The 144,179-nt window shown below is 36.0% G+C and overlaps 6 protein-coding genes and 1 long non-coding RNA gene across 13 annotated transcripts; 3 read left to right on the top strand and 4 right to left on the bottom strand.

The window, feature by feature from the left end:
- Positions 1-15,804: 15,804 nt before the first annotated feature.
- On the bottom strand, positions 15,805-16,962 carry LOC121429017 (rhodopsin, GQ-coupled-like). The gene has a single exon (XM_041625912.1). It carries the CDS (start codon positions 16,960-16,962, stop codon positions 15,805-15,807), a length of 1,158 nt encoding a protein of 385 aa, XP_041481846.1.
- A 6,363-nt stretch (positions 16,963-23,325) lies between these two features.
- LOC121428694 (protein transport protein Sec16A-like) lies at positions 23,326-73,121 on the bottom strand. Of its 4 annotated transcripts, none has more exons than XM_041625500.1 (28): positions 73,023-73,121; positions 66,022-66,112; positions 61,392-64,066; positions 60,572-60,905; positions 59,641-59,732; positions 58,497-58,612; positions 57,662-57,885; positions 56,756-56,907; positions 56,206-56,267; positions 55,522-55,660; positions 53,857-54,075; positions 52,744-52,841; positions 51,703-51,784; positions 50,673-50,790; positions 49,781-49,892; positions 48,828-48,987; positions 48,300-48,386; positions 47,262-47,366; positions 46,363-46,582; positions 45,855-46,029; positions 45,201-45,357; positions 43,839-44,081; positions 42,600-42,683; positions 41,222-41,468; positions 40,628-40,768; positions 38,669-38,784; positions 36,366-36,428; positions 23,326-27,660 (listed from the first exon to the last, which is right to left on the bottom strand). In XM_041625500.1, the coding sequence occupies exons 2-28, from the start codon at positions 66,077-66,079 to the stop codon at positions 27,439-27,441; spliced, it is 6,501 nt and encodes a 2,166-aa protein (XP_041481434.1). In that variant the 5' UTR covers positions 66,080-66,112; positions 73,023-73,121; the 3' UTR covers positions 23,326-27,438. The 4 variants fall into 4 exon arrangements, with proteins under 4 accessions (XP_041481434.1, XP_041481435.1, XP_041481436.1 ...); XM_041625501.1 differs by having other exon boundaries at positions 43,839-44,078; XM_041625502.1 differs by having other exon boundaries at positions 60,572-60,902.
- A 236-nt stretch (positions 73,122-73,357) lies between these two features.
- On the top strand, positions 73,358-83,720 carry LOC121429236 (iron-sulfur protein NUBPL-like). The gene is made up of 10 exons (XM_041626199.1): positions 73,358-73,806; positions 74,711-74,870; positions 75,312-75,346; positions 77,473-77,566; positions 77,976-78,015; positions 78,663-78,753; positions 79,447-79,540; positions 81,741-81,826; positions 82,503-82,623; positions 83,141-83,720. The coding sequence occupies exons 1-10, from the start codon at positions 73,513-73,515 to the stop codon at positions 83,290-83,292; spliced, it is 1,167 nt and encodes a 388-aa protein (XP_041482133.1). The 5' UTR covers positions 73,358-73,512; the 3' UTR covers positions 83,293-83,720.
- A 1,918-nt stretch (positions 83,721-85,638) lies between these two features.
- LOC121428568 lies at positions 85,639-87,633 on the top strand. The gene is made up of 2 exons (XR_005971811.1): positions 85,639-87,327; positions 87,572-87,633. It is a non-coding gene; the product is annotated as an uncharacterized LOC121428568 (long non-coding RNA).
- A 180-nt stretch (positions 87,634-87,813) lies between these two features.
- LOC121428567 (AP-3 complex subunit mu-2-like) lies at positions 87,814-109,983 on the bottom strand. The gene is made up of 13 exons (XM_041625277.1): positions 109,843-109,983; positions 103,101-103,179; positions 102,636-102,741; positions 100,361-100,473; positions 99,168-99,289; positions 95,730-95,856; positions 95,218-95,364; positions 94,425-94,498; positions 92,800-92,902; positions 91,391-91,549; positions 90,360-90,410; positions 89,356-89,424; positions 87,814-88,699 (listed from the first exon to the last, which is right to left on the bottom strand). Exons 1-13 carry the CDS (start codon positions 109,875-109,877, stop codon positions 88,634-88,636), a joined length of 1,251 nt encoding a protein of 416 aa, XP_041481211.1. The 5' UTR covers positions 109,878-109,983; the 3' UTR covers positions 87,814-88,633.
- Positions 109,984-113,908: 3,925 nt separating this feature from the next.
- LOC121429016 lies at positions 113,909-115,390 on the top strand. Its single transcript, XM_041625911.1, has one exon. The coding sequence runs from the start codon at positions 113,909-113,911 to the stop codon at positions 115,388-115,390; it is 1,482 nt and encodes a 493-aa protein (XP_041481845.1).
- Positions 115,391-117,189: 1,799 nt separating this feature from the next.
- Positions 117,190-140,725, bottom strand: LOC121428827 (deleted in malignant brain tumors 1 protein-like). 4 transcript variants are annotated; one of them, XM_041625688.1, is made up of 13 exons: positions 140,558-140,725; positions 139,471-139,782; positions 138,158-138,413; positions 137,318-137,415; positions 126,435-126,758; positions 125,743-126,060; positions 125,270-125,569; positions 124,454-124,522; positions 123,626-123,673; positions 122,714-122,758; positions 121,253-121,861; positions 119,409-119,486; positions 117,190-119,050 (listed from the first exon to the last, which is right to left on the bottom strand). In XM_041625688.1, exons 1-11 carry the CDS (start codon positions 140,718-140,720, stop codon positions 121,782-121,784), a joined length of 2,013 nt encoding a protein of 670 aa, XP_041481622.1. In that variant the 5' UTR covers positions 140,721-140,725; the 3' UTR covers positions 117,190-119,050; positions 119,409-119,486; positions 121,253-121,781. The 4 variants fall into 4 exon arrangements, with proteins under 4 accessions (XP_041481622.1, XP_041481624.1, XP_041481626.1 ...); XM_041625690.1 differs by having other exon boundaries at positions 122,714-122,752; XM_041625692.1 differs by lacking the exons at positions 117,190-119,050; positions 119,409-119,486 and having other exon boundaries at positions 121,811-121,861; positions 122,714-122,752; positions 124,435-124,522.
- Positions 140,726-144,179: the final 3,454 nt, after the last annotated feature.

The following is a 144,179-nucleotide window of genomic DNA, read 5'->3' as shown; positions in this document are numbered from 1 at the left end:
AAAAGAATATATCCTTTAATGCTCAGGGATAGTTACATCCTTTCCCCCAAAAAACGGTCTTGTGGTTAGGATTGTATTAAAGCAGGATTTTACATAAATACGCGAGGTCAACGAGGGTGACGATTCCTTGCTTATAGAGCTACAACATTTTTCAAGTACTTAAACTCTTTTCCATGTTTTCCATGTTTTCGTACGGTTTGGAGGAAAGTGTGAGGATAATCATGATAATGACAAATGTTTTTCCAAAACATAAGCTGGTTTAGGTGTCAGTCACACGCTCGGCCAGTGTTTAGGATGTTCCAATGAAAACTTTAGAACGAAAACGGAATCATGTTGATGTTTTTTGTCATTATTATTTTAATAGTAAACCTACTGCGGGAACATGGGAGGAAAATTATAAAGCTAAAAAAACCCTGGTTGGGGGCGAAACAAAAGTGAGATTTTTTGAGGAATTGTTTATTTTTCAGCGTTACGGAGTACAGCCGGTAAATCTTGTTTAGACAACAACACGGGGATGCTATGTCAGACAAGCGTAGATCTGCAATGACGTTGGTTAATTTTGAATATGACGTCTCTATAGGGTAATCTTGTATATGAAAAGACGTAGATTCTTGACTTGGGCGAAGAGAACGCCGAGAACAATTCTAGCCTTTCAAAGCACGATTAATAGTACGGCTTTTTGAAGACAAATTATTTTCCCGAGTTAATAAATAATTGCCAAGAATCAATTATTTAACTTCAGACAGTTTTAATAGCCTAGGGGTTTTCAGAGTTTTTGCGGTTATTAGTTTTTATCTCTGTTTTATCATCCCGGGCTAATAAATATCACAGTTCAATTTCCCAGTTTGGATTAAGTAAGGTATAAATCCTATGAACACGATGAAGATGATGCATTTTAAAATATTGAGGAAAACAACGGTTTTCTAGATTATGAATCATTTCATTCGTATTACATCTGTGTTGTCGAATATATTGATTGTTTGGTATTATCATGGACCTGTCAGAGTGGTAGGTCCATGGTATTATTGAATAAAGACCTCGCCGGCTCGATCGCGCTGGGAGCTTGGAAGGCTTATCCCCGAATAATGTGTATTTTGTTGATGTTGTTTTTTCGTTGTGTATTTGACTGTTACTGTATGGATGCAATGAGAGATACGTAAGACTTATACTGTGAACGTTGGCATGGTTGAAGGATGAATCCAGGGTCAGTTATCATGGTTATAAATACGAAGGATCGGTAAAATGGCAAAAGAAAAAGGAGGAGGAAAATATAAGAAAAAGAGAAAGAAGAAGAAGAAGAAGAAAAAAAGAGGACCAGGGATATTTTAAATTAGATAAAATTTTCATAAGAATTGATCGAAAGAAATACATGTAGGTATATAATGACGAAAGTATAATTATTGACATGTAGGTTGAAAGATTTAATGGATATGGCATTGACCATGTTGACTTGGTAGAAATATACTTGTCTTTATCATGCAGCGGTACATTTTCAAATGTGGAGAAAGTAAGACTTTGTGACTAAAGCTGAGAATATATAACTGAAAGGTGTGATTAACATACATTATAAAGTGTAAAAGAAACTCAAAACCTGTATTAATGGGAAGATACCGTAGAAATCACAAAACATCTAGAGTACAATAACATGGAGTATTTATTTCTGGAAAGTCTAACTGGTGTAATTAGCAGACCTGACACCGTGCGCTAACCACCATTGCATTCGTAATTACCCCGGCGTTTTACTTCCATGGCTTCGTTTCTGAACATCTCCAAAACATTCTTTCTCAAAAGAAGCAAATGATTTTTGCAGCAAGATAAAGTGGGAAAAATGACTATTGGATGTTTCTGTTTGTCAGTTGTGTGGTTTCGTAAATGGAGGTAAATTAAGCGCATTGAAAATGTTAATACATTGCTCGATAGAAATGTAACTTTTAATTTGATTAGGTATTCGTAAATGCAGGGTATTTTGTCAATTGAGGTATCTATGTGTCTATTACATGTATTAGAACTTTGATGGGGTTTAGAATGATCTGGTTTGATTGTATGACATGCGAACTATCTATTATTCGCCCAATGTAGGCCCTGGCGTGCATGCCTACATGAGAGTGTTTGCATTCCCTTACAAAAGGGACGTTGCAAGAAAATATCTGCTATCAACAAAATTACATGTAATCAAAAATCTTGCGCAACTTGATTTTCAGCCAATGCGGCACCCGTATTCGCGACTTGCGCTTGATATTTTGACTTGTGTTCATTAAGTGCAACTCTTTCTGCAACAAAATTTGTGTAGTTTTCCCGGGGGGCCACTTCCATTCACGAGTGGATACCATGCGCGACCGTGGGGTCTCGAAAAGCACCCTAAACACGTAATTGCCATATTCTGAAAATGCACCCCTTAACAAGTATTGGCGTGTGAAACCCTACCCTTAATAAGTATTGGAAACAAAACGATACTCTTAGCAAATATTCCCTGAAATGAACCCCTAAACAAGTACAGGAATGTTTTATTGTTACGGGTCCTTCGGTCGGCGGCTTTAGCTTAATTGGTTTAGTACGACCCCACCTTCTACACCTCGCGCAAATGGGACTCTAAACACGAAGTTTTGGGGCAAAATGGACATCCTTTATCAAACATTTTAATTTTGTTTTATCATCCCGCAAATTCGACCCTAAACACGTAATTTTCCTAGCGAAATAGATACCCTTTTTTCATTATTTTTGTGTTTTTGCCACCCTTATCACGTTACGTACGTAACGTGCCCTATCGTGAAAAAGACATCCTTTTTACGTGTTTTTTTTGGGCGCGCATGGTATCCACTCGCCAATGTAAGTGGCCCCCCGGGGTAGTTTTACTATATAGAAATTAGACAAATGTGTTCATTGGGCTTATGACCACAAACTTCTTAGTCAAGAAGTAGACAAAATAATACATGTAGACCAAGCGGCGACGCAACCAGTATAAATTGACTGGATTTCTAAGAAAGAAATTGAAAGGGTTCTGGTGAAATATTGACAAGAATTGCAGTTGTTTTAACGACATCGCAGTATATTGAGTCAATGTTGTTGACAGCTGAAGTGTTTAGCAAGTGGTTGTTTATTGGTTATTTTTGTTTGCAGTATACCTTTCTAGCATTATACCATAAGTGTGCGGATGCTTTATTATCTATTGATCATCTGCTGTATATAATGCTAAATTGGCAATCGGTTGCCCATGAATGCACGCACCAATCGAATGAATTTTTTTACATCCATGATATAATGCTACAATGATCCCAGAACGATTATTTTATAACGGAAAATCCGGCCTGTATTAGACAGTGTGTCGCTTCTTAATAACACACGCAACCCATCATTGACATAACCCAACGTAATATAGAATCCCTTAAGGTAGATTTGGCTGAAGAAGATTGGCATGATATTTACCTAGAACAAAATGCAAATGACTCTTATGTAATATTCTTAAACAAACTTCTTTATTATTATGATAAAAACGTGCCATTATAGAGTTAAATCGAGTAAAAAGAAGAACAAACAACCGTGGGTCACACAAGGTATAATTAAATCCATATTCACTCGGAATAGACTTTATAAAATATCCATTAAATCGCCTACAATTCAAAACATAAATAAATACAAAAAAATCCGCAACAAATTAACTTCAGTTATTCGCCGAGCTCGCAAATCTTACTTTTCTGATGAAATTGAAAATAACAAAGATAATAAAAATTCATTATGGAATTCTGTAAATGAGATTTTAGGTAAGAAAAAAGAAAACTATGATAACATCAATTTCGTAGAAAATGGTCAACTCTTGCGAAACCCAAATGATGTTGCTAATGCCTTTAATAACTTCTTCAATAATATCGGTCCAGATTTAGCTTCAAAAATAGTATCTAATGATAATGATTTTTCTGAATACTTAAACGACTTTCCGGAACATTCTTTATTTTTTAATCCGACTAACACTCATGAGATCTTAGAAATTGTTAGGTCTTTGAAACCAACTAAATCTTTAGGGCATGATGGAATAAGTGTCTGTTTATTAAAACAAATAATTCACTTTATAGCTTCACCGCTCATGCATATTTTTAACCTCTCTCTGTATCATGGCATTGTTCCCGATTCACTTAAGATTGCAAAAATAATACCAATATATAAGAAAGATGACCCATGTCTCACTTCCAACTACCGACCAATATCTTTATTACCGAGTATCTCTAAAATTCTTGAAAAAGTAGTTTACAAACGATTGTATTCCTTTTTGAACAATAACAATATATTATTTCCAAATCAATATGGTTTCAGAGAGAATCACTCAACCAATTATGCAATTTTACAATTATTCGACAAAATATCTGATTCTCTCTCTAAAAAAGAACACAATGTTGGGGTTTTTATGGACTTATCAAAAGCATTTGATACTATGGATCACCGCATTTTACTTTCTAAATTAAAGAGATATGGAATCAGGGGGGTTGTTTTCACTTGGTTCAAAGATTACTTAAGTAATCGACGCCATTTTGTTTCTTTCAAATCAAACACATCCAATATTTGTACTATGAAATGTGGAGTACCACAAGGATCGATTTTAGGTCCCTTGCTATTTTTGATTTATATGAATGATATTGTAAATGCATCTCGAGAATTAACATATGTTTTATTTGCAGACGATACAAATGTCTTCTATTCCCACAAAGACTTAAGTATACTCGTCCCGACACTTAATTTAGAATTAAAGAAATTATCAAAATGGTTTAAAGCTAATAAACTCTCCCTAAATATAAGCAAAACAAATTTTATGTATTTTAAACACATTCAAACTAAACATATGTTCCTTAATATATACATAGATGACATCCCTATCATTGAAAAACAAGAAACCAAATTTTTAGGTGTATGGATTGACTCAAATTTAACCTGGAACAGTCACATTCACAATATTTGCATGATGGCATCCAGAGGAATAGGAATTCTGTTTAGATTAAAATATTATCTCTCCCAAAAATCATTATTTATGCTTTATAATTCGTTCGTTTTATCTCACTTATCTTACTGCAACTTAGTATGGGGGTATGGTAGTAAGGTAAAAATAGAAAGGATTTTCCGTCTCCAAAAGAAAGCACTCCGCATATGTACTCATTCACATTTCATTGCACATACTGATCCAATATTTCACAACTTAAAAACATTGAAAATTGAAGATATTAACATTTATCAAACGGCCATATTTATGTTTAAATTTTCATCCAATACAATCCCGATTCCATTTCGCAATTTTTTTGTTTACAACAAAGACATTCACAATTATCCAACACGGCATTCAACAGATCTCCACTTAACCAACCCAAGAATATTACTCGCTCATAAGACGATACGCCACCGTGGCCCAGACATTTGGAATGCATTGCCACATGATATAAAACAATGTACATCTCTCTATTCGTTTAAAGCTTCGTTGAAAAAATTTCTTATTTCTAAGTATACCTAATTTAATTCACCTGCACTCACCCACATGCACACACTTGCACTTCTTTTTACCAATTTTTTTTTTTATATACCAATATGTATATATATATATATATATAAATCTTATATTTCGTGACGATCAGTTTATCAAATATAATTTATGATGGTTTTCATGTAGCCCCCTCTCCTGGCTGCTATTGCTTCAAGCACCTCTGTGCTTATAATAGCTGGCCCCTGTATTTTACCGAACTATATCACATGCTTAGGTATGATTTAATTACCAGTCTTGTTTGTATTATTTACATTGTATCTTTTAAATTGTCACATTTAATTTGTATTCATTCAATTATGTGAACATGTTAATCTATCATTGATTTCTGAATAAATGCAGAAACTCCTGCAAAAAAAAAAAAAAAATAACGAGGCCAGGGAGTCCGCAATTGTAACAAATTCAAGAAAATTCTTACTCCTCCCCCGAAATTTTGAAAACTTCAATTTCTTTTAAACGAAAATTTACCCCCCAAAATCACAAAAAATGTGCAAGAAATCCTTCAATTTCACTTTGGAAAATGCAAAATCACCCCAAATGACAAGCCCAGTCACTTTGCCCCCTCACTTTAGAATTTCTTCAAAAAAATCTTACGGGTCCTGTCCCCCCGGAAAAAAAATCTGCATACGGCGATGGTTTGAGGTGAATTATTTGTAATAGGTCCATGATTATACATGTATAGAGAAAACTTGAATGCAAATAATTGCAAATAATGTTCATTCATTGGTGTTTTGTATTTCATTATGAGGTTCTCCTATATTTCAAAAATTTGAAATAAATCCAGATTAGCTGTGAAATGTGGCCAGCAGAAAATTAAGTTTATTGTTTAATCTTATGGATTAACTTTTCAATTTCAAAAGTAAATTGAAATCTTTTTAGCTTTGCATTTAAATCCACAAGGTTTGTATCGAAATCTGGCCTTTTTATTCGACTGGTCACTATTCACAGCCGAACTGAGTTTATTTTAAATCCTTGACATATCATCTATAAAAAAATAGACCCCCTCTCTTTCTCTCCGTCTCCCCCCCCCTCCTATTCTCTGACTCCAACTCTACCATGTACTACCTCGCATGATCATAATGTACATGTACAATTTTACAACGTCTCCGATCTCCGAAATTCCAAAATGCAATTTTCTCAGATTTAAGTGTGTAACTGAGGTTTTACAGACGTGTATCAATAAGATGTGATTATTTACGTCTGGGAACGACCTTTAACGCCACCATTCACAATGTACAATCAAGCGAACGATTAATCGATAATCTTTGTGTAACGGGACCCAGGGCTCGAAACTTGAATCTTACCCAAAGACGTTATAATATCTTACCATTGTCATGATTGTTTGGATTACGGGCGCGCGCCAGAACATCGAGGAAATTGTTTCGCCTGTTTGTCATGAGAGGGCGCAGGTACAAATTCATTTTGATCAGTGCTTCCGGCTCATAAAGATAATGTAACGATGAAACAAAATCAAGTCTAGATACGGTCCATGATTTAAAATGATGTAACAATAGAAGAAACGGCGACGGATAAGGACGAACACAAAAAAATGCTTTCAGATGATTATTTTGTTTGTTGTATATAAGCCTGTTCACGGTTGTAAACTGCGCACGAGCAGAAAAAAGTCATTTGAGATAGACCATGTAAGCTTTCAAATTCACTGACATAAGCATTTGTGATTTGATGATTATTCATGTATTCCTTTCAAAATATTCATTTTATCACATCCAAGCTGAAGAGTAATAAGTAGAGTCTTCATAGTCACTGGTATTTGACAGTAGCCTAAACAATAGTCAAATGTGCCAAAGGCAGACAATAAAACATATTTCCAAACTTTATCCCTGATGTACTATTCTAGTCACAATGTCTTTTGTTCTTAGAATTTGGATACTCTACCGGTAAAGCTTACGCAGCATCTACATTTGAAAATGAAAGTGCTTATCCTAATGAAAAATCACAAAGGTCATTTGAGAAAATTTGATAATGAGCTAACCGTGAACTGGCTTATTGGTAGGTGGTTTGATTTGAAATGTAATAATTATTCCAAACGAAAGCAGGCATTGTCAAATCAGTTATGAAATATGATACAAGTGCAACTATATTTTTCGAATTGTACATTTACAAGAAAATTTCCGTGTTGCAACCTTCCCCTTACATAAGATGTTTCCCTTGATGAAAAGTTGGATTTAACGAAAGAAATATATAAGTGGAAGTTTCGAGGTGGCCAGAAAAAATTCCAAAAAGTTGTGAGCGAGCGAAGCGAGCAAACAAAAATGTCTATTACAGAAATGAAATTTTGTAATAGATTTTGGCATAATATCCAGCAAGTATCAAACCTTTTCAATTCTTTGCTCTTATTTTCTCTCCCCCCCCCTTAGTCATGAAAATTGTGGGTGGTTCCATGGCCGCAAGTCCCCCCCCCGGCCCTCTTTACCCCAGTGCTACCCCGTCGCAGTGTGCCTTGGAAAAGGATGAGTTTGGTTATACATAACTGTAATACATAATATATATCAGGATGATATATGACATGCTTATTTCCAACCTATAATCTTGACAAGTTTGAAGTCGTGGGTGCGAATAGCAGTATGGGCAGGATTAGTTTTTAGACAGTGCATACATAATCTATAGCAAGTAAAGCTTGGGAGGTTTTATCAAGCATTTCCCATTGCTCTCAAAAGATCGCCGTAATAATGCTAATGGGTGTTCTTTTTTATCTACAATTTAAGCATTGAGGCTGTATCCTACCGAATGATTAATGATGCTATGTACGCAGGATTCATATACCCCGATTGGTTTTAATAAAAACAAGAAGATAAAAAGAAATAAAAAGCTGGATACAATAAAGGAGAGAAAAAAAATACGCCTCCGTAAGCCGATTGTTGGTTAGTCGTCATGACGTCATTATGAAAATAAATGGTTTTGCGAGTGATCTTCTATTTATTCTTAAGAAAGGAACAGATTTCTTGTTTCACGGAGGAAGAGGAGGAGGGGGTGGGCTGATATTTCCTTTCATATCGACCGTGCCACGGTCGAGTGGTCTAATCTGCCAGACTGGACGCATGAAAGTCAGGGGTTCGATTCCCGAACACGGAACCATCGGCGAAGGATCTATATCCAAATCTCTTGTACTATATAATGGAAATACTGAAGGCATCATCACTTTCAAAGCTAAGATTTAAAAAAATAGATATTTAAAGTAAACTTGCTAAATGTGATGTGTTCTTCAGTGAAGGCATATGTGATATGATACAAAATAATTTATTCAACTGAATTTCAAATCCATTAATCACGTGTTAAAATATTACAAATTAAAAACTCGGCTACATAACAGAAGTATTAAGGATGCGACAAAGAATTGATAAATCGGGTGGGGAAATCATTTCGAATTGTCTTTTGTTCAGAAAGAGATGTTTTCTAAGGGAGAAAGTTATGTTTATAAAACAAAAATTTCTTCAATTTGTCTGATAAATAGCACCCATGGTAATCATACTGGAACCATCAGTGTGATATATTATAATTGTGATTTTATTCTGTCACTACATACTCATATATCCTAAATAACTGACTAAGGAAAGTGAATTGATGTTACGGTCGCAGAGAGATTCAGTGGGTTAAAAAAAGAAAGTATAAGAGTAATTTGAATGAATTAATGGAGAGGTCTTGATCTGAACACCTAGCTTGAATGAATATGTACAAACGCTGTTTAAATGTTAAACACGTCGTTTACCGGAAATGCTTGTTACTGAAACAATTATTGTTTATGTTTATGAACAATTTGTTTATATATTCAAACAAGTTGTTAAAAGTTTTAAACAAGTTGTTAAAAATGCTTATTAATTTCTTTAAAGATTAAACAATTTGTTATTAGAGTGACGGACACAAACAACTAGCTTGACATTTTAAACAGCGTTTTTTACAATGTATATTCCACGTACAGTACAACCACGACAACACAATACACTAAGAGTTTCCACGACATCGAGGTAGGGGTGTGGGGTGGCTAAATGCCCTTTATTTTTAATTGGTAATTTTTTGCACAGTGTGGGATCGAAACAAAATCAATTTGTGAAATATGCACTGTAAAAAATGAAGTGCTATTTTAGCACTTAAAGTGCTTGTATATTTAGGGACTGCACTACGAGTGCTGATTTTCTAGTTTAAATTTGGACACAAAAAAATCAGCACTCGTAGTGCAGTCACTATACAAGCATGGTAAGTGCTAAATTAGCACTTCATATTTTACAGTGTGGCAACAATATCCCATCTTTGCGGAAACCATCATGATTGGCACTCCTCCATATATGACATTTACACTGCTAAAGCGCCGGTGTTAATCTAACACCAGCCTGGTAATGGTCCACATCAGACAGGTGTTGAAACAACACCAGTTTGGCGTAGGGCGCTAACACCAATTAGTGTTAAACCAATATCGGTTTGATTCTTAACTGGTGTTATTTCAACACCTCTCTGGTGTAGACCGATATAGATACCATTATTATATATCAGGCTGGTGTTAAATCAACACCGGCGTTTTCTGCAGTGTATGAATTATGAATGGTTTAGCAAAGAATGGACAGCAATGTCATAATTAAGTATTTGCCTTATATGATATAATGATAGAGCCTATAGGAGGGTTCCATGACAATTGCTCCGCCGACAATTGCTCCGACGACATTTACTCCTCCGACAAATGCTCCTCCGCAAAATGAGCAGCATATTCAGAGATAAAGGAGGGTATATTTATTTATTTATTTATTTGTTTATTTATTTATTTATTTATCGGTTTTATTTATTTTATACTGCAAGGTAGACCTGTTCAGTTATGCAAAACTGCTTTCCAAAGGAGCCCTGTAGTTTAAATAACAAATAACTCACCATTATAGCAATTCAATGTATGTAACATATAATAAAGTAAAAACAGAATAAATTATATACATATAGAGTGAAATCAACAATTACTCATGGAATCATTTAATCTACATCACATGGAATCATTACATTTACATCACATGAATTTCATGTGAAGATTTGTACTACGAAACCCACCTTTTTATCAACATGGTCAACTTCAAAATCGCCAAACAACGTAAATTTAGATTTTTCAAACGATAATATTTTAGCCGATGGAAACTTGATTCCAAATCCCCCGTATTAAATTTGATATTTTCGCAGAGTTCCATTTAATTCCAAGCATTATCCTCAATTTACTTAGAGGCAAATCTCGACATGCAATCATTTAAGGCCTGTGATTTTGTTTTCAGTTTATTCTAATTTTTAGAATAATATATGAGGAGCTTGATTCCAAAAGGGGCTAAATCCACTTTTGACCAAAATTGATTTTTTTTTATATATAGGCTAAATAAAACGTAGCTTAGACGTGGGAATCAGCGTTTTTTCATATTTGCAATTCATCGCAACCCTTTGTGTTACGGAGCCCTGGTCTGTAAAATTCTTTCCTCTTATAACAATTTACAAGATGATTTGGTTATTTCTTTCTGCGAAATCTTTTTTATTTTATTATTAATTTTGTCTCGCCCACCAGAGGTGAAGGCGAGACTAAGGGATCCAAATGTCGTCCGTCTGTCCGTCATAAATATTATGACACATAACTTTGCAACAATAAGTCACTTTTCAACCAAACTTGGATGGTAGATGGACTTGGGAGGACCTGCATATTATGGTACAGTCGCAGTTCACATGGTAAGTTCAAAGATCAGTTTGAGGTCAACATTAAAGTATACGTGCAAGATTCTCTTATAACACATAACTCCGCAACCATAAGTCACTTTTCAACCAAACTATGGTATGAGATGAACTTAGCTTTTCAACCAAACTTGGATTGTACGTAGATGTACTTAGGCGACCTGCCTGTTATGCTGCAGTCGGAGGTCACATGGTAAGGTTAAAGGTCATTTTCAGGTCAACCTTAAAGTTTACATGCAAGACTCTCTTATGACACATAACTCCGCAACCATAAGTCACTTTAAAACCACGCAAACTTTTGTTGTAGATGACCTTGGGAGACGTGCATGTTATGTTGCAGTCGGTGTTCACATGGTAAGGTCAAAGGTCATATTGAGGTCACGTGCAAGACTTTCTTATGACAAATGTTATTTCATCCAAGTTATTTCACAATGAATTTGTGAATTGTATCGCGTGCCTTTGCAAATCGCGATATTTCTGGATAGTTCCACAAGTGGGCGAGACACATCATCGGTTATGCCTCGTCCTTTTGTAAAATCTTTTGTTTTTTAACAGTGTAGAAAATGCACTGTCCTTAGAAATGATGATTTTTTTTCTCATTTTAAACATTTTCAATGGATAAACATCAGATATGATGTAGAATGTACACTGCTAGCAATATGTATGTATTTGAGTATTTCGTGTACAATCTCCATCATTATAAATGTTTAAATTGGAAAAAATAAACATTCACCTAAAGTTTTGTTCCACAAGGAGATTTAGTCATGTAAAATAAACTGTTAAAAATTCTCAAAATTGATATTGAATGCTAGATTAAAAAAAATGGTTTAATGAATTTAAGACCCCTGTGGCGGATCCGGGGGGGGGGGGAGCATCCGGCCAGTGCACCCCCACCCCCTTCAGAGCCATAATTAAAAATTGTAATGTATATACATGTATGCCGCTTTTACCCAAGTGTGCCCCCCCCCCTCTTTTTGCTTGCCAAAATGTGCCCCTTTTTGGAAAATCCTGGATCCACTCCTGATTAAACAGAAGTGGAAAAGGGAAAGAGGTGAATTAAAAATCTTAAACAGGAAACCTCCGAAAGTGGAATAAACTCCTTTTGGAATAAAACTCGTTCTTTTTATATACATACAACATTGTGTAATATAATGATGCAATGCTGTTTAATACATTTAGTACAGTTTAAAGAAGCGTTTAAAATCTTAAATAACGAAGTTGTACAACTTATCAATCTTAATAAATCAATAAATAAAATAAACATGCGCTCTAAAATACTGAGTAAAATTTCTCCCAATACAGGGTAGAATGGGAACATGCATGTTTGCTGGGTATTTTTTAAACCCCGTATTGGGCTATTTCAACGCAACATTGTGTAAAATTTACAAAATATTTGGTATCTCTTTACCCAACCAACATGCATGTTCCCATTTTACCCAATACTGGATAAACCTTTTTTGAGGTGTAAATCAAACATGGTTGTTTAACATTTAAAATGAATATAAACAGGGGTGTATTAAATTTTGAACAACGTATTCATATGTGTTTGTTTTAAAATTGCATTGAATCTAAACCAAATTCTATACTTCTAATTGTTTAGATTGAAAAAAAAGTCTAATTGGGTGAAAAAAATAATCAGTGGTTTATTGCATTCGAATTCGTTTATATAAAGCTATTAGTATTTTATAAGTCTACTGATTTGATTTTAACAAATTATATGAAAAAAATCCAGGCCTTGTCTGTGAAGCATTTGTCTCATTTCAAGCAGCAAATATCGGTGGAGCAATTCGCATTTTGAGGAGCAAATTTCGGCGGAGCAATTGTCGCATTTTGCGAAACAAAATCTGTGGAGCAATAGTTGCATTTTGAGGAGCAAATTTCGGCGGAGCAAATATCGACGGAGCAATTGTTGTACAATCGGAACAGTTGTCGGCGGAGTAAATATCGACGGAGCGATTGTTGGGGGAGCAAATACTGGGGAGCATTTTCCGTTTTACCGGAGCAATTATCGGCGGAGCAGTGGTCGCATTTTGCGTAGCAATATTGTCGGCGTAGCAGATGTCGGCAGAACAATTGTCGGCTCACCATAAAGGAGGTTGAGGTCCGGGGCAATCGCATTCCAGGGGCCCGTTGCAGAAAGAGTTGCAATCAATCGCAACTCTAAAATCATGATTTTCAAACAATCAACAGCGCGCATTTGGTACTTGCGATTGATTTTTTGACTTTTTAAAGTCACTGTTGAACATGTTAAACGCAACTCTTTCTGCAACGGACCCCAGATGTAAACTGCCACTCTGAATCGGAAATCGCGCGCCGGCAGAAGAGCGCAAATTTCTCGACAAACAAAAGGGCACACACACTAAATCCCATCTAACAGTCTAACCTATAAAATAATCCGAGCCTGCCCCCCTACCTCCCCGCCATTCATGACACATTGGATTCACGTTAGTGATATGAATAAGATGTGCTGTACATATTAAGTAGGCCGACATAAAGTGATGCATATTATTATTATACAACTTACTCCAATGGTACATAAAACATAAACTTACACGAATATAATACCACGACAACAAGATGAATAATTTTCCATAGGGGGTGTCGGTTTAACTGTAGAAGCAATTTATATTTTAAGAGTTATTTTTTTTAAGGATATTATAAAATCTAAAAACAATGGTTTTTGTTTAGTTTTTTTATGCGTAAGAAGAGTAAAATATTATTACAAGGACATATCACAGGACTTTCATTCATGAGTAAAATGATTACTTGCACAAAATAGAATAGCCAACTTCACTTGAGATTTTTCTTCTTGCATCTCGTACACATATTAAAAAGAAAATTATATGATATTTAGTAAGACAGTATCTCATGTCAATGCGTCTTACTCCATGACTCCCGAGTCACGAAAAAATGATCTCGAAAATTACAAGTATATATATACATCTTAAGATTGATCTGCAGTTTTTATGAATAATGGTTTGAAACGCCGGAGGGGGGGGGGTGAAAGTTAATATGGTTTAGTGGAGACCAATTTGCACTGTACATGACTAACTTTCAGGTGCGGATCCGAAGGAGGGGGGGGGGGGGCAATGCCCGGTCATCAAGAGGAATTTTTCCACTTTTTCGAGAATACACTCTTCCAAGTGGAAACATTTCCCCCACTTTTGCATTGTTGTGAGTGGCTTGTCACATTCCCACCTTTTTTGGTGGGGGGGGGAGTAAGACCCACCCCTTTGATTGTTTGTCATAGCTCCTGCTTAAAAAATAAATAAATAAACATTCTGAGCCTGCCGCCCCCGTCCCCCGTCATTCACAACACTTTGGATCCACCTAAATGACATGAATAAGATGTGCTGTACATAAGTAGGCCTACATAAAGTGATGCATATTATTATTATACAACTTACTCAGTATCGGGAGGACTCCAATGATTAATGTAAATACTATAACACATAAACTTATACAACAAGATGAATAATTTCCGTAGGGGGGGGGGGGTCAGTTCAACTGTAGAAGCAATTTAGATTTTAAGGGTTATTTGTTAAAATGTAATGATTAAATCTAAAAAAATGGGGGTGGTTAGTTTTTAATGCGTTAGAAGAGTAAACTTACAAAGCCATATCACAGGATATGATCGTACTTTGTATTTACATAATGAGAGCAACACGATTATTATCGCCGAATAACGCATAAGCTGGACACCCCCCTCCCACACACAACCACACACACCCCCACCATGCTTTCTCATGGCGGCTTAAACATTAAGGCCTGGTCACACCGCCCGAGCGTTTTTGGAGCGGTCGTGGAGCGGTATATAGGGAGAGAGGGTCGAATTTCGCTCACAAAATTGAGGAAAAAATCGAAAAAAAAAATCAATCGAAATCGAAAATGGTGAACGGTAGCGAGCGGTGATGATTTTTTTTCTCTCCGCTCCATGACCGCTCCAACAACGCTCGGGCGGCGTGCCTTTACCTCGGAACAGATGTTAAAGGGAAAGTCCAACCAAACAACAAGTTGATTACAATAGAAAGATACAAATTCAGCTGACATAAGGATTATAAACACAGGTTATGTCACCAAGATCAAATGTAAAATAAACAAAACTATGTTATCAATTTTACAGAACAGTCGTGATGCACACCGCGATTTATATGCGATCCGATGGTTGATGGCATCACCCAAGCTATTATATCCTTCAATGAATTTTTACATTATTCATTATTTTGTTTGTCGGTTTTAAGTTAAAACAAAAGCTCTAGAGTCACAAAAAGCAGTGCACTGATTATGAACTGACTTCGCATATTCACGGAGTACTTCAACTTTGTTTTTATTATAGCTGGAAAAAAAACTATATTTATATTTTTTTAAAGGAAGTGACATCATATATTCCTTCAGTCGCATGTGGATAATACCGCAACAGCTATTTGCAGATAATCAGAAAATTATATTTCAACAGTCATTCTAATTTTGCATTCGATCTTGATGGAATTTCCAATGTTATAATTTTGCTTGTTTGAATTTGCTACGTTTTATTTAAATCAATTTATTGTCGGGATGGACTTGTACTCCGACCCGTATCAATATTATCATGCCTCAGGACTTGATAGGCTGGAGACCCGACATAGCAACAGACTCTTGAAGACACCTTGAAAGATGGGATGCTTGAGGGCGTATATGATAGGATTCAGTGCATTGTTAGCAAGACCTATCATCATGGCGTACAGAGTGAGAGCACCAGCACCGGGGATAACGAGGCTGATTCCCGTTGGTAGATAACAAATGGCAAAGACACATACAACTGCGATCAAGTTCTTGGTGATTGCCACTTCCCGTTTGTGGATGACCTCCTTGGCGTTTGGCCGTTGGCCCCCTGACGCTCCTGCTGAAGATCTCCCTTTTGAGGAAGCGGCGGTGTCGCTGACCATGGTGTTTCTGGAGTTGTAGGGTGCGTTATTGCCACTTGATGAGGACAGTCTGGCCCTGAGATCCCGGTTATGACGGAGCACGAACGCCATGATTAAGGCATAGAAGACTCCGATGGCCAGAAGTGCCACGATGAGGATCACACCTTGAAGCAGGATATAGTACACACGAAGGGGGTTTTCATCCCTTATCGAGCAAAGGGAATAGAATTTAGAATGACCGAACTCGACGATCCCGAAAAGGGATGGTACGAGCGTGATCAGGAGGGACTCAACCCAGATAGCAACCGCCACCACGATGTTCTTCTTTGGAGTCAAAATCCCTTGATGAACACGAACGGATTTCGTGATGACGTACCAGCGAATGAATGCGATGGCGACCAGCGTCGAGATGCTACAAAGGATACAGGTATAGATAGTCCCTCCGACGAAGGCACAGACGAAGTTGGGGATCGGAGAAGTCCCTTGTTTGCGTAGGAGCATGATACACTCAACTGGCAGACAGAGACAGGTCAAGAAGTCGGCGATTGCGAGATTGACCACAAGGATATTCGTGGTCGTTTGCAACTTCTTGTCAACGACTACGGAAACGACGACTAATGCATTTCCGAAGAGACCGATCGCGGCTACGATGCACCAAATGACGGCGACTATTGTTCGATGTCGTGAAATAATGTCGACATCAACGTCAGCAGTATGCTCTCGCGACGACATCGTCGATGAGAGTAGCATAGATAGTGAGCTACTTTCAGCTAACTCCGTTTCAATTTCTGTAATCATGGTAAGAGTCCCATTTATCAGTAGCGTGTCAAAAATTGCCATTTTGTTAAATTGACGAAACACGAATACGAAAATCCTTAGGTTGAAATTATGATTTTGAATACATCAACGACACTTTCGACTTTTTATGCAAGAAAAAATAGTTACTGTATTTATTGATGGTAGAGGATGGAGAATCTGGTGTGTGGCGGATTTCTATAACATAGTAGTAATCTTTCCGAGCACTTTGTTAGAAATCACTTCTGACTTCGCTTATCAGACGCGTATCGAGAAAGAGGTTGTGCTGAATGTGGGATGTAATTCTTCTAGATAGTAGCTTTTAGTGGTGATTTACAGATGTGCTCATCCTTTTATACATAGATTCCCTGTCTCGCATTATTCTCGTCGACATTGGGTGATCCACACACTAATGAAATTCAATTGTAAGAATCTGTGGACAGATCAAAACCCTTTGAAATCAGTCTTATTTTATTTGCAATTAATTTTAACTGGCAGTGAATCACTCCCCAGAATGAAGAGTGAGTGAGAGATCACATTTTAGACTGAGGGCATGGAGGATAAAGTTCGTCAAAAGATTATCAAACGAGCGCATCAGTGCTTGGTTACACTTCGTAATTCCAAAGGTTCGTTATTCCGAAGTTTGTTATTCTGACGGTTCGTAATTCCGAAACATCTAAATTCCCTATACCCCAATGTTCATTAATCCGAAAACGAAAAAGGGTTCGTTAATCAGGACATTTGTGGCGTTATTCCGAAGGTTTGTTAATCCGAAAACGAAATAAGGTTCGTTATTCCGAAACTTCGTTAATCCGAAAAATGAAATGATAATGCCGGGGGAACCTGAAAGGCGTTGGAGGGGGGTTGGGGGTTGGTAGAAACCGGACAGAAACATTGATGTTCAATTGCTATATATGAGGAGATGTAAAGGCAAGAGCGGCGGAACGTATTTTCGTTTGGAGCAAAGCCAAAAAAGGTGATTTTATTATTATAATAAGGTATACATTTAGACTTTTTTGCACGGTTTTAAATATTTTCAAATCTGAAGTTTTCAAAATCGCTCTTTGTCAAACTCTGGGGCCAATTAGGCCCTACTGCACTGTAAAAAACAGTAATTATTTCTGACAGCTGGTACACACAAACAGTATTAACTCTGAAATTACGATGGGCTGTAAAAAAATACAAGATAACTGTAAAAAAAAAAATTAATAAATAAAAAATTACATGCCTTTAACATGAAAATCGCCGTTAAAGGGGAAGTTCACCCTGAAGAAAACTTTGTTGTAAAAATAGCAGAAAAAATAGTAAAAATTATTGGTGAAGGTTTGAGGAAAATCCGTTAAAGAGTAAGAAAGTTATTAGAGTTTAAATTTCTGGATTTGTGACGTCATAAACGAGCAGCTGCCCCATGTGTTACGTAATATAAAATGTATGAAATTCAAATTTTGTATGGCTCCTGATGACTTAATTTTAGTTTCTTTTCATGATCGGGTGTGAAAAGATTTGTCTATTGATATACAAAAGTTACAGTGAAAACAATTTTCAATTTTCTGAGAAAATGACATTTCATTGATTTTTTACCATTCGCTATGTAGGAATGCTGCTCGCATATGACGTCACAAATCAAATAATTGAAATTCTAATAACTTTTTAATTATTTGATGAATTTTTCTCAAACCTTCGGCAATATTTTTTATTATTTTTTCTGCTATTTTTACAATGAACCTTTTGTCAGGGTGAACTTCCCCTTTAATTTGCATGCGAACACTATTTAGATGCACTGCAATCAACGTAAAAACACAATAGTTCGTTGGTATTTTTTTTTTACAAAGATCATTATATTTTACTTTGTTTTACATTTCACTTGTAATTCTATGCTACATATCACTGCATAAACGAAGAGCTCAGTTGGAAAAGGGGTTAGGTCCATTTTTGATCAAATAAATTTTTGTCTCAAATTATATGTTTACACATGGTTTAGTAGCTCTATAAGATGATACCAAGAAAAGTTGAATTCCCATTAAAAAGTGAACAAAAATGACAAGGAATATTCACTTTTTTTCAAAAGAAGTTAGGTCCATTTCGTTTTGGTTGCAAACGGGGTTAGGTCCACAAAGATTTTTTTTTGGGAAAAGAGATATTAAAAAAATATGAAGACAGGTAAATTTCTTTTATACCCAATTTTATGTTCACATGGTAGGGTAACATGAAAATTTACTTTCGCATAAGAATATTGCAATATGGGAGAAAAACAATGATTTTCTTGGAGTGGACCTTTTACAACCAAACTCTTCTGAAGAGCTCATTTTTCAAAAGGTCTTAGATCCATTTTTCGTAAATTTTATTGTTTTCTGTCTCAAAACCTATAGATTTTTAGTAGCTCTGATGATACCAAAGAAAACTTGAAATTCGCAATGAAACGTGAAGACAGGTAGATTTCTTTTATACCCAATATGATATTAACTTGGGAGGGTAGTATACCATGACAATTTACTTTTTCATAAGAATATTTCGATATGGGAGAATTAAAAAGGTTTGATTTTCTCGGAATGGTCTAAAGTGGATATAACCCCTTTTGCAAACAAACTCGTCATTAATTTTGTATTTTGCCGTGAAGCCTGTAAGTGGTGAATAATTGTGATGGAATCTGTGGCCTATATCCTTTTTTTTGCATCATGACTATTTCTTAATCTTTGTGTCTTTTTTTTCGGGTGATTATTTTCATTGTTATTAAAGGGTAAGTTGATTAAATCATATTATTTTCCCCTTAAATGCTTTAGAAATATGGTACAATCGATGTACGACTATTTTGAAATTAATATTCTATAACAACTGTATCGTATATGAACCGATGTGACTTCTCTTGAAATACAAATAATGTCACAATATACGTCATGTTTACGTTACTATCTAAGAAATTCTTTGGGAAATATTACAGATGTCGGTAATCTCACAATTCGTACGTTTATGTAATGCTGGCGCGATTCAATTAAAGGTGTGTAATAATAATTCGTTGAAGATAGAAAACAAATAATTACACAAGGGATATGAAAATGATCACCTTTCCACCTCATACTCTTCAAAGATACATACGAATCATTTAATAATATCAACAATTAATACTCTTAATTTATTTCATGTCAGTTGACCTGGCTCAAACCCTCTGTTTTAGGTAAAAATGAGCTGCTTCTGGAATGCATACATGCGCTTCATTTCAAATATTGAAAGAATGCATACGAATTGCGGACAAAATCTTGTATATTACAAAATAATAGAATGTATGCTTTGAATTGGTATAAATAATTGATCTGGTTTGTTTCAAAGGTCGAAAAACATCCAAACTTTCGATTACCTCGAAATCATGTATAGGAGTCCAGCCGAGGTTTGAACCAGTTCGTAAAATCACTGACGAATTAACAGTATTTGGATTAATAACTTTTGAGAAAATGAAAAGTTGTGATACAGTGTCTAATTTGGATAATGGTCGCAACAATGGCCGCCATAACGACTCATCCTTGCTTTTACATTATGTCCAGTTGTTTTGAGGTTAGATGAATACAATAGTGTCAAATTGGACTATGTGATAACAAATAACAGAGTCTACAATAATTGCAGACTACAAGAGGGCCCAATTAACCCCACTGATTACGTCCATTATGTTTGAATAGTGAAAAAATATTGTGAAAAGAAAGAAAAACATTAAAAAAAAATAGAAAGAAAGTGGAAAGAAGCGTACATAAAAAAGGAAGATCTCGGTCATGTAGCTGTAATTATTGCCACTGACGTTGGTTATAAAAGAGAAAATGATTTCACCTATTTTGTGTTAGAATTAAACAAACAATAAATGAAGTACAACATTGTCCACATAAAGATTTTAAGAGCTCATTCGCAAGAAGGGGTTAGATCCACTTTACCTCAAATTTGATTTTGTTGTCTCAATGTATGGATTTTATAGCTCTATAAGATGATACTAAAGAAAAGTTGGAATTCCCATTAAAACTGAACAAATATGACAAGGAAAACTCTTTTTTTTCAAAAGGGGTTAGATATATCTAAGTTTGTTTGCAAAACCGTGACGGTCTCCTATTGTATTTTACTTATGTATTTTGAAATATCTATGCTATATTCATTTTTGTATGGTTTTCGGGGGAGCAATTCTTGTACGGGTTATTTAACCTTCGTTGTCTCCCTGAGACATGCTTTTTTATACTTGTCTAGATAAAATCAATTTAATTCAATTGAAAAAGGGGCTAGATCTACAACGGTAATTTCTTGACAGAAACATTATGATAAATATGAAGACAGGCAGATTTTATTTATACCAAATAATATTTGGTATAAATAAAATATCCTACCATGTAAATGATATCCTACCATGTAAACATTATATTATAATGTTTACATGGTAGGATATCCTGAAAATCTAGTTTCATATAAGAATATTTAAATATGGGAGAATAAAAAAAAGATCAGAATGGTCTCTAACCCTCTTTGCAAACACTAAAGAGCACTTAAAAAAAGGGTAAGATCAATTTGGCATAAGATTTGATTCCATTTTGTCTCAATGTGTATGTTTTTAGTCGCTCTGATGATACCAAAAAAAGTTAAAATTCACATTTTAAAAAAGTAAATAAAAAGTGCAAAGAAAAATATTTTTTATTTACTTGAAAAAGGGTTGGATCATTTTAAGATTATTTGCAAAAGGGCTAGATCCTCAATAGATTTTATTTATACCCAATCTTATATCAACATGGTAGGTAGTATATCATGACAACTTATTTTTGCATTTTGTATATTACAAAATAATAGAATGTATGCTTTCAATTAGTATAAATAACATCCAAACTTTGAACGCAATATCTCAAAATCCCGTTTGGAGATCAGGCGAAGTTTGAACCAGTTCGTAAAATCACTGACGAATTAACAGTATTTGGATTGTTTGAATAACTTTTGAGAAAATAAAAAGTTGTGAAACAGTGTCTGATTTGGATAATGGTCGCTACAATGGCCGCCAGAATGATCCATCCTTGCCCTTGCAGTATGTCCAGTTGTTTTGAGGTTAGATGAATACAATAGTGTTAAATGGGACAATGTGTTAACAAATAACAGAGTCTAAAAACATTGCAGACTACAAGAGGGCGCAACTAACCCCACTGATTACGTCCATTATGTTTGAATAGTGAAAAAATATTGTTAAAAGAAAGAAAAACATTTTCTAAAAAAAAAGAAAGAAAGAAAGAGAAAAGAAGCGTACATAAAAAAGGAAGATCTCGGTCAGTATCTGTAATTATTACCACTGACGTCGGTTATAAAAGAGAAAATGATTTCACCCATTTTGTGTAGGAATTAAACAAACAATAATTATTGAAGTACATTGTCCACAAAGATTTTAAGAGCTCATTCGCAAGAAGGGGTTAGAACCATTTTTCATCAAATTTGATTTTGTTGTCTCAATTAGTAGCTCTATAAGATGTTACTTAAGAAAAATTGAAATTCCCATTAAAAAGTTTACAAAAATGGAAAAGGAAAATCATCTTATTTTCAAAAAGGGGTTAGATATATTTGTTTGCAAAACTGTGACGGTCTCCTAATTATTTTACTTATGTGTTTTGAAATATCTATGCTATATTCATGTTTGTATGGTTTTCCGGGTTATTTAACTTTTGTTGTCTCCCCGAGAATGCCTTTTTTTTCTAATTCTTGTCTAAATAAAATCAATTCAATTCAATTTAAAAATCCCTCTCCAATACTCTCCAGAGCAAATTTCTAATACACATTTATAATACACGCCAGTGCCAAGTCGGGGGGGGGGGGGGGTGGTAAGTCCCCGCTCCTGGATAACCCTCTGCGGATTCCGCTACTTCAATAAACATGATAAAGGACATTTCTTTTTGGTTGTCAGATTCATGGTACGAGCTGTTGATCATATTTATGTTGTAACAACTGACAGCCCTATTTGTATTTCTTGCTTCTCAATTCCTTTCCGCAACAATGACACCATTTATTACCAGCAAAAAAATCCGTTTTTTTCTTCACTTTCCCCGAAACAAAATGGAAGAGTTTTATGGGACCCCTCATTGCCCTCTGCCACTGGTGTTCACACCCTCTATTCTAACCACAATCACTCCCCCATCCCCCTTTCCTGTTTACTTCGTGGGAGTTTTCGCTTACACGACACATTAATGTTTCAACAACACAGAGAATGCATTTTGAAATACCCTTCATGGCAAAGAGCCACCAAGAAGTCTTTGTCATTTGAGGGGCATTTTCAATAAATCTACTGTGATATCGATTCTGTCCACGTTGCAATTGCAAAAACTCCCTATTACAGGACACTAACTTGCTCTCTTCCCATCCTTCACAATTCTTTAGAACTACCAATAAACAGCAATGTGCAATATCAAAAAATTCATATATTCCATATTCTTCTTTTTTCATATTTGCCCCATTTCATGAGCTTACAGGGCAATCACTATAATGTGCCTGACATTCGATTATGAAATACAATAACAATAATGATTGAATCATTTTATCATATTTCATTCCATCTATACATGAATGGTTCAATCATAGCCTCAATACAGAGGTCACCATTTGGCATGCTCTTAAAAAATACGATCATTAAAATAATAAGAAAATAAACAACAAAGAATAAGTGCAGATTCTTTCACAACTAGAGATCTGGGCCTTGTCTCACAAAGAGTGACGATTGATCTGAACAATCGTAACTTTATGGAAATCCGTCAGTGCCATAAGTTTTTCTACGAAAAACTTGCACAATGTCCTCTGTATGCAAAGAGAGTCGCAGTGAAAATTTCAAGAAAACAATGAATGCATGAATATACATCATAGCTTGAAAATAAACATGCATAATAGATGTTGACGTTGCTGAACGTCCATAGTTGCGATTGATCGGATCAATCGTAACTCTGTAAAGACGGGGCCTTGTTATTAAAGGCATACTTACACTGCTGATGGAAATTTGTGGATAAATACATGAATGAGAATATAGCTCTGCCAATTTACAGCAAGCATGTTCTGCTTTGTACAAATGACACTCAACTTAACTGTTATTGACTATTTCAAGGTCTAGATGTTACAATTAGTTTAAAGCCACCTGGATATATCACATATCCTAAAAATATCCCACCTTTTACTTTCAGTCAAAGACCAAATTTTTTTATTCTAAATACTATTTCACATCAATTTGTGGGACAAGACCAAAATTATGAAAATTAAAAGAAAAAAAAAGAATACAATATTCATATATTTCACTTTTAAAGCAAACACACCTAAGCAATTCCTATCTTATTTTACTAGATTATCCATTCCACACACTTCTACAAAATCTGAATTATATTAAAATATATGTTTGGAGCACCACTATATTTGAAATATGATTTAGCAGGAAAATGATATGACCGAAACAAATGCATTGAATGAAATTACATTTACAAAACCATGCCCTTGACTTAAAACATGGAAAATGATAAAAAAATTCGAAGTGATATCACCTTTAATCCTCCTCATTACTACAAAAAAGAGGATGAGTCTATCAAATGAGAATTCTTCCTCTTTAATCTGGCATTGTCAAATTTGAACAGTAAAATAATGTAGAAAAGTTCTTGCATATGTAAAGAAAGTACAAGAACTCTTCCACATGAACCAATTTGAAAACAGCAGACATTACATTCACCAATCACAATCAAGCTTTATTCTATCAGTAGATAAAAGGTTGACTCTGATTGGCTAATAAGTCAGATGTATATAGACTGCCAAATCATGTCTTCCATTCAATATAAGCCTATGCTTATGAGGGAAAATATCAGTTCACATCTAAGGAAACAGAGTAAAAGATGGATACACAAGCAGAATTGAGATTATTAACAAAGGGAAGGTGATATGATGGTAGGTTTAGAAATAACTTTTCTGCTAAAGAGGATAAAAGGCATCAAGTTACGCTTTATCATTAAATACCTTCTACTTCTGCAATCAAGTTTTCTTGGAATGTAAACAATCTACATATGAAATCATGGAGAACAAAAATCCTAATCAAGTAGGTCTTATAAATCTCTTCAATATATACGATACTGTTGACACAATGGGAGAATAGTTAAAACAGATCATAGAGAACACAGAATCATTACAATTATAAACAAAATCCTGCTCATTCCAAACTAATGATAAATCATAAAATGAACAGAATAACATAAATCTCTTCTTATATAGTCAATTCATTATAACAGCATGGCAGATATATTCAATAGCCAGCTTTAATAAGTATCTACATCAACAATAAATTGCACATAATTTGTTTTTCTATGTTATCATTCATCATTCACTAAAGATAGATTTTAATCTTTTATGCGATATATTATGCCAGTCTGCAATCATTTAAAGTGACAATGGTGAATTCTTAAATGTAAAAATGTGGGAAAAGTAAGTCTCATACCATGTAAAATTGTTTCAATTATTGAAATGGCAGCCCATTTCATTGGTTCAATATTAGTGAAAACATCTATAAATCAATAACATTTGGGTACATGTTTATCACAAAAATAAGCAGTTGTTGAATCAAAAGACTTGTCTAGGAACATAAATTGAACAAAATGGAAACCTTTCACATGCATCTTTTGAGGAAAAACATTTCTAAAATGACGAGAAATCAAAGTATAAAGAATATTTTGATGTGTGATACACTTATCAAACAGTAATAGTTAAATACGAAATATTTTGGAGACCAGGTTCTTACATGTATATGTGTATTATAGAGCAGCACAAAATGAAATATACAAGAAATAACGTGAATTACAGTGTATATTTAAAAGCCTGATTGAACTTTGTTATCTCTCTCTCTAGTGCTTGCTCTCTCTCTCTTCCCTATTTCTCTCCTCCAATTCATTCTTTCTCTCTCTCTCTCTTAGACCAGCCTCCCCTTTCCTTCATGTATTTAATAAAAGGCAAATTTATCAAATAAAAATTAAGTCTCAAATCACTGAAGTGGACATATAAATTCTCTGTACAATGGTATGTTCTAATGTAAAGTTGAACTACACTTTTTCCACTTCCAGTCCTACAATACTTAGTACTAATTAACAATTAGTCTTCATACTTACAGAGTCGTTCTTACTGGTCCAGAATATCATGCCTTAATATCTGTTTCACCTGTGCACAGTTTAGAAACTGTCATGAGAGGGAGTGAAATATCATTTCATTTTACAGTTTGAAATATTTTGAGTCATATAAGTTATTGACTATAGCACAATGCATTTAACTCCAATACACTTTCCTCTATATCTGCCATATGCAATAATACTAATCAATAGACCTCATGCAATGACGTCATTATGCCGCCATCTTAGAGGCTGAATTCATTGCCTTACATGCGTTGGATATCTGCAGCTGGTGCATCTCTGACAACTCCCTTTTACATGTACTCCTATATCCTCTGAGGGAGGGCGATATAAGATTATAACGTCATATGCATATAGTCTATAGGTGTGTATAGACTCTTAAGAGGCACTGAAGTGTTTTTGTTTTCTCTCTTTTTTAATGATGGGCTGAGCTGCTTGAGCTAGTATATACAGTGTGAAGAATGCTTCAAATTTACACAACTCGCAATGCCAACATCAGAAGGAAAGTAGGGTTGAATTTAACCAATATGAATACATTTACACATTGTTGGAGATTGTCGCTATTTTCTTAACTTTTCAAATGACTACTGTATACAAAAATAATACATGTGTGCCCTTTCTTTTATATTTCATACAAATTTTCCTTCTGCTTGTAATCTTGTAAAAAGATATACAGACTATCCTATAGAGAGGTTACATATTTTATACAAATTGACAATGAAGATATTTTCAAATTGACCATCCTTGAATAGTGATCATGAAAAGTACATACTATTCAAAGTATGAGCCTGTTTATCAACAAGTTTAAACAAGCTACTGTTATAAGCTACTGATATAGAGCAATTTGATTGGTGGACAGCAAATTTCTACTTCAATTGATGCCTTTTGTGGGTTCTAACCATATGTATGCAATACTGCTTCCAATAAAAGTGTAAACACAGGCCATTTTGTCAAAACATTAATGACCATGCACTGATCTGTTCATTCAGCAAACAGAACTATTTATTGAATTTAACATACTGTTTACATCACTGAATTATAACACTCATGTGCAACAGCCATTACACATACACCATTCGACAACTGTATTTGTATGATTATTCAACTGACTTATTTTCACAATGATTAAAGGTGAAATAATGGTTACAGACTTCTGAATAATTAATGCAATGTACAGCCACAGCTTCTAGAAAGTCATTTTTCAAAGCTTTGAATAGTTTTAAGAGTAAGACGCATTCACAAACAAAGAAGAGTGTGCGATTGTGGGGGTGGTATGAGTGATTGATGGTGGCTGCCCAATGTCACAAATAGAGACGGTTCCTCCACATACAGTTCGGAGATCAACATTACTATAAATATCACCCATTATCATCATCCTCATTTTTCATCACCTCTGCTTGGGGTACTGCCTGGGCTGTCCATACCCCCTCTTACTCGCTCCCCCTGAGCTGCCCCCAACCCCAAACCCTGTGGCTGCTCCTCCTTGATTGGCAAACGACTGAGGGTTGTAGAACATGGGCACCCCTGGCTGCTGGGCAGGTTGTTGTGCAGGTTGTTGCGAGGCATTGGCGCCCTCTTGTGGCCAGGAGGGTGGTGGCTGGGTTGTTGGCTGGAGAGGAGAAAAAGAGAATATGTTGTATTTCATAGTGAAGTGAAGTCTTTCTTTTTCTGGATAAGGTAGAAATGTTCAGTTGTTTGTTTTCATTATTTCAACAGCACAAGATCACATTATAAATAATCTTTGAGTAGACTTTATTGCACTGATAAAAATTGTCAGGAATACAGGAAATAGTTGTTAAAGAAAAAAAATAAATAAAATGCATGTACTGTACACCGAAGATAATACAAGTAGATAGCACCTTTCTACACTTTCAGATGTGATGAAAATACTATTAAGAATTGGAGACAATAGCATCAAACAGACTTCAGCAGAAACCAACTACCACTGAAATTCATTACAAGTGACAAATATTTTTGAGAACTAATATTTTTCATAGGCCTGGGTCAAAAAGTTTAACCGCCATTCACACAATGTTCAACACAAAATGCGTTTACAAATTTTGGTAAACATTTAAACTGTTTGGGAAAAGGTGACCAAAATACCTTATAACTGACCAAATGTTCCTTTGATTCATATTATTATGCATTGAAATGAATTAATGTATAATTTCACTAAAAATATTTAAAATTTGAATGGAAATGAAGTGAAACCACATGTACGTATTTTTTCTGTCCAAAAAGATGGAAGATTGGATTTGCATTTTCAAGTCTAGATCCAACACCAATGTGAGTACGTGGGGACACATTAAAGCACTGTTGATTAAATATAGTCAATATGACATTAAGAGACAGCAATGTTGATTGAATATAGTCACATGATATTAAGAGACAACAGCGTTGCCATTTCATGAAATATAGTCAATATGACATTAAGAGACAGCACTGCAGTTTTATGAAGTAATCTCAACATGATATTAGAGACAGCGATGACGCAGTTGCATAAAATATAATCAATATGATATGAAACTAAAGAGATAGCACTGTATCCGTTATATGAAATACTCTCAGCATGAGATTAAGAGACAGCAATGTTGCCATTTCATGAAATATAGTCAATATGACATTGAGACAGCGATGTTGCCCTTATCATAGTCAATATGACATTAAAGACAGTGATGATGCCATTTCATAAAATATAGTCAATATGATATTAGAGGACAAGTCCATTTTTTTATGTATTCTTCTTGTTATGCAATTACTTTATTTAAAGGGGAAGTTCACCCTGAAGAAAACTTTGTTGTAAAAATAGCAGAAAAAATAGTAAAAAATATTGGTGAAGGTCTGAGGAAAATCCGTTAAAGAGTAAGAAAGTTATTAGAGTTCAAAATTTTGGATTTGTGACGTCATTAACGAGCAGCTGCTCCATGTGTTATGTAATATAAAATTTATGAATTTCAAATTTTGTATTGTTCCTGATGACTTAATTTTGGTTTCTTTTCATGATCGGGTGTGAAATTATTTGTCTATTGATATACAAAAGTTACAGTGAAATCATTTTCAATTTTCTGAGAAAATGACATTTCATTGATTTTTTTACCATTCGCTATGTAGGAATGCTGCTCGCATATGACGTCACAAATCAAATAATTGAAATTCTAATAACTTTTCAATTATTTGATGAATTTTTCTCAAACCTTCGGCAATATTTTTTTATGATGTTTCTGCTTTTTTTACAATAAACTTTTTGTCAGGGTGAACTTCCCCTTTAAGTATAGCTATGTATCTTCTCTCAATGTTGTAATTTTTTTTTCTTCATTCCCTGTAACTCCCTTCTCTCTCTCTCTCTCTCTTTCCCCGTTTCCCCTCTTTTTCACTTCCCTTTCTCTACTTGCCACTTTCTGTCTCAAATTTTATATCCAGTTGACTTCTTACTTTTTGCTTTTACATGGTCTCTTCCATCAATATTTTGCCGATTCCTTTTCATTGTATTGCAATATATGTTCATTTATATTCATATTCCCTCAATGTTCAAATATTTTCAAATTTATACATCCCTAGTGTTTATTTACATATGTGCTGCCAATTGGAGGACAAATTTCTATGTTTTTAATATGGATTGATAAAATGAGTCTAGATCTGAATTTTAAAGTTTTGCTCAATTTAACAAACAGTTACATGCACATCGTGGTCGGTATGCAACTGAGCAGACTGATGACGTCATCTACTCACTATTTTTTTGTATTTTATTCAGATATATAAATATTCTAATTTTCTCCTCATTGTCAAGTGAAACAACAATTAAATCCTCCCTTACCAGTGGAATTAAGCATTGTTTAAAACTATACATTTCAGTCAAGTTGATCCTAATTATTAGATCTGTAAAAAATGAAATATTATACAATTCAAACAATAAAAAACAAATGAAATAGTGAGTGAAGGACATCATTGGCTGTCTAATTTGCATGTCACTAAATTGTGCATATCACTGTTCTGTGAAAAGTAAGTGAGAATTTAAAATGTCATAACTTTATTATTTTACATTCGATTTTGATGTAATTTTCAGCGTTATGCTAGTTTGTTTTCTCTCTTTTTATTCGAATCAACATTATTCTGGGGTGGACTCGACCTTTAAGAGACGGCAATGATGCCACTGATACTCAGCATGATAAGAGACAGCTATGTTGCTATATCATGAAATATTGTCTATGATGCCACTTTTTTACAACCTCAGAACTGATCAGTTAAATTTGTCAAGAGCCAATAAATACACAAATGTGTAAACTACGAAACACCTCAACTTTAATTTGTCACAATGCTTACATATTTGCCAGAAACGACTGGTGCACACATCTATCACCGACCACATTTAATATAGGCCTACTTACATTACACATCAGACGTCCTTCATTGACCAAACAGAGAATGGCAACAGTGCTGTCTTTAATGGGACGTCTCTATCATGCGAGCAGCCATCTTGGAAACTGACATCTATTCATTCAACATCAAACCTTACTTTAAAAATGAGACAATCATTCTTCTTTTTGTTTGCTATATCATATCTAAAAAATATGCCTCTATTGAAAATTTTGGGGATAATTTATGGATGGAAAAAATAGAATACAATGAAATCTTACATCTGTAATAGAATTTTCTAAGTGAAAGAACCATACAGCCATGGAAATAATCAATTAAAATATGATATACATAAAAATAATTATTTCACTTAATTTTCAGACCAAAAATAAAAAGATTTCATGTTTATTGTTTCATCTGTCCCAAATTACAAAAAATATGGTTGTTTGCAAGAAAATATTTTAAAAGATATTATAATCCGAATGAAGAGCAGAACTGTTTCATTTTTAAAGTTTGATGATGAATGAATAGATGTCAGATTCCAAGGTGGTTGCTCGCATGAAAAAAAGTTGATTGAAGTGATGATTTTGGATTATATATCATAACTTTGTAGCTAAATATCTTCATCAAAAGTAACAAAATAGGAAAATATTGACAGATTATCAAATTTATCCACATTTTGTAGGATGCCATTTTTTAAGTAGAACGATCCAAAGACCAAACTGTATGACTTTTATGTGTCCCCATAAACTTACATTCGTGTTAAATCTAGACTTGAAAATATGAATCTGCCGTCTTTTTGGACGGAAATATTACAGTTTCACTTCATTTTCTCTTCAAATAAGGATGATTCCATTACTGAAATATACATTCTGAATTCAGTTCACAACAATATGATATGAATTTGGGAATATTTTGGCAATTTTAAGGGTGTTTTTCAGTGAATTTCTTTTTTAAACTTTTTTTCACTTTACACGGATAAACGTAACCGCCTGTTAATTTACAACGTTTAAACATTTTTTTTTTATAAAAGTAATGACTCGGCCAAAACTTTGGTCACAACAGTCTGATATCTCTTGCTTGAAAAATTACTTGAAAACACTTGAGTATGTCAGAGAATCAAATACATCAAACAGAAATAAAAAAAAATAATGATAATAAACAAACTGATCAAATACACTCAATAACAAAACAATACAACTTTCTAAAAACAGGAAAATACATGAAGAGAGGGTTCCATTACACTTGAAAGTACATGTACATGTAAAAATGCATGATATTGATAATCAATTTTAAAAGAAGTAAATTGACATGAATAAAAACATGTTTACACTTTACCATTAATCAACATGATATAATAGTTTCCCAAGCAATTAAATCAATCGCTCCATACTTCATATAATGCATATATGCTTTTATTATTTTCATTTTTTTTCTTCTAAGAACACTGGCAACACTTTAAAAATGGTGTTATAGTACTTGTACCGTGTTAGACATGAAATTGTTAAATTCAGAAATATAGATGAAAAAAGAGAGACATTAATATTTCATGAGTTAATTATTGTGATAGAGTAGCATAGAGAAAGGATATTAAATCAAATGCTTCAATAAATCATAGGTCATATTTGACTGTAGATGCCATTTGGTAAATTTTATCTACTTTTTAAAAACTTTTTTAGAAGTCTTAGAGGGTTAGTATGGTATACTTTTTTTTATTTTATTGAATGGCGGTTAATTAATTTGTGATATCAAGTCTGCTGGCCATAAGCATTGAGTAAAAGCGTACTTAAGCATAATGAGCTCAAAATTTTAAAAGCGCAGTTTTGGCATTATTTCATTCATGTTTGATATTGTCAGATTTTCAGATAACCTGATTTCAATTCATGGTATTAGAAAAAAAAGTATCACACTGAGGTATAGTACAGAATGTAAACCCCAAACTGTTCAAAAACTTAATACTGTGCAATGATGTTAAGTGATACAATGAAATGATTTCACAAAAATACCACTTTCATGATTAATTCAAAGGGGGGGGGGGGAGGGGCTTACATTGTTTAGAAATTGGATGTGATTAACAACTAGGTACCTAAACACAATGTTAGCTTCCAATTGGACTATACTATAACAGTTGGCCCTTTAAAAATGCAATGCCAACATCAAGAATCCAATACCAAAATATAAATATATTTGAGGTTTTTATATACAGCTAGCCATACAAAAGTCCCCCAAAAGAAACTTTATTTTCATAAATTGCATTTACACATTTTACACTCTTATATGTTAATGGGCAGTAGTGAATACATTACTGCCAATTAACATATAAGAGTGTAAAATGTGTAAATTTTACACTCTTATATATATGTTAATTGCCAGTAATGTATTCACATATGGTAATAGCCATAGCAGGATGATAAACAAAGGTTATGTACATGATGATATGACAAGAGTGAACTTAAACTTTGAAATAATGATTTCTTTCTCCAATATAAATAAAAAAAATTAAATTCAGCATATATATGTAATTGAATATGTACTTCTTATTTACATGTAGGTGTGTGTGTGTGTGTGCATGTGTGAGAGAGAGAAGTAGGTTGATGGGTTCATAGCATTAGGTTTAAACCAAACTTTTCTGGAATGCCTAGAGCTCCCTACCTCATTAACATAGCAATACTAATCTTTTAATCCTGCAATAACATGTTTGAGAAGTCATTTTGCGATGAAATGCAAAACAGATACAAATATAAGATGAATTACACTGTGTTAGTTACGATGAAATTATATTCCATAGAAGTGTGTAAACTTACATTATTGGTCAGTCTGGACCTAGACCTTGGTTAATAATAATACCTACAGTATTTAAAGATCAAGTCCATCCCAACTATCATTTGGTCTGAACAAATAGAGAAAATCCAATCAAGCATATCGATGGAACTTTTGCTTATTTTTACAAAACAGGGATATGCACAAGGACACTATATGCAAATGAGTAGACATCACATATTCATTTTTTTTCTGTATTTCATTAAATGAAATATACATTATTTATAATCACAATAAGTTATTTCAAGTTCCATTTTGGTGTTGTCAAATCACCAACACCATATTCAAAACTGCACTTGGAGTCACCCTATGGGTTGCAGCAATGGCAATTCAGTATGCTCAGGGAGGAATCAAACCTTGTTTCACATCACAATGAGGAGAAATATGAAATCAATGTATAATTTCATATATATTTCATATGAATACTAGCAGTATAAGGGGGTGATGTCATCGGTTCCCATTTGCATACCGACCAGGATACGGACACATCTGATTCTGATAAACTTTAAAGTGTCGTGCTTGTTTATCTTTCCATATTTATTATTATTGATAACAACTGATGTTGGGTGTGCTTGGCCTTTGTCCATACTGACGATAAATATACAGTCTTGATTAAGGTCTTTCTGAGGTGACAATGATGTTATGGTAAGAACTCTCTATTAGGTGAAAATAGAGTGTTAGTTGAAAAAAAAAATAATAATGAATTTCTCTTAAACCTATCCAGGACTGCGCCGGTCACTGACTTTTTCTTTTAAGTCTTGCGCAATTTTTGAGACCAGTTTTGCGTCATCCAGGTATGCGGTTCCGAAATTACACAACACTATGTAAGTGCATGTCAGATCAAATATTGCTCAAAAACATTATTTTGTGTACAAAGTCAATGCAAATTGTGGTTTCGACCAAAAGTCATATACCCTTTTTACACAAGACTTTCTTAGCCCCGGACTATCGCTAACCCCGTACTATTATTTTTCCTTTTCACACATGCCAAATTGTTATTGCTAACCCCGGATAAGGAATGCTTGCTTTTCACACACGAAACTCGCTAACCCCGGACTAGTGGTTTTTGTCGATCATTCGTAGTACAAGTATTTCACTCGTACCCTTTTTACTCACGCTAAAATTTCCTTAACCCCGTACTATAGGTGGGGCTAAATTGCCATTTAGCCCCACCTATAGTACGGGGTTAAGCTTAGCCCACTTTCGTTTTACACTAGCGATCTTAACCCCGTACTATCGCTCTTAGCACCGCAATTGCTGGGATAACCCTGCTTTTTTGCAGGGCCAAATAATCCCGTATTAAAGGTGGGGTTAGCCCACTTTGCAAAAATGCTGTGTAAAAAGAAAGTGGGCTAAGCTTAACCCCGTACTATAGGTGGGGCTAAATGGCAATTTAGCCCCACCTATAGTACGGGGTTAAGGAAATTTTAGCCTGTGTAAAAAGGGTAATAGTGTGATTATTTTCAGTTTTACTGGTCCAAATGTATTCATTTTATGCTATTTATGATCTCAGAAGAGTCCCCAACAAATTTCATTGAAAAAACAATGAAAAACAAAAGGTCCAAAAAACAAAGAAATACATAAGAAATTGAAAGTAACAATATAATACATACAAAATTGATCTGATATTGCAATTTTTGCATGTACACTTGCTAAGAACACCAAAGAAAGTTTCTACACCAAAAATTAGAACATTTGGTGCTTTATTTAGGGAGTTAGAGGAAAAAGTATGATTTTGCATACTAATTATGTATAAATTAGCATAATCACTTTCTACCAATTTGCATGAAATAAATTACTATACAATTTTGTAGATAATGTCCAAGACAACCTGCGTGCCAATTTTCGATGCGATCGCACGGCCAACGGCCAAGATCTCAAGAGGGGGCCTGGGAGCCCCCCCCCCCATATGAACTCCCAAAATACCCTGGCCTAGATAAGGTTAAAATACAGAAAAAAAGTAATCTGACTAAATAAAACCATGGGAACATCAAAACTATTATCAATCCATAGAATCAATGTCAGAATGCAACTGAAATCGAGAAAGTGAGCATTATAAAAAACATCCATGATCATCTATTTTGTAATCCCCCCCCCCTCATTCATCACAAAATGACCCAACTACGTACGACCAAATACTGACATCCATGTAAAACAACATTAACATTTAGGCCTATACTATCAAAAGAGGTTTCAATTGTACCATGGTACAAAACCATGGCTATGCTGGTTTCTCATATACATGTAGGCACCCTTTGCAAAAGGCGCACGCTAATATCTTAGTCCATGGTTTTGCAACATGATAACAACTGAAACCTCTTCTGAGAATACTGGCCATACAATCTGGTATCAATAAAAAAAAAGAAACATTTATACAATGAATATAAATGGAATACACAGTGGTATAAAAAAGAAAATCATTAACATTGAGGGAGCACACAAATGAATGGGCATGCATGAAATGATAACGGTTGAAATGTCCACACCTAAAGCATCTACAAACACCTCCTTGCGTAAACATACTGATCAAATTACACATGAAATATGATATCGTAAGTGCTGTTAGTAATCAATGTTGAGCCAGCAATAAGGGACCATTTATACGCAGTGGGAGGGTAGTAAATGAATGAAAACTTAAAATCATGGTTGTTAATAATGCAGACATCTAGCTAGGCTAAAAGCGAGCACTGTTCCCACTGCCAAGCATTTTATCCCGCAGAAAAGCTTCACTGTGAAATGGGGCTACGCATCCCTCAAAGCACATGTCATTTCAATAGGGACATGCTCACTGCCAGGGAAACACATGTACATGTATAAGAACTTGTGCGATGAAAATTAATGAACTTCAACTTTGACAGAAAACAATTTTATTCCGAATGGTAATTTTTCAGAGGATCATGTGCTTATAAATCCTTTTACTCTTACCCAAACACACTTTTATATACTCTGATTCACACAGAACAGAATAATCTTACGGATGGAGCATTTTACATTACAGAATCAGAACAGGCCTTCGAGTCATGCAAGCCTGGGGAAAAGGGGCTGCGCACCACTCGCTACTCAACTGCGCAGTACAATGCTACAACAGAGGGAACAGAGCGAACATTAAAAGATGCTGCTTGTCTTTAATAATGGCTATACCTGATGGGACATATGCTGACTGACCTCATTGGAGAGATCGCTCATCGAACTAGAGCGTGAAAGCTGTACAAGGAGTAAAAAGCAACCAGGGTATTTTATTCAGACAGCCATGCCTAAAAGGGTTTTGAGGCCATCCATGCTCTTTTGAATAGGAAGGGGAAACTTAATCATTCTATCGAAGTTGGTAACCATTCAAAGTAATTCTGAAAGATGGCCTAGATGTACATGTATATAGAACTGTCACCTTCCCCTGCATCAGATTTCGCTGTCCTTTGTGTCATGTCTTATTATTAATCTTTTATGTAATATCATGATCACAAATCTTTGGCTCATTGCATGCTAAAATCAGTTGGTCCATATGTAAAGTATATGGGAATAGCGGAATTCAGTATCTAATGGCTTATTTTAATGTAAAAAATTTGTTGAAATACTGGTAGAAAAAGTTGTGCTCCATTTTTGAAGTCTTCCGGCATGACTAGATCAAAGAATTACTTGTTTGAAATGCGTGAAATATTTGAGTGCCTCTGCAGTAGCCCGTTATTCCTACTTGGCCAATACCCACTGTATTTATCTCTGCAGAATTCATAACACTTCATGAAGACTGGGAAAGTTGAATAAAACTTAAAAGCTGCACTCAAATTTCTAAAAGCAATCTAATTTCAATTCATAAACTTGGACCGTCTTAGATCACAAAAATTTGAAATAAAATAAAATTAAATAAAAAGAACCAATCCATGACGCTATATGACAATATTTTCAAAAAGCACAACACTTGGGCAAACAGGCAGACCTATATGTGAACGATAATCATGAAGAGCAAGTGGATATACTATTAAATAAATGAAATTCTGGTATTTATGGTAGTGTATAATAATGATGTGTTGCTAGACTATTAACAGATCCGAGGGACAAAAATATTCCTTTCATTATTTCAATGATTTTATTCAAAGAAATCAACCCTCTGAACATGGTATATTTGTATCCAACTTTTCCCAACAATTATCCATTCAGTGTCTTACTGAGAATGCTATCTTTAATAATTTCCTCCATTTGATATTGATGGGGGGGGGGAGGGAAGAAATTCATAATCCCTTTTTAGTAATTTAGTGAACTAAAATTACTTCCAAATATCATAAAACCGACAAACTTGTCACTTGATAAAAAAATGTCATTCATGTGTTATAAATAGATTTGAATGCTGCATATAGATTTACATACACAGAAATACAAAATATTCAGAACAATCTTTGGTCAGAATAAAAACTGAATACTGTACATGGTTCGATTTGTCGTTTGAACTTTACTCTAAAATGATATAATTGTTGCACTGTGTGGCTTTTTAGGGGAATAAATCTCTTTTCATTTCCCCACAACCATCCCCCCCCCATGCCCCAACATTATTGAGAAAAAGCATGGTATTAACAAACACACATGCATCGGAGTTGTGATTCTAATTACCTGAAAACTCTTGAAATACTGAAAATCAAAATTAATGTTTGCTAGGCAGACCACCACCAAAAGCTCATTTAAATTGAGGTCAATGAAAACATGCTAAATAATCATGGAATCAAAATGCACATCAGGCATATAATGGTAAGTATCATTAACAAGATTCCAAGACAAAATACATTTTGGAAGGCATAATAAAGTGAATAAGTAAAGATATCGTTACATTGAATTTGGGCTCAATATGCGAAACAACCATACAAACCAATAATACTTGGATACAAATTGTAAAATAGTATTCAATAATTTTTACAGGATTATTAGGACTATCAGGCGCAAATTAAAAGGGCAACAAAAATAAATTTATATTGATCAAAGTGCACAAAAATTAAAATAAAATGAACTTTTAAATCTCACAAGCTATAACATGGGGAATCAAAATGTGAACTTTCTTCATCATCATCACTGAAATACCTAACCATCAAACTGAAAATGAACCAACATTTGAAAAAGCTCACATGAAGAAATGAAAAAATAAATAAATATTGAACAAATGAAATATAAAACAAGAGTGTCTGTGTTGCTTTTTCCAATGAAGCAGTGATACGATAAAAATCCATGAAACTGGACCCTAAATACGTGTGGAGATTTACAAGAAACACAAAACAATAAAGTTGACATATATCAACAGGAACAAAGATTTTTAAAACATTTCGGATGTAACAACTTCCAAAACTGAATTGAATTGACTCGTATCTATATTTTTATGCAGCTGTATTCAGTGAATAAAGTATGGCATAGTAGACATAATTAATATCAGGCATGGAACATTGACGTGAACTGTACTGATAACTTACGTTTTCACTTTGCTGTCCTCCCCCTTGCTCTCTGTGTGGACTGTGAGGTCGTGACCCTGGGTTGCCCACTTGAGGATCGCCTTCCTGATTAGAGGTCTGTGTGTCCTCCGAGGCAGCTGATGGTTCAGGAAAAAAAAAACGAGTAAAATTTTGACTAGAATAATAGCTTCGATTTTGGGTAGTGTTATGAAAAAAATGCTACTTAAGATGTATGGCTAACAACTTATGTACACATAGCTGTAAGGCACTACATGTATATATCAATATACAGTGCGTATCAAAAAAAGTTTACACTTTGAAAAAATCCTGTAAAATTATACATTTGTAATTTCCTGAAGATTTTTCCACACTTTAACATTGGTACAGATCCATTTAAGCAAATGACGATATAACTGTCGAAAAATATTTCCGCTTGAGTGAGCACCACTCACTTTTGAAAAGTTAGTGAAAAATGATTTGCGCAGAACTTTTAAATAGTTATGCGGATAAAAGTAGACCTTAATCATGAAGAACATGTGGAATTTAGCTAAGAAAATTGATTTGAAGATATCTTTTACCTTTTTAAACTTGTTTCCTTGCCAAAAACACTTCGAAGAGTGCATTGCGCCCCACCCCACTTCCCCACACACCGAGGCCATCGTGACGATATTTGCTTTACACTGAGCTGTAATTTACATGAAACGGCTAAGGCTTGATTTTCATTTTGATAATCATTGTCAAGCTTGGGAAAAGTGTGGAGAAACAAGTATTAAATGAAAAATGAAATATAAACCCACTTTAAATGATAAAAACTTAGTGAAAAAATGATAAAGATGTCTGAAATAAACTTTTGTTCAGATTCAGTTATGTTCTAAGATCCAGCTGGCACAAAAAGGTTAAAGGTTATGCTTCTTAAGTGTTGAAATGTCAATTTGGGCGGCAAAATTGTTACAAGATGCTTGAATGTATCCGTTTTATTTCAATTGACTAAAAGTGCAAGGGAAATGTGTTGCAGGGTAAGTTTGATTTCGCCCTTTCCACTTGACACAGCGTGAAAACGAGCATTTCTGCGCAAACAGATTTCTGCGAGCTTTACAAAAATGGACAGTGCTCACTCAAGTGTAACATTCTGTCAAAACTTTTACTTTCATTGGATAGATGAGACCCAAACCTAAGATTATATGTGAAAAAATACCCACATGTTGTATATTTTTTTAATTCCCAGGTCTTTTTCAAAGTGTAAACTTTTTTTTGATACGCACTGTATAAAATATTCCGAAGCACGGACTGCTCCATTGAAGTACACATTGCAACTCCAGGGCCCCGTCTTACAAATAGTAATGATCGATCCAATCAATCGTAACTCTATGGAAATTCATCAGTGTCATAATTTTTTCTACAGGAAATTTGCAAAATGTCCTTTGTAAACAAGGAGATCACACCAAATTGTCAAGAAATCAATGGATATACGTTCATATCTAGAATATTTTTTTTGAACAAACATGCATTTTATATGTTGACGTTGCTGGCTTTCCATAGTTGCGATTGATCGCAAAATATAAGCAAAATTCAATTTTTCCGCTCTAACATCTGGGCTCCACTTTTAAAGATCTTAGATCACAGTGACATAAATTTACCATTATGACGTTGTAAATTTAGTCTCAAAAGTTCAACAAAACTAAATCAAGAAATGTTGCAGTGCTGGGTTTTCACGTCATGATTTATCACAAAAAAAATGTTGGGGAGGGGCTACATATGCCACTTGGATTATGTAGGTATAAACTCTGGTTAGAAAACATGAACATTTGTAATCATGAATAATTCAATTGTTAACAAAAGATAATCGTGTATGGGAATAGAGAACATGCCTTATGAAACGAAAACTGAACTTTTAAATTAACACAACTTGTAACTTTTTCAAAACTTCAAATAAGAAAACATCAAAACACCATGGTAATCCCAGAGGAAAAAATATCTTACACGAATCTGGAATGAAGAAATTCACAGGTGCAGTATTGCTTGGAGCAGGTAAGGTCTGGAAAAGGCTACTTGTGTCTCCTGTCTTTGCCAGTGCTGATGTACCCTTGCCTTTGTTCAGAACATCCACATAGTTACCTGGACCTAGAAAAAAAATAGGATACACAGTGGCATCAAATACTCCATCTGAAATACAATGAGAACTACTTGTTCTCTTGTCTTTTACACCAATTCTTTAGAGATATCGAATACGAGAAACTTGGGAGAGTGTCATTAAGCTGTTTAGTGGAATAATATTAACAATATAAATAACGTTTTATTTCTAATTGTATAGGATTATGCACCTCAAATGATTGATAATCAAATTTATTTTTCCGTACTCATTTTTTTTTGTAAATTTGTCAGAGCGTCATGAAAATGGACATGATCAACATTTGATACTGTCATTTTTTTATTATTGCAATCCTTTTTATTATAAAGCCCTCCTTCCACTACTAATTTGAAATCCATTACAAGATTCACAATTACTGATTTTTTTGACTTGAAATCAATGGATTGCAATTTTCTTCCAGTGCCAACAAATGCATGATAACTCACCAAACTTGCGAGAAAATTTGTTAACCCCAGCAGGAGGGGCCGATTTTTGCCCTAGCCCTCCACCAAGCCCTCCTCCAAGCCCAGGGGCTGATATAGGTGGCTGTGAGGTAGCTGGTGGGCCGGCAGCAGGAGGCGCAGGGCCAGAGATTTCTTTATCCGAGGGGGGTGGAGGAGGGGGTCCACTGTCAGCTTCGTCCGCATCTTCTGCCTTGTTGACCCACTGCTTTTTGACAGGGTCCCATTCGATCTGTTGAGGGAGAAGGGGTTTGCCAAATTGATTAATCATGAATATCATCATCACCATCAACATCATCATTATGTCATCATCACCATCAACACCTTCATCATCATCATGTGTTTACATTCATCATCATTATCATCATCATCATCACCATCATCATCATCATCATCATCATCATCATCATCATCATCATCATCATCATCATCATCATCATCATCATCCTCATCATCACCCTCCTCATCATCACTATCATCATCGTCGTCATCTTCATTATCATCATCACCATCATCATCATTAATGTCATCATCATCATCATTAATGTCGTCATCATCATCATTAATGTCGTTGTCATCATCATCATTAATGTTGTCGTCATCATCATCATTAATGTCATCATCACCCTCCTCCTCCTCATCATCATCCTCACTATCATCATCATCGTCAACTTCATTATCATCATCACCATCATCATCATTAATGTCATCCTCATCACAATCATCATCATTAATGTCGTTGTCATCATCATCATCTTCTTCATCAACCTCATCATCACCATCATCATCATTAATGTCATCATCAGCCTCCTCATCCTCATCATCATCATCATCATCATCATCACCATCATCATCATCCTCATCATCACCATCATCATTAATATCATCATCATCTTCTTCATCAACCTCATCATACTCATCACCATCATCATTATCACCACCACAATCATTACTACCTCTGTAATTGCTATCATATTACCTGACATGATTATGTGACAAGTCAAGGTAAGATAATACAACATCGCCAATTCGCCATCATCTTAAAAATATGTCATCATCACAATTATTATCAAAATCATCACCATCATCACTCATCAGCATCATCAATTCATCATCATTTTAATAATCACAAGCAAGTTTCAAAGCCTGAACAAAGAATCATGAATGTGAGCTAACAGTTGCTCCTGTCTGAATCTCTCAGAAGATATAGGAATGTTAGGAATGTATTAATGTTTAGAATAATCTGAATGAAATCTAGGATTAGAGAAGGTTTGGTGTTTGGTTTAATGTTGCCTTAATGTGCAGATTCCCACAGGAGCAATTGCTGCCAGGCAAATGTAACAAAGTTGTTATGTTAGCTTACCGTTTTCTTTGTATCATCAGGGAGATGGATATTAGAACCGCCAAGCTTTTTGTTGAACCACCTTAGCCAGCCGCCCTGTGAGGACTGTTAGAGCAAACTTACATTACACTAATAAGCCCTTAACACAACCATTGAATATAAATATTCCATTACATGTATTTCATCCACACTGAATACCTTAAGTGATTGATTATAAGGATATTTTCATCACTGAAGTGGGAGAAATAAGTGATACAGTTCAATCAAAGCTCTACCTGCCCAACTCAGAACTATCAATGAAAAAAACGAGCTATGTAGGAATCATTACTTTTATTGTACTAACTGGTAACTCTGGCCAATTTAAAGTATCTTATGATAAAGATAGCATGCATCAATAGGCATTTTCTAACATTTTATAAATTTTCATTTTAATCTAAACCTCCAGATGTTGCACAAGTAGAGCTATAAATCAACAACTAAATTAGACTACTAACTGATTTAGCAAGAACTACCCTACAGCATATTTTTTTTTAAGATCGGGCAGTGAACAACAGTGCCATGAAATCATAATATGCACATATAATTAAAACAACTATTAGTTCATATCACAACATTCACAAATGGAACACCATCATGCCCCAGAAATGTTTGCCTACAATTGCAAGTATTTTTTCTAAAGCATTCTCACATGCAAATTATACCATTCAATGATTTACATTCATGTTAAAAAAAACTATATACTTTAACAATAGGTATTTTGCAAGCATTCCTATTACCATTTATGCCAAATCTACTACTCAACTACACCATTCACAAAGTTACAAATGTACATATACTATCCCATACACCAATGTGTGAGTGAAGACAGACATGTGGCCTGTTACACAAAGAGATACAATCAATCATATGATCAATTGTTAATCTCTATTTATGATTACTATCAGTGCTATGATCAATTGTTATTCTCTCATAATGATTTAATATATCCCTTGTGTGACAGGGTGCAGTCTGGTCAAAGGTTCATGTAACTGATGGTATGCCATTGACATAGAAAATAAATAGAGACACTCAACGAGGCAAAGTTGAAATAAACAACACTGGAGCAAAGGCAAACAATACAGAACAAAAAAAAGAACATTAACAATAAAAAAAAGAGACAAAGAAAACAATGAATGAATGTTTAATTAAACAAATGAAATATAAAAAGAAAAAAACAAAAATAGTTTATCACAGTATCACTCTTTCTTAGGGAAATCTTACCTTTGGTTTTGGTTTATTCTGTGGTTTTGTCTCCTTGGGTTCGGGCTGCTGTTGCTGCTGCTGCTTCTGTTGCCCCTTCTGACTGGCCACCGATACGGTCGACCCCCCTGACGTGGTCCTGGTCCTGGGTCTGGGGGCGGTGAAGGTGTTGGGGGAGTCGGGCGGGGTCAGGGTCTTCTGGGGGGATGGCGGACCGCCCATGGAACTCAGGGTGTTGGTCCGGCTCCTGTTCTGCTGCACCTGCTGTTGAGAAAAGTTTCAAAAATGATGACAACAAAAAAAATAAAACATCTGATTTAATACAATTCCATTTTCAGTATTCATGGTTTCCTTCTTTTTTGACAATCATATGCAAGGGAATGACAGATATTTGGCTGTTGAGAAAAAAAAAACCTGTTTACAAAAAAAAAAGATTTGATCCAATACAATTCTATTTTCAGTGGCCATTGTTTTTAATTTTCTAGCCCATCATCGGCAAGGAATGATGGATATTTGGCCATACTTATACCACAACCTTCTTATTTGCAGCCATTAGGGCTCTGAATAGCAAACCTTAGCAAATGAAACTTCAATTTATTCAAACAACCTATTGCACAAAATATTCAATGCAGTCAGTTGCATAACTCGCCACTATGATTTATCACTAAGTAGTGTGTTACATGGGCATCATGTGGAGCGTTGTGGCCCAGTGGATTAGTCTTCGGACTTTGAAACAGAGAGTCGTGGGTTCGAATCCCAGCCATGGCGTAATTTCCTTCAGCAAGAAACTGATCCACAATGTGCTGCACTCAACCCAGGTGAGGTAAATGGGTACCAGTATGAAGTAATTCCTTAAAAAGCTCTGTGCGCTACGAACGCCTAGCTTAGCCGGGTAATATAAGAGCGCCTTGAGCACCTAACAAGGTGGATATGTGCGCAATATAAATACCCTATATTGTTATTATGATTTAGGCTATGCTGCATCAATTGAAAGTCGATGAAAGAGGACCAACATGGTTTGTGGTGTGTCGCAGTCAAGATTGCAATCATTATCCATGTATCCTAACTATCAAATAGTTGTATGGCTTGCGGAAAGTTTAAAATTTTCAGAGGACCTGTTAAAACATGCAATCCACTAATGCTTTGGAAATTACACCGAAGGCAGAGGTACTTTAGAGAATACAAACGTGATAAATATTTTGACTTTGATTTCTTACGAATACTTTACCACATGTGAAGTTTGCTTCAAGGAGCAAGTGGTCAGTGATTGTCAAGGTTTGTACGCTTCTAGAAATTTTTACATCTAATTGGTTATTCTTATGAACAAATTAGCAAGTAAAAATCCCTGCCAAAGCTTTTCATCAAACGCTCCACAGACCTTACCATTTTGTTATAGCTATTGAAATCAAACTGGGAAGCACCACTCTGTTCAAACTCAGTTGAGTCCCCCTCGGTCTCCGATGGATTGGTCGTTGTACTGTATTCTGAGAAGTTACTTCCTATCGAGGCCCCTGGGTCCTGGTTGGGGGGAAAGTTACTGCTGCAGGGCACAATAGGAAGAAAATAAGATATGTCTTACACAATCACTATTTAAAAATTAAACCAAATAAAACAAGATCCTTGCTAAAACCACTACTAGTAATTCACAAAGAAAGTACCTTGCTTGATTTGTTCAATAACTACTTGTAAAAACAACCCTCATTTTGCTAGAATCTTTACAAGAGCGTTGAACCATTGGAGAAAAAAAAGACACTAAATTATTCCAGTTGTCATTGTCATTAATTCATTATGGAAATCTGTATCGACTGCAGATTAAAAATAATGAGCAGCTCTAAATTTGCAACTTAACTTCTAAGGTGTGAGTACAGCAAATCCCGGTCTTGGTCCATGCCCACTATTGCATTTGGTGCCAAATAAGAGAATCATATAAGGTGCATCACATATCTAAAGCTGCTTAATGTGAAATCAGGAAAATTCAATGAAAAACTAAGTGGTCATCTGAAAACAGTTCTCAAATACTTTTGAAGTCCTTTGTACCTCATTGGCTGGGTGTTATAAGGCTGATAATTATCATATTGGTAGTAGGGATTTTGTTGTTGTTGTTGCTGTTGTTGACCAGTTGTTTGTGTACCATCTTGCTGTTGTTGTTGCTGGTTGTAGTCATAGAAGGGCACCTGTTGTTGATCTGTTTGCTGATCTTGATACTGGTTGACTGCAACAAATATGAAGTTAATTGTTTATATTTTACAATAATATTCTGTAATTATATAGCACTTAATACATCAGAATAAGATATAATAAAATTTTATTTAAATTTGTAAAGATACAAAAACAAACAAATATATTATCACTCTTGTCATCCCATCATGGCTTGTCTGCATACAATGAATACTATACTCCACTCCCTGGGGAGTATTCCACAAAAAAGAGATTCAAATATATCTTTTTCGAATAGAGAATATGTTGATTCCCATATTCCTGTTGGCTTTTGTAAACTGTTACCTGAAAATCTTTTTTTTTAATAAACAAAAGACCTATCACAAACCTTGTTGCTGGTCATCTTGACCTTCGTAGCCTTGACCTCCGACCTGGTCCTGTTGGTATCCCTCCTGCTGGTATCCCTCATACTGGTATGCTGACACCCCTTCACCCACACCTTGGACTGTTCCATCTGTGCTCTCCACGCCCAGTGTGCTCAGGTTGGAGGACGATTCCACCCACGGCATGGGGGTGCCTGATGATGAGGGTGGTTTTAATTGTCCCTCCTGTTAGAATTAAAGAGAGAAATGGTCCAATGTTTATTGAAAATAACTGACATCATAAAGTTGATATGTCACATGTTATCTATTGTCTATTTTCCAACCGAGATTACATCAGATTTGTTATATGCAGTCTGATAACTTGTATGCACAAATCTTGCTTTTGTTGAAAATTGATATTCAAGTTCATATGAAGAAATGAAACGCTATCAAGCTCTATCAAGCAAGTCGAGGTGCCGTGGCCGAGTGGTCTAATGCGCCTGACTATACATGAAAGTCAGGGGTTCGATCCACGGCCGTGGCAGCTATGCCCGTGAGCAAGGCATTTAATCTCCAATGCTCTTTTATCCTGCTTTCAAATAAATGGAAATGCTAAATGCATTATTGGTAACTAGGTGTGAACTTGTTTAAAAATTAAAATAAAAAGTTTGTAGATGTGGGCCCATAGCAACTGGTTGTATAGTTGATTTGTACACTAGATTATAATCTGCAAACATAATTTTTTCTAATGCTGCACTAGTAGAGGCAGTGTCCTGTACCAGAGATATGAATAGCTTAACCACTATTTCAAGGTTCATATTGGAAACCAGGTCAAACCTGGTTCCTGGTAAGAAAAATTAAACTGTTTAGAAAAGTTTCTGAGATGGGATTAGTACTCAAGAAACTTGATTTGGAAGCCACTTACATTAATCTGCATGACTATGGCCTCTAATGGGACAATCCATTGTGGTTCTGTGATTTCTCTAAGGTCATGGAACTCAGGATCATGGTGTTTTAATCTGTGTGACAGCTGATGATGGGATAAAAGGAAATGGAGAAGATAAACGTTCATTTATCATCAAAGTAACGTTTAGATGTCCAGGGGGTATTGCCTAAAGGGTTGCGAGCAAGTGTAATTCCGAATATCAAATGCAACTTGATTTTAAACCAACGAAGCATGCACGTAAAACACTTTTTAGTTTCGTTGAAGTGCAAGTTTCTAAAATATGCCCCTGGTATCTAAGACGACATCATAACACAGGAATGAATCTAAAAATACTGATCTTTCATGTTGGTAAAATATCCATCATAACCGTCATTATCTCTAATTTCATCATCAATTATCATTAACATAATTATTTTCACCATCATCATCATCACCACCATCATCATCATGATCACCATCTCATTATGATCACCACCATCATCATCACCATCACCATCGTGGAGCATTGTGGCCTGGTGGATTAGTCTCTGGATTTTGAAACTGAGGGTTGTGGGTTTGAATCACAGCCATGGTGTAATTTCCTTCAGCAAGAAATTTATCCACATAGTCCTGCACTCAACCCAGGTGAGGTGAATTGTATTCCTTGAATGCTTTAGCTACGGCCAGGGTAATATTATGATACAAAGTATCAAAGCGCAGTTGAGTATATGTACATATGAACTATTCGTACAAGAGTAAGGGAAAACCCCAGTGTAGTGATCCACCTGCACTCTACCCCCAATCAGTTATATCGGGAGGAGAGACCTGTGGGTCATAGTGATTCAGTTCGCTTTTCGCCTCCAAGGCACAGGTAATGCCAAACAAACAATAATAGTAACTGCGCTATATAAATGGACATTTTATCATTATCACCATCACCAATGCAATCACCATTAAAACGATATATATCACGATTATTACGATTAATCTTACCTGCTAATCTATCAAAATTAATTAAAAAACCAGACATACTCTTACCTGACACACTTGGCTTACAAGCGTACTGTTATAGTAGTTAGGAGAGCATTGGATTGTGTTTGCTATTGTTTCGCAATACCTCAATGCCTGTTGGGAAAGGAAAGACAAGCAACTTGACTTACTAATTTGAAATTACAACATATTTGGTCTGCAAGCAATTCTTACTTCAATTTACACTTCTCTCTTTCATGGCAATTACTCAAAGATTGTGGAGCACATTTTTCCTTCAATGTTTTTTCTCTGTTAAGAAATCTATTTTGCATGGCTATAACATTTATTCAAGTACATATTCAAAATTCTATCAACTACAATAACAAGAGCAAAACAACACAAAAAACAAAGTTAATAGTTTTTTTCTGGAATGATTCTAGGCAATATTTTGGAGAAAATCAATAATTTTACAAGTATATTTCAAATACTGTTTTAATATGTCGAGTGTACAATAATCATACAAAATAGCAATGAGTTTGAACCGTGATAATTAATAATTTTCCAGCTACATGTTTGTATCTGAAAGTATTTTTTTACCTGTGACGTAAAGCCAAAGTCAGCGAGCCTGCAGGCGTAGATGAATTTATATGCCTGGAAGTTGGGTATGAGGAAATGCTTGTTTGCCAGCATCTGAGCATATTCATAGATCTCAGTCAGTTGGATAGCTGAGTTGGTGGAGAACTTGCTAAAGGGTAGGCTGAATATGGACAGAGAGATAGAATTCTAAATTATATACTGTAGTATACACACTGGCATGTACACTATGCAGGAATGACAATGGTATTGTAATTCTTTTTTTTTTACTGGGTAATCTAATGGAGAGATCAAGAAAGATGCTAATGATTGTATATAGGTACTAAAGTAATCAATAAATCTTTTTAATTAATCAACAGTATGCAATTGATTATTTATCAACATCTTGCAATGGAAAGTACATGGTTATCAGTTTATAACTGAAACTCTTTTCAATCTCTTGTCCCCCATCTTTGGAACAAACTCCCTCCACCTCTCAGAAACCTTTCTTCTCTTGACCTCTTCAAAAAACATCTCAAAACACACTTATATAACCATAAACCTTAACTTCTCTTATAACATCAACAGCACTATATAAATCCAATTGTTGTTGTTGTTATTATTATCAGTTCATAATTTGTATCTGATATTCACAATCAGTTGCAAAATCGTTATGAAACATCACATTTGTCACTAACATTTCAAAGTTGAGTTTGACGAGAGAAGGTCCAGACTGTCAAGCCTCCAAGCACATTCACTGGCAACAACAGTCCTTCTTGTGCATTATACAATGTTGAATGAATCATGACAAACCTGTACATTTACCTTTCTTGTTGCATCTTTGGAAGTTACTCAAGATATTTATTTTACAAAATTATATACTATTGAAATTTACACCGGTTGTATTATATAATGTATTGTTTATGCATCATAAATGAATGCAGGAGAAAATAGAAGAAAGAAATGTACAAACTTACTTGTGACTTGATCCAAGGAGTACTATCTTTGTGGTCTTCTTGCTATAGATACCAAAGCCTACCTGTGCCATCAGGTAACAGAACTGAGATGCATGTAGGAGACCTCTTGATGCTGTAGGATTACAATAGGAAGCACAGAGAAAGTTGTGTAAATTCACAATGCACCGTCAAACCTACGTGACTGGTAAACTGTGAATGAAAGCCCACAATATGTCTTTCCTTCTTCATTTGTTTCCATTTGCATTACCCTTCAATTTACCTCGAAACAAGTTTCATAGCTTCAGAAGCTTCAAAACAATGCAGCTCAAGTTGTCATCCTATCAAACTTAAGTCTTAAATCAATCCTGTTTAATTTACTGCAACTGATAACTTTTTAAAGATTTGTAGCTCAAACCGCTTTTTCATTGTGTTCATGAATCAGCACAATATCTTACTTTCATCAATTATCATATGGCAAACAGGGGGGTGTTTCACAAAGATTTAAGTATGACTTAGAGTCGCAGTTAAATGCCGAGTTGCGTACTGTATGAAAGGCTTGACCGCATTGGTCAGATTGTGCCATGAGGACGCGCACTACTGCGTATCTATCAATAAGATCGCGCGTTGCATATCATGTACATGTCGGCATTTAAGTGCGACTTAAGTCATACTTAAATCTTTGCGAAACACACCCCAGGTCTCTATGCCTACCAACATCTGGGTCCCATTTCATAAAGACTTGTTAATGCTCAATATTTATAACAAGTTGACTATCAGCCAATCAAATCAAATGATTTCAGTAGCTTAAAACAGTTATTGCAAACTTGTTACTATAAGAAGTCCTATGAAATAGCACCCATATTAGCTTTACTAATTGCCTTCAATTTGGTGTTGTGAAAGACAAATGACTTACATAATGAATCACCCAAGGTCACAACGCTCTTGAAGCCGACATCGGCACTGCTGCTCAGGTTAGACATCACCATGGCCAAGTGAGGGCGCCAGTCACCCCACTTTTCATCATTGCAGCTCTACAAGAGAAGAATTACGAGTTAAATCAATAATTCTTTAGTAGTTGGTACAAAATTTATTACATTACTATTGAATAAGAGAGATGAAACCTATCATCCCAAAAAAAATTATTTTAACAAAAAATATTTCTTAGACTGGTCAATCAAGTTAACCTGAGAATTTAATTTGCCGTCACACTGTCCTTATTGGCATCAAATGGTCTCTTTCCTATTCATTTTTCTTTTTAGTTTCCCATTTTATGCAATGGGGGTAAAATTCCTTTGTGATGCCATAATAACTTACATATTGTTAGCTTGTGTTACTACTACACAACATCGTATAGCTTTTCCCAATATCATTATCATACAAAATAAGAAATGCACCAACAAGGCAAAATCATTGTTTGTAGATAATTATAATTTTCTTCCTTCATAGGTAAATAGATTCAGATGTGGCATATGATGCAGATAATCATCTCTTGACTTGGCGAAGATACCAAACTATCACTTCCTCAGCAAGCTGGAAAGATAGCTACATCCACTTTGCTTCGGAGATGATAGTTTGCCCATCACCTTCACCAATGGTAATTACTTGCTTAATATACAAATGTACCTCTCTAACATGTAATCCCAACATTGTGCAAAATAAGTCAGGACTCATGGGAAGCACATACAAAACAATGAATGCATGGAGACGACGCTTCAAGAAGGCAGCTGCCCCTTTTGATTAAACATGCACTGCTGACATAGAGGGAAAGGCGCAGGAAAGAAAAGCCAATGCCCCCAATCAAGATGCTTCTCCCCATGATCAAGCCTAAACAGGTCAAAGATGCGGGAGAGTGTGTCTCTCAAGAATACAACCTTAAAGTCATCAGAGAACTTGGATCTCTTGAACAAGAATCTTCCCCCAATCTTCGCTTACAAAGTACTTACAGTGACAGCAGCAGGCTGTCTATCTGACATCAGCTGGTATAGAGTCTGCAGAGGATCGTTCATTGGAAGACTGTTGGCAAACCTGTATCACAAGAGATCAATGGAAGTGTTTCACGAGACATCCTGCTGGTGATTATTTACTTGGAAATTTGCTCTGAGCCAATCAGGTGCAATGATTTCAGGGGATTATAATAAAAGGTCAGAGATAAATAACTGACTCTTTGTTTCTTGAAATGCTCCCCTCACAGGATAACTCCTAGGGAGGACACCTCTACGGATATGGTTCCAACCTGAACACTCTGTTTTTCAAAAACGGCCGATTCCATATGTGTCGTACAGGACATTTTGACAATAATTTCTAGATTCCTAGCTGAATGCTTGAGCAATAAAATAGTTTTTTGTCGATGATAAAGCTATAGTGGGTAGTCATGTGAAAAATTAATAGCGAACACAAAATAACTGATTATGGGTAAATTAAAGGTGAAGATGTTGTGTGTTGTACGGGACACAGAAATGTCCCGTACGACACGCAATATTTTAAGCTGTAATTCACCTAGTAGTCTTCCCAGTAGTACTTTAATATTACCACGAAGCAAATTGAAGTTCTTCGTTCATTTGAACAGCAGGTTGAAAAATGTTTTAAAAATGGCAAATTTTTCTAGCATGGAATCACCTAAACAAGGTTATGATTTACTTATTGACCATCGTTAGACAGATCTTGAATTAATTTAATAACTTCATCAAATAAAAAAAAGCAAAAAGCAATCTCATCCAGGCTTGATGTTTTCCAAATATCAATCTTAACCCCCCCCCCCACAAAAAAAATAATAAGAAGAACAAATCATAAACATTCAATTTTGGGAATTCATGAAAAGAAAATATTAGATTTTCAAAGCAATCAATTATCTTTTTGACAAAACAACCAAGAACAAGTCATAAACATACAATTTGGGGAATTCAATAAAAAAAATGTAATCGCTAAGCGACCTAAATGCATCTATCTTGGAAACCTTTCACATATAATATGCCTGAGCTAATTACCTTGTCATGACACTTGCGTGTGTTCTGTTATCCATTTTACTAGCTAAGAGGAGAGCATGACCCCACAGTCCTTTCTTCATGGCCCACTCCAAGGCTTCCTATAATTACACAAGATATGAAACAAAAATATGTTATTTTTTTCATTTATAATGGGCCCTTTAACAAGGCAATAGCCGGATTATGCCAAGCCACCCACGATTACATAAATGAATATTTCCCCAAGTAGATCCTAACCAAGTTTGACTTCACAAAAAAAAAATATTTGCAGGTAAACTTCAATGTCTCACTTCAAATGACCTTTGACTTCACCATGTGACCTTCAATGCTATTACAACATGATGTTACCCCTAGTGCATCTACCACACAAGTTTGGTTGCCATTGTATCAGCACTTGCCATGTTATGTGTCATAGAAGAGTCTTGTATGTGATGTCGTTACATGACATGGGACTACAGGAGAAAATGGGTTAGGACAAGAAGTGCAGAATCCTTTTCTAAATGAGAGCCGGGTCAAGTAACACATAGCTTAGCGACAGATCATGCCAATGACTTTCCTAGCTGATAGTACATTGTGGGCAATTGCAGCAATCATAATAATTTATTCTACAATCAAATGCTAATGTTTATGTAATGGGGCCCAGGGCAGTCAATAATTATAATAATCATTATAATAATTCTAACGTCATATTTTATCCCTGGTAGCCACTTCAGTCCCGAAAACTGCTCTTCCAGCGGGCCCTGCTTAACATGATAGTGTTATAATGACCCCGGCTTTAGCACGGCTACCTTGATCAGGCGCTCGAGCATTAAAGGAATTCCTTCCTATCAGGTACCCATTCATCTCACCTGGGTTGAGTGCAGCACAATGTGGGTAAATTTCTTGCTGAAGGAAAACATGCCATGGCTGGGAATCCAACCCACGTCCCTCTGATTAAAAGACAAGAGTCGTAACCACTAGACCACAACACTCCCACACAATGGTAAGTGAGCAGAATGACAGGTATGCCAACATGCTTCAAACTTGACAGGTATATCCTACAAAAAACATACATTGTTTACCTTACTATTTTTTGCTCTGTTCAATGTCTTTATTTTCTCTTATCATGTAACTTACCTTCTTTCTGCCAAACAAGAGCAGCTCTCTGAATCTATGCGTCTGCTTCACAGCATCTTGGGCATCATTAGTCTTGGGTAACTCGGAGAGAAGGTCGGATACATCGGCTCCATCCTGCGATGCCTCTCCTTCCGCTGCTTCTTCTTGGGAGGAGGATTCCCTACTTGTCATTGGATGGTCCTTGAGGAGTAGATCTGAGATGTCTGTCTCTACGACAGTCTGATGGGGGCAAAGGTGTCGGGAGAGAAGGGTTAGGGTTAGATGACTTTAAATCTCTAGACTCGTTTTTCTTCCAGGAGTCTACAATATATTGTCCATAGTGGTGGAGCCAGTGAATTTGAGAAGTGGAAATGTGAATTAAAGATAAGTTCATTACTTTTTCTTTCAGAAAATATAGGCTTATCATTTAGTTACATGACCAAGAACATCTGTTTAATAGTAGGGGAAGGCGGGGTAAGTTGAGCATAGGGGCAAGTTGAGCCACCAGCCCCAGGCCAATAATGAATGAGTCAGACATTGTGGTGGTGTCATGTATTGATGACCCATAGCATAACCCCTAACCCCACCACATTGTTTCCAACTTTGAAACAAAAAGTAGTTTTTTAGAGGGAAAAATGTGAATTTCAGCCAAAAAAGTAAAAAAGAGTGTGAAATAGATAAGTGCTTTATAAACACACACGTCTTTAAATATAATAAAGACATGATAACAACATTATTAGTCCAGGTATGGATCTTCATTCTTGTCATAGTCTTTTATATGATGGATGCATAATAAATGTGTGGATACAAAATTATCGCACTAAGTTCGGACTGGGGTAAGTTGAGCCAAACAGCATGGGGCAAGTTGAGCCATGGTAATTCCTGTGGTAATGTATCTTAAAAAACAAACAAACCATAAAAATCTATTGAAATGCAGGCTGAAAGGAGCAAATTTACATGACTGCTCTTTTCCTTTTACAAGATGTTAGTATTTATAGAGAATTAGCAAGTGAAAAGACTTTAAACAAAAAATTGACATGCTGGTTCTCCCCCATACATTTTTTATATAGTTTTTGTGGCTCAAATTACCCCAGAAGGTGGCTCAAACTTACCCCATATATGGGGCAAGTTGAGCCATTTGACATCGGTTTTTTCAAAGGTCACGATGACTTTCAGTGTTGGGGTAGAAAGTTATATATAGGTGGAAAATATTTCAGAAGAATGAAATTTCAAGGCAAGGTACTCATTTCGACAAGATTATTAATCATATCAATTCTAACATGCAAAAAGCAAAAACTGTCACAACTTACCCCGCCTTCCCCTATTGTTTTCTTTTCTTCTTCTTACTTTGTTACCCCACCCCCCCCCTCACCCTTTCATGGCATTCCCGATCATCTCATATTTTACAACAATATCTCGTTCAAATACATAATACAAGAAAACAATGTCATACTTCATGTGACTTCTCATTTCCAGCCCCCAAATGCATGCAAAAATGTATTAGTCTTATTTCACATGGCAAAGAAATATTATTTACAAATCATAACAAGGCATAATAATCAGCATTACAAATCTGTTGAATTACACTCCTTCATTAACTAGTATATTTATTCACATTTCTTTGTGAAATGAAATTCGCAACACCAACACTCATTTTGAGTTTAAACTTGTTAAAACGTAGCTCACCCCGTTTTGTCGACAAAGTAAGACAAGCAGGTCCCAGAGCAGAGCAGCTGATTCTTTGTCTGAGAGGTCAGTGCTCCTCCTACAATCCGTTGCTTGGGTTGCAGCAAAATGTAAGACATCATTCTTGTGCGTCTCTCCCCTAGAGAAAAATATATCAACATGCAGTGCAAAAGGGTCCGTCATGAAGTATTCTGATACATGGCGATGTGACGACGTATGGGCACTTTGTCTAATACCCGTTCTTCTCATTATCGCCCAAACAAAACTCACCAGAATCCATGAAATTGGTCATAAATATAAAATATGTTTATGTTCAATGTAAATATCTTATTCATGTTGTGTTTATATTTTTTTTATTGTTGCTGTTCTCTGTAAGGAAGCACCTTGCTCAACAAGCATAAGATTCTTGGGGTGCTACCCAATTTTTTAACCTTTGTACAATTATTATTGTAACATCTGAAAAAAATAAATGAATTGAATCGAATGTCAACCCTAAAATATATTTCCTCATCCCAAGCCTAAGCTGGTGGACAACAAAATGGTAAGTGAACATTGTTTGGCAATACTCATGGAGAATCAGACATATATCGCCTTATCGTGATATCACAGGTGTTGATAAAAATGCTGAATTATTCAATACCTTGCCCCCATAGAGGATGGGGTGCAAATCAAAATGGAACTTACTTGATTAACGGCCCCGGATAGCCTTTGTATACTGCAATTTCATCACAATGCTCCACCATTGTCTAGAGAGAGAGAAGAAAAAAATAACACTAAGACAATTGGTTCATCAAAAATAATATCATATATTAATGTATTGAACTATTTATTTATTCATTTATATTGATGGACTTTTCCTGATTTATTTATGGTTTTCTTAGTTTTTAGTTAAAATTATCTTATTTTCTTTCCTTTCAGTTATACCTTTCTTTTCTTTTCAATTCACATATTCTTCATTTTCTTTATTTGATAGTTAATCTGGTTATTCCGTTCTAGTTCATTTGTTCACTGAATTAAACCTTATGCATATGATGTCATTATCTCATAGTGCCCTCCCTCGGAGGATATAGGAATACGTATAAACAGAGTTGTCAGATATGCGTCAGCTGCTGATCACCAATGCATTCAAGGCAATGGCTACAGCCTCTAAGATGGAGGCAATATGACATCAATGCATAGATGCACTATTTTCTATGAAATTTCTTATAATATGTTGAAATGTCTCGGCACTGACCTCTACATTGTGAATCTCCACCATAGCTGGCATTCCATCAGCTGGTACGTTAGGCAAGACTTTGATGAGCTGACCACCGGGGCTAAACCTGGCTATTACGTGGGGTAAGGAATGTTTCACAGGGGTACGTCTCTCTGGTGGAGGGGGTGTGTCTGAAACACAAAAAGGTGATGAGAATGATAAAATAACAATAATGAAAGAAAACAATCATTTTACATACCGATAGCACATATCACAAAATCTCATGTCTCCATGCTCAAGGGGAAAAGATGCATTGCTGATTTTTAAATGTAATTACTCTAATTTATCTACTTGTGTGAGTAGTTTTTCAGATTCACGACTTGAAAATGTTATGCTTTAGTCAAACCTTTGCATATTTGGCTTGAATATTGCTGAAATGCAGATGGACGCTGAACACAAGGATACCCAATAAACATAAGCTTACTGAAGTGAATAGGCCAGTGCTACTCACTCGCTAGTTTAAAACACTGCTCTGTAATTTGAGTGCTAAAACATGGCTGTCTACACAAAGGGGAGACCCTAATACTTCTGTTTATTACAATGTTTCAGCGTAAACTAAAACATATCAACGGACACAGATTGGCATATACATGTATCATTGAACATCATAATCTATTTACACATACATTGGTTAAAAAGGAAAGAAAATACAATTAGAGTGGGTCTTTTGTACACACAAAAAAGGAATTCTTCATCACCAAAAATGTTGAATATGTATAATTTCCTAATTCTGATTAAAAAGTGGCAGCCCTGTAAAATGATCTCAACAGTTTTTGTGCCATATGGCCAATATAATAGATCTAACATATCATAACATAATGCTATGGTAATAAAAAAAAATCAAGAGCTATAGCAAGAATTCCTAGATGGAAATTGACAGCTTACAAGAAGTTGGTTGTGGCTCTTCCTGTTGCCAAGAATAATCTTGATTGTAGTACTGACTGCCGTCGTAAGTAGCCCTGTCGGAGGAGTTCGCACTGTCGTAGTAGCCCTGATCTCTCCTCCAGCGTGGGTCGTAATTGTCATACCCAGAAGGATAGATGGCACTCTGATTTGACCCGTACTGCTCAGGTGTGCCTCCGCCTTGGTGATGGAATTCTTCTGAGAAACTGGGGGTTTTAGGAAAGGGGAGCAGAAAGCAGTTATTTCATCATCTTTCCCACAGTGTAGGTTCCACGTAAACAAGGAGCCCTAAACAAAAAGCTTATCAATCATCGTATCACATTTTTCTAATACTGATTGCATAGACAGCAGTGTAGAGTAAATCATTAAAATTAATTAATTGATAACCTTTAAGTTTCGGGACCCAATTTTGTATTGAACCCCAGTGGTTACTGTAGAATGCCTAGCCGGGAATTAAAAAAAATCAAATGTAGTTCCACTGCCTCAATAAGATTGTTAAAGGCCAATTATAATGCACCTAAAAACTGGCATTTTCTGTAATAAATCATAACCAACAAAATTATAAAAAATTGGCTCAAATCTTCAGAAGGCTACAGGCGCTGCACACAAATACGCATGTACGGGACTACGCAAAAATTATATGCTATTATCTTAATTTGAATGTGAGGGGAGTTTGACATCAATTTTCTGCAGTGCATCATTATTTCATGGTATTCTTCCTGAACACTACAAAACAATTTTGATAATGACTCTTTCCACCTTTCCCGAAATTTTCATTTTAATCAGAAGTTTGATGGGAAGAAGAGAATAAACTTACCTTTCATTCTGACTGGCATCTTTCTTCTCTGTTTGTGAGGCATCTGAAGCATTCAAAGATGAATCTTGTGAGTATTGTTGGGAACCAGACCTATTCCTCTGTTGCTCATAATATTTCTGGAAAAAAACGTGATAAGAATAATAATTATAATAATTATACTTGTTACATAGCGCTAAACATTTACTTTACCATGACTCTCTAAGCGCTCTTCGGTAATGCAGGCTAATTACCGTGACTTTAGCAGAGCAGCTGTAATGCACACTGCGTTACAAGGATAATACAAATATAATTTAAAGGACAAGTCCACCCCCAAAAAAAGTGGATTTTAATAAAAAGAGAAAATCCAACAAGCACAACACTGAAAATTTCATGAAAATCAGATGTAAAAAGAGTTATGACATTCTTAAGTTTTATCTTAATTTCATCTTATACATGAAATATTCAATTTTTTCCTCATTGTCCTGTTAAACAAACTTTTATTTCACCCTGAACACGTAAAATAACCATTGTTTAACATTTTATGTTTCAGTCAAGTTGGTCTTTTTACTGTCAAATCTGTAAAAATTGAAATATTTTATAATTCAAACAATAAAAAACAAAAGAAATAGTGAGTGAGGAACATCATCGATTCTCTCATTTGCATGTGACTAAATTGTGCATTTAAATACAATGTGAAAAATAAGCAAAACTTCAAAATGTCATAACTTTCTTATTTTACATCCGATTTTGATGAAATTTTCAGAATTATACTTGTCTGATTTTCCCTATTGATTCAAATCAACATATTTTTTCTGAGCTGGACTTGACCTTTAACACCTTCAAGATAAACTATTTCTGCCAAAAAAATCCAACTCTATATATTTATTATTCCCATGGTTGCACATAATAGCAAAACTACAATCATGAAACTATAAAACCATATGCTGGATGAGTAAACAAAAGAGTGCAAAAACATCTGTACACCAAAATCTGGGTTATAACAGAGTCATATTATCAACATCATGAACTCTCACAACGAAATATCCTCTCTTTCTTGTACACGTGCATATAGTGTATCAAAAGTGATATTCCATGGAAATCATCACCCTCTCTCTCCCTGTAAGTGAAATTCTCAAAATAGCCCAGTACAATTTCTTGCAATTACCTGATATTCTCTGTCTTTATATTGTCCAATTTGTTTCCTTCTGTAGTATTCATAATAACGTCTATCATATGGACGACCATACTCGTCAACACCTAAAAAAATAGAGAACAAACTTGGTCAATTGTACCCACAGCATCTTCAGAACAAAATCTTAAAACAGCTCTTATTCATAAAATCTAGTGAATGTTTTTTATTTCTATTTTCTTTATAACAGATGCATGAAGTACATGTACTTTGTGTGCAAAGAGCAGAATTCAGAGCTATAACTGTTGTTATAAATTATCAACACGTTCAATATGATTATCATCAGCATTATCATCACCACAATTACTATGGAGTATAAGCAATCAAGAAGTATTAGCCATCAAGAATTATCATTAACTTAACAATGCTATGTTGCTAGTATGTTTGCCTTGTATTTTATTGTTTTGTTTGCTAACCTTTATTTTTGTTATTATTGCCTTTTGCCATAATCACTCTGATCTGTCTTAAGTTGTAAATATTGTAATTTTACCTTGATTATGTCTTAATGACTTCATAAAACATTCAAATATATATTATTAATCAAGTAATCATGAAATCAGTTCTCATCTTTGTTCATTGGTCATAAAGACCTATTGTATTGATCACTGTGTTTGAATTTTGTATTGACCACTGTTAGTGTATTGATCATTCATTGCTAGTACCGTTACTGAATAGTGCATTTAGTATTGACAATCATTGCTGCAATTATCATTCCTCATGTTTTTCTGTAAATTAATCACAAAGAAATGAACAAAATAAGCATTGGCAATGGTGAAGACAATTTGACAAAATGGGCGGTAAATAAGCCTAGGTTTCACAATTAATTGGGTCTCATTTCACATACTTTCAAATATGTTTAGAACAATGTTTTGCTAAATGGTTCAAGAGAATGATGCTACTAACATACCTCCATAATAACGAGGATCCCTCCTACTCCTCTGATACCTTGGATCATAATCCTGCTCATCCGGCCATCCCTGCCGCGACCTTGGTCTCTCATTCCCCTGCCTAGACTGTGGCCTTTCCCATCCCTGGGCATCGGCAGTTCTCTGCTGACTCCGCTGCATGTGCTGGCTGTACCCCTGGTAGTAGGGATCTTGCCTGGAGTAGGAGCCTTGGCGAGCGTAAGGGCTGCCATACCCGTAGCCCCTGTAGCCCGGCCCGTACCCACCACCTTGGTAGTAGCCACCCTGAGGATAGGGCTGCCTGTTGGCTGGGTTGGGATAATACTGGCCTCCCTGCTGTGTGGGGTAAAAGAAAGGGACAGAAATATGTATCTTATGGTCAAATGAAATAATAACATACAGGCATTACCAATTGAAGGAGCTGAAATATACCCGACTCACTGTCAATGCTTTCTTTTCTTTACAAGAATGTAGTAGACATTTGTTATGAAATTACACACATTTATTTTCAATAAACACCTATCCTTTCAAATAGCTTTATTCTTAATCAGAGAATTCATTACGGTGATATAGATATGTTGATTGTCAATAATGTCAAAGTCAAATTCTCGGGACCACAAAATTGTAATAAGAAATTTAACACAAGTTACACATAAATAATACATGCTTGAAAAATCTGGTCTACACACACCCACACACACAAACAAAATGCTTCACATTAATTACAGGGAGGAGTGTGTCTTTATTGAAAAAAGGAAAGATATTACTATAAGTCTGAGACCACAAATTAACAGGCAAGATTTGATAAGATATAAAACTTACCCCAGGAGGATACTGGTTGTAACCAGGCTGCTGACTCTGGGGTCCTTGTGGTTGTTGCTGCTGTGAAAATGGCTGTTGTTGCTGTTGTGGTGGTACTTGCTGTTGCTGCTGTTGTGGTGGTACTTGCTGTTGCTGCTGTTGTTGCTGCTGTGGTATTTGCTGCTGGTGGTAATCCTGTTGTAATGGCTGCTGAGGTTGCATTGGAGTAACACCCTGTTGTCCAGGAACAGAACTTTGCTGTTGCACTGGTGGATTGTTCATATTATTTTGCTGGGGCTGGATTGGCAGGGTACTACTAAACTGCTGGGATTGCTGCTGGGAAGCAGTGACAACACCAGATACCTGAGGTACAACAGCAGGATTAGTTGGTTGTACTCCTTGGATTGACACTCCTGGCTGTGCTTGACTAGCTTGTGGCTGGACAATGTTTTGTTGCTGAGTGGTTGGCTGAATGGGATTAGGTTGTGACAGGGAAACAGGTTGGACATAGGCAACTGGGTTTGTACTGGGATTTGGGTTTGGGGTAGGGTTTGGAAGTTGGGGCTGTTGACTTACTGGGACACTTTGAGGATTGCTTAATGAGGGAACAGCAGATGCTGATGTGTTAGGCACAGTTTTGCTGATATCCAATTGTGAAACACTCTGGGTTACCTGTTGAACAGGAGTTGGTGCTGATGTTGCACTTGGTTGACTATTACTGCTAACTGGCGGTTTTGGGCCAGGAATATTAGTCCCTGCAAGAAGAGAAGCAGCAACTGATGGTACTGGAGGCACACTAACAGATGCGACAGTGTCTGCAAGCTGCCTTGGAGTTGAAAGTGATGGTGATGATAAAGTACTACTAGGGATTATTGGATTTATACTGGTTGATATATTCAAAGCAGGAGCCAAAAGAATATTTCCTGGAAGAGCTGGGACTTCTGCCTGCCACAAGGGTGGGGAAGGATTAACAGAGATATCTCTATGACCGTGAATACTACGCACTTGTCGAAAAGCACTTGGGTGAGAGCCTGATGAGAGTGAGTCTGAGCGTTGTTTTCTATTGTCCTCTGGCTCTGAAGCCTTCTTTGTTTCTAGGGATGACTGGGTAGAGAGCAAAGGTAGATTTGGGGGTGAGGTCAGGTCTGACTGGCTAGAATTCGCAGAGGACTGCTGTTGTGGTTGTTGGTAGGGTTGCTCCTGTGTTTGCTGGTGAAGGTGTGGTAAGGTCTGTGCGGAAAAAACAGATGCATCAGTTTGACCAACATTTTGGGTTGAAGGTGGTCCAAAATTTGTTGCGGGTATAGGTGTATTCTCAAGCCCATCACCTCTGCTTGGAAGATCACCACCATCACTCTGCGAAGAGGAGAGTGATTGTTCTTGAGATACAGCAGGTGGTGTTGGATTCAGCAATGAATCCGAGTCTTGTTGATTGGCCTCTACTGAGAGAGATGATACAGGTACTGACAGCAACTCATGGACCACACCAACATTCTCAGCAGGGTTTGATACTAATGAGTCAGGTATAGATAATTCAGATTGGGCAGGCTCAATGTTCGTGTGTGGTTCTGAATGTTGTACATTCCTATCATCAGGAGTTTGATTGACTCCCAATGACTCTGTATTGAGTTCCTCAAAATTACTGTGTTCAGTCATTGCACTACCAAGATCATGGGAAGAACCAAATGTGCTGCTTGGGACAGCAACACTTTGACTGTCTTGATTCAATACAGATGACTCAGATGATTCTGTTGTCTTGTCCTGCATATCTCCCAGTGTAGCCATGTTTCTTTCTGGAACTTGATCATGAACTGGTGTAGCTATGTGACTGTTACTTTGCGGAGAGAGTTGGAAATGCTCTATATTTGAGTTTGATTGCTCCTTTTCAGATTGTGCACTTTCTTGTAAATGTCCTTGTTCATCCATTTGTAATTGGCTATTGGAATCAGGTAGAACCATATTAGGGCTAGTCCTTTCGCTCACATTTGCACTAACCTGTTCACTCCCTTTATCGCTTGATATCACAAAGTCTGATCCATCATCATGGAAAAATGCACCAAATCCTGAGTTTCCTGAGGAATCTTCCTGCTCAAATTTCTGAGTGGGATTTTCAGACTGACCACTTTCTTGATGATTGCTAGTGGGGGCATGCATATCTGTTCCATACCCATACCCAGAATAAGAGTATGGATCAGATGGATAACTAGCATTGGCCTGTTGTCCTGTATGGTTATCTTGGTTTTGCCAGTGGCTATCCTGTTGTTCAGCAGAATCAGCTGGTGCACCATACCCTTGCCAACCCTGCTGATAGGGAACTTGTCCATCAGCAACCTCAGGGTTCTGTGGCTGTTGCTGCGGTTGGGGTAGACTTCCTCCATGGTCATTCTGGTTGAACTGCTGCTGGCTGAAGTCATTCTGCTGCTGAAAACCATCTTGAGATAAGGGTTGCTGTGGCTGATAAGCATTACCTCCGCCATAAGGGTTGAAGATCTCTGGCTGCTGGCCAGGTGCAGCTTTCTGAAACTCGGCAGGGTTGTAGAACTGGGGAGTCTGCTGGGGCTGATACTGTTGCTGGTGCTGTGAGGTTTGGGGAATTCCCCCTGGAGCAGAGGTCTGGTCCGGAGGGGGAAAGCCCCACTGGTTCATATTTGGTTGATTGTGGTCGAAGAAGCCTGCAGAATTTCCGTCAGCAGATCCTGTCATGAATAAACCAGGAATACAATTCAATGTAATGTTTCGTGATATTGAATTGAATTCTGTCAATTAGAACAAATCTCTTTACATGTATGATACATTGTTAACAATTCAATACTCAGAACTGCATTTATTGATAAAATAATAATAATAAACCTTAAGTTATGGAGCATTTGTATTCACTCAGCAGAGTGAAGATGTTATTAATCTGGCTGCCATTCCAGCACACAAGTATTTCAAGGAACTCGTGTTCCCATTCACTACAACGGGATCCAGGGAAACATAATTTCTTGGAATTCCAGTTATCGACCATCCAATTAAAAGGAAGGAGTCAGATTACTAAACCATGATGATCCCACAAATAAACTAGAAAGAAATAGTATAGTCCAGGCCTCGAAATAATCGACGGCCATCGACGGCCATGGCCGTCGATGCCCCCATTACTGGCCGTCATGCCCTTCTTTTTGCTAAAAGTTACGGCCACTAAAAATGTGCCTTTTTTTATATGGCCGTGGTTCCCTTTTTTCTCATAAATGTGCCCTTTTCTGATATATAATGTACCCCTTTTGAAAGTCTGCACCTTTTTTTCTGAGCGAGGAAAACTTTTCTCCGATCTCAAAAAGTATTCAATACCTTAGCTTTACCAGCGACGTCCAGTGCATGTATGCAGTCTAGTCCGAAGCCGCGCCGAACGATGAGCTAGCTATACACAGCTGGCCGGCCGGCCATCCGCTAGCGCGCTTTACATATGCTATGTAAGCTGCAGCATAAGAATGGACGAGCGAGCGCTATGTGTACTACACAAATGTCGCGCGCGCTGTACTGTCCTGGCGAGCGCGCGCGATGCGTAAGTACAGTACTTTGAATGGGAGTGTTTCATAAAGCTGTTCGTCAGTTACGAACAACTTACGAACGACCGGTGATACTTTCTTGGGTGCTAATCAGATTCACATTTAATTACATGTAGCTCAAGAAGGTATCACCAGTCGTGCGTAAAGTTCATTTTTTCTTAAGTAAATAATGTGGTTTGGTAATGAATCTGATGTATAACATCGACTATGGAAAGCCCCCCCCCCCCCACGCCGCGAAACTGTAACACCTACAAATAATTTATTACATGCCCCTTAAAAAGTGGCCTTGGTGCCCTCTGCTGCCTGGCCTCAGTGAAAAAGTGCCCCTCAAAAAAGTGGCCTTGCCCCCCCAAAATCCTATTTCGAGGCCTGATAGTCTGTCCAAGGATGTTTTAGTTCTTGCAACTGGGATCAAAACAATGAAAACAACTGTTTGAAGATTCAACTGCATTCTAACTTTTAAAATATAAATACACAGCTTTACCATTCCATATACAATACAGCTTTTCTAAATGTTAAAGGGGAAGTTCACCCTGACAAAAAGTTTATTGTAAAAATAGCAGAAAAAATAATAAAAAATATTGCCGAAGGTTTGAGAAAAATTCATCAAATAATGAAAAAGTTATTAGAATTTCTATTATTCGATTTGTGACGTCATATGCGAGCAGCATTCCTACATAGCGAATGGTAAAAAATCAATGAAATGTCATTTTCTCAGAAAATTGAAGATGGTTTTCACTGTAGCTTTTGTATATCAATAGACAAATCATTTCACACCCGATCATGAATAGAAAACAAAATTAAGTTATCAGGAACCATACAAAATTTTGGAATTCATGCATTTTATATTACATAACACATGGGGCAGCTGCTCGTTTATGACGTCACAAATCCAAAACTTTGAACTCTAATAACTTTCTTACTCTTTAACGGATTTTCCTTAAACCTTCACCAATATTTTTTACTATTTTTTCTGCTATTTTTACAACAGAGTTTTCTTCAGGGTGAACTTCCCCTTTAAGTTATCCACTTTCAACAATGGAACATGACTACTTTAAATAGAGGAGTGAGGGCATAAATGGCAAAAATTGCATTTATAATCTTACCATTGTTGAAATAACCTGATGTTCCATTTGGATTCCCAGACCCTTCATTTGCTGACATGATCTACTAAAGACACCTCCTTCAAACGGATTTCTGCAGAGAGGGAAAAAAAAACACATTGAGATCATAAGAAATGGCAAAAATACAAGACAATTTACCCGTATCCTGGAGAAATGATAAAAGGCACTTGGTCTACTCTACCAGTTAGTACCAGATCCAGTAATTCAAATTCACAGAATGTCACATAAAACAAAATCCCAAGTTTTGTTGATGTCATTCAACAGAGACCAAATGACTGCCATCATATTGATAAATTTTACATGATTGGTCTTCCAGGGTAACTGCATAGTTATATTTAATTTTGAAATTCAGTTTCATGTCTGCTATGTTCAGTCTCATAACTCATTGTCATAAATTCTCTATTCCCCCCCCCCCATTCAAGATGATATTGATTAATTCTGGATGAAAAAAAATAAACAGTACAGATTCAGAAACTTTCATGAAGAACTAGGAGATACTTTGAGGCATGTACATGTATGTATACACACAAGTGTGTTGATAGGAATTAACTTTGTTTGCCTTCTATTGCTGTTCCTTTAAAATCAAAGCCCTACAATACACACCAATACCTGATCCACAACAACCACATTGGTGACACTCTCCACACATTATACACAGATGTTCAACAAGTACATGTAGTCACGTGACCACTTAATGACACGTCAGTCTTCACTGTGAAAAGCAAATAGCAGAAGTGGAGTACCAACCAGGCAATCACAAACCTATTAATCACGATGTTTGCAAAGGATGGCTAGAGTGAAATTCTACATTTAGGGATCTCTATGGGGAACTTTCTACCCGAAGAAGCTTTTTACACATTTACACATATACCAAGACTTTCATGATCATTTTATTCTCACAATTTTATAATCTATTTCTCCTGCTTTGAAACTCTTTCAATAGTACAAACTTTAGACCATTTTTACATTCATAATTCAAACTCAAAACTTATCTGTTATCATCAGTAGGCATTGCAAGTGCAAGTAGATGTCTGTAACCCAATCTTCCATGTTTACATTACAGTGCAGCAGCTGGACTATCTCTCAGCAACTAAAATCAGTGCTGGGGTGTTTCATGCAGATTTAAGTGTGACTTTAATCTAAAATCACAACATAGTGATGCATGTACACTGTACATGCGTTATGAGTTGGGCCCATTACAACTCAAATTTTCGTACAAATCGCACCGTTTCATACAATTGCATTTTTTCTAATGTTTGACCTCCTATACCCATAAAAGTATATATTCCGTAGGGAAATTGTCTGAGGAATTACAATATGCAATCCGAAAAGGCATAGGGCAATGTCATAAAAAGTTCAAGGTCGAAATATGTGGAAAAATGTGAAAAAATATACTTCCCAATAAATCTTAGAATCAGATAAACTTTATACCCTATAGGAAAATAACATGCATATTTCAAGTCTCTAGAGTGAGACCTTTCCAATGACATATAACCTGTTAGGGATAACTCTTACCAGCATAATTGTGCACGATCATCTTTTAAGACACCTGGCAAATATAACAATGTTATTTTATAGCTTTATATAGTAAATATATCCTCTTGCTCAACATTCTGCCGAACATGGGCTCTTGATACTGGGTTGAAAGTCAATGCAGAAAACATGTAATATGGGTACAATTGCCTCTGTTTGGTGTAATCTTTGTCCCAGTTTTGTTCTCACGTAGTTTATCGATAATTTGGAAAAAAATACTTTGAAAACTTCTGTGCCAGCCAAATTTGTGTCATCTACTGATTCACAGATGCAGTGTGATGTTCATTAAGAAAAAAATAGTAAATAGCATGAGCATCAGATGAGGGCTTTATTGCTACAAACAAGTTTTCAGCAATCAAAGTTGCATAAAAGGTGTACTGGCTATATGTTATGTTACCAGAATAATCTGAAGATTTGGACACATAAAAGTCATCACTGTCAATCTACCTGTACACTTTCAAATTGAAACCATAAGGTTGTAGATAACAATAAATTGATTTATCTCTGAAGCCTTTAGTTTGTGCTTTTCCTTTGAAATTTTTGCAGCTTCTAAATTTTATTGAAGGGGTAACGTACAACTATATTTTATCTTTCCTCATTTTCTATACATCAGACAGCCACAAATTCAATCATGTTAATTTCATGATTTACATCAATTATACTAATTAGCTAATTAGGTATCCTTTAAACGTATAAGTTCAAATTTGACCCACTTGTGATTCAAGAATAAGCCAGTGAGCTAAAAAACTATTACATATTTAGGTACTGTGATGTTCGATATTTAGTTTCTTAATGAAATAAAAATTTATGCTCCCCTCATCTACCACCATCCAAAAATAGCCAATTGATGTTACATAATTGATAATTACCGGTAAATGAAGTAATCTCATGTTTTTCTTTCAAGTAATTGGTTTCTTTTACTGTGATACCAAATATACCCATGTAGCACATGTATTTTAATTTTTGTACCATTAATCATTTCTGTGCTTGTCGTGCAAATGTAGTGATACCATCTATTTGCGGGCCCAACATAAAACGCATGACCACTCATGTTTGATTTTCAGTTGAATTTTAGATCCTCAGAATTTGGGTGGGGGAGGGGGCTGAAAAGACTTCCTTTTGTCCCCTCCACTAATTAAAAAAAATGTTTTTCCAAAACCCCTTCTTTCATTCTGTTTTCCCCCTTTTTTTCCTTCTTAATCTTACTTCCAGTGGGAACTTGGATTCAAACCTCTTGCTGCAGAACGAAGCATCTCCGGTCTGTTGCTATAAGTACTCACTGAGCTAGCAGGAATTGTTGAAAGCTATGGGTTTCATAACAGTTATTGTGTGTATTTGAGTTTTGTCAGACGTGTATCAATCAGATATGATTATTTACGTCTGGGACCGACCTTTAACGTCACCATCCGAAAGACGTGACCAGGGCTCGAACCTCGGACCTCTGGATCAATTTGTATCTTGCCCACATTACATTGCAGGCGCATGCCACAACGCCCAGTTATGTTGTTGTTGTTGTTCGCTTGGGTTTTGAGGCGCGTGTCATTCAGATATGAATATTTACGCCTATATCAATTTGTCGTTTTTGTGGTTATAAAATTTTGACGCATAATGGATTAGCGCTGCTTTCAGTAAATTTGAATGAGATCGTGAAAGGCGGCTCATCACAAATCCTTGATTGTTTAAATAGTATTTTCTGGCCAACCCGGATCAGTAGTTTGAACGGGCTTCTCAGCATGCGCGTGGTTGCTATTAAAAACAAGCACTGCCTAGGCCCCCCCAATACCCAATCAAGACAGTGTGATGCCTGTCAACAGACCTCTCCTTCCGAAGTTTGAAAAGAGAACAATAAAAGTGTGTAATATAAAATACATGTTGTATGGTATACCATAACCAAATATAAGGACACAATTAATTAATGCAGACATTCTGGGCTTGTGCTCGGTGCAATTAATGTCATGTGTTATTATTAAATGTTACATGTTTAACATGTTATCTGGAATATTCTATCGATTCATAGATGGGTGACACCCGTTTACATAGACTCAAGAGGAACTTCAAAATGCAGTAGCCAAATACAAGTAAATTTATAGAGAGGAAAAGAAAATAACAAAACAAAATAAAACATATTACATACATATGTACACATTATATACATTTATTTACAGGCGCTTTATCTTATAATATGTTATGCAGAGAGAACTTAAAAATAAGAGAGTCTATGTGTCCTTCTTACGAAAGACACAAGTGCTCTCTGGTGTGAAGCTTCTGATGAAGATAATGATCCCTCGAGATCTGCTGCCTCTTGGGAGTCTGTATCCACTATTAGCATTGTTCTTTCTATGATATATTTTGCGCATTCAGTTAAAAAATGTCTTGTTGTTTCGGGCACTCCACAAAAATCGCATAATCCAGTTAGGTGTGTTTTAAAAAGAAATAGGTTTTGGTTTAATCCAATATTATCCATTCTTAGACAGTGCAAAATGGATTCACTATTCTTGTGGTTCAAGGAACATTTAAAAGTTCCTGCTACGTTTTTTGGATTCTTTTTAAGGGGTATACAGTTTCTTCCCATCTATTTTGCCATTTTTGCATATAATAAAATTTGATCAAACTATTTGATTCTCTTTTATTTAGTTTATTATGGATGTCAATTGTGGGATGTATTAACGCACCTTTGGCGGCCTTATCAACCACTTCATTACCAGTGATATTACAATGCCCAGGTATCCACTCATAAGAAATATGTATTCCTTTTTGATGAAGTTGTGTCTGGAGCATCAACAACTCATAAATAAACTGTTCTTCATTGTTGTTTGTCAAAGCTTCTAGTGCTCCAAGAGAGTCGCAGAAAATAACCGCTCCTGTGAGTAATCCCGGTACCTGTATTTGGTTTAACCAGTACCTGTATTTGGTTTAACCAATGTTACAATTAGCCTACTCTCCAAGAGTATTGGGTATTTAGTTTTCTGACTAAATAAAACGTGCCATTGGGAATTACACACACTCAAAATTTTGACAAAATAAAGCCATGGTATGAATCCAACTTTTTCTTCTTAAATATATTTTCGATAATTCTTGATAAACCTCCATATTTTTTTTTTCCAATTTTACTTTGGAGCTGGAGGGGACATATGGAAGTCTTGCCGGGGGCTTCACATTCGTTGATAATACAAGTAATAGATCTACACTAATATAGTATTATAAAATAGCTCTGTATTTTTAAGCATCGTGATTGGCCAATACGCGTCACATGACATCCAATTTTCTTGGTGCACTGCACAGCAGTACAAAAGCACAACGAACAATTGTCCATAGACTGTGTACAACGGATAGATCGTCTCCGCACAGCGATTCGAAGACCGCTGATTGGTCAATCGCGCAGATCACGTCATGACCACGTGGTCCCAAAAATAATTCCTTCGGACTGCGTGCGGAAGTATCGATAGCGATAACGATATCCGGTCACGTTGTGTACGCCGTAAATAGTTTTGGTTCGTGATCGGATCGCTCCGGTATCGATCGAAAATTATCGAAACTCTGCAATTTCATGCATATTCAGGCGACGCTCCGAAACCCGGAAGCCAATTGACTTTGTGCACGTTGCGATAGACTCTACAAATTCCAACGAACACGATGGCATATAGACGCTAATTCGTAAGATTTTGACGGAAAAGCAAGAAGTAATCGAAATTTGCTTACCTGTGCAGTATCGGTGAGAAAATAGATCCTGCGAGAATACCTTTCATAATTCATATAAAATACGGGAAAGTGAAATTCTAGGTCGATTTTGGTACGAGGTGATAGAGAATTGCACACTTGTTTTGGTGGAATTCTGTGTGGGGAAATAAAAGGCTTGCACTGCGCATGCTTACTATATTTTCATTAATAAATTGGTTCTCGGCAGGGGCTGGATGACGTCATGTAATAAGTAGGGACAGTGATTTTCCGCGATCGCGGAAAACGGACGGAATTCACGGAAAGGGCCTTTTGAAACGGAAAGTGGCATTTCAAACGGAAAATCACGGAAAACGTATTTTCCCTCAAAATACACAGAATAGCAACACAAATTACTCCAAAATCACAACAAAATGAGAATATTAAATGGCCACAAAACCCCAGAAAACACGATCTCACTTCGCTACAATCATGACAATTCACACATCGTGACTGCACTCGACATCAGCACACTCGATTGTACCCCGCGGCCGGCCGGGTTGGGCTTCACTGCACTGTATACACATATCATATCGTTCAACTACACGGTCGTGTGTTGCCGCCCTCTACGTTTGAAGATGTAACAGTACGATATCGTGGTCTTAAAATCCAAGATGGCGGATTGGCAAACGCCGTTGACTGATGATAACGATGTCAAAAATCCCCCAAAACTATCGATGAAATATCATTTCACCGTGAAATAATGCTAATAATGTGAAAGGTGAGGATGTATGCATGCTAAATTTTGTTGTAAAAATATCATATATACCCGCATAGATCCGATTAGAACGGATTCTATTGTGTTGTTGGTACAGTAGCAGATACAATTTTGACCAGTGCGAGTGTACGGTACGTGTAATTTTGCTATTCAATGTGGAAACGGAATTGTCACTTTTCCGTGTGTACAAAGTCTATGGGGAAACGGAATTTCCGTTTTCTGACATGCTGAAATGGAATTTGAGATTTTCTGAAACGGAAAAGGCAATTTTTTGAAACGGAAAATCACTGTCCCTAAATAAGCAAAACTGTACACGACCGCTACGTTCACGCTCCGCTATCCGTTGTACACAATTGTTCGTTGTGAAAAGGTGCGCAACGAAAATTGATATTGCACGCTCGAGCAAACCATTGCGGTAGAAACTAGAAGTCCAACAAAGCTGTAGGCCTACTGTAACTTTTTAAAAATTTGTTTCTGTGTTGCTATTTTATAAAACAAATAATGCACTTGCTCTGGCGTGCATACAGGTAAATGCAGACTCAGCTCAGCAGAGCTGAGAAAGCTCGGTTTCTTCAGATGATGCACACTGGGCACTCGCGCACCGCAAGCGGCTCGTGCAGTGCGGCATCTACCTAAATTAGCCTAAAGTCTAAAGAAACCTCGCGTGCTCTGCATTTCCACTAATGTACTTGGCTGCATGCATTATTTGTATACATGTAATAATAAACAATGATCGTGGGTTTGACATCCATATTCAACCGGCAGACACACACATCCATCCATACATACAGTAGCCGGCCTACATCATTGTAGGCCTATTCCCCATCCCCCAAAATGAAAACATAATCTGCCATATCATTCTTACAAATCATGAACGTAAATTCGGTTATTTCAAACAGATCTCATATAAATGAGTTTACTACAACAATCAATAAGTTACAGGCAACGTATAGCCAGTAAATATGATCGATTAATAATGAAAGAAATATGAATTATTGCGTTACAAAAAACAACTTACCACAATCTGTTCGCAAATTTCGATTGCTACGTGTCTTTATCTCGTGAGCGCGTGCGGCCTTACGCACGAAACATTTCTGACATTTAGCCTTAATCTGAGAAAAATCTTTTAATATTATTTAGCTTTTTTATTCACACTACAAAATTTTAGAGTTTTAGATTATAATGGTATGAATAATGATTAAGATAATGTAAAAAAACTGCATTTTAAATCCCATCTACGTACATTTTATGGAGAGATGGCAAAATATGTTTAGAGTATGACAAAAAAACATTAGGATTGACTTAAAGAAATCAAACATTTTGTACGTGCGCTACGCGTCCGTTGTCATTTCAAGCGTAGACGAGCTGTGTGGTAGCTGGGCGTGTATAATTTTAATGGGCCCCTGTATTCAGTCATGCCCACGGATACTCGTGAACTTTTCACCCGTGTGCAGCCCGATACATATCAGTAAAAGATAGGGTCGGCCGCTGGATCTGTTGTGAAATTTATGTTCTCATTTTACAAGGTAACAATGGCAACTAGGCTGAGCTCATCGCGGTTCTTATTAAGCACACTGTTTGCTTTTTCGAAGTATGGAAAACCAACTAGATCTATGATTAGTTCGAGTACAAACCAAGCCGCTGGGAGAGGAATGAACAAGATTAAGATTCAGAAGAGGAATTGGAAAAGGGTGTGTTCTGAATCTGAAACAGACAACTGGCATTTTCACTGGTCTTCATCAGCAAAGAAAAGGTTGACAAAAGTTAGCTGGCTTGATCATGATGTTAAAGCATTTTCTGTGGTAAGTATGAAATACACTGTCAGGGGGCCGTTTCATAAAGCTGAACGTAAGATAATTATAAATTAAGATTGACTTAGTTTAAAGGGGAATGAAACCTTTGGAACAAATAGGCTTGTGTAGAAACAGAAAAATCAAAGAATCAGAATAAAGAAAGTTTGAGAAAAATCGGACAAATGATGAGAAAGTTATGAGCATTTGAATATTGCAATCACTAATGCTATGGAGATCCTCCCATTGGCAATGCGACAAGGATGTGTGATGTCACTGAACAACTTTCCCTTTGGTGGACTATGAAATACCCTCAAAATGTCTCTTTTTGCTTTTTCTTACGATGATACAAACTCTTTATCCATTATGTATTCTTAAAAATATGTATTACATGCCCTCATGTAGAAAGAACACATGATCTATGGATAGATGTGATAAAAGAGGCAATTCCAGTGAAGTATATACTAAAGTAATGGGGAGAGTTGTTCATCAGTGACATGACACATCTTTGTCGCATTGCCAATTTGCTATCTCCATAGCAATAGTGATCGCAAATATTCAAATGCTCATAACTTTCTCATTATTTGTCTGATTTTTCTCAAACTTTTGTTGATCTGTTTCTTTCATTTTTCTGTTTTCACACAAGCTATTTTGTTCCAATGGTTTCATTTTCCTTTAAGAACGACTGGTGAACCTAAAGTGCCAAACCATCACCAATGAATATAATATACCATTTTGATTTACCACAAAAAGGCACAAGAAAGGATAACCAGTCGTTCTTAAAGTTGCTCTCAACTTACAAGCAGCTTTATGAAATGCCCACTATGGTGGAATTATGCAAGATTTACCAAAGCTTCAGGTCAGTTTTCTTTACAGATCTCTGTAATCAAACTATCTCTATTCTTTATATTATCAGAGTAGCACACAATGTCAAGGGTCATCTAAAATCACTGAAGAAGAGCGAAGGAAGCGTCTGATGGCACGTAATCTTCCAAAAAGAGAACCCATTGTTGGAGTAAAAAACATAATCTTGGTAGCCTCCGGAAAAGGGGGAGTCGGAAAATCTACCACAGCAGGTACGGTATTTTGTATGTATTGGAATACATTTTAATTTTCAGATAAACTTTAAATCTAATTACAATATAAATTGCTTGTTAGAAAAGTGGTCTGTATCAATCTATTTGGAGTGGTTATACTGTACCTTTCCTTTTGCAGTTCGGTATTACAATTACTTTGCATTCTTGCACATTTTTACCTATTAAATTTTAAAACAAGTAGTTTACTTTTCTTCATACAAAATTGTATAGGCTACTTGTTAACATGATAAAATATAAAGAATTTATTTTTGTAACAAGAATTTTCCAGAAAATTAAAAAAGAGCCCATTAGGTTAAGGAGTTGATGCAGACTACACAAAGATTAATTTTTTGTCTGATAGTGCAAATTTTCCAACATAAAAGTTATATTATTTCAGTCTTTACAAATCATTATGATTTTGTTTTGTATTTTTTCATACAGTCAATATCGCACTTGGTATAGCTGCTATTGAAAAGGTGATTATACAGTAAATCTTATCAAATGTAATTAATCAATATTAGCTTAAATCTATACAGGGGGTTTATATGTGTGTTGTGTGTATATATATATATATATATATATATATATATATACATATATTTTTTTTTGGGGGGGGGGCGGTTAAAGATAAACAAAATCAGATCAGTTTATATACATTCAGTTTATAGGATCTTGTCTGTTACTGTTGTACCTTCTTCATTTTTTTTCTTTAAATTCTATTTTTTTCCCAAATTCTCTCTCCTCTCTCCCCGCTCTGTACGTCTTCTATGGTTATTGATTTACTTTCCCCCTGTTTTCATATCTTTCTTGTTTGTTTATTTTCTTTAATTCTTTCCCGCCATCTTTCTTTTTATTCATTCATTGCTTTCTTCCTTTTTCTTTCTTTCTCTCTTTGTTTGTTTGTTTCTTTCTTTCATTCTCTCTCTCTTTCATACTTTTTTTATCTTTCCTTATTTCTTTCATTTATTTCATTTCTTTTTTTCTTTCTTTCCTCTATTTCATTTCTTTCTTCTGTTCTTTCTCTCTCTTTGATACTTTTTATCTTTTTTCCTTCCTTTCATTCTCTCTCTCTTTCATATTTTTTTTATCTTTCTTTCTTTCATTTTTGTCTCACCTGCATAGCAGAGTGAGACTATAGGCGCCGCTTTTCCGACGGCGACGGCGGCGGCGGCGGTGGCGGCGGCGGCGGCGTCAACATCAAATCTTAACCTGAGGTTAAGTTTTTGAAATGACATCATAACTTAGAAAGTATATGGACCTAGTTCATGAAACTTGGCCATAAGGTTAATCAAGTATTACTGAACATCCTATTAGAGTTTCATGTCACATGACCAAGGTCAAAGGTCATTTAGGGTCAATGAACTTAGACCATGTTGGAGGAATCAACATCGAAATCTTAACCTGAGGTTAAGTTTTTGAAATGTCATCATAACTTAGAAAATATATGGACCTAGTTCATGAAACTTGGACATAACGTTAATCAAGTATTACTGAACATCCTGCATGAGTTTCACGTCACATGACCAAGGTCAAAGGTCATTTAGGGTCAATGAACTTTGGCCGAATTGGGGGTATCTGTTGAATTCCCATCATAACTTTGAAAGTTTATGGATCTGATTCATGAAACTTGTAAATAATAGTAACCAAGCATCACTGAACATTTTGTGCAAGTTTCAGGTCTCATGATTAAGGTCAAAGGTCATTTAGGGTCAATGAACTTTGGCCGAATTGTGGGTATCTGTTGAATTACCATCATAACTTTGAAAGTTTATTGATCTAGTTCATTAAACTTGGACATTAAAGTAATCAAGTATCACTGAACATCCTGTGCGCGTTTCAGGTCACATGACCAAGGTCAAAGGTCAATGAACTTTGGCCGAATTGGGTTATCTGTTGAATTACCATCATAACTTTGAAAGTTTATGGATCTGATTCATGAAACTTGTACATAAGAGTAATCAAGTATCACTGAACATCCTGTGCGAGTTTCAGGTCACATGATCAAGGTCAAAGGTCATGTAAGGTCAATGAACTTTGGCCATGTTGGGTTTTTTTGTTGAATAACCATCATATCTCTGTAAGTTTATTGGTCTAGTTCATAAAAAGTGGACATAAGAGTAACCATGTATCACTAAACATCTTGTGCGAGTTAGAGTAGTTTTCAAAGTCAGCACTGCTGCTATATTGAACTGCGTGATGCAGGTGAGACGGCCAGAGGCATTCCACTTGTTTCATTTCTTTTTTTTCTTTCTTTCTTTCTTTCCTCTATTTCATTTCTTTCTTTCTTCTGTTCAGCTTTCTCTCTCTTTGATACTTTTTATCTTTCTTTCTTTCTTCGTTATTTATTTGTTTCTTGCTTTCTTTCATTTCTTTCTTTCTCTCTTTCTTACTTATTTTACCTCTCTTTCTTGCTTTATTTACTTGTCTCTTGATTCCTTTCATAATTTATTTTCCCCTTCATTCCTTCCTTCTCTCCTCTTTTTTAAGTTATAAATCTCTTGTTCTCTTTTTTTAAAACTTCTTTTACTTTTCATTACCAAAAATGCTCTCATGATTCATTCATTTATTTGCTTTTTATTATTCACATTTCTTTTGTCCCTAGAATGCTAATGTTGGCATCTTGGATGCTGATGTCTTTGGCCCTTCTATACCTCGCATGATGAATCTCCAAGGGAAAGAGCCTGATATTGATAAAAGTAAGTTTCTTTATCACCCATCCCACTGCTAAATGAGTAGATTATAATTGTAGGCCTAATTACTTTTCAAGTAATGTTCTTTTGCCATTTTCCATGTAGGCCTATTATATCATATAATGTACTTTTACCTGAATATGTTCACTTTAATACAGTTACTTTTTTACTCTTTAATTATATTCACATGCTCAATGTGTTTTTTTTTTCAAGATTCTCAGTTGCATACAAATATTGATAAAATAGCATTTATTTATTTCCCCCAAAAGGTCTGATTTTCTGAACTTCATCATCCATGAGACTGAATGTTTAATTTCTGTAAAGTTCTTTATCAACTTGTACATTTGGTATCCAATTTATGCACTATAATTAGATTGATTCTGATTTTCTATCCCCCCCCCTTTTTTTTACACAGATAATCAGCTTATACCACTTAGGAATTTTGGTATATCATGGTAAGCAATATTTTGAATTTGGCCATTTTCTTTGGATATGCCCTAATAGTTATACATTGATTATCAAATTGCTGTTGAATCCGCGTTTTGATAGATTGCTGATTGCTTATTATAACCAGATTCAAATATGTATCTGTAAGAAATATAGACCTAATTGTAAAGTGCTAAAAGACAGTATTGTGACGTGTTATGTGCTATATTGCAGCATAATAGTGGAACGTTGTGGCCCAGTGGATTAGTCTCCGCACTTGGAAACAGAGGGTCGTGGGTTTGAATCCCAACCATGGCGTAATTTCCTTCAGCAAGAAACTGATCCACAATGTGCTGCACTCAACCCAGGTGAGGTAAATGGGTACCGATAGGAAGTAATTCCTCAAGAAGCTGTGTGCGCTCTGAACGTCTAGCTTAGCTGGGTAATATAGGAGCGCCTTGAGCACCTAACAAGGTGGATATGTGCGCAATATAGATACCCCTATATTATCATCATTATTGTTATTATTATTATCATCATCATTATTATTGTTGTTATTATTATCATTATTATTATTATTGTTATTATTATTAATATTTGTACTAGTATCATCATTGTTATTATGTATATGCAATTATCAAGCATAATGATAAAAGAATAAATTTGTCTCTTATAGCATGTCTATGGGTTTCCTGGTCGACGAGAAGTCACCTGTTGTATGGAGAGGGTTAATGGTAATGTCAGCTATTCAGAGGTTAGTCAAACAGGTGAGGTATGCTCCAGTCGGTGTTGTCTGTGTTTCTGTCTGTCTGTATGTTTATCTGAGTGTGTGTGTGTTACTGCATCATTGCTCGGAGAGGTTGATGGTGAGGTTTGATGTTCCTTTTTTTTATAATTGTTTCCATTTATATGGTAATCTAGAAATAGAATAATGAAATTTTAGTCCTGGTGTACTTCTAATGAATTTGATTACATAATATTTGTATAATACTGAGAATGACTTGTCTGCTTTATGAAATTCATTAGATTTGTATTTCCATGTATATGATATTGCTGTATGCTTGACTTTACACCGCTAAACAAAGTTTGAAAGGGATCTATCCACATTCCTACACAGTACACCTAGAAATCGGTGTATGGTTGGGCAAGTAGACAGGCAGGCCGTTTGTCAGTTGCAAATGTTGTGGATCAAACTACTTCCTCAGTTTTTAACCAATTCTCTTGAAGTGTAGCTCACACATCGGTCTTGAGATAAAGATGTGATAGACAAATTGTTCACATGTGTTGGTAATTTTGTTGCCATGGTAGCATATTATATCCCAGACAATTATGAACAATTTGGGTGTCATATGAAATTGAATGTGTACTGTTAAAGATTTGTGCTCCAATTGGCACTCCATAGCCAGGGTTTAATTCAAACCAGAGTTCCCATATCTCTCTCTCTCTCTCTCTCTCTGTAGGTAGCATGGGCACCTCTTGATTACTTGGTAATTGACATGCCACCCGGGACAGGTGACACACAACTCTCCATATCTCAACTTATCACAATAGCAGGTAAATTTAAATTCATTCATCATTATTACCCCACCCTCCTTCGTATCGAAAATGCGAAAGTACATTTAAAGCTAGTACATCGAAACCTGTGGATAAGGCTATCGATCAAGTGACCATTATATGGATATCAGTCTATACAGCAGGAAATAATTTTCTTTATATGGAAGAGCCGTGGTGTAGTGGTTCTGACTTTCGCCCTGTAAACAGAAGGTCGTTTGTTCGAATCCCACCATGGTCTAGCGTCCTTATGGCAAGGTGTGTATCCACATTTTGCCACTCTCAACCCAGGTGCTAAATGGGTACCTGGTAGGATGCGAAAGATATTGTACATGGATGTTTGAATTGCCAGCACCATAATGAGGCTGCAATGAATGCTCCCCAGAGAGTGGAAATTGTGCACTTTTTGTGCGGGATTGAAATGAATCCAATGACCGAGGTAATAATATGCTGTAAAGCTCTTTGAGCCATTTTGGGAAAAGCACTATATAGAAATTGGCTATTATTATATAACATTACAATTATTAGATTATAATTTATAACTGCTATACTAAATTTCTTTTCTGTAGTCATTTTTGAGTATGTCCAAGAAAAGGTCACCCTAGAAGGCAAAATTTCATCTTTAATTTAAGAAGTTATCTTTGGTGGGGTAAGAAAGCCCAAATGTTGAATTTTAAAATTTCATTAAGAAAAATTTGATAATATGCATATTTATGCTAATTTGGGGCACCTAATTTGCATAATTGGTAAAATGGGCGTTACGTATGAGACAATTATAAAAACTCATAGAAAATAAAAACAAAACTTGTAAGATTTAGTCATAGGTGGGACATGGACCCCCTAACATCTTCTTACTTTTTGGGGAAAAGAAGTGATGTCATCTAATTAATTATGCAAATTAGGTCTTGTCCAAGGACGGAATGTCCCATACGTAACATTTTGAGGATGTTTTTTTAAGTTATTTCTCATAATACAATACTTGTATTGTTGCATCTCTGGGAAGTTCTAATTTATAAAGTATGAAAATGTTAAAACCAAAAAGTTTCAAAAATAGAGTTTACTTTTTAATCAAATGTTAATTAAAAAATTGTTACGTATGGGACAGCATGTTACGTATGGGACATTTACACACAATGTCAATGGGGAGATTTGTGTACAAAGTGAATGGAGAAAAACAAATTTCAAGAGTGCTCTAAAAGTGATTACTTACCTTTTCTTTAGTTTTTAAAGACTGATTTGTTATGAATACTGATTAATGAAAACAATTGAAGCGAAAAAATTGTGAAAATGGAAAAATATGAATAAAATAAAAAACAATAGAAATACATAAGAAATTCATGAAACCATGAAAAACAAGGAAAAAATGTGGAAATGGCTAATTTCCTTTTCAGTCATATCAAATATGTCTCAATAGAACATTTTAAAAGACAGAAACTCTTTTGTTATTTCCATATTTTAAATTATTTCAATTTTTTTAATTATGGGGGAAATTGTGTACATTCTCTATGGGGACAAAATGTCCCATACGTAACTGTCCCATACGTAACATGTCATTAATTTGTTTAATTAGAGTCTGTAATTAGAGGGATTTGGCTTATGACATGAAACTTGCCTTAGATATACTAGAGTATTGTGACTTCTATCACACTGAGTTACAAGTTGTCAAATGAAATACTTTAAGAGAATTCTCAACTTGTAAAAATTGTTTTAAAAATTGTCTTTTTTCTGCGTCCCATACATAACGGCACATCTTTTCTCTCTAAAAGGTCAAGGTCGAGGTCATATGCCACCATTTTTTCCATGATTATTCTTCTCCTAGATGTCTACCATCATGAGGGTATTCAATCTAATCAAAGTCAATTAACACTATTTTTCAGGTCATTGAAGCCTCTGAAATGTCCCATACGTAACGCGCGCGAATTCTTGGACTTGCCCTTTTTTTTTTACATGAGACTGTATATAACATAGTTGAAAGCTTTTCTCTTGCAATAAAAAATGCTATTCAAATATGAGGAGTAAAAGTACTCCCTGCATAGTATTCATTCTGAGCCAATGAACATGCAAGGTTTTGTCTCGAGGTTTCACATCAATGCACTACCTTTACATTGTACGGTAAGGATATCAGTATGCCTACTCCAGTTTTAGCGCATGTATATTTCAATGGAAATATAAAGTCTGTCTATCTCTCCTTCTTCTCCGCTAGGTGCAGTTATTGTGTCAACTCCTCAGGATATAGCCTTACTGGATGCAAGGAAAGGAGCCGAGATGTTCAAGAAAGTAGATGTTCCCGTAAGTGTATCAAGGTCAAGTTTTTCCATACATCTGCATGGGTGCTGAAGGCTCTTTGTGCCCCAGAAGATTAAAAAATACAAGTAGCTGCAGTGTAAAAGTAAAAGATAATCCTTTGAAATTGCAATTGGGTTCAATACAATGTAGTTGCGAATAAACAGAAGAAAATATACATGTAATTGGGTTCAATACAATGTAGTTTCAAATAACAGAAGAAAATATACATGTACTGTGAAGATACCTTGTCCCTCAACCTGCTGGTGTTAATGTATATTGTCAATGTATATTTTTAACTATGTAGTTAAAACTTCAGGATAATTGAATGGAGTAGCAGTAAGAATTTCGAAAACGTTTCTTTTTTAGGAAGTTTGAAAATTATACTATTCAAAGCATTGACCAGGATGTTTGAAGGCCAATTGAGTCCTGCATTTTTGCTTATTTAAACACTTCTTTTTTTTTAGCATTATTTTTTTCAGTAAGTGAACTGGAAGCTTCAAGCATTCCTTATAGAAGCAGAGGATGTATCAAAATCCATGCATATAAAATTGAATCCTCCTTTTGTAGGAAATTGCAGTGTTCTGGACCCAAATATATTTATAGAAAACATTTCAAGTAATCTGGCAAGTGGATACTGGCACTTTCTGAATTAAAATTATATTTGTATTTTTACATCTAGGTTCTTGGAATTGTTCAAAATATGAGTGTTTACCAATGTCCCAAGTGTGGTCATCAAGCCCATATATTTGGACAAGATGGTGTCCATGGTGTTGCCAAAGAGATGGGACTTGACGTGCTTGGTAAGTCCTCATTGATAAGTCCTTATTTTTCTGTTTTCCCAAAATGCAAATTGTGTTCTTCTGCATTCCAGACCCCATATTCCATGTTCTTTGGTATCATATACAAACCATATGATGAATTTTAATGGTGGAAATTTAAAAATACAAGTTTCTATTATATACACATATTGCTGTATGCAGATAAAGTTTGGTGAGCACGTACTAGATACTGGTGAGCACGTACTAGATACTGCTAACAGGTTTGATCAACACAATTTGCACTGATGCATGGTTTTGTTTTTGATTTGCTTTGATTTCCACCGAGTTTCACAGTATTTCTATTTTTGCATGAATGCATGAAAGTATTATGTTAAAAGTTAATGTTCTATATTAATCCATAAAGCCACATGTCAAATGTGTTATGCTGAAATCAAATCATATTCTGAGGGATAATTACACCAATTCCATAAACTCGTGTTATATTTTGATTTTTTGAGCAATGATTGGTACTGAATTCTCTATAAAATATCTCTCCTAGGTGATGTGCCTCTTCACATAGACATCAGAGAGACCTCTGACAGTGGGAAACCTATCGTTGTATCAGCACCTCAAAGCTCACAGGCCATTGCTTACAAATCAATCGCACAGGAAGTACTGCGAAGAATCAAACAGGATGAATCACATAGATGACAATGAAAAGACTTTTACAAACTGTCTGGCCTCAAGTGTTTATCATGGAAGTTGATTCCTCTAGGATTTTTACCCACTGACTTCACAGATGCTGTAAATCACCTGATGGGGGTTTCATAAAGTTGTTCGTAAGTCATGAGCGATTTCACAAATGACTGGTGACCCTTTGTTCAGAACTAAATACACACCAATGAAAATTTGGTGCGCATATAATTTACCTTGAGAAAGGATCACCAGTCACTTGTAAATCATGAACAGCTTTAGAAAATACCCACCCGGGATGGTGTTTCATAAAGGTGCTCGTAAGTAATGAGCAACTTTACGAAAGACTGGTGACCCTTTCTTAAGCTTATTGGTATACACCTAATTTTCAGTGATGTTGATCTAGCATCTAAGAAAGGATCACCAGCAAAGTCACTTGTAACTTAAAGTAGAAATATATTGAAAATCGTAAAAATGGAGAATCATGTATCAAAATAAAGGAGAAAATAAGGAGAACACGATGGTGTACATCATTTATCATGGAGACCGATGAAACTCAGTTAATTGATAGTTTAAAGTTCTCTCCCTGAATGCTTCAAACACGCAGAATTACGTCCGCGAAATTGGGGATTTTTTATGACGTCACTGTCTGTACGAGAGGCGTGATTGGCTCTCCCACGTGAAGCTCCACTTGCATGCAAAACCTGTGAGGGTACGTTTTCTCCTCATTGTCACTGAATACTTCGATCCCGAAATAAAAGAAAACCCATAATTTTATCTAGATTTGGATTTTCAAATTGATGATTTTGAGATGAAGAGAATGATGATGAAGTGAACAACACAGTCAGTGACGTAGTTGGAGGTAAATTGGGGGAATTACGCCGATGATGATGAAAATTCAACTTGCAACACGATCACAAGTCATGTACATGCCGATTCGCTACCAATTCATGCAGCTGGAAGTGCTAGCTACACAGCGCGGGCCAAATTGAATTCATGAAAATGAATAACCACATCCAGACAGAGTCTATCATAAGAAGGAAAATAATGATATAACTGTACTTACAAACAAGTGAATAATCCGAACCTGAAGGCAAATCAACTCAACGAATAGCAGCAGACGATATGGCATATGCACCGACGATAAACTTCATGTGGCTGGGATAGATTGTCACTCGTTCTGTTAGATGTAACTTTTATCTCATTAATTTGACAAAATTACGAAACTCAGGGAATTATTTATCTATATAAAAATATAGTAACATCTCGTATCATTTTTTAAATTACGATAAAACCTTTTTTGAAGTAAAACGTTGAGGTAAACTAAAATTACATGTAAAAGATCATCCCCATCATATGTGATCGTAAACAAACCATCACAACAACACATGCCGTCATTGTTTGCTCACCTTGACTGAGAGAATAGATCTATGCACGTGTTGCACAGCTCTCAATCAGCAAGGCGAGCAAGGAAGGAATACCGGTACGTGCATGTTTGAGATGGTTTGTTTGCAATGACATACAAGCTACGCATGTTTGGCGATGATCTTTTACATGTAATTTTAGTTTACCTCAACGTTTTACTTCAAAAATGTTTTTTTGTTGTAATTCAAAAAAAAATAAGAGATGTTACTATATTTTTATACAGATTAATAATTCCCCGAGTTTCGTAATTTTGTCAAATTAATGAGATAAAAATTACATCTAACAGAACAATGGGCCAATCTATCCAAGCCACATGAATTTCATTGTCGGTGCATATCGTCTGCTGCTATTCGTTGAGTTGATTTGCCTTCAGGTTCGGATTATTCACTTGTTTGTAAGTACAGTTATATCATTATTTTTCTTCTTATGTCTGGATGTGGTTATTCATTTTCATGGATTTAATTTGGCCCGCACGGTGTAGCTAGCAAGTTGTAGCAGCAGCTGCACGAGTTAGTAGCGAATCCGCATGTACATGACTTGTGATCGTCATGCAAGTTGAATTTTCATCATCGGCGTAGTTCCCCCAATTTACCTCCAACTACATCACTTTGTTGTTCACTTCATCATCATTCTCTTCATCTTTAAAATCATCAATTTGAAAATCCAAATCTAGATAAAATTCTGGGTTTTCTTTCATTTCGTGATCGAAGTATTCAGTGACAGTGTGGAGAAAACGTACCCACGCAACAGGTTTTGTATGCAAGTGGAGCTTCACGTGGGAGAGCCAATCACGCCTCTCGTACAGACAGTGACGTCATCAAATTCCAGTCAATTCAGAGACCGATGCGAGGCATATTTTGGAGAGGCATTTTAGCGTTTTTTAATCGGCGATTTTCACCTTTTGTATTATTTTCGGTATTTTTGAATGAACCACTGATAATCCCCACATCATTACCTTTCCATTGATATATAATAAGACCACATTCATAATCAATACATTTCTCCTTTAAGGAACAGCTTCATAAAACACCAACCAGCTTGCCTTCCAAATCAATTGCAGAGGAAGTACTGCAGAGGATCAAACCTGGCGACTCACATATAAGGCAATGACAAGAATTTAGGAAAGCAACAGGAGATATCTAAAGACTGTCCAATATCAGTTTTCCTGAAAACTTGATACCTCCAGTGTGTTGACCCATCAACAAATTTACTATATGTGAAGTGTGGCATGCAAAGTCTTCAAGTAAATCATGAATATTAAGTTAATACTCCATTAAAAGTGTGCTTATTATTATCTCACATGATTTTTTCAGAGTGTATTTTTTGCATGATGTGATGAGTGTTCCTCTACAATTTTTCTTCTTTGAAAATACCCAAATGAAAATACATGCATTTGTACTTACCCGGTACATGGTATGGACTCAACACAAAGAACACTTGAAATACATTCAGACGTTTTGTTGTTGTTGATATTTACTATTATCACAAGCATACATAATTACAATACTATAATAATATACACAAAAAAAATTCATGTATGTGTACTGTATGTACATCTCAGAAATACAGTAAATTTCTACCTTTGTCAATTCAGTACAAAATATAGAAATGGTTTAGTCCAGACATGGTGCAGCAAAGCTCAGTAAGATATTGTTTACAAAGTCAATGGGATTTGAGGCAACCAACAATGGATTGTAGAAAGACAGGGACATTATTTTTGCTGCCTGGCTACAACTTAAGAGGACTACTACTTAATTCTTGAACAGTATAAGTAAGATGTTTCATGTCCAAAATGTACATACTTGAAACAAAACAAAAAACATCTTGGGACATATTTTGATTATCAAATCATTATAGGTAACTGTGACATGATTTCTTTCAGTACAGCTATAGACAATTTTAGATTTAACCCATATGAAGCACATTTGGCACAATATATCTCACTCTGTTAGAACACTGTAAAAATATTACTGAGTTTGCCACAATATTTCTGGAAAAAGACATAAAGGAATGTGAATCACCCGAAACATTCAAATTAGAGAAATATGAAGTTATAGTAGATCAATGAATATGATGGACCATTGACTTAAATGGTTATTTAACTTGCATGAAAACAGCATAGGCAAAGTAGACTACGGTAGATGAAATTGGCAAACACATTACTTCACAAATATACATGTACGGAGGGAGAACATATCAGTAACTATGGAATGCTTTGGACTCTCCATCCTAAGTGCTAACAAATATATAAAATTAACATTATAATCTATAGAAAGAAATGCTATTGTAATTCATGGGGATAGCTACTGTAATACATATACATCCATGCCATAACAATGGTACTCAACAAAATTATCACCATTTATATAGTTTAGTGGTATACAATCTGAGTGAACTATAAACCCTAAGCCCACCCCACCAATGGTGAAATTCACAGATTGCTAGTTCAATAATATATAATCTGAGTGACCACCATCCCCCCCCCCCATTTAAGTAAATAAAGATTAAAATGTGAAGGGGACATAATTTTTTTTAAATACGTGTCATTTAATCAAGTGTCGGTGATGACCATATAACCTATACAAAACTTTAAATTAGAATTAAAAACAAAGGCCTGAATTCACAAAGGTGACCTAAAGTTATACCAGGGTTAACTTAAGCCATGGGTTAACTAATGCCCGGGTATAAATTTAGTCCACCACACTATTCACAATCGGTGGAATAACTGACCCATGGGTTAACTTTAGCATCCGGGGTTAAATTTAACCCATGGCTGAGTTATACCCTAATGTTAACTTTAGACCATGGATTAAAATGACGCGTTTGATACCCCGGTCTAACTTTAGTCCACCTTTGTGAATTCGGGCCAAAGAAACTAATTTCAAAATGGTTTTCTCGATTCAAATCACATAGAAGTGGTTTAAAATGAAATTTTAAAAAAAATGTGCACTAAAATATTTATCAAATAAAAAGGTAATTGAGTAGGAGTCTAACAAAGAACATCTAAAAGCTGAAGGAACAATATTCTGGACTTCTGGTACCAAATGAAAACCTATTCTCTGATTTTAAGTTTGTGTTGTACTTAGGCTAGCTTCTATTGATTGATGATGCCAAGTTTTCTGAACACCAAAGAGTATGCAGCTCCATCATTTCTTTGAATTAACAAAGGACAGGATGCAATTCTACTGAGAAGTTTTATCATCCTCTGTCGGCGACAGGACATTTGCTCCTGCGACAATTGCTCTGGGTTTAATTGCGTCTAAGAAGTAGGGTTAGGGTTGTACATTAGGTCTAGGGTAGGGTGTAATATTAATCCCAGGGTTGAAGTTAGTCATTCAATTAGCATGTGGAATTTAAAGCGGAGCGATTGTAGCCAGAGCTAATGCAATGGAACCCCTTTGTCCAAGAACAATAGATTGAGAATTAAAAAGAGTTCAATCTTTGAGAACATACCTTTTATTTCAAGTAAATTTCTGTTCAGTAGGACTTACATTTGTGATGGGATTTTTTAAAGAAAATTTTGTTCTAATGACAGGTGGATTTGGGTGTTACAAATTATTTGTATTGCTATATAAATAAACGATGACTCCAACTCGTACACATGCAGTTTCAATTCTCATATGCATCTTCTCACACAAAATATGTGCATTTACAATAAAAATCTACATAGCAAATAAATTCTATAGATCTATATATAAACTCATACAAAGGCAATACAGAGAAACTTCTGTCACTTTTACTAATATTTAGTGGTAATGTCAAACATAAGAGTAGCACAAGTCACTTCCATCAAAGAAAATCTAGTACATAATTTTGCAGACAATACAGAGTTGCACAAATAAGTACTTTTTCTATAACCTTTAAATATCTATACAAAGCAAGACATTTGATATATACTGTAATATACATTAATTTCATAATTAGTAATTCTTTATCATGTCCTGACTTGGAATTTACCAGCTCTCGTTAGGTACTTTACTCCTTTGAATGGCTTGTATTTCTGAAAGTAAAAGGTGATGATGAATATAATGTATGAATAAATATTCAATGCATTGTGCATAGACATGACTGTTTAGTTGGAGGCTAACTGTCATTAAATAGTATGCCCAGATGGAGTAGTTTTGATATAGTCTACACACTCTGACAATTTTTTAATGAAAATTTGGTTTGATAGTTCATCTAATAATAATAATAGCTGGATTTATAAAGCGCTTTTTGCCAGAGGATACAAAGCGCCGCTATTATAACCCGGGCTTTAGACCAAATTGATATTAGACAAAGTGGGTATAGCATTACTGGCAATTAGAAAGAAATGACTTTGTGACAACAGACAAAATTGACAGGAGATGAACAGGGGAGCATGTCAGGAAAGGGCTTGTTTGACGTTTTATCCATCAGTCCCTATTTTATCAAATAGTTACCGTAGGAATATGTGCTTCTCAGCCAATGAAAATCAAAGAAAGTTGTCAGATCTGACAACTTGATGGAAGAAAATGTTAATGAAACACTCCCCTGGTCACAGATAAACTAAGATTGGACTATTTGGGATGAGAAAAAAAATAAAGTAGAAAAAATGGGGGGGGGGGGGCGAGAGGGGCAACTTGCAGATCCAACCTGCTATCCTAGTCCAAAACCCACTGAGCATTGAATACTTACCTCTCCATACATGTCCAATCTATTGACCTTAAGTCCTGATATTGCCAGCTGATTGATGGAAAATTGCACCTGAAATAAAAAAATTAAAAAAATCTATCACCTTATTAACACCAATATTCCCGGGGATGGGCTGTTATGCCCCCCCCTTGAATTTTGGTCTGTACTTCCTAAAGCCTCAATATTTCGAAACAAAATTTCATTACTTTTTTCTCTGACCCTTCTCGCATATTTTGATGCCTAATTTATGATGATCGGACCAACCGTGCCGGAGTTTACCAAACATGTTGCTGAAATTTTACTATTTCTCTATATAACCTTATGGACAAAATCAGGTCAGCTTTTCCAATCTATATCAATACTTTCCTAGTAAGTATCATCATTGTTTCAAATTGTGTAAATAATTACCACACACCCACCCTTACCTATACACACACACATACGCATTTGAAACGCTTGACGAAAAAACAAAAAAAAAATACTTCAGAAAATTGAAAAACAATAAAATACATAAGAAATAATTACCACAACCTGTATTTTTCTTTCAAGAATTGACGAGGGAGGTATTAAAGACATTTGTACCAAAAATTGCTATTCCTGAGCCTTTATTCAATGAGAAATACCTAAATCTATGATTTCTCAAAAAATTAGCATACATTAATTAATACAAAAAAATAAAAGGACCTTCGTAAATGTAGCTATAAAAATTTGGAGATTACATGATTCTTGACCCTTGTGCAATATTTTAAGGTGATCGGATGACACATAACTGAGATCTCAGTTATGGCTACAACAAACAGCAAAAATGCAGACGACACAGTGACCAACAGATAGGTATTATTCAGCTAAAATAAACATTCAGATCTCTGATATCATTTTAAAGCTAAGCTGTTCCTTCCAAGTCATTTAAAACTGATGGAAGTCAAAATGATGACTTAATAGCCATTTTGTGGTGGAAGGTAGCATATATCATCAATGACATTAAGAGATCTATAAGGGATACTCACTGATAGGGTCGGGTTAGCTTCTGGAGGTGGGACACCAGACTGTAGAGACATCTGAAGGAAAAAAAGAAGAGAAAATTCAAATTAAGATATTAATTATAATTCTAAGCAAAGGATTAAAAGAAAACTCACTGTCATTCTCCCATCCAGGAAAGGAAGATGCCACTCAAACAATCTTGGAATACATTAAGATTTTTTTCTGATAAATCAATTTATTAATCTTTATTTGTGATTTTGGTTCCCAATGTATATATTTTGTCCCATGCACAATTCTGTTTACCTGCGTTATGTATCAAGAGTCTGGGGCCAATTGTTTTTTTTTTTACAGTAAAATAAATTGAATTGAATTGGATTAATATAACTTCCCGTACAGGCTGTCAGAGGGAATTATCACATCAAAGTACCAATATTGATGATTGCAAGGGGGTAAAAAGCTAAAGTAAAGTGAACAAATCTATAATGACAACCAAAATGTAGCCTCTATAGACACATTCTTAATGAAATATGCAAGAAATGGTTTCATGGCAATAAGGTTAGGTGGTCAATAAAAGAAAAGGCAAGTGGCTGCTTTAGAGGAGTAGCTGCTAACACAGACTATTAACTGTACATAAAGCTGGGATTTAATGGTGTTGATGCCATGTACATGTAACAAAGAGACTATGCATTTTGAAAAAAAATATGTTGATGAAAATAACAATAAGTTGACTCGAACTTTTAATGGGAATTCCACATATTTTACTTCACCTAATACATTTAGTTATAAGCACACATAAAAAAACACATACATGTATGCAACCTAGTATAAATCTGTTAATACAAACATTTTCTTGCTTATCCCATTGCCACTGATTTTTCTTCCATCTTTTTTCTTATTCCTCATTTTCATCCATCTTTTGTAAAATGACAAATTATTTATTTGTAGGATCAGAAATGAAGAGAGGTTCTTTCTGGCAACAATAACACTCAATACGAATAGCATAATAATAATAAAACACAGAGATATAGTTTTTCAAATAAAAGCAATGATAACTTACACTTCCTTTAATGCTGGGAAGCTTCTGTGGGTTGATCTTTCCGACCTCCCATGACATGACCTTTCCAACGGGGTCAAAGCTATAGCTACCCTGGCTAGGGGTCAGGGTCATGTTCAGCACTTGCTTGGGAAGGTCACAGGTCACGACGACATTCTCAACCTGATAATGAAAAGACAGAATGGTGACACAATGATATGGTGCAAGTTTTACTTGGTCTTCCTCACAGGCTTGTGTTTCACACACACAGGTTCCTTGGGGATATTCTGTATCTAAACAAAGACTACAGAATACTCTTTATTTTTGTTTCATTATTTCCTGTTTATCTTGAGTGATCATTCATTTTTGTTTATTCCTACGTTTTAGGGGGTTTAAATCCTTTCCTTTTTTAACCTCTCAGAGCCAATTTAGTTTATGAAGGTGGGCATCTCCTTGCTAGTCTCAACATAAAAACAAGTATCACACTCTCCATTGTGCATAGCAATGCTGCAGGAAGATTTTTTAGCACTGCAGAACGAAAAACAAGATAAGAGTACAAGTCCATGTTTCATAATACCCAAACCTATGGAAGGTCCTTATAAAAAAAATCTTAATCTCTTGCCCCCTGTCTTTTGGAAAAAACTCCATCCAACTCTCTCAAACATTTCTTCTCCTGACCTCTTCCAAAATCATTTTACGACACATCTGTATACCTATAAAGCAAACAAAAAAATTAAGCCATTAACAGCGCTTGAAAGGGATGGTCCAGGCTTAAAATATTCATATTCATCTAAATAAAAAGAGTAAAAGTCACAGAGAAAAATGCTGAACATTTCATCAAAATCGGATAACAAATAACAAAGTTATTGAATTTTAAAGTTTATCAATATTTTGTGAAAACAGTTATTTGTATATCGTCATGAATATTCATTAGGTGGGCCGATGTCACATTCCCACTTTCCTTTTTCTTATGTTATTACATGAAATCCTAAATGTTTTATTTTTTCATACATGTGTAAATGATGTGTTTCCATTATGATAAAATAAGTTGCGGCAATAAATAACTAATGCACTTAGTCACTTGTCAATCCAATTATTTTAGTACTTGGTATAAAAATATGAATGAACCTTATTTCATATTATAAAATATAAAAGAACAAGTGGGGGTATAACATCATCAGCCCACCTAATGAATATTCATAAAGACATGCCTACAACTGTTTCACCGGAATAATGCAAATCTTTAAAATTCAATAACTTTGTTATGTGTTATCCGATTTTGATCAAATTTTCAGCATTTTGTTTGTGAATTTTACTCTATTTAATGAGATAGAAATATCTCCAGCCTGGACAATCCCTTTACAGGTAATTCCTTTGGAAAAAGTTCTATACAAATCCAATCGTTATCAATAATGACGAAGAACACAACTTACAGTTTTGCCCATCGTCTGTTTGGGTCCCACCATCACTTCAAATCGTCCAGACGTCTCCCTCATCATGATGTTAGGTTTCACGTATACTGGAATGGCTGTAAGGCTAAACAGACAATATCAACATGGGCATTATACAAATGAGGGGAAACAGTGACATTATACACTCACTTCATATTTCTATTTCATCAAATCATGAAATGTATCAATGTTTTCCTCCAGTAAAGAGAACCTTAGCTTGACTCCATCTTGAATGTGTGGAAGAGCGTTTTGATAATTGGATCTCAAGATATTGAACATCTTATATCATAAAATACAAAAGAAACAGTGTGTGACATAATTTGTTGTCTTATAATATAATCCTCCATGTTGGATGCATAAGCAAATTTTAAAATTTCACACAAGTATTTGCTTTATACATTAATCATGTCACCATACTTTTAAAGTGTTTGTTATTCTTCTTGTCTATCCACCCTTTGTCCATATGTATATTCATCTTACACCTTCATGGAACATCACCCAACCTTGTCTTCCCCATCATAATTGGTCAGTATTCTGTACTCTGATTTAACCCTAAAAGGACTGGGGGGGCATGATGCCCCCCTCAACGCTTCGCAAGATATTTCTGAAATGCAAAAAGATAGCACCGCAAATTTTTCTTTTTTCTTCTTCGAACATGAGAAGCATTTACTTTAAACAAAATTTTGAACCGCTTGGCTTCTAGGGACAGTGATTTTCCGTTTAAAAAAATGGCCTTTTCCGTTTCAGAAAATCTCAAATTCCGTTTCAGCACGTCAGAAAACGAAAATTCCATTTCCCCATAGACTTTGTACACACGGAAAAGTGACAATTCCGTTTACACATTGAATAGCAAAATCACAGCGCATACACTCGCACTGGCCAAAATATGTATCTGCTACTGTACCAACAACACAATAGAATCCATTCTAATCGGATCTATTTAATGATTTTTCAAACTGATTTAGCATGCATACATCCTCACCTTTCACATAATCAGCATTATTTTACGGTGAAATTAATTTTCATCGATAATTTTGGGGTTTTTTGGACATCGTTATCATCAGTCAATGACTTTCGCCAATCCGCCATCTTGGATTTTAAGACCACGATATCGTGCTGTTACATCTTCAAACATAGAGGGCAGCACCACACGACCGCTCAGTTGAGCGATCTGAAGCGATGTGAAGCTCAACCTGGCTGGCCGCGCCGGGTACAGGCGCGGGGTACTATCGAGTGTGCTGATGTCGAGAGCCATCACGATGTGTGAATTGTCATGATTGTAGCGAAGTGAGATCGTGTTTTCTGGGGTTTTGTGGCCATTTAATATTCTCATTTTGTTGTTATTTTGGAGTAATTTCTGTTGCTATTCTGTTTATTTTGAGGGAAAATACGTTTTCCGTGATTTTCCGTTTGAAATGCCACTTTCCGTTTCAAAAGGCCTTTTCCGTGAATTCCGTCCGTTTTCCGCGATCGCGGAAAATCACTGTCCCTAGGCTTCCCATAATTTTAGCACAGAGTTAGACCATGGTCCAAGTTAAACCCAACTTCAGAACACAGGCCATTGAATTTAAACTGGTTAGGAAAATAAACAATTTTATGTAACTTACTTGGAAGCACCTATGTGATATGAGAGAAGTCTGAAGTTACCATCAGGTGGTACGAAGGAGAGAACTCTCTCAGACTAGATAAAAAGAGCAGAAAAAACACAAATGAAATGGTAGCAACTGATATTGCGCTTGTTCGAGGAGATGGTCTTAGAAAATAGCTCTCTAAGACTAGAATGGATGAGATATACAGATAATCAAAATAGCCGTTCAACAACATACAGATAGATTACAATAAATGACCACAAATCAATTGCAACTAAACCTACATCAGTCCATGGTCGAAATTGTGACAACAAAAGCAGATCTAGCATATTTTACCAAACACACGCATTTCTTTACCAGGTGGGTGTTTCATAAAGCTGTTCTCAAGTTAAGAGCGACTTTAAGAACGACTGGTGAACATTTCTTATGCGCTAAGTAATCCCCAATGAACATTTCATTTACCACAAGAAAGGATCACCAGTCGTCCATAAAATCGCTCTTAACTTACAAACAGCATTATGAAACAGCCCCATGAAATAATAATATGCTGTAACGCGCTTTGGGCCATTCTGGGAAAAGCGCTTTATAAAAATTGGGTATTATTATTATTATTATTATTATGAAACAGCCCCCCGGAATAATTGGATCACTCCAAAAACATACTAAGTAATATGGAGCATACTCAGGCCCCGACATTTGAATAGTCTATGGTTTGTTGATTTTACCCACTTGGACACACCTAAGGTTGTTCGTAAGTTTGCACATATTACACTGCACAAACTGTTTTGTGAAACAGTCCCTTGTCACTCACCTCCCATCTTTTGTATCTGACACAAGGGTGAAAGCTGACATCATCAAGGAGACGATGATTGACAAAGGACATGGTAAGATCAGGCATTCCAGTCAGCTTCACAGAACAATCTATGTACCCCTGGATCTCGGCAATTACAGTCGAACCCTAGAGTGGAACAAAAGAAAGTGGTATTATCTGTCAAATCTGTCACTGCAATTAAGAGTATAACCATAGAATGGACAAAGTATATTGTATTATCAGGCAATCCTGTCTTTCATACATGCAGTGATTAAAGCCAAACCCAACAGAGGAGAAAGAATGTGATAAGAACATGCATAATAGGTAGTTTCACAGAACAATCAATACATCTACGGATCCCATCATCATCATTGCCAAGACTGTCATCGGCTTAATCATCATCAGCATAATCATCATCATCACCATCATCACCATCATCATCATCATGAGCATCATCATCACCATCAGCATCCTCATCACCATTAGCATTTTAAGAGCATAATGTAATTTACCGACTTGTCGATGATGCAATCTACTTCTTCAATGACATCAAAGTATGCTTCATTGTTGGTGTATTTCACCCCACTTCGCCTCCATGGGACATTGGAAAGCTGACCGCTGGGAAGGGTATCACTCAGACTGCAAAAATAAAAGAGTAAATTAAAGTTATTGACATGTTCAGAGTGATTAAAAATCACCACCTTATTTTTACTCTTAAAATGGTATACATGTTTGAATTATTGATTTAAGATATCAATATGAACTTTAATTATGCCAATATCAATCAGTGAAAAAAATCAGTCAGTATGGAAGTGGATGTAAATCTTTTTACAGATCAGTTTGAGGAATAGCCAATTTTAATATCCTAGATTTTTAAAGAACTCTGGTTACAAAAAAATGGTAAAATCATGAGAGTATTGTTATAAAATCATAATTTCATTGTGTCAAATTCAAATACAGGGAAATTTATCACATGGTGAAAATCTGAACCAGTATCTGAAAATGCTAGTGATATCTATCCATCCATTCTAGTGTTTGGCTGTTTGAATTGATCTCCAGGGCAAAAAAAAAAAAAAAACTATGCAAACACTTTATTGGTAGATAAAACCATTGATAGCATCATTCCTATACAGTTTCATTAGTTTCAATTCCAAAACTTTTGAAATTAAAGCTAAATGATAGTAGTTGCAGTAAATCCCTTATTTCGTGAGAAAGTATTTAAAACCAAGGTTAAGTATGACTATATCATCGTGGATCTAGATCTAGTACAGTTACATAAACAGAACTTTATGAAATCATAAAATCTAAGCTGAAATACGATAACACTGAAGATCGCCAACACAGATAGGCACACGTGGGACAGTGTATTATTATTGCTGGAATAAAGAACCGACGGAAGTGACTGAATCTGCGCTTATTTTGCTTATTTCTCAGCAATTACACAATTTCTTCCAGAATCCTTTGGCACATATTTTTTATACATACAAACAGACACTTGGGGTGGTCATTACATTAGATTCTGTAAAAAGTCATTTTGAGATCGTTACCAGAACTGGAATTTATCTTTAAAAAAAATATTTTCAGAGATAATGTATAGATTTCCATTTAAGGACCACATGAAAAAATGGTCCAATGGAAGGACAGTGGCATTATGTTAATGCCGCTGAAATGGGCTATCTGCCATGTATGTTTTCATGTAACACTAACACTAAATAGTATCTTAGATAAACATGCACCTGTTGTAACTAAAAAAGTTGTTCTGCGAACTCAAGTACCTTGGTTCACTGATAATGTAAGGATTGCAAAAATACAGAAAAGGAAAGCTGAAAAGCGTTGGTTAAAATCTAGGATGATGAGCAATTGGAATAGGTATAAGTCACTACGCAATCACATGTTGCATGTGTTAAATGAAGCTCGCAGAATCCATCACAATGATTTGATTATGGAAAACAAAGGTGATCAAAAGCAGTTATTTCGTGTGGTGAAGTCTCTGTTGAATATTGCGAATAAACAACCTGTAATACCATGCATTATTGACAAACAGGGCTTTGTGGATGATTTAGGCAAGTTTTTTCAGAACAAAGTATTACAGATCCATGAAGATATTGAGTCAAGATTGAATGCAAGCAGCAATCCAAAGACAAATTATCTTCAGGTCTCCTCCCATGACGTACCTGACTTTATTAACTTTACTCTTCTGTCAGAACATGATGTTAAGAAACTTATAACTAAGTTCAGCAAAAAGTCTTGTGCATCTGACCCAATGCCCACAAAGATTCTTTTACAGTGTATGGACACACTGATTCCCACCATCACATCTCTAATTAATCTCTCGTTGTCATCTGGTAATTTTCCTTCGCTGTGGAAAACCGCTATAGTTAAACCATTATTGAAAAAACCTGGCTTGGAAACAAAATTCTGTAATCTTCGGCCTGTAAGTAATCTGAAGTATGTATCAAAGCTAGTGGAAGGTGCTGCTTATACGCAAATAATGAATCACCTCGACTGCAACTCTCTTCTTCCAATTAATCAGTCAGCCTATAGACAGTATCACAGTACTGAAACCACACTGTTAAGAATTAAGAGTGATATTCTCATGGCTATGGATGATAAGAAAGTCACCTTATTACTTTTATTAGATCTTAGTAGCGCATTCGATACCATTGATCATACTAACCTATTGCATACACTAAACAGACACTTTGGTATTAAGGGTGTAGTACTTGACTGGATAGAATCATATCTAACTGACAGATGTCAGCGGATCCAAATTGATGAAACTGTGTCTGAAATTTTCTCAGTACCTTTCGGAGTCCCGCAAGGGTCCCGTCTCGGCCCTCTATTGTTCACTTTATACACAAGTCAACTCATTACAAATATACATAGTCTATTTCCTAAAGTATCTTGTCACTGCTACGCAGATGACACACAGGTGTATCTGTCTTTTACGCCAGACTTGCTTGCTCAGCAGCAGAGCATCTCTCTTCTAGAAGATTGTGTTGGTTACATACGTGAATGGATGCTGCATAACAAACTTATGCTAAATGACAGTAAAACAGAATTACTAGTTATCGGCACATCTAAACAACTGAATAAGCTAGATTTTGACGGGATATCAGTTGGCAGTTCAGTCATAGAATTAAACTCTAATGTAAGAAATCTTGGTGTATTTTTTGATTCGCAATTGAATATGGATGCACATATTACCAATGTGTGCAAATCTTCATTTCATATGATATACAACCTCAGACGTATACGAAAATTCTTTGACAATGAAAGCATGAAAACAATTGTCCATGCATGCATTATTAGTAAGGTAGATTATTGTAACAGTTTGTTGTATGGGCTCCCCTCATCTCAAATTGGACGTCTTCAGCGAGTACAGAACGCATGTGCACGGCTGATTTGTAGTCAATCTAGATTTTCAAGGATTACCCCTGTATTAAAAGATCTGCACTGGCTTCCGGTTCGCCAACGAATATCTTTCAAGATTTTGTTAATTGTATACAAGGCACTAAGTGGTCAAGCCCCCAGTTACATTTCTGAGCTTTTACAAAGAAAAGTTCACAGACACTCTCACAACCTGCGTAGTTCTAATGATAATCTGCTCCTTCACATCCCCGCTCGTAATACAAAGATAACTTTGGGAGATCGCGCTTTTGCCTGTGCAGCCCCAAGGTTATGGAATGGTTTGCCGTATGTTGTGAGATCATGTCCATCAATAGAAACGTTCAAACTTAAACTGAAAAGTTATCTGTTCAAATAACTACCATACATTTCTTTTACCCCTTTTTCTAATTTTGTTTTTCAAGCATTTCACCAGCTCTAAATTGCAGCGCAGTAGAATATATGCACATAGTTTCTGCGCTATATAAATGAGTATATATTATATTATTGTAAATAAATACAAACAATACAATATCCTCCAACTGCTTATCTTGAAGACTCACTTTGTACTTCCTGTGACGGTATTGACCACCGTCCTGAGAATGTTGGGAGGTTTGATGAGCTCCTTGAGAACGTTGGATTCCGTCGCCAGAGGAAACCCATTATCAAGCATTTCCTCTAGAAGCTGTATGGGGTAGAATGAAATGTCATTAAAAAAAAATTAAGATTACTACACCCAATATTTAATGCATCAGTATTTCTCATTCAATGATAAAATTTTGAGTGGAAATAACTGCTAAAATCCCCAAATCAGAAGTGCGGCGAAATCTCAAATTTGCTGTTTTAACTTATTACCAATTCTGAAATTTTGAACTTGTAAAGGCACTCTCCATCACCCTCGATCTACTTGTATACTAAGTATAAAAGGAAACAAATGTTGTATTGAAAAAAATATTCATGATGCCGATTAAAAAGAAAAAAAAATGATCAAATATTTGTATGGCTACAGATAGTTTATTGTCCTGAATTGGACCAAGCCATTGAATATGGCTATTTTTTCCTGGATGATTACTATTTGATATCACAATAAAAAATATTTTATAGAACATGTGTCTGGTATATGAAAAGGCAATTCCATTTAATATCAGGGGAAAAATTATATGGGGGCTAGGGGCGATTTTGCCCCCGAAATGCTCAAAAGAGCGATGGAAACCCCCAATCACTACAATAAAGCTTATTCAAGCAGCCCTCGAAATATATAATCTCAATTTGTGCCTGTAACATGTGTATGTTCATGTCTGACCCCTATATGTGGAAAATTCCTGAAAACGATTTGTCTCTCTCTCTCTCTCTCTTCTACTTCATATGAAAAAGTTATATTGCTCTGAAAACTATTATGGCTTGAGCAGTTAGTGAAGTAATCTAAATATGGAGATACAGGGTTCCAACAGAAATTTGAGAACAGAATTCCATGACTAAATTGCTGCTTTCCATGACTTCCTGTGTCGTCCCGGGAGTTATGTAGAATTCGGGATAAATGGAAATCACGAACACCAATTATAATAGCAGAGTATGATCAAAGTATGAGAGTTGCGAGATACAACAAACTGGAAAGCTGCCATAGCCAAGAGGTAAAGGGAATTCCATGACATTTTCATGACTCTTCACAAATTTTTCAAATTCCCTGACTTTACATGGCCACAAATTTTTCCAGGATTTTTCATGAGTAATCATTTTATGGAATTTCCCATCTTACCTCGTATACAACCACATAGTTTTCCTTAATGGACGTCTCGGTGCACTCTGAGAAATAGTCCGCAAATGTGTCTACAACTCGATGTAGGAATTCAATCACAAACAGAGGGGGAGCTGTTTGGAAAAGAAATGGATTAATAATGTGTATTCTGAAATATTCCACGACGAATGATACACTATTATGATATGTTATCATTTCATAGCAGCATGATCATTTTGATCTATTTGATATATTTTCAAAGAAATGGATATTCATTTTTCACTGGGAAATGAACAAAAAAGGTGTTCCAATTACAAGGAACAATAACAAGACTACACAACCAGACATATTGTACAAAATCCTTCTCTTAGTCTTCAAAGAATTGTATGGTTACTCTCCTTCCTACATCTCACATGTCATCAATTTCTATGTACAATGTACCACACAGAAATCTCCGGTCGGCCAATCTTAACCTTCTCCAAACTCCCAGAGTCAATAACAAGTTCTACGGAGAACATGCCTTCACCAATCTCGCATTCCATTTCTGGAACTCTCTACCTCCCCCTACATGTAGCAACCTCAATAGCCAATTTCAAGAAATCTATCAAAACCTATCTATTCTCACTTTTGTAGTTTTCATTGTTGCATTTGATGTAGTTTAATAATGTAGTCAATAGTATTATACCTTGTAATGATATGTCATGTAATGTATATTTAATATTATTATAATAATGTAGGATGTAAAATACCGGTAATCGTAATTCAATAAGTCTTCTAATTAATGTAAAGCGCTTAGAGATCTTGATATTAAGCACTCTATAAATGCAATATCATTATTATTGTATCTAAATCATCAATTATTAAATATGCCAGTTCATTTGTTACATTTTATGTTCCAGGTACTTCCAGGTGTCCTGCAGAACATAAAAACTCAAGTACCAGCCAACATCATGTGGATCCCTCCATTTTCTCAGATCTCTAATGGATAAGTTGCTTATATTGTGTACTTTGTTTTGTTTTACTTACGGGGAAAAAAATGATATATTGAATGTACCTCAATTTATATTATAAATTTCATTTGCAAACGTTATGTAATTATTTTTAACCACTTTACTTTGTTCTGATGAAAATGAAATAAATCAAACTGAAACTGAATTGAAAATGTGAATGCAACCACTCAAATGCAAAGATTCGTATTCACTGCACATCAATACAAGGGACAAATATGGAAGCGCAAAGACTTATCAGAATCTGTATTGCTTCTCTGTTTCGACTGTGAAATATTTTTCCTAATATGCATCTCCAGATGTTTGAGCGATGACATGTGTATAATATTCAAAGTTTCAATATTCAAATTAAGTAATATTCAATTCCTGTCAACCCCAAAATAGTACAGCCATTCTATTGCTTTTCCAGTAGTTACAATGTATAGTGAATTTGATAACCATTCTGTTCTGAAAATTGAATTCAAAATATCTACATTATAAGAAAATATATCAGACACATTTGCTTTGCATGATTTGGGTGACGTTTTTACACATAGAAAACAGTTGTCTAGAAGGGCACAATAGCTTATTTATATGAACCACTACTACTTTCAACTTAATATTGAATTTAGGATGGCTGTTACAATTATTTGAATGCCAATCATATTCAGGGGTGTGAGTAGTCACAAATAAAAAGATCTGAAAAAAGCTGAAGGGTGTTGAAAAATTCTGAAATAGAAATAGCTCCCATATATTTTGTACAGAGGAAAGCCAAAATAAGCTGAAACTAAGCAGAAAATAAAAACAAAAAAAATCTGATATCAGCTAAAAAATCTGAACTCTCACACCCCAGCATATTGATATTTGAATATAATATATGCTTTCTTATACAACTCCCAAGAATGTTCTGTAATCTGATTGGTCCAAATCAGATCACATGATATTCAACGAATCGCACTATTGCACCCAAAACGCACTATCCTGCACTCTGATGTCATACCAAAAGTACTATCCTGCACTCTGATGTTAGAGTGCAGGATAGTGCGAGGTCTGGAATTATCTAGAATTTAGATAAAATATAGCATTTGGGTCAACTCAGTAACATGGGGGGTTGTATAAAACAAACAATGCACGCATTCTTGTGCATGGAGGACCTATATAATGAACTCTGTGCTCGACTCGCCAAATGGATATACCGCACTCGGTCCTGCAGACCCCGATGCGGTATATCCATTGACTCTTCATGCACATCGTTCATTATTTGGCCCTGCATGCACATGCTTATGTGCATTATTTGTACATTTCCTTACTTTCTGTCTGTACCACAGCAACAAAGTAGATCTGACTCCTGTATATGCTGATGAGATAATGATGCGGAGTTGCAATGATGGGAGGAACATCAGCCTTGCTGCATGCCTGTCATTTTGAAAGAAAATCCTCATGTCCTTTATACATGTAAATGCTCGACGAATATTCTGAATAATTCATTCACTTATTTATGACAAGCTAAGTACATGTAACAATATACAAACTTCTATCATTTGATGCATAGTCAAAGCTATAATGTAATTGCAAATAAATATTCTGAATAAGAAATTTTGGTCGAGATATTACAAAATGCATGGAAATTATTTGAAAAATCATTCTGTACAATAATTGGTATTAAAATATATTGAAAGTTTAAAGAATAACCTCACAAAGGCACGATGATTTTCATGTACATTATTAGAACCTAGTGGAGATGTGATGATAACTAAGAACCATTTCTAACACACCTTTTCCTGTGCTTCAAAAAAGTAGTCACATACTGATCTGCTTACAACACTCTTCCAATGTTTTTCCATAAAGATATCCCTGTGAAATTGAGAACAAAATAGCAGAGAATTGCAAAAATTAAGGTGGAGTCAAAAGCAGTAGATCTAGGAGGAAGTTGAAATTGAACCATCATAATTAAAAAAGGCAACTTTAAAAAAGGTCAAGTCCACCCTATAAAAAAAGTTATCATAAAACAAGAACAAAGCTGAACATTTCATAAAAATTTGACCTAAAAAATGTTGAGCATTTCATATAATCGGACAATTTTGCTTTAAAACAGTTACATTTGTACATTATACACAACCCAGGGTTATGCAAAGGAAAGATCTGATGTCACTCACTACATGTACTTATTTTGTTTTTCATGTATAGAATATTTCAATTTTACATATATGACAATAAGAACCCTTTTGAACCACAAAAGGTTACAATGACAATTTACATATTAAGGAAGGAACAGAAATTTGTTTTACAATACAAACAAGAGAAAATTGAGAGTGGGTGATCTCATCAGTTTCCCCATTTGCATACTGGCCAGGTGGCTGGTGAGTGTTTCATAAATCTATTATGTATACCAGCTACTTCCGAAACTGGGGATCCTTTTGTGTTATAAATTATGTACATGTAAACCAAATTTTCCCTAAGAAGGGATTACCAGTAATTCTAAAGTCAATCTTAACTTACAAACGGGTTTATGAAACACCCACCTAGTGTTTCTTACAGTTGTTTGTAAGTTACTGTACAAATGACTTTATGCAGAAATGCTGATCATTTTTGTGCTTTTAAATGAAAAATCTCTTTGACTACGTAGATGACCTATTACCTAAAAACATGTTCCAGTTGCATAACTTTACATGTAGCCTATGGGCACAAAAGCTTTGATTTTATGAATAACCTACTTTACCAAGATGTGCAGAATCCTGTTATCGATCAGCAGCAGTTAACGATCAAGTCAAGGCTGATCAGCTGTTTCACGCCGATCTTACAAAGTGTATCGGCATGATATGATCAGTGGCCATTTGAAATCGTTCTTGGCGCAATATTTTAACAGTTTTGAAGTCAAAGCAATTTTAAAACACTTCCTGATAGATTCTGCAATTGATTTGAGATCTCTGTTACATACATCAATTTTTATTTTCCTTTCCAACGATGTCGAGAAAATGCATCCTTTATATTTCTTCTCAGAGAACGGGAGATCATAACAAAATGTATATAAAACTAATTCTAAGCTGTTAGTACCCAATCATTGTAAAACCTTCCCAATCTATCGTTCATTAATCTTAGATATGTTCGATTACAATTCTGTTTTATTTTCCTTTCCGCTGTTGTCTGAACAATGCGTCATTTATATTTTTTTTGAGAACGGAAGTTCATAACGGAAGGTATATTAAATATGTTTTTACTTGTTAGCACCTCAAAACAATTTTTTTAATATTCCTGATCATCCGTTTAGAAATCTGACATATTTACAATTTCTAAATTCTGTTTTACTTTCTTTTCCAAGGTTGTCTGAACAATGCAACACTTAATCTCTTTTGGGAGAACTAAGAGTTCATAACGGCAGATTTATAAAAATTGTTCCTAGCCGTTAGCACCTCAAGACAATTATAAAATGTTCCTGATCGTACATGTACGTTTAGTAATTTGAGATATTTTTACGACCTGTATTCGTTTTTATTTTCCTTACTGAGGTTGTCTGAACAATTGACCATTTATTTTTGGAGAATGCGAGTTCATACGGAAGGTATATAAAATATAGTTTACATGTGTCTCTTATACTGGGAGGCAATTCAAGGACAAAGTGCCATGATGAAGAAGTATGTCAAAATATTTAATATCATCATGGAGTCCTCCAGGGCCAGGGGAGCGTTTCATCAACACTTTTGTCTGACAAGTTGTTACTAGCACGTAACAAACTACTAACACTATGCAAATGCATACACAAATAAAGAATTGTAGGACTACATTGTTTCTTTTGACTTGTGACATCTTTCCTTTATTCTGATTGGCTGACAAGCACTGCAACTTTGATAAATGTCAGATAAAATGGGACTTGCCGGATAAAACGTCCGACATGTCCTTTCATGAAACACTCCCCAGATTATTAAGCCAAAGTAAGTGTCATGTGACTTGTGACAGTCCAGTGTCTGTGAGTGTGAGTTGTGACTGTGAGTGGTGGGGAATTTGCTCAAACTTCGAAATGGGCCATAATAATAATTAGTCAGTGCCCAGGCCAGAGGCTAGAAATTCTAGCCTCTGGCCTGGCCCTGGGCACTAAGCTACTAGGCCTACTCCTATTAACTATAGACTAGTAGCTAGAATCTAGATCATCTTCCAATGTCCAAATACACAAAAATAAAGAAAATCAAAGGAAAAGCTAATAAAAAACAATAACAAACTAGCACGTAACAAACTACTAACACTATGCAAATGCATACACAAATAAAGAATTGTAGGACTACATTGTTTCTTTTGACTTGTGACCCGTACCGTATTGGTATGATGGGGTGTCCAAACTTCGCGCACTTTTCATAAATATTCATCAGGCTTAATTTTGTCCACAAATTATTCATAATTTATACAAAACCAATTCAAGAAATAGTTACCACATTGACGGCAAGATCGTAAAACTATAAAATCATGGACGAAAACATAAAGTAGGTCACGGGGTTTCGCCGGTATTGCGATCTAAAAATTTTATTCCGATGGGCGAATGCGGGCTGTGCTGGAAAACCGTTCAGAAAAAGTGTGACTTAACTTCGCGCACCAAAGCTTTTGTGGAGATTTAAACAAAGACTCAAGCTCAAAAAGTGAAATATTTGTATCAGATTGATGGCAAAATGCTATGGAATCGGTTAGTACCACATTTAACTCACATTTTTTATGATTTCTACTTGTAAAATGGTGATATCGTGATGCTTGTTGCTTTCTTCAAAACGGGCGCTAACGGTGACAAATTTGCTGATCTTTTTTTTGCCAATATTTTCATGAATACTGGACTAATCCTAAAGAAACTTTCAGCGAAAAGTAATATTAGGTCGCTTTTCACATTGATGTCAGATTTTAAGGATATTGGCTAGTTTGGGAGATAATGACCGTCCGCGAAGTTTGGACACGCGCAAAGTTTGGACTCACTGCCGTACTACTACCGTACTTGTAGTTGTATTGACTAGGCTATTGCATACCGGTACGTAGACAGGAATAACCGTCGTTTCTGGGGATTTATTCAACAATTTCTGACATTTTACTGTAATCCCCATTCACCGACGGTAAAGTGTCCGTGTGGGCTCCCATTCGTTATAACCCCAGCACCTTTGTCCGACCAGAGTCCAAAGTTTGAGGTTCTTTTACACATCGAGGTTACAATCTAAGGATATTTAAACTAAACATTCTTAATATTTAAATATTCAATTTTACAAAAATTTAAACGATATAGATGAAAATGCATGAAAATTATACTTTACCGATGTTTAGTTGGGTACGACACAGGAAAACAGGTCAAAATGGCAGCCAAACTATGAAATATTTACAAACGAACGCGGAGAGGGCGTCAACAATGTACGAATGTGATATCGATATTGCATTCCACCAGCACACCTACAAGGCAATAATACGATATGATACACTCACAAAGACAAACGATAATAGTTATAATCGCGATATATCGAGACATTAACGATAATGACGTCATTCAAGATGGCAACTTGCAAGATAAACCGTCACTAGGCGTCAGGTCAGGAGAAAATGGCTTATCTTAGATGACAGATTTCTCAATCATCCAGTGGATTATTTTATCAATAAATCCGGTCCATGGTACCGTATGCAATTACTTAAATTATTTGTATTTCCCTGAATTTCATCATTAAATTTCGCTCAAAAAACAGTTTTACATTGCGATTTATAAAACGCTAGTTCACTATACGTTGTCTGTAGCCACGGACCCCCCACCCATGGGTTCATATCGTCTCGCGAGCGAAGGATTATCAGTCATACGCACGCGACACACAACTACACTTCCAAAATACAGTGGGCTTTTGCCCACATAAAATATTATGTATAAATAAATATTCCACATCCTGCTATGACACTTACTGAATCATTTAGATCCTTCCGTGACTTCTCCTTGAAGTTTCTTTCTAAAAATATGTATATTTTCTTGATCTTTAGTGAAGATTTTACGGAGATAGAAATTAGTCAGCGTTGATATCAATTTTCTCCTGAAGAGGGAGCGCGATTTATATTCATATCAAAGACACGACAAGGGAAAGAATAGGCACCTACACTAGTTTACACCCATATCGACGCAAGGCATTACGCAAAGTCCGTGAAGTGTCCAATCTTTTCATTGTATAGACTTTGGTATACCGTATACGTATTATTGACGTTCGTCAAAGCTTGTACTGCTGGTTTCTTTCCAGGCACGTATATTATTTTCATTTTTTTTATCAGTCATCTTTTTAAATTAATGCAAATGAGTGTTATCATCACCAATAATAATCATTAATTATGTTTTTTGAAGGCATTTCATTAATTGGTGCCCATAATTAGTAAATTAATCATGAGGATTGCGCATTCAAAGAATTTAGATACAGTTATAAAATTACCGAGGAGCTGAATCAAGGTTGTGAAATTATTAGCGCCACCAACGGGCTTCCTTGTATTTCCGTGGAAGAGACAAGCGAAGTCACTTTCGAGGCCGAGGTAAGCAAAATGTGCTTTTTTTTATCAGATTATTATTTTCATATTCAACAAACTCTTGCTACTTACCGGCAAGAGCCCCGGTGCGGTAATCCTCTGTTTTAGGGGTCCAAATTATTTTAGGTTGCTAACTTCAGGCAAAAGTCAAAAATGCACTGACAATGAGAATAAGTCGTCCGCAAGCTACAAGGCCGTGAACGTACGAGCGCGCTCGATCGCCTATCGGCCTGGCTGGTCAATTGACTGCACTCCCAGGGAGTCAAGGCGATAGGTGGGGGGGGGGGTCCAATAGATACATATATATTGCTATATATCACCTCCTCTGTTTGAGGGGATTTTATTAATTGTGGCATTGGGGGGTACATTATAGGGCATAATGATGACATTGGTAGCAAGGAGAAGGGGTGGTGGCAAGAGGGGATGAACTGCTCCATTATTAAGGGGAGCAGGCACAAGGGGGGGTCCAATAGATACATATATATTGCTATATATCACCTCCTCTGTTTGAGGGAATTTTATTAATTGTGGCATTGGGGGGTACATTCATCATTATGCCCTAAAATGTACCCCCAATGCCACAATTAATAAAATCCCCTCAAACAGAGGTGTTATATAGCAATATTGAATATATATGTATCTATTGGACCCCCCCCCTCCCCCCCCCACCTTTAGCCTTGACTCCCCGGGAGAGCAGTCAATTGACCAGCCAGGCCGATAGGCGATCGAGCGCACTCGTACCTTCACAGCCTTGTAGCTTGCGGACGACTTATTCTCATGGCAGTGTATACAGCCACAGGCGTGTGTCTTTACCATCCAGCCACACGCGTGTGGTTATATCCAGAACACTATCGAGTATCTGTGGATACCGCCACACGCCGCCAGTAATAACAGTAAAACACGTATGTAGGTCTGACCGTCTATATCACGATCAAAATAACCTAATTTCTTCATTAAATTCTTACATTCTAAACCCCTTTGATTTCTTTAAATTGTTTCAATTTCATTCTCACCGTCTTCTTTCCTTGCTTTTCTTGTCTTGTTACAAAAGGCCGCCTGTTAAATAGCAAATTTCCACACTTTTTCTACTTGTGTCGATTCTCTACTGACTCTAGGCTATGTGCGCGTACGTGCGTACGTACGAAACCCAAACTGTGTATGTCTACTGCGCTAGCGCTGCGCTAACGCTGTATGGGTCTGCCACCGCGAAGGAAGCCAGAATCGACACAAGTAGAAAAAGAGAATTTGCTGTTAAACAGACGACCGTTTGTAACAAGACAAGAAAAGCAAGGAGAGAAGACGGTGAGAATGAAATTGAAACGATCTAAGGATATCAAAGGGGTTTAAAATGTAAGAATTTAATGAAGAAATGAGGTTATTTTGATCGTGATATAGACGGTCAGACCTACATACGTGTTTTACTGTTATTACTGGCGGCGTGTGGCGGTATCCACAGATAGGTGTTCTGGATATAACCACACGCGTGTGGCTGGATCATGGATGGTAAAGACACACGCGTGTGGCTGTATACACTGCCTATTCTCATTGTAAGTGCATTTGTGACTTTTGCCTGAAGTTAGCAACCTAAAATAATTTGGACCCCTAAAACAGAGGATTACCCCCGGTGCGTAGGCGTAGCGAGAAGGAGCTTCGGCAAATGTTACTTCAGCAATGAAGCGATGTTTGCCGACTACTTCGAAATCCAGGGTCAAACACGGTCTATTGTACGAGGTTAGTACATACTAACCTCGTACAATGTGTGAGTGCGGACCCCCAACCACTTCAGTCTATGTATGGTGAGTGGAGCCAACGGCAACGCAGTTCAGCGGAACAACCAAAATACAGAGACGAGACTGAAGCTTTTGGTCTAACCGGTACGGTACCATACCGTACCAGTAGGTGCAGGTGTGTGCGTTGCGAGAAAATCGCCACTGTCGTCGTGTCACACAGAGGACATCTGCTCCATTTTCACAATTTTTTTAAGAAGATAACTGTACCTATACATACCCTGAGGAGTTTATCATGAACAAGCTGTGAATCATTTTGACGGGTGGATGAAAATCATATGCAGAATAGTTCTAACAATGCCGTTTGGGGTGTTTTAATCTCCGGTTCTTGACGATTTTTTTGTCTTCGCTTCCATTAATCCTGAAAGTAAATGGCTGTGTCTGCAAAACGTCCAATATCATAAGAAAAGATTTTGTTTTTGTGTATATTAAAAAAAAAGCCGGGTTTTATTCGGGAATTATCGGCTTTCAGCAAATCAAAGCCCAAGGAAAAGCCTCCTCAAAATTTGTCGAAATGACAATTAATGTTGGTAAAATGCTCGATCTCCATCACCGGCTTGATTTTGGAATTATTTCTCTAGCTACCATTAAAATAGACTGCATGCGCATGATCACTTTTCAGCCAATAATGATAATGAAATGAAAATGATTAGTAAAAACGGAAACGTAAAGAGAATCCGCAATGAAAATTTTAAAAATTCCTGACCAATTGGGGTTTTAAAAATTACCATTCATCATTTTGTTTCTATACTCTGCATAATTGTGTAGTTCCCGGCCCCAGGGGGAGGGGGCAGGGCACTTCTATATCAACGATTGGATAGTCGCGGGACTGGATATCGAAGACTACCCAAAACAGGTATTTTCCATGTTCTGAAAATGCACCCCTTTACAATTTATTGGCGTGTGAAACTCTACCCTTTACAAGTATTGGAAACAAACGGCACCCTTGACAAGTATTTCCTTACTTTTTGATCGTATAAACAAGTATGCCTACAGCGATAGTTATATTTAACAGCCCTAGTAATCCTTTTCCTATATTATGTACATTTGAGTTATACAATTATACACATGATACATAAGAGAAGCAAACAAACAATTAACACACAGTTATGATTATGAGTAAGTTTTCCGGGACCACCTAGTTCCCACAGCTAGGACGTACCTAAGAGGGGGGACGGTCCCCCCCCCCTAAATTTGTTGTTGATGACTTTTTTTTTTTTTTTTTTTTTTTTTTTTTTTGCTTGTCAATTTATTTTCCTACGCCCTCCCAAAATTGTTGTCCCCTCCTAAAAATTTTGGCTTCCGCCGCCAATGCCTCTAAGAACACAAACACGTAGTAATGGGAGTAATATGAATAATCTTAATTTCTTAATTTCTCCGTTAATTTCATACTAAAATAATTGATGATTTGCATATTTTCGTTTCCACATGTAACTTTTCGTATGCACTATTCACATTGAGTAGCAATCACCTTGATTTACCTGAATTAGAATAACTGAACTATAGGGGGAGCCAGGGGGTTTAAGTTTGTCATAACTTTTTGAATTTTCTCTATTGTAATGCTGATTAAAATCTAGATGAATTAACGTTATTTCCCTACATTGTACTCATGTACCATCATCTTTTATCCATGTATTCACTTATGATTGTTTTGGATGTTCTGTTTGTTATTTCCTTATGTAGTTTGTTTATTATATTGTAAATATTTGTTTACAGGGCCCCCTGGAAAACAGTATACAAGACTATGCGGCCACCCTGAAAACGAAATCAATAAATAGTGTTGTTGCAAAAAGTACATATCCCCCATATCATTAAATTATTCGTTTTTATATCCTCGCAAATTGGACCTTCAAATATGGTAGCTTTCCTAAATAATACCTTTTTTCATTATTTTAGCGGTTTTGACACCCACGTTACGTACGTAACGTGCATGCTCTATCTTTGAAAAATAGATCCTTGTTTACGCGTGGTATCCAGTCGTCAAAGGATCATCGCAAACCATTGTGTTACCCAGGTATAATCTTTGTTACTTTATATTTAGTACAATCGTATTTGCCAAATTACGATTGAAATTAAGCAGGAAACTCAATAATGCTTTCGAGCATCAAAATCGGTAGCCAAAATTATCCGGAGTCTAATATATGAGCACCTGGAACTCATTTACAAATAAGGTAGGTATTTGCGGCTACAGAAATACTATGTTTTATATTATTATTATCATTATAGCTTCACCTGTTCCAGCCTGGACGGATTGTATTTCGATACGACCCCCCCCCCCCTCCCAAATTAAAACAATGAAACACTTAAGGCAAATATATTGTATTCACAACTGATGCGAGCGCGTAGCACACGAGCTGGATTTTTTTTTTATATATACAGACAGTTTTGGCCATTATCTCGCTAAGAAAAATAATGAAGACGAATCGATGGCAGAATAATTTGAACATATTTAAACACATTGAGTAGGCCTGCGATGCGAACACGAAGAGAGATCATTTATTTCTTTTATAATGATACTAAATTTTATATTTTCCAAATATTGTATTCACAACTGATGCGAGCGCGTAGCGCACGAGCTGGATTTTTTTATATATACAGTTTTGGCCATTATCTCGCTAAGAAAAATAATGAAGACGAATCAATGGCAGAATAATTTGAACATATTTAAACACATTGAGTAGGCCTGCGATGCGAACACGAAGAGAGATCATTTATTTCTTTTATAATGATACTAAATTTTATATTTTCCAACTATTCCATCCCCTTCGATCGTTCATTCACCTTTCTTTCTTGTTTTCTCCTTGAGGAGGAGGGTCGCACGCCGTGGAGCCCCCTGATCCGCCTATTATATGAAAGTAAATTGGGTACCTTGGATTGCTTGGATATAATTAGTACAGACAAAACAGGTCCTGGAAATTTCTAAATCTATAACTAACAGTCATTCGCTTTAAAAATGCGTTACAGGTTACCTTGATTCATTATAACCATGATAACACTCTTATTTTGTTTGATATTGTTTAAAAACATGTCATGCATATGAAAGAGCGAGGAAATACATGGTACTGTAGCCTTATTCATGATCACAGTGGCGTAACTACGGGGGTGGGCATGGGGGGCACGTGCCCCCCCAATCGGCTGGCAAAGAAAAAGTGGGAAAGGGAGAAAAAGAGGGAAAAGGGAGGAGAAACGTAGTGGGGAAAGAAGAGATTATTGTTCATTATAAGTTATTTAATATTATGTTATATGTTATATTACATAAGAAGCATTTTTTCATTACTTTATGAAACATTATTTGCTTCATTGTTCCTGGTGCTCGCATAGACTGTTTAACGATATATATAATCCTCTTGTACTAGAACCTCCCGTTTTCAAATCAATATACACAAATATATTTCCTCGCAATTCGAGTTATTATTGCTTTATGTAGTGACATATTCTTCTTTTTCATGACTACTTAAAGTGATTGCCCTATTTTAAGGTCTTAATATAAAACATTTCCTGTATGTGCTAACGTTCGCATTAGTTGATTAGTGAGATTTCTGCTCTTCATGAATTCCTTAAATCAGTCCTTAAAATGTCAATTTTTCTGATCTGAATATCAAAAATTTTCAGCTCGCGCTTCGCGCTCGCATCATTTGGCTATACGTAAGGTGTTTGTGAATTTCTACAAACAAAGCCTTAGAATGCCCACTCCTCAGGTCGGAATATCCTAAATTTTCAGCTCGCGCTTCGTGCTCGCAGTATTTGATTAGTGAGATGCGTATGATACTCATTATTACAATGATGACTTCAAAAAGTACTTCATGTGTTTAGATGTAATTGTAACAAAATCGGCAAGCGCTTGGCACCGGCATTAGATGACTATGATGAGAAATGTATACTCTTTATGGATTCACAAAAAGCATAGTCCTTAAAATATCCATGTTTGGGGTCAATAAATACAAAAATTTGAGCTCGCATTTCGCGCTCGCATCATTTGGTTAGTGAAATACATACAAGCTAAGGGAATACATACAAACAAGCCTTAGAATGCCCCTCCTCAGGTCTAAATTTCCTAAATTTTCATCCCGCGCTTCGCGCTTGCAGTATTTGATTAGTAAAATGCGTATGATAATCATGATTACAATGACTACAAAAGGTGCTTTATGACTGTGTTTAGATTTAATTCCAACAAAATCCGCAAAGGATGGCACTAGCATTAGATGACTGTGGTGAGATATTTATACTCTCAATGGATTCTGAAATATAGTCCTTAAAATTTCTCTATTTAGGGTCAATATTTAAATATGACCATCTGTACATATAATGTACGTTCCCTTTTAGGAGAGGATAGGCTATATGATCTGGAAAAAGAACTAGGCAACATCACATGGGACATAGTCGGATTGTGTGAGGTTAGACGCCGTGGGGAACATCTACAACAACTAAAAAGTGGACATTTGCTGTACACAAGGGGAAAGGAGGAGAGTAGCATAGGAGGGGTGGGTTTCCTTATTCACAAGACCATAGCATCCAATGTCATTAGCTACAAGAGCACTTCAGACAGAGTATCCCAGATTATCCTAAAAATCTCCAAGAAACAAACCATGAAAATCATCCAAGTATACCTTCCAACTTCTAGCCATGCGGACGAAGAGGTTGATATGGTCTATGAGGAAATTGCTAAACTACTTGATGAAGACAAAGCAAATTTTACTATAGTTATGGGAGATTTCAATGCTAAAGTTGGTAAAAGGGAAGATAATAGTGAGATGATGCTAGGTAAATTTGGAATAGGCACTAGGAATGATAGGGGAGATCGTCTACTGGAATTTGCTTCATGCAGAGGTCTTAAGGTAATGAACTCTTTCTTCAAGAAAAAGGAACATCGAAAATGGACTTGGCAAAGCCCAAATGGCACTACCAGGAACGAAATCGATTTTATTCTAACAAACAGACCGGACATCATCACAGACGTTTCCGTGCTAAATCGTTTCAATACTGGAAGTGACCACAGGCTTGTGAGAGCTAAAATGCATGTCAATTTCAAGCTAGAAAGAAGTAAACTAATAAGGAAGAAGAATGCCAGCCTAAATGTGGACAAACTTAAACAATGTAAGGATGAGTTTCAACTACAGCTAAGGAACAGATTCCAAGTGCTTCAGGATGAAGTAAACCAGGAAGATATAAATGATATCTATAATAAATTTTCTCACACTGTCCAAACTTGTGCTCTTGAGATAGCAGGTAAAAGGGAAAATCAAACAACTGACAAGATCACAAAGGAGACACTTGATCTGATGGGAAAAAGGAGACAGATGAAGGTATCAACACAGAAGGATAGCATAGAGTATACAGAATTGTGTAAAGCAATAAGAAAACGTATGAAAAGTGAAATTCGCAGCTTCAACATAAAGAAAGTCCAAGAGACCATAACAAATAATAGCAGCTATAAAGCAACCAAACGTAAACTCTCCAGTGGGAAATCACAACTGATAGCTATTAAAGGGGAGGATGGAAGTGTTATTCATGACAGAGACCAGATAATTAATCATGTGAAGATTTTCTTTCAACACTTGTACTCCAGCAAGGTCCATGTTGATGCACCAATCATTGCTCGAGATGCAGATGAGGACATAACTCCAGTAGGAGTAGATGAGGTTGCTAAAGCCTTACAAGAAATGAAGCGTGGTAAAGCACCAGGCAGCGATGAGGTGCTGGTGGATGTCCTTAAAGATGGAGGCTATGTCATCTTGAACAGCTGGCCAAGCTGTTTACACTCTGTTTAGTAAAAACACAAACACCAGACAGCTGGAACAATGCAATCATAATCCTCATCCACAAGAAAGGAGACATAAAGGATATTAAAAACTATAGGCCAATTAGCTTACTTTCAAACACCTACAAATTATTTACAAAAGTTCTAACAAACAGAATCACTGGAACTCTAGATTTTAATCAACCGAGGGAACAAGCCGGATTCAGAAGTGGTTTCTCTACTGCAGACCATCTCCACACACTAAACCAATTATTAGAGAAGACTTGCGAATACAGACAACCCTTGTGTGTGGCATTTGTAGACTTTGCACAAGCTTTTGATAGTGTAGAATTTCAGGCAGTAATAACAGCTTTACAGGTACAAGGTGTGCACCATAGCTACATTAAACTAATTCAGGAAATGTATAGCCAAGCAACTGCAACCATTCACCTACACAAAGACAGTGATGAATTCCCCATTAACAGAGGAGTGCGACAGGGAGATACCATTTCACCCAAACTGTTCAACGCTGCACTGGAGGAAATAATACGTAAAATAGACTGGGAAAGTACAGGGCTAAACATTGATGGCGAGTGTCTCCATCACCTAAGGTTTGCCGATGATATCATTCTAATCACTGATGATGGCCTCAAGCTAGAAAATATGCTTAACGATCTCAACACTGAAAGTAACAAAGTAGGGCTGAAGATCAACATGAAAAAGACAAAAGTAATGTTCAACAAATTTGCTACGGAGCAAAGAATCATAATGGATAATTCTGAAATCGAGAGAGTAGATCATTATATCTACCTTGGGCAACATGTCAGAATGGATCATGAACAACTGGAAGAAGTTAAAAGGAGGACAAGAGCTGGATGGATCGCTTTGGGGAATTTCAATGACATTATGAAGAGCAATATGCCAATTTGCCTTAAAAGAAAAGTCTTTAATCAATGTGTTATACCGGCAATGACCTATGGTTCCGAAACCTGGTCTGTAACAAAGAAAATGGAACAGAAATTAAAAACCATTCAACACAGTATGGAACGTATAATGCTAGGGATATCAAAACGCGATAGGAAAACCATACAATGGATTAGGAGCCAGACTAAAGTAATAGACATAATCAAAGCAATTAAATCAATGAAATGGAGATGGGCTGGCCACCTTGCAAGATCACAATGATAATAGGTGGACCAAACGCATCACAGAATGGAGACCATGGCTAGGATCACGAAATCGGGGTAGACAGAAATTGAGATGGAGTGACGAGCTCACAAAATTCATTGGTATAAATTGGATTGCGTCAGCACAAGACAAGTACCTTTGGCACCAACTTGAGGAGGCCTTCGCCCTGCAGTATGCTGAACATGGCTGATATGATGATGATGATATAAAAAAAATTCAGCTCTCGCTTCGCACTCGCATTGTTTGTTTAGCAACACAGTTACATATCATGATTACAAAAAATTTGCTTATAATGTCCCTTTTTAGCTCTGAATATCAAACATTTTCAGCTCGCGCTCGCATTATTTAATCAGTGAGATACATATTCGTTTAATGGCACTGCATGTTCTTAAAATATCTCTATTAGGTCAGAATACCTGACAACTGAGCGCGCTTCGCCCGCTCCCTAAGTGACTCGAATTTTTTGCTGGTACTCGAATCACTTTCAAATCAAGGTATCATTGATACCTTGATTTGAAAGTGATTCGAGTACCTTGGATTGCTTGGATCTTCGGCATTCCTACGCAAAATAGTTTCTGGAAATTTCTGAAGGTAATATCAGATATTCAAAACGAAATCAAACAGCTATTTACAAACCACATGCTAAATGCTTTATTTTTATTAAATATCATATAAATTCAACATGGAAATCCCATGTGCAATTACAACATCATCGTTGCTTAGGGATCCGGCACAACACAACATAACATGAGAACCATTTTGCATGATGGATATTTAATCAATAAACATTGGTACAAAGTAAAATGGTATCGTCTGTGATTCGGGGTATCAATAAATAACTAAAATGTTCAAACATCAGTTATCAGTAAACCATTAATTATGTCTTGGTAAAAACATGCAAATACTTATCTTCCATTGATAAACATGTAATTACAGATACTTCATGCACTCCAATGACACCTATAGGTTATTCTGTATTTATTTCACTATACACCTCCGTTTTCAGGGAGAAAATTATTATAGTCTCGATATCAAAGATTCTTTCGGTGTATATAATATTCATTAATGGAAAAATCTAAACAAATTTGAAGAGACACATTTTTTATTTCTACAAAGCACATGAAGCATAGGCCTATATGTTTTAATATATAATTTAATCTCCTCTCTTTAAAATGTATAGAGGTCAAGGTTGAAAAATGGGACTGAAATCATGAATAAAATTAGGAATAACACAGACAATATACATGAACATTGTAAGAAAGTGGTATATGCAAAAAAATAAAACGACTTATTACATACTGATAAAAGGCGTGAATTTTAATACAAAATCTATATTGCATACTAAGCACGTGCGACAACAGACTTAACTAACATTTTTCGCATGGCAAGAAAAAAATAATATGCTTATTTTCTTATGTATCAATTCAATCTGGAATCGAATATATATTAGTTACCATGAAAAGTGTTTTTGAATCATATTTTCATCTGTGAAGACCTATGACTCCTATATCACAGAACAGGGAAAAACATTAGATGAAATTCAAAGGAACACAATAGAAATGAGAAAAAGGGGGAATTCGTGACGAAAATGCAAATAAGGAACCATGGAAACGCAATAAACATGATAAATGCGCATGTTTTCTTTGAAATTGCTAATGATATATGTCAAATTTTATGATGGAATAACACATTTATATAATGAATACCTTTTCATTAATTATATTTTAGATCAACCTTGAACAAGCAAAGTATCCGAGTGAAGTAAAAATAAAGAAGTATTTTAATTTAAAAAATTATGGATATATGGATCATCCTAAATATTACCTTCGCGGCGTGCGGGGGGGGGGGTATTTGTTCAGACATTTGATTTTCTTTACTCCATTCAAACCTTTCTTTTACTTACAACTAACGCTTAACTGTTTTAAAAAAATAGTATTTTAAGTCAGCATACAATTGAATATTCATTATAACGATTCAATGATATTTCATATTACTTATTTTTCACTTAATATTTCCATATTAATTTCTTTTTCAACATATTCAATGTATGGTGTCCTTTAGAGGCAGGAGCAACCAGTCAAGTAAAATAATGTGAATTTAGTTGCTGGCCGTTTATGTTGGTAAAATTCAATTGGAACCTAGCTGTTTCTACCTCTAACAAAGAAAAAATATATAAACTTCATACAATTAGTCATCAAATGGTAAATGAAAACGTTTATTTAGTTTATTTAATTTTCTTTTATTGAAATACAGGCCGGATTTGATGGAAAGTCGTAATTAAAATGTTCACGAAAAATGCTGCTACCTATATTGCCTTGTCAGACGGAAGCGTTGATTTGTGGCCAATCTTCTCAAATCGGAGGAATGGTCCTTGGACGGATCGCCTATCTCGTCATGGAAACCGGTCCCTAACCGGTCCCTAATTGCTGTTATTGTTCATAATCTATTGGGGTTTGCTTGTGAAAGTTCAATGACGTCTGGCAAGGAACCAACATCTCTTTTCCTATATTCGAAGAAAAATAGAACGAATCATCTTTAGAGCATGCATATTCAACCAAGGAGTGGAGAATCCTTTGTACATAACACGAAATCAATTGAGAGAATAATAGTTGTCTATTTTAAATCAAAGTAAATTGCAAGGCTGACGTACAAAAATATCATGATGAAAGTGAATGACTGCTTTTATTACTAAATACATTATTGCACTAGTGTATGTAAGTGTTCCAATTATTTTTAGGACACAGTTTAACCAATAAAATTTGTATTTTGATTAATCAATTAGACAGTGTACATTAAAAATTATACCAGTGTATTTACTGAATTCATTTGTTAAGAAATACAATATTTGAAAAACAAGTTACCGGGAATCGATTAATCGAACGTCATTAGTTCCCCCTGTCGAGACAGATTGGTCATATTCTGCAGGATGTGGAGTGCCTCTGTAAAAAAAAAATAGTTGACGAGAACTCATGAATTTAATTGAGTTGCCCGGGGGGCCACTTACATTGACGAGTGGATACCATGCGCGACCAAAAAACACGTAAAAGGACGTCCTTTTCACGATAGGTACGTTACGTACGTAACGTGATAAGGGTGTCAAAAACACAAAAATAATGAAAAAATGGTATCTATTTCGCTAGGAAAATTACGTGTTTAGGGACGAATTTGCGGGGATGATAAAACGAAATGAAAATGTTTTATAAAGGATGTCCTTTTTGCCCCAATACTTCGTGTTTAGAGTCCGATTTGCGCGAGGTGTAGAAGGTGGGGTCGTACTAAACCAAATAAGGTAAAGCCGACGACTGTCAAGTCCATTAACAATAAAACATTCCCGTACTTGTTTAGGGGTTCATTTCAGGGAATATTTGCCAAGAGTATCGTTTTGTTTCCAATACTTGTTAAGGGTAGGGTGTACACACGCCAATACTTGTTAAGGAGTGCATTAGTAGAATATGGAAATTACGTGTTTAGGGTGCTTTTCGAGACCCCATGGTCGCGCGCATGGTATCCACTCGTGAATGGAAGTGGCCCCCCCGGGCTGAGTTGAGTGAACACCAGGGCCCACTGTATACAAGTTACCATCATGGTTACTTAATTGCCATACAATGGTCACTTGCAAGTAATCCTTGATTCTGATTGGCTGTTGATCAGTGTTACCATGGTAGTTATCATTGGATGGCAAAGTTAAAGTAACTTTTATGCATCGGGGCCCAGGTTATTTTCAGTAAAACAATTTTATTCCTATTTTGTAGCCAGAAAAATCGGACACGTCGTTGTTCTGTTACAGGCCCTTTTAGGAATTCAATATGAAATACGATATACACTGTAAAAACGCTGTTTAAATTTTTAAGCACGTTGTTTAAGCCCGTCACTCTAACAACTTTTGTTTAAAATTTTAAACAACTGCTTAAACTTTTAAAACGACTGTTTAAACCTTTTAAACAACTTGTTTAAAAGCTTAAACAATTACAAAAAAGTTTAAACAACTTGGTTTTAGAGTGACATGCTTAAACAGCGTGCTATTTTTTTACTGTGTATATTTCTCCTTAGTTTCAACCATATATTGTTGAACTTGAGATGAAATAAACTTCTTGTCAACCAACCAATCAAATTTATCCTCGGGTCTACGGCAGAGCGAAAAAAATATCATCGGGTGATTATATTTTCAAATTATAAAATTTTTTGTTTAATTTTAAACAGAGCAATAAAAAATAGATCGTATTGACATTTGCTAATAAGACTCATAAAAACAGTATGTATAAATTGAGGTGGGTGTAATATATATTTTTCAGAAGTAAAACATAGTATTATAACAAAGGAAATTATCATAAACATCAAGATCTGAGAAAATGAAGAGATCCACTAAAAGCAATTGCTTGTAGAGCGTGGCCACTCTAAATAACTATTGCAGATTATATTTTTGATCATTTAGAAATAATCATTATAAATTGAATTTATAATAAATGGGCCACGAAATGTGTATTTGTTTAAAGCAGGTATTGATGCATTTATTAATAATAATAAATAATAATTACACATTTATAACAATGATATAACATCAAACATACATAATGATCAAATTACAAAGGTGACAACTGTATAGATATAGACATAATTCATGTAAACAATAGCAAATAAATTTAAATGCAGAACCAGCTATCGTAAGCTGAAAGCTTGAAATAAGCAGCCAGGTTGGGATACTCACATATCCCACTCCTTCTTTCTCCTGTATATGAATATAATATATACAAAAATAATAATGACCATTGTACATAGTACAGCGATCATTATACTTCCAGCGATGACGAACCAAGAAACCGAGGAATCTGCGGGGAAATCTGTCAAAAGAAAAAATAACAATATAGCAAACAAATTAAGTAGGCCTTTTGTTGTTTTGCAAAAGATAAACGTAAAGCAAGGTCAATTCTTTTCGTAACATGGGAACTGGAAGTTCTGACCTTCTATACATAACCCGTGGTCATACCAAACGTAAACAGATGACATATTGTTTTGGCTTTTCTTTTTAGATATTGAATGTTGACTTCTAAAACTAAATTTATTTAGCAGTTAATCATTGTGCATTCTCCATGTCACTATGGCAATTTTCTATTTGTAAAGGCCGATGCTACAAATTTTATCAAGTATTGCTCCTAATCTTCTTGTTTAACTTTTATTAAAAAATCCAGTCGGTGGAAATCAAATACCCATTGATTCTTAAATTCATTCTTAAAATATCACATCAGGGAAATCAGGGTGTGTTTACCTGGAGTTGTGATCAAATTCATTTCGGTGGTGGTCCAAGTCGTTGTAATTTCTATTTATATACAAATAAAACAACAGTTATAAAACTGATTTCTTTTTTTCTTTTTGCATGTATAAATCCTCAAATACGTTTTTCCGTTTACACCATATACGATACTGGTGGTCTGACACGCAACAACCCTGTTTTATAGATAGTTAAAGAGCTAGGGGACTTTATTGAGAGGAATGAGCAAAGGTTATATTGATAAACCAATGGGGTCACGTCCGGGCGCTATTAAATTAATTTCAGGACTTTGTTGTGAAAGGAAAAAGTCACGAGATTTGATTTAAAAACATTTCGTGTTAATGTTGTGAAGAAAATATACATTTCTATATAATATAACTATTTCTTATATTTGTATATTTGTGTATGCTGATATTTATATCGACACACTCTATGCTCACATTGACAATTATATACAATAATTTGTTGTATCAGACACTGTTAAGAAAAAATAGGCATCAAGTTAAACAAAACAAAAGCCCCCATAGAGATGATGATAAAGCAGATGATAAATTATTAATAACTCCTACTACTAACATTACTAAAAGAAAACTACTACTACCTCTACGACTACTACTACTACTACTTCTACTACTAATACTAATACTTCTATACTACTACTCATTATGACAATTATATTTTCAATGAATAATAATAATGACATGATAAAAGATAACTCATAATGCACCAAGTCTATCGTGCGCAGTACCATAATTCGCTCTGAGAAGAGGGAAATACACAAAAGAAGACTTGTTTATAATAATAAAAATAGAAAATAAATACTGTTGCTGCGGTTTCAATGTGTCAACAGCAGTATATAGGTAATATAGAATAATCACATGACAAAGGCACCATATATACCTTCAACGTATCTGGTTGTTTCAGTATCAGACGTCACTACTGTAGCTAGGAGGAAAGAAATTGTTGGGTAAACTTATTAACAGAACTAAGAAACCTCCATGTGGCAATTCAAAATGAAAGTTATAAGAATTCAGCGAAAACAAAAAGAAAAAATAGCAAATTTGATGTTGGGCCCATTGTGCTGGTGGTTGGAAAACAGTTTCATATAATTTAAAAGTCCTACATCCTTTCAAATACTAAATAATCGTTTAAAATGAGAGTGAATCCAATTGTTTTACTTTTACTTAATATAATCATCATAATATAATCATCATCCTGAAACGAGCTAAACCATTAATTGATTGTGTCGAAGGCGAAGCATTTGCGGGGTTTGAATCCTACACTTCGTTCCATCCACAGAACGCGTGCGTATAGGATCTGTTGCTTCTTCTCACATGGTGTACCACAGGACGCTATGTGTGGGCCGATTTTTCTTTCCATACCTTTGGAGTGTGGTAAGTTTCATTTTATCACACAACTCAATACCATCATGACCATTTTTAGCCGACGCCATCATGATGGTCATTAAACTCGCTATTTCTTTACACTCGACTCAACTAAGGACTGGATGAAAACATTATTCTTTTAAACTAAATCTAGACATGTGATTACTTTTAATGGTTCTATCGATTGCAGTTAAGCAAAATTGTAGTCAATCTCTTTTCGTGTTTTCAGGGAGAGGAGTGGGCAACATACCCGGCAACATCACTGACTTGTCGGCATCTCGGATCTTGCAAATTTTGAAAAGTCACGGCACGGTAATGCTGCATCTTGTAAAAAAATCAACGCATATTTGGCCAAAACAGTGACATAAGTAATGGCTCCCAAATACCGTGAAATACATGTCGATAGATGTATTACTACATCACCTACCTGCAGTATCAGACTCCGTTGAATAAGAACGCGTTGTCTCTATTATCTCTATATAAATGAGGATGATGAGAAGAGGGAGGGGGGGGGGGGGGGGGTAGAGGGAAAATATAGTGCAACTTTAGTTACTCTTTATACAAGCATAGCATCGATCACAACAATTTTCTACAGTGGTTACGATTCATATATATAGTGAAAAGAAATAAAGATAGATTATTCCAAAGAAAGCTCAATAGCTATAAGCATGACTAATTTGACATAACAACTAACTCTGCAAAAAGCCCTAATGGTGAGATTGTTTCTTCCAATATCTAGGACCCTACGTTATTCCACGTATATACCCATGACAGACAATGTTCTTTTACCATTTCATTTTCATGTATTTTTCATTTCATGTGTTTCATATTTTTAACTAAATATAAACCAAGTAAATACAATCATGTGGGGCGTCGTGGCCTAGTGGTTAAGACTCTCGTCTTTCAATCTGTGGGACGTGGGTTCGATTCCCTGCCATTGCGTGTTTTCCTTCAGCAAGAAATTTACCCACATATTGTACTGCACTCAACCCAGGTGAGAGATAAATGGTTACCGGCAGAAAGTACTTCCTCCAAATCGGTAGACTAGCTTAGCTGGGGTGATATAGGAACGCCTTGAGTACCTGACAAGGTGGATATACGTACGCTATATCAGATTATGTATGTCCAAATCCTATATTATTCATTTAATTATAACGAGTCAATGTCATAAACAATATATCAAGGTCATTATTAACTTAAAATAAACAGGCTAGAAAACCTGAACCATGAACCTACTTCCATCTTGTCACCTCACCTGATGATGTCTGTGCTGATGTGGAAATACCAAGACTCGTCGGGTAATGCGGAGTAGACGTTTCTAGTGCTTCAACAAAGAGATACAAAGTGGTACAATGATACAGATCTCGAGATGCTACATAAATACAACATCATGATGCTGCACCGTTGTCGGGCACTTTCAAATACTTTCAAACAATGTAAATAGTGATACATGTATTATATATCGTGTATATTTTTTGGACTGTGAACGAATCGAAGAATAATCTAAGTTCATATAGGCATAAACGAAACGGATTGATCTAAAAGGAAGTGGTGTTCAAGTTTAATACTTCAGAAGCGATTTAGACAATCAATACATGGATTATGCCAACACTCTAATGACACTCATATCGGTTAGACGATTGAGCAGTCCTTTATAATTAGGAATGAGATTTGATGTTTAGCTCTCTTTGGAGCAAAATTGTCCAATGGATGCACGTATGATCGTTTCAAAGGAGTTGACAAGTATTCTAAAAAGATGCAAAATTCCACAATTTACTCCAAATGGAATTCACCAACTCTGAGAAGAGTGTACTTATAGAGACAAATGCGTCAGTCACATTTGCTATACGGATGGTCAAAAACAGTTGTTCTAACATTTTTTAGTACCAGCTTCATACAGGTGGTTTGAATAAAATGAATAAAACGGCTGTTTTCGACTCGTCGTACGGCCGTCGTATAGCAAAATATTGACGTATATATATATATATATATATATATATATATATATATATATATATATTTGCATATATGAGGGTGTTACGGTGACAAGGTGCGATCATTATTTATGTACCACATCGAACCCCAGCATCTTCCCCGTGTGAACAGGATGAAACTCCCACACCATCGTGGCTACAGTAGAATATGCTGGACTCGTCACCGATGCAGTCGACTTCATCCAACAGGATGTCACCAGAGCCCTGTCCAAAGGAACCATTCCCCAAAGCTTGAAGCGCACCAGGATAACCCAAACTCTTGCAGATAACACCGGCCTCTTCTAAACCCCATCCGCTGTCGCACACGGTCCCCCATTTGTCGCCGTGATAGACCTCTACTCGACCTTCATTGGAGCTGTTTCCATTGACAAGACGAACTGCAAAGATAACCAAAGGAGGCAATGACATGGGTAGAACGAAATGGAAAGCAACATTGGTACTAATGATACCGATTGTCGCATAATTAAAGAAACAGATTGGTTCTTAATATGGGTTTGATTTTTTTTCTTTGTTCTGCATGAGCACGGTTGTTCAAAACCAGATGGCTTACCATTCGATTGGCATCTCACACCAACATCAGCATAATGACCACACCGGTCACGATCGTGGTACCCCAAGCCATAGTGACAGCAGTCGAAGATACTGTCCTCATCACCATCGCAGCTCCGGACCATCAAGAGTATATCCCCAGTTCCTTCACCAAAGTAAGCGTCGGGAAAATATGCAAGTGTCCCTGGAAAGCCGAGACTGCGACAGAGAACGCGGGTCTCGTTGATGCCCCAATAGCTTTCACAAACGGTTCCCCATTGGCCATCATGATAGACTTCAACCCGACCTTCACTTGGACTATCGCCGTTCAGCAGACGAACTAGGATAGATAATTTAAAAAAATGTCTATAATCCCATTTGTAGATCTCCACATGTCTCGGACTTTTTATTTTCTTTAATAATGTATTACAATTTTACAGATACGATCGAACTGCTTTCTATTTCATTCAACCAACCCAACAATCATTTCATGTTTCTCTATACTTTATCCTTACGAACAAACAAACACTTACAAATCATACGATTTGTTTTCCAGGTCCACTAAATACTCGTGCAACTACGTCACCATTCCTTTACGTCATTGCATTCGCTGTTGATGAGAACTGTGTTTTAAACGTCTTTGATGCGAACCAAAGATAGCAACGTGGAACTTAATCAAATGATAAAACCGAATTCAACGCCACGAAGACTCACCATTAGGATAGCATACAACTCCTGCATCTTCTGAGTGTTCACATTCGTCGATAGTATCCCCGCTTCCATAAGGACAATAAAATACACTGTTTTCGGTGCCATTACAGGAAACATTTCCCATCAGGACAGGACCGGAACCCATACCAAATAAAGCACCTCCATAGCTTGCCACTGCATCAGGGTAACCCATGCTCCTGCAGACGACCGAGGCATCCTGATGGTCCCAACCAGAATCGCAGATAGTGCCCCAAGTACCGAGGCTGTTGCTGTACACTTCGACTCGTCCCTCGTTTGGATAGCTCCCGTTTGCTAGCCGTGCTGGAGCTGAAAATATTCATTTTATCACATAGGGAACATGAAGTGTTCCTTCTTATCAATTTGTTATTTATTCTCACATTAACGTATTTTTTAATCACTACGCATATGCTTTCTACACTCATAAAAAGTTTAGACAAATAAGGGGCAATTTTTAACCATCACTGGGCAACATAATGTCCACACAACTATTGGTTAAAATCTATCCTGATCGGGTAATATAAACTAATAATTGGGAAGTGAATTTGCTCAATTGAATAATAATTGCCTAGAATATACATGTATATTTCTACCAACATACATTACCCAACACAGTGGACAGTGTGTTGCCCAACATTTAAAGTGTGAAAACAGGGCACCAATAAATCACAATGGACTGGGACAGCAGTCATCGGACGAAAAAATGCAAATAAGTCATTTGTCCAGACTCCACGACGACACTGCTGTTTTGATTCACCGCTTTTCGACAAAGACTGCTTTGTCATTGGAGGGCTTTTGAAAATAGATGCTCTACGATATAGAAAGCGTCTGCGTAATGAATCTGAAAATTCCCTATTAACACTTTGTTACCTCCTTCAGGGGCGGATCCAGGATTTTATAATAGGGGGTGCGCCAGCGGCGAGGGAGCGAAGCGACCGAGCGGGGGGAGTGTGTGGGAGGGGGGATACCCCCCTCCCACGGCAAGGACTTTTTAAAAAAATAATGTCGAAAAGTCGTATTTTGAGAGCACCTTTAGAAGAAAAATGCACACTTAAATCACTGTAACTTCATGACTAAAAGACACATACTGACTCATTTAGGAGCTGGTTTCCAGTCACACACCGTATAAGCGGTCATTCAAAACATACATTTGGCAAAGGCTCTTCACTTGCTTGCACGAAAGTATTTTTATTCTCCCCCCCCCCCCCCGTCACATAAAATCTTCGCTCCTTACGCTGACATATAGCTGCGGAGTGGGGTCGACTGGTGATTGAGAATATACAATTTTGCTCCTTGATAATTCGTTGGAATGATTGCTTCGGCGAAACTTAGTTGGGGGCAGGGGCGGATCCAGCCTTCGCCAATAGGGGGGCCCGGAATTTTTTTTTCAGCCATATTTTCCCCGATCGGCCACTCGAATATGATATTTGCCGGGATTTTTGGTATCTTTAAAGGGGTAGTCATATATTAGTCACTTCTTAGCTTTATTCTTATGAATAAACATAAATATATAATACCATAATCATTATTTATATAATGCGAGCGCGAAGCGCGAGCTATTTTTTTTGGGGGGAATCTTATTTACTTTTTTCTAAAAGTTTTGAACATTCTGGGCAATCCTGAAAAAAGATGTGTATGCAAGTGAATAATTATTACGAACGTGAAGCGCGAGCAAAAATGAACTGATGGAAAAGGTACTGTTAAGGACTTGCTTGCAGTTAGCCATGAAGACGTTACATATTTTTAAAAATCAAATAATGCGAGCGCGAAGCGCGAGCTGAAATTTTTTGACATTTTTACCTAAGGAATGGAAATTCTAAGCACTTTTTGTAACTTAACAGAATAGGTATATAACTAAACGATTAGTGCGAGCGCGAAGCGTGAGCAAAAAATTTCGTGATTTAGACCTACTGAACGAGACACTCTATTCAAGTTTTGTAAATCATGAAAAGGATGAGGAAGTGGGGATCTTCCTTACATTAATAATGCGAGCGGAAAATTTTTATATACGTTTTGAGCTGATCGAAAACGTATTTGTTATGGACTGCTTGAACTTAGCCATGAAGACGTTACATATTTCAACATTCAAATATTGCGAGCGCGAAGCGCAAGCTGAAATTTTTGACATTTCTACCTGAATAATGGAAATTTCAAGCACTTTTTGTAATCGTGGAAAGGATAAGACAAAAACTGAACATTATTGATGCGAGCGCGAAGCGCGAGCGGAAAAATTCTGGACACTCTATTCATGTTTTGTAAATCATGAAAAGGTTAAGCTATTGGAAATTTTCATACATTAATAATGCGAGCACGAGCACAAAGCGCGAGCAGACAATTTTTTATATTGTTATCTGAAACTGGATAATTATTTAAATGGAGAACAAGGTGCGTATCTGAATAAACGTGTGTTTGAGATATCGACCTAGAATTTGGGTATTCTAAATACCTTTTTTTTACCATGAAAATCAATAAAGCGAGCGCAAAGCGCGAGCTAAAAATATATGATATTCAGATCTGAAAAGGGGTCACTTTAAGCTCTGTATTGCAAGCACTTTGTGGAAAAATTGTGAGGTGAAGAAGGATCACAGTTAAAACAGCTGATATTTTCAATTATTGTTACTTTGAGTTTTGACATAGGACCGGGATATTCTATAAGGACATTATGTCATCATAAGAAAATGATGACTATCTTCCTATTTCTCTTCCTAAGCATGAGAGCGCAAAATCTATTAATATTATGGCCTGAAAATTGGACATTTAAGCACTTTTGTAATTATGCATAAGATGCACGAGTTTAAAATCTATCAATGCGAGCCCAAATCGCGAGCAGAAATTTATGATTAATTGTCATCAAATGGTGATTTTAAGTAGTTTGTTTTAGAATTAATATTGAGATATACATAACTCACTGCTTGAACTCTGCTTGAACGAATGGTAACTCTTCATAAAACCCTGTTTAATTAACGTTTATTTTGTACTAACTGGCTTCAGTGGATATGTGAGAACATATAGAAGGACATAAAGAGGATTTTGCAACATGGAATTGTGAACAATATCAGAAATATGAAGTTTCTCTCCTGACAGAATTATACCAGATTGCTGTCAACCATTGACTGTGGTCCCATGTATGCAGAATTTGGTTGGTATATATATATATACTCTTCTCCTCCATTCATTGTCCTCTTGGAATATCAAGGCACTGGTCTGTGGTGGTAATCCGTATCATAGCTATTGTGTGAATTCACCCTCATTAAAGTTACCCTTTGTGAACACGGATAATCCCTGGCTTTAATACTGCACTGTACTGTAACCTGGAGGAGAAAGAAAGACATTGAAGTGGATATACTGAAGTCTGTTACTGCACGTAGTATATATATGGTTCTTCATCATAGTCATGGCTGGGAAAGGTAAAAAGGAAAGGAAAACAAGTGCTGCTACTCCTGTTCAGGATATAGAGAGTGATTTCTGTGAACAGATAAGTGAAGAAGTAAGGGACTACTTCAAAAGTTTGCAATTCAAGAAGTTATTCAAAACTTCCTTGGGAGAGGCTGTACATAATGAAATGATCAAGCTCCAAACTCGACTGGAAGAAGCAGAAGGGAAAGTCTTGGAGATGGAATGTAAAGTGGATGAAAAGTCAGCTATCATTGAATCACTACAAATACAACATGAGCGTGATTCAGAAGACATTGAAAAGCTGAAAAGAGAAATGAACGATGCAGAGCAGTATTCGCGTCGTAATTGCTTGCGGTTGTATGGAATCACTGAGAAGCAACATGGCATGCATGAGGATACTGACCAAGAGGTGATAGACCTAGCAGAAAAGAAACTGAACATAAAACTTGAACGACATGAGATTGACAGGTCGCACCGAATTGGAGCTCCAAGAAATGCACGAAGTACTGAAAGGAAAGCACCATCACCGAGACCTATCATCGTGAAATTCAGCACATATCGTACAAGAGATGTCATCCTGAAAAGTCGAAAGAAGCTAAAAGGAACTCACATCGGAATAGAAGAGGACTTGACGTTGACGAACCGCAACCTGTTGAACAAAGCAAAAGATGAAGTGAAAGCAAAGGACAGATTAGTCGCTGCCTGGTCTACTGACGGCAAAGTCATCGTACTGATGAAGACGTCGAATGGATCAACTGTAAGGAAAAGAGTATCATCAATAAGTGACCTGAAGAAACTCTAAATGTTAACTGAGAAACTCGAAATGTGAACTTAGAAGTCAAACAATAGGAAAAGCTATGACTATGAATACCAACGTTTAGCTACAATTTCTTGTTGCACCCTCATTATATATTGTGGTATTATTATCTACTGATATTCTACTTGTTTGTAATGTCACGTGAATGTAAATGTTTTTTATGTCGCAGGCATCCAACTTCTACTTGTGAAAATTGTATATTGTGTAAGAGTACATTTCAAGATGATTTCTTGAATGATGACAATGATCATTGTTATGACTATACTCCTTATGATAATTATCGTCCTCAGATACATATTGAGAATGAATACTATACACAAGACGAATTTAAAAGTGATGTTTTAAAACATTACAACCGATCCTTTTTTAAGGCATATCACTTCAATTGTCGTAGCCTAAAATCTAACTTCGATGAATTTGTAAGTACGGTTGATGTCATACAAGACCCAATGACCATAGTAGGAGTGACAGAAATTTGGCTAAGGGACAACGAGACGTTATACTATGGCATACCCAATTTTGAATTTGTTGCAAACTGTCGCCAGGTCAAACGAGGTGGTGGAGTTGGATTGTATATCCACGAGAATATCAAATTTAAAAGGAGACAAGATCTTGATGTTCTTTGTGAGAGTCTGGAAAGCATTTTTATTGAACTATATGCTAAACATAAAAGATGTGTAGTTGGTGTTATGTACCGTCCACCAAATAGTAACCTTCAAGATTTTCTAGAGAAAGTTGTTCAAAACCTTGATACAATTTCAAACGAAAAAAGGGAATGCATTATTATGGGAGATTTTAACGTAGATATAAATAACAGTAACAACCCATTTATGTTTGACTTTCTTAATACATTTATTTCTTACTCCTTTGTTCCACAGATATGCAAACCAACTCGCATTACAAATACATCTTCTACAACTCTGGATAATATTTTTTATAATAATTCTGATATTGCTGTGAAATCTGGAATTATCACAACTGACTTCAGCGATCATTTAACACCCTTCATGGTCACTGAATTTGATAATGTACCAACCAATGACACCCATAGTTACACTAAGCTTGATCTAAGTGAAACAAATATTGCTTTATTTTGTACCAAACTGGATTCAATTAACTGGGAATTCTTGAACTCTATACAAGATGTAAACAGTATGTACGATACCTTTCTACTCATATATAAGCAATTGTATGAAGAATGTTTTCCTGTTATTACAGTTCGCAATAGATTGAAGCACTGTAAGAAATTTAAGCCATGGATATCAAAAGAGACTAAATTATTGATAAAGCGTAAAAATAGGATATTTAAGAAGTTTGTAAAAAACCCTTCCCCAGACCTGCATGAAAAATACAAAAGTTGTAGAAATTGTGTGAACAGCAAAATAAGAAGTGAAAAGCGCACTTATTATTGTAATAAATTCGCCACCGCTAAGCGTGATATGAAAGCAACTTGGAAAATAGTCAACGATGTCTTAAACAAAAGAGAAACAAAACAGAACAGTATACGTGAAGTTGAAGTTAATGGGGATAATATTTCAGACAGACTCGACATAGCTAATGCCTTTAACAATTTTTTTGTACGTATTGGACAAACTGTCCAAGATAAACTCAGTACTACGTGTACAGAAACTGAAAATGATACGCATATTAATATTTCACGGTGGTTAAAAGGAAATTATAGATCCTCTGTATTTATCCAACCTGTTGCTACTAATGATGTTATATCAATCATAGATAAGTTAGATCCAAATAAGAGTCCAGGATACGACAATATTCATCCAAAAGTTCTTAAAAAATCAGGCTATGCAATTGTTAAACCTTTGTGCAATATTATCAATCTTGCCATTGAGAAGGGCGTCTTTCCTGACTCGTTAAAGATTGCCAAGGTGATACCTATTTTTAAAAAAGGAAACAGATTACTTTTAACTAATTATCGTCCAATATCAGTTTTATCAGTTTTTAGCAAAATATTTGAAAAAATAATTTACAATAATTTGATATCTTTTATTGATCAAAATGACATTTTATATCGTCGACAATATGGTTTTAGGCAAGGTTATAGTACTTTCCATGCACTTATTGATTTTACTGAAAAAATTGCTCAATCTTTTGAAAGGAAGAAATTTTTAACTGGTATATTTTTAGACCTTTCTAAGGCTTTTGATTGTATTGATCACGGTATTTTAATTAAAAAATTGTATTTTTACGGTATAAGGGGTATTACTTTAGAATTAATTACAGATTACCTAAATAATCGAAAACAGTTTGTAAATATTGATAATTTTAATTCTTCTTCCTTAGACATTTTACTTGGTGTTCCTCAAGGATCAGTACTAGGACCCTTATTGTTTCTTTTATATGTAAATGACTTGCCAAATGTTAGCAATATTTTATCATTCATCTTATTTGCTGACGATACAAGCCTTTTTCTTGCCAGTAATGACCCTTCAAACGTAGGTTTTTTAATCAATTCTGAACTAAGAAAAGTACATTCCTGGTTTCTTGCCAATAGATTATTGATAAATCTTGAAAAAACTAACTATATAATTTTTAAAACAAAAAACAGGAAAATTAACGAAGACTTGATTAAATTGCATATTAATAACAAAGAAATAAATAAGGTAACTTCATTAAAATTTCTTGGTGTTAAGATTGATAATAACCTTACATGGAAAGATCATATTAATGAAATATCATATAAAATGTCATGTGCTGTTGGTGTTATGAGTAGACTAAAGTTCACATTGCCACCTTTTATTCTCACTAATTTATATAATACAATGATCTTGCCTTATATTACCTATTGCAATATAATATGGGGAAGCACCGCATCTTATTTATTACAAAAAATATTTTTAATACAAAAACGTGCAATAAGAATAATCACCAATTCAACATTTCTTGCCCATACAGACCCATTGTTTCGAAAGCTTACAATTTTGAACATATATGATTTACATCGCTATTTTGTTGCTTGTTTTATGTATTCTTATTCTAAAAGAACTTTACCTGATATTTTTAATAATTTTTTCACCCTTAATAGTAGTATAAATATGTATTCAACAAGAAATATCAATGACTTTTATCTGCCAAATTATACATATAATTTTTCTAGAACTGTTATTGGATACAAAGGACCTGTCATCTGGAATGATTTGCCATCTGAAATTAAAACTTGCCCCTCATTATTGACTTTTAAACGGAAATATAAATCATATCTTGCCAATTCACCGTCAGTTTTTAGATAAAAGGGAGCCTTGTGTTTTTTTTTTCTTTGTTTGTTTGTTTTTAATGTTTTTTTTTTTCTCTTTTGCCTGTTTATGTTGATGTTATAACTATTTAATCGCTATTAATTTGTTTTATTTTAACCAACGCGCGGAACCAAGGGGGATTGGCCTCGATAGGTCTTTGGCCTTTGCCAATCCCCCACATCCACCGCATGTTGGTCTTACTTTTTCTATTTTGTAATTATATTGATTTGTTTATGTATTGTTTTTTATTGTTCATATAATATTGTATGCTGTATATTTTTCTTTTAATGGATGTGAATAAATTGAATTGAATTGAATTGAATCACTAATCAAAATGCAAGCGTGCAGCGCTAGCTGATACGTTTTGACAATCTGACCTAAATAGGGATATTTTGAGAACTTCATGGAATACAGGAAAATAATAGGTACCTGACAAATCAAATTTTGCGAGCGCGCAGCGCAAGCAGAAATTGTTAATATTCAGACCATAAAACAGAATTTTTTTACACTTTTAAAAAATCAATTTGTGAATAAAACAAAATAATGAAAGTTCAATTTCCCAGCTGAAATATGTTTTGTATATTGACTTCAGAATTTGATATTTTAAGGTCCATATTTATATAATATTGACTGGACTTGAGGGGAACATCAAATATATTGCCAGCAAAAGAATCATATTGGCCCGAGTCTTTAGACGAGGGCAATATGGGTCTTTTAAGGGCAATATATTTGATGTTCCCCGAAAGAAGAGCCAGTCAATATTTTTATTATCATCCTAATCAGATATCTAGAGCAAAAATCATGATAATGGGGATATTTCTTTTAAAAATAGAGTTCTATTGTGTCATGTTAATATCGGTCTAGTCTCTGCACTTTACCATTATGACGTACTTGCAAGCTCTCGGATCCAGTGTTGTCTTTATTATGACGTATATTGTTGGTGCGCGGATCCTTATGAAGCGTATCTCTTTATACGCATCCACAAATGCCCGGATGTGAGACCAGGGAAAATACAAAGGTATATTTTGCGTCGTCTCTGCATGCAAATTAAATGCGCACATTGAGACCGAGGAAAATACAAACAATATACCTACCCTTCCCGATATTAAGAAAATGTAGGGCAATACGGTGACCAGCTCAGATGTCTGATACGGGTGATAATGAGCAAGATATCACCTAAAAGGCAATGCGAGCGCAAAGCGCGAGCGAAAATTTTATATCCCGACATGAAAGATTTAAAAAAAAATAATTTCCAAGTCTTAATTCCCCTTATCTTATTTTATTCACTCATCTTCCTCCTCTTATGCTTGCCTTCCTTCTTTTCTCCTCTCTTTTCCTTTTTTCATTTTTCCTTCCTTTTCCCCTTTTTTTCTTTTTTTTGCTCCGCCAATAGGGGGGCCCGGGCCCCTCGGGCCCCCCCCCCTGGATCCGCCTATGGTTGGGGCGCCCTGGATAATATGCCTCTGAATCTACCAGAAAGTGTAAAAGTTAGTTTACATTAAATACAAATATGTCTGACCTATACATTTCAGTGAAAACGTACATGACCAAGGCAGAATGATAATGCTGCGCACGTGGCGCCCGATACAGGGCTTCATCTTTGAGTGAAGAATAATCTCGGGGATAGACATCATTCGCATCGTTGACACTTTCTCTCGCGATCTGTTACTTACAATTTACATGTATTTGCCATAAAGACGGACAAACGCATGTTACAAAAAACACAAAATTTCGGGAAAAAATGATATCCAATCCAACATCTTCACACTGGTCACTGCACTGCAACTCCCGATTACAAGTGGTGCAACTTTCCAACCAATCGACTTGCGCGCCCTGGAATTCCGGAATTTACATAAAATTATTGCAATACAGTATGACAGAGGTGCATTTGTGCGAACACAAAGGCCATGAGCGTAAGTTAAAATATAGTTTTGACTAGATCTAGCCCTTGAAATTGACTACATTGTACCAATCCAGTAAATATAACCATCAAAAAAAAAAAATAAATCCGGCGAAAATAGGGGGGGCGCGCGCCCGGGGCGCCCCCCTCTGGATCCGCCACTGTCCTTTAAAAGTGATTGAATATATAACATTACTTTTTGTGTATGTTTCATTTGAATCCCGATATGCGATCAGTCAAAAGTTTCAAATATTTGATGCGGCAAGCTAGTTTACGTCTGTGCCACGTAAAAATTCAACTTGGTATTTTCCTCCGCCTACTTTTAATGTTTTCGTGAGCTGCATATACAGCCAGTTGGAGTAACGAATGGTAGCAGGCGCGTAGCCAGGGAGCGGTCGCCCCCCCCCCCCAACGCTCCCCAAAAGAAGGGGGAAAGGGAAAAAAAGCGAAAGGCGAAAAGGGAAGAAAGGTAAAGCTGCGTTGTTTTTTCCCCTCTCAAGTTTTGTCAAGAGACGTTCTTCTCTCTTTATACAAAATTATCAAAATTGCTATTCCTTTTTGTTTTCCACACCCTTTTTTCTACTCCGTCTTTCCCCTTCGTGGCCGGGGAATCGTATATTCTTGCCAGAAATTATAACGTTTACATGGGCGGGGGTAAAGAGTATGCAAAGTATTTTCTTTTTTTTTTGCATTGACACAAAATGTCGGCTCTTCTGTTCGGAGCGAGAAGACTTTTCCGTCACTACCCAAGTTCCCAAATGTCATTTCTAAGCTTTTCAGCAATTTTGCTTCAACGCCATTCGCGGAAGGAATAGGGCCTATTTCCTTCGTGTATATATACCCGTTTTCTTTTTTGTGACTTGAGTTAACGAAATTTAACATTGTTCATGTGGATAAAGTTTTTACAATCAAATCTGATATGACCAAGGTAGGAATAATTGTAACATTTCTGTTTTTTTATTTTTATAAAGATTTTTAAGCTTGCCCTTCGCGCGGTAAGAGGAATTATTTCAAATTCTTCAATATTTTCCCATTTTGGGCGCTCATAACTTCTCTTTCGAAAACAATTTTTTAAAATCACAGCAGGTCAATTTGGTTCGAGTTGATAAGGGTGCAAGAGACACCTTCTCTTGATTTGAATTTGATGAGATATTAAAAACTTCGCGCTCCGCGCGGGAGGGGGGGACTCCCCCCCCCCGGAGCGCGCTTGGCACGCTTTGCGAGCCCTTACAGCCCCCTCTAAAATTAAATCCTGGCTACGCGGTTGAATTGTAGGACTAACTTTGAAACAAATACCTTGGAATACATTTTCTTAGACCTATATAAACTTTGGTATTCGTCTTGACTTTGTATTGACTTGAAATATGAATGGAGATGAATGTTTTGCATGCATTCAAATTAGCAAGCAAATATTGTTGTTACACCTATATACAATAAAAATGACTAATTATACTTGGCTATATCATATCTGTAAGGCTGCCTTACAATAATAGGCTAGACTTACCAGCTGTTGAATTAATGCTATTCAGTTCTAGTACAAATCCATCCGAAATGCCAGAATCATCACTTGAAAACTGAATCCAACCAGTAGGAGTGTACAATCTCATTTAACAAAAACCGAAATAAAACAGAATAATAAAAACTAGCAAAAAAAAGACAACTTTATATCTTAATGTTTTCCATATCTCTCAAATTCATACTTATTATTCCTTTGTACTGAAAAAAATCTCCAAAATATTTTGACACTATGTTTACGGAGTACATATATATGACAATCAGGAAGCACATCTTTGATTTGGCATAAACTTTGAATTGTGCCAAACCAAGATATTAGTGCAATGTCCCTGTAGTCACAATCCCGCATCATTTCATGTAGATTGCTTTGAACCCCCCCCCCCCCCAGTATTTTGATTAAATTGACAAGAGCATTGACATCTATAAAGCATTGACTAGACTTGACTATACATTTGTAAGTAATCGGAAGCCCAATACTGTCAACGTTTGTTGTTTGAAACAAATCAATTAACTATTAGAAAAAACATTCTTTGATTTCATATAGCATTCAAAATGTTATTTTATATCAGTTCCATTTTATTTCTCGTTCTGTTTGGGAGTGACCATATTATTTGCCAATGATAAGAGAGACGACATGGGCGGATGCATGCCTATAGGCCAATATCAGACTTATTAAATGCAGCAAAATATAATGGTGCGTTTAGTCTTTTATCCTTTAAATGGTTGAGAGATGGAAATAAGACATTCATGCACTTTAATCCTTATCTTAATGAGTTCCTACTATCTGGCCCCCGTTAAAGTACATTTTGCCAAGCAAAAGTGACTATACCGAATATCGTCGGGTTCCCCGTGACCGGATATAAAAGCCAGTTGAACGCTATCGGGAGAAGTAGGGGAATATCCGGTACCGATTGTCATGTGATCACCACACGGAGGAAGACTCATAGACAAAAAGGTGATGAGAACATGATATCCGGGTGGAGCCGTGATTAACCAAATGTAGACAGTATTATCGTAGTAATTACCAAGATAGTTCGGGGATTCCAACTTCTGTTTTTCTCCAGGAATGATTGTTACATTCTCTTCTACAAAAGATAGAAACGCAGTTTAAATGCAACTTGACATTATAAATTTGTTATATCTTGCAGGAATAAAAATGATTAACGTGCCTATATTCATTTTTTTGTTTCTAAATGCGTATTTTTTTTTTACATACCGGTGATATAAAATGTAGAAAATTAATGTTTGTTTTTCTTCTTTTTGTGTCGATATTATTTAATTCCTTGTACAAAAATACAAAAAGAAATCTTAAAGTAAACACTACAGTTTCTGTTAATTTTACAACATGCACGTTTTTATATTGGAAAATTAATTCCATCGTAAGATCTTTACGAGATTGCATGGCGAATAATAGTTTCTCTATCAAAAGGATAGTTATAATAGTTTCTTTATTAAAAAGATAGTTATAACATTAGTCGGATTTATCGTGGACCTATGTATCATTTGTAATAGGCCCATGGGTTTATTACCATCATGTTAGCTAAATACATTAACCTCAAATACCTTTTTTTCGGTAGATCTACTACCGATGAAAATGTGCGGGCACCGAGCGATAATGCCACTGAGTGGACAGCATCCTCGAGAATCGTACTGAAAAGGCACCGTAAACGAGGATTCAAAAGCAGGAAACGTTGCATAAAACTTACCACCATGGTAACTTTGCCATGCGATGGTAACATGCATGGAATCCTTGAATTTGGTTTGCTGTTTATCAGCGTTTAATACCAGCATAGAAGTTACCATTGGATGACAAATTTACCATAAAAATTGTAAATTTTATGCAACGGGGCCCATCAGGTCGGGGTCGCTATAGGACAATCTACTTGTGCGATTGCAGATTAGGACATTCTGAACAAGCATTTTCGTGTAAATCTCTGAGATGTGCCATTTACATACTCTATTCGAGTTAGGTCATCGTGATTTAGGGAGTATTTTTCTTTTTTCGTTTATGACACTCTATTCGCGCCCCGCGCCTACCCCCTATACACCCATTTTCCGCTTTTTTTTTCTCTCGCGGATGCTGTCCACTGGCAGTGACTCCCGGGGGACAACCAACCAAATATAAACTAGACGATAGGTTACCATTGCTAAGAGAGCACCTGACACCAGCATCATCTGCGTGTGAACAGTTGTGGACACCAAGACCGTTGTGGGGGCAATGGAAAATGTTCCACTCTTCTCCAGTACATTCGACATTATCCAGGATGATGTCTCCAGTTCCTTCCCCGAAAGCAGCATCAGAGAAGGCGCCCTCCACGCCCGGGTAGCCTATGCTTTTGCAAATGACCCTGGCATCCTCAATATCCCAAGAATTATCGCACACTGTCCCCCAGATCCCACCGTGGAGAACCTCCACTCTGCCTTCGATGTAAGAAGATCCATCGCGAAGTCGCACTGGAAACATAATTTTAGTACATTTATTAAGAGTGAATTATTACAAACCAGTTGATAATGACCTTGCAATGAAGAAGTAGAAAATGTCCACCGTAAACATTGTCAGTGGTATTGACTGGTGTACCAGTCAATGCCACACCGGTGAATCGTTTTACTCCGGTTAGTTCAACAATAAGGGTGTTGTTACAACCACAGGCTCTGGCTTTTACTTTTACACTCTAGTGTCTATAGGATGTAATTTCAATACCCCCAGGATAAGTGTGCTATTTTAGGGACACCAACCGATGTCAACCTTTTATTTTACATCACCCCCCCCCCAAAAAAAAATCAAACCTTTACTATATACTACTTTAATCCCACGATACTTGGCACGTTTGCCTGTTCAGTGTCCGTAGAGCTTCATCTCTGGTCATAGCTCACTATCACACTGACAGACATTTTAACATTCGACTTGGAAACGACTGAAGCGTGTAAAAAAATATGAAAAAAATAATTATAACTTGAATTCTATAGACTTACAACTGTATATAGCTGAGGTACTTATTGTCATCAATGCGAAATGAACAGGTAATATGAAGATTATTTTGTTGTGAAACAAATGTTACAATACTCGTTTAATTGACAAAATTGGTAGAAAATATGGGTACCTTATGCACACAGCACTTTGCAAACACTTTATCCAACAATCATGCGTGTTCATCATGGTGTCGGAAAAACATTTTTTTCTCCTAAGAGCGATGCGTTATTTGTTGTGATAAAAGATAGATTTAAACACCTTGTGTGCAATGATATTCATAATCATCACAGCAGTCGTCAAATTCTCGACAGTAGACGTCACAAAAGCATGAACCACTTTCTAGGAATCCTAAGTCACAACGGCCTTGACAGTAGCCACCTAGATCGGACCGGGGAGAGATTGAAAAAAAATCTCGAATCATGAATATCTAATTTAATTTGATTTGATTTCCACATTTCAATAACATAGTGTGTATATATAAGTATAATGATAACATAATGATTTACATAGTATTGTTCTAAGTCAGATATTAATTATATATGGACAATTTTCTATTTAAACAAAATGTTGAACAAAAAATACATGTAATTTCGTAAACTTGTATTGGTGGAGGCCTATAAGCCAACCAAAACAAAAAAAATATACGAACAGATTTGTGGATTATTAATCATGTTAAATACATTCCAGTAGTGCTAACGACCCTGTTCTTAGGCCACTTAATTCGATTCAATTCAAAATGGTTTATTGAAAATACGTTCTTTGCGGCAAAAGCCGAATTGCAAAAGTTTACATTTCAAACAAGCATCAATAACAAGGTAAAAATAACTTAGTATTATGAACAAATTTAAATATAGACATATGTATGTAACAAAATAAATCATAAATAGATTTAAATCGATACTCATTGATCAAATATGAAAATATGTAAAATACAATATGCTTAATGTGTTACCAAGATAATTTTAGATTTTCTCATTTATCATGTTTATAAGAACATGGACCTAATAAGTCCATTTTAAGACATATGTCAATTTATACCCGATATTAGATTGTAAAAAAATAATACTATAATATGGGTTTAAGTGAGTATGTTTGTAAAGAGAGACAAATAGAGCTGAGAGATGGAATGTAAGATGTAGAAGAAAAAAAAAGCAAGAAAAGGCAGGAAGATGGAGATATAAGAAAAAGGGAAAGAGAAGATCTCTACTATTCCGGTCGAGCTTCTAGTCTGATATTGACAAGTCCTATTTTGAAAATAAAAGAGAGGATGTACCAGTAGGAGATGATACAGCACAAATTAAGAAAGTAGGGTGAGTGGTAAAAAGAGATGAAAACGGGAAAGGGTGTGGGGAAATGGAAAGTATGACGAAAGAAATGTGTAAAAGTAGACAGGGGCTCGTTGCAGAAAGAGTTGCAATCAAACGCAACTCTAAAAATCATGCGAAACTTGATTTTTAACAATTAACAGCGCGCATTTTTGACTTGCGATTGATTTTTTGACTTGCGTTTAAACGCAACTCTTTCTGCAACGGGCCCCAGATGAAACGGATAAGCTGAAAGAGAGAGGGGGGGGGGGGGCGAGCGAAAGAACATTAGTGGTACGTGGCACATGTGCATAAATATTCAAGTTATGGGTATAAATTATTTTATTTAAAAAAACACTCTAAACGTCACATCACAGGTTAAGAGTTATTAATAACATTGCAAAGTAAGTTATACCATCTTTTGATATAGGACGTTGCCTTTTGAATTATTATTCAGAGCTCACCATGATACTGTAAAAACCAATATTTTCGCTAAAAGACGCATTCAGCATTTTCGCGAATTGTTATTTTCACGTAGAGCAATTATAAGAAATGTTGGCAATATTGGTTGCGCGCCATTAGCGAAAATAAAACCGTCGCGAAAATGTGTAAGCTTTGCAGTATAACTCAGTATGATTCGTGTCATAAAGATATTGTCAACAGACAGGATAAAAAACATCATGAAATTTCTTACTATTTATTTTTAACATAGAACGTCATATTACCATTAGATCTAGAACAAGTCACTCCGGCATCGTTGGCATGGGTACAGTTATGGACGCCAACACCACTGTGAGTACAGTTCCAAATACTCGATTCCCGCCCTGAGCAGTTAACATGATCAAGATGTATTTCACCTGTGCCTTGCCCGAAATAAGCGCCGTTGTAGACATGAGAAGCACGATGGTATCCCATACTTCTGCAGACTACATGAGCATCTGCCATGTCCCAGTCATGATCACATACGGTACCCCATACCCCATTGGCGAACAGCTCTACCGTTCCCGACATGTAGCTGTACCCGCTACGCGTGGAAACAGCAAGACGTACTGGAAATATAAAGAAAAAAAACCCACCTTAACCGAAAGCTTTTTCCGAACAAATTTAGTGAAGAGGGGAAAGGCAGAGAGGAAACATGGCGCCATAAACACAGAATTGATTTTACGCCTTTGGTGCAACCCGATCGATGCCAAACTGAGAGAACCTTTTGCACCTTCCATGGTCGTTAAGAACCTTCGTAGGTAACACACCAACCCTTAGACCAGATTGGTGCAAAATGATTCAAAGGTTCTATAGGTGCTAAGATATTTTCTTTATATTGGGTTGTATAATTGCCATGTGGCGGCTACCTGCATGGAGTTGCTGGGGAGTCGGAAGATCGTGCAGGGTTTAAAAAAAAAGAATTGGAATTCTTTGTTTGTAAAAGAAATCTGTTAGAACAAACATGTACACTTTCTTATAGCCAGGAATGGCATGATTAGCGCTAAAATAAAATCACATCTGGAAGTAAGGTGACAGTAATCTGGCCTAATGACGATCGTTTGTAATACGTGGAGAGTTTTGAATTCTCTGCAACGTCGTTTACATCGTTTTAAGGATTTGATATATTTTGGTAAAAAGTAAAGTAAGTCGTTCAGACGCGTGCATCCCGATCGCCAGGAATATTTTTATTATGCATGGATTGAAATTTCAGAGTTATCTATCTTATCACGACCAAGAGTATATAGGGTGTTTTGATCTGAGGAAAGGTCGGAATAGTGCCCGTCTGGACTAGAGTCACTCCGACCGTCCAGTGACGCAGACACTCCTTCTTGTTTCCAGGTGTATCTTTGTCGGAGGAAGGTCGGAATAACTCTCTCCATTGGTGCTTGCCTCTCATACAACCATGACCTTTCTTGGCAAACCCCTCTACCCGTTCTATTTCATTCAATTTTAAGCCAAATTCACTTTAATTCTCTTTTGCTTCTGTTAATCCTTTTTTTTATATTTGTATATATGGATGACATTGGGCATTTTGTGATATATTTATGTGATTGTTTACTTTGATTGTATCTTCTGAGTGGAAAAATTAATGATTCCATAAATTCTAAATCTAATATACCTTGTGAGCAATGTGGTGTATAGTCGTAACAGCAATCGCCACGTGATTGACATGTTGCATAACAATTGCACCCTCCAACATGACCACATGCACAGCATGTTTCTAGGCAATGTCCCCCTGCAAAATTCACAGAATAAAACGATAGTATCCATGAGAGGAATTAAAAACGGATATACTGAAACTTTTCGACATGCACTAATTGGAGTAAAATGGCACGAATGACTAACGCAAGAGCAAAATAGGACAGAAAGTAGCCGGAATTTTTCAAGCATTTTGTAGAGGTATATTGTGACCGAGTGGATAAGTCTCCGGACTTGACTTTGAACCACAATAGGTGCGGGATTCAAATCCCACTGCAGCACTTGTGTCCTTTGGCAAGGCGTATCTACGTTTGCCACTCTCCATCCTGGTCACTGGCAGATCCGGGGGTAGTCCAGATTGGACCTTGTTGTTTGGAAGTGCCCTTTCCCAAAAG

Source organism: Lytechinus variegatus, chromosome 15 (genome assembly GCF_018143015.1).
Source record: "Lytechinus variegatus isolate NC3 chromosome 15, Lvar_3.0, whole genome shotgun sequence".
In the NCBI taxonomy this organism is placed as follows: Eukaryota; Metazoa; Echinodermata; class Echinoidea; order Temnopleuroida; family Toxopneustidae; genus Lytechinus; species Lytechinus variegatus.
The sequence above is the reverse complement of the archived record's forward strand: the minus strand, read 5'-3'. Positions and strand labels throughout refer to the sequence as shown.

Coding starts and splice junctions, on each gene's coding strand:
- LOC121429016 (XM_041625911.1), top strand. CDS start 113,909: ATGACCATCTGTACATATAATGTACGTTCCCTTTTAGGAGAGGATAGG.
- LOC121429236 (XM_041626199.1), top strand. CDS start 73,513: ATGTTCTCATTTTACAAGGTAACAATGGCAACTAGGCTGAGCTCATCG. Junction 77,567..77,975: donor AGAGCCTGATATTGATAAAA/GTAAGTTTCTTT, acceptor TTTTTTACACAG/ATAATCAGCTTATACCACTT. Junction 81,827..82,502: donor TCAAGAAAGTAGATGTTCCC/GTAAGTGTATCA, acceptor TTTTACATCTAG/GTTCTTGGAATTGTTCAAAA.
- LOC121428694 (XM_041625500.1), bottom strand. CDS start 66,079: ATGTCAGCAAATGAAGGGTCTGGGAATCCAAATGGAACATCAGGTTAT. Junction 56,268..56,755: donor TGGAGATTCACAATGTAGAG/GTCAGTGCCGAG, acceptor CTCTCTCTCTAG/ACAATGGTGGAGCATTGTGA. Junction 45,358..45,854: donor TATAACACCCAGCCAATGAG/GTACAAAGGACT, acceptor TGTGCCCTGCAG/CAGTAACTTTCCCCCCAACC.
- LOC121428827 (XM_041625688.1), bottom strand. CDS start 140,720: ATGATTCGAGATTTTTTTTCAATCTCTCCCCGGTCCGATCTAGGTGGC. Junction 138,414..139,470: donor CAGGTGCTCTCTTAGCAATG/GTAACCTATCGT, acceptor TATCTTTTGTAG/AAGAGAATGTAACAATCATT. Junction 137,416..138,157: donor GGGGAACCCGACGATATTCG/GTATAGTCACTT, acceptor TTGTTAAATGAG/ATTGTACACTCCTACTGGTT.
- LOC121428567 (XM_041625277.1), bottom strand. CDS start 109,877: ATGATTCACAGCTTGTTCATGATAAACTCCTCAGG. Junction 102,742..103,100: donor TTTTTGAAGCACAGGAAAAG/GTGTGTTAGAAA, acceptor TCAAAATGACAG/GCATGCAGCAAGGCTGATGT. Junction 91,550..92,799: donor AACAGACGATGGGCAAAACT/GTAAGTTGTGTT, acceptor TTTCATTATCAG/GTTGAGAATGTCGTCGTGAC.
- LOC121429017 (XM_041625912.1), bottom strand. CDS start 16,962: ATGGCAATTTTTGACACGCTACTGATAAATGGGACTCTTACCATGATT.